The 144,179-nt window shown below is 42.5% G+C and overlaps 1 protein-coding gene across 4 annotated transcripts; it reads left to right on the forward strand.

The window, feature by feature from the left end:
* The first annotated feature begins 23,964 nt into the window (after window positions 1–23,964).
* npr3 (natriuretic peptide receptor 3) lies at window positions 23,965–105,005 on the forward strand. 4 transcript variants are annotated; one of them, XM_067985217.1, is made up of 9 exons: window positions 23,965–24,975; window positions 43,181–43,303; window positions 52,739–52,911; window positions 77,927–78,062; window positions 82,560–82,654; window positions 84,329–84,467; window positions 84,874–84,958; window positions 98,321–98,376; window positions 101,568–105,005. In XM_067985217.1, exons 1-9 carry the CDS (start codon window positions 24,327–24,329, stop codon window positions 101,657–101,659), a joined length of 1,548 nt encoding a protein of 515 aa, XP_067841318.1. In that variant the 5' UTR covers window positions 23,965–24,326; the 3' UTR covers window positions 101,660–105,005. The 4 variants fall into 4 exon arrangements, with proteins under 4 accessions (XP_067841318.1, XP_067841326.1, XP_067841335.1 ...); XM_067985225.1 differs by having other exon boundaries at window positions 23,966–24,975; window positions 84,329–84,458; XM_067985234.1 differs by lacking the exon at window positions 101,568–105,005 and having other exon boundaries at window positions 23,966–24,975; window positions 98,321–101,162.
* The last annotated feature ends 39,174 nt before the right edge of the window (window positions 105,006–144,179 follow it).

Here is a 144,179-nt window from a genome sequence, read left to right on the forward strand (position 1 = left end):
GGTGTCACTTTACAAATCCTCCAATCTGAAAGGGCAGCCCTACAACCTTTAATGCCCAGTTTGCTAGAGTGGTCTTCAGGGCAGGCATTTGCCTGGCAGAATCCCTGGAAAATAATGCAAGAGGCATTATGGCATTGCTCCTTTAATGAATGGAAAATCGAGTGAGTTCTGTTACAGGTGTGTAATCTTGTCCACACAATTTTCCTCTATGTGCTGTAACCATGTGATTATTTAGTGCCCATGTGCATAAGAAGAAAACTTGCCCCATCATTCTCAGACGGTTATGATTCATACCTCAAAAAGAATCCAATTAAACACCTGTGAAAGTTTCAGGATTTAGTCTATTATGGTGAAACTCCATAATTCATTATCAGCAACAAGTCATATTTTAATTGCGATTTTTTACTTAAAAAAAAACAGATTCTTGTATATATTTTGAGGTGCCATTGTACATTTTGATTTCACGGTGTTTGCAGGAGGAGTGCATTCAGATTTCTCCACATGACTGTGCTTGCGCTGGGAGAAATGCAGGTCAAGGTTGAGGCAGCTTGTTTGGTCTTAGCTTCTGGGAATTAGTTAAGCCTGGGGACAGAGAGAAAGCCTTGTCTCCTCATGGTCATGTCAGCTGGGGTCATTGCCCTTCATGGCCAGCAGGTGGATTGCAGTGCTCGTGGAGGAAAGTTTGTGCTGAGTGAACCTTCAAGAAGGGACCCTAGACTGCTTTGTATTTCTTCAGTTGTAGGTGGAGTCCAAACATCACTCATTGTGATTGGCAAATATCCCTGTTTCAAATTCAGGTTTGCCGTAGATACTTTCTCGCTCCTGTAAGTGGTCTGGGCATCTTAAGGTCTTCGACCTGAGACATTGGGCCCGATATTACCATGGCGGCGGGTTCTCGTGGGGGGGGGGGGGGGGGGGGGCGATTGGGCGCATGGGTAACGCGCCCGGTGAAATCAGTCTGCCCCGCGCGCAATCGCAGGCTGATTGGATCCACTTACCTCTTGTTCCGGGTTCCCCGCTGCTAAGCTGTGCAGCGGGCGGACTGCGCATGCGCAGTAAGGTCTGTCAGCTGGAGGAGCTCTATTTAAAGGGGCAGTCCTCCACTGACTGATGCTGCAAGAAATAGGAAAAATTACAGCATGGAGCAGCCCGGGGGAAGGCTGCTCCCAGTTTAATGATGCCTCACTCCAGTTATCAATAGATGGAGTGAGGAGGAGGGGGAGGACAGAGATCTTCCCCCCCGACGGGCGGGAGGAAGCGGCCTGCCTCTGCCACCAGGAAGGCCTGGCTCGAGGTGGCAGAGGAGGTCACCTGCACCACCAACATATCGCCCACCTGCATACAATGCAGGAGGTGCTCCAATGACCTAAGTAGGTCAGCCAAAGTGAGTACACTTATTCATTCCCCTACACTCCGTCTGCCACATCACCGCCCCCACCCCACATCTCCTTCTGCACTGCCAACACTACTCTGTCACATCACCCCTCACACCCACTCAAACCTCATCCTCATCTTACCTGCACTTACTCACCTCACCAGTACTCATCCCGCCACTACCACTCAACTCAATCCTCATACAATCTCATGGCTCTATCTCATACTCACCCTCTCATGCATCTCTTTCACAGTCAGCCTCACTCAACCTGCCACTACCTGTGCTGCAGCCACAGGGCATGCATCACATATGTGCAGTAGGCAGCGTAAGGCAAACGTGTTGTGAGCATGAAGGGGATGCACAAGGGTGTTTGAGGGTTTGTCATGGTTTTTACTTATATTTAATTTCTGAGCAACTCACATGACATATTATATTGTCACCACTACTGCCACGTCTTTGCGAATCTTGTCTGGTTTGTGCAATAATGCCCTTTCCTGAGGATCACTATGAAGACCCACAACTGATGCCACCCATTGTGTCACTGCAGAGTGGGTGTAGGTGTATGTGCATGGCTCTTTTGTGCAGACGTGAGAGACGTCGGCGATGTCCCCGGTGGCACCCTGGAATAATGCGGAGAAGTTGTTGAGGGCAGTGGTGACTTTGACAGCGAAAGGTAAGAAGATGGTGCTCGGGCCAGCCAGGAGCAGCTCGGCATGAAGGAGGCTGCAGATGTCCACGACTACATGTCGAGTGACTCTGAGCCTCCGTGTGCACTGCTGCTCAGAGAGGTCTAGGAAGCTGAGCCTCGGTCTGTGGACCCTGTGGCGAGGGTAGTGCCTTCTGCGACGCATCTCTCTCTGCAGTTGCCCTCCCTCCTGCTGTGCAGGTGGATGTGTCACAGCACTGTGTTGTGGAGCTCCACGTGTCAGAGGTGGACGCTGTGGCCGGCGAGGCTGGTGATGCTGTTCGTCCTCCGAAGAGGTCATGACTGCAGCTACGGCGGCCCCCATCCGGAAGATGTACATTTGAGGGGGTCCGCAAGGTAGGTACCTGTGTCTGGACACCGGGGTAAGTGTGCAGGTTGGTGAATTTTATTGTTAGGTGGAGGGTGGTGGAGGCCAAACTTTGTTCAAAGTGGCAGAGTGGCCTCCTGCAATGAGTGAGGGTCTCCCCCCAGCACCTGTCAAATGGACATTTGCAGCTGCCACAGGCTGATGGCTGCAACACGTCCATTTGAACTGGGAGTCCCAGTTGTTTGTAAAATCCCAACCCTCCTAAAATATCTCATTAATCAGGTCTGTAAACGACCTGAAATACCTAAATAAATACCTTAAGTGGCACCCCGCTGGCTTTAATTGCCGGCGGGAGTCCCACATGCGGGGGCTGCACGTGCATGTGAGCGTGTCAGTCGGAAACCTGGAAGTGGGCGGGTTGGAGCCGGGCTCCTGACCCGCCCCGGGAATCCCCGATTTTCGTGGCCCCCCCGCCAGGATCGCACCCGATCGCGGGTGCTAAAATCGACCCCATTAGCTCTGTTTCTTTCTCCATAGTTGCTGCCTCATTTGCTGTGCTTTTCCAGCATTTTCTGTTTTTTTTTCACACATATGGGCATTGATGAAGCTGCCCTATATCCACATGTACAACAGTGTAGCCTAGGGGCATAACAATAGTACCCCCTTGTGAGCTGAACTGAATATTCATGTCTTTCGTACAGGTCTTTCAATCTCATCAAAGACAGAGTGAGCAAACACTTCATGAGATGAGGATTGATATGAATTAAGAACTTGCTTTATTTCATAGTTAGGTGAACATACTGAACCACAATTATGATTGGACTCACTTTAATTCAAACAATAAAAATGACCTGTTGTCAGAAAGTTCTTACGTAAGGTCTTCGACCTGAAACTTTAACTCTGTTTCTTTCTCCACAGATACTGCCTGACTTGCTGAGCTTCTCCAGCATTTCTGTTTTTAGTTCAGATTTCCAGCATCCACAGTATTTTGCATTTGATTTAATTCAAACACGTTATTTTTGTGCAATAATACAAAATAAGGAATATGCCATGCTCCCCACATCAGTGAGTTGTCTTCCGTGACCTAAACAAGATAATTTCTGACTACTCTCTCCTGCATCCCAACATTCTCATAGCCTTTAGCTGCCTGACTGCCTCACAGCATTCCATTTCAGAAAGCCCGCCTGACTGCCTGTTTATGTTTCTGTTATTTCTTACTGTTCAGAAACAGAAAAGGGATCAAAGACCTATCAGCATAATGGGTGTGAAGTGTTTTTTTGATTGCCGAGAAGGTTCAATTAACTTCTTATTATTTACAGTCTATGGAGAAACACCAGCAACATTAGCTCATCAGCATTTTAATTATCTATCATCTCAGAACCCATTTTCTGGGGGTAATCTTTGTCTTCACCACTTGGGTACAGAATCAGCAGGGTGAATCCAACAACAACTTGCATTTATATAGTACCTTTAACGTAGTAAAACGTCCCAAGGCGCTTCATAGGAGCGTTATCAAACAAAATTTCTCACCGAACCACACAAAGAGATATTAGGACAGATGACAAAAAGCTTGGTCAAAGAGGTAGGTTGTAAGAAGCATCGTAAAGGAGGAGAGGGCAGTAGAGAGATGGAGAGGTTTAGGGAGGAAATTCCAGAGCTTAGGGCCTAGGCAGCTGAAGGCACGGCCGCCAATGGTGGAGTGATTAAAATCGGGGATGCGCAAAAGGCAAGAATTGGAGGAGCGCAGAGATCTCGGAGGGCTGTAGGGCTGGAGGAGGTTACAGAGATAGGGAGAGGCAAGGCCATGGAGGGATTTGAAAACAAAGATGAGAATTTTAAAATCGAGGCATTCCTGCACCGGGAGCCAATGTAGATCAGCGAGCACAGGGGTGATGGGAGAACGGGATTTGGTGCAAGTTAGGATATGGGCAGCAGAGTTTTGGATGAGCTCAAGTTTACGGAGGGTGGAAGATGGGAGGCCAGCAAGGGGACAATTGAAATAGTCCAGTCTGGAGGTAACAAAGGCATGGATGAGGGTTTCAGCAGCAGATGAGCTGAGGCAGGGGAGGAGACGGGCGATATTATGGAGGTGGAAGTAGGCAGTTTTGGTGATGGTGCGGATATGTGGTTGGAAGCTCATCTCTGGGTCAAGTAGGACACCAAGGTCGTGAACGGTCCTGTTCAGCCTCAGACAATATCCAGGGAGAGGGATGGAGTTGGTGGCTAGGGAATGGAGTTTGCAGCGGAGACCAAAGAAAATGACTTTGGTCTTTCCGATATTTAGTTGGAGGAAATTTTTGCTCATGTTGGACAAGCAATGTGACAAATGAGAGACAGTGGAGGGGTCGAGGGAGGCGGTTGTGAGGTAGAATTGGGTGTCATCAGCGTACATGTGGAATCTGACATTGTGTTTTCGGATGGTGTCGCCGGGGGGCAGCATGTAGATGAGAAATAGGAGGGGGCCAAGGAGAGATCCTGGAGGGACTCCAGAGGTAACACTGCAGGTGATTTTCTGGCTACAACGGGATATATAAGAATGGAATCAGGCGAGCGCCGTCCCACCCAGCTGGACAATGGAGGAGAGGCGTTGGAGGAGGATGGTGTGGTCAACTATGTCAAAGGCTGCAGACAGGTCGAGAAGGATGAGGAGGGATAGTTTACCATGGTCACAGTCACATAGGATGTCATTTGTGACTTTGATAAGGGCCGTTTCAGTACTGCAGGGGCAGAAACCCGATTGGAGGTGAGGGTGTGATTGAGCAGATCGGTAACTGCAGAAATGTCGTGGTGAATGGAAGGCCAAAGGCTAGACAGTTGGGAATTTGAAAGTGCCATTGTAAGTGACTTGGGGGACAGTTTTTTTCCAGGGGTAAACACAGAAGGAAGTGGGATTGGGAGGGGGAAGGGGGATGTGGGTGGAGAGGGATACAAGGAAGTGATCAGAGATGGCCTTATCTGTGATTGACACAATGGGATTAGAGAGGCCACGTGAGACGGCAAGGTCGAGGGGTTGGCCGTAAATATGGGTTTATATGGAGGGAAAGATTAAGGGAGGATAGCAGGGCAGTGAGCTCAGAGGAGAGAGAGCATGATGAGTTGAGGTGGATGTTGAAATAACTGAGGATGAGAAGTCGCTCAGTGCAGCAGCTGAGGGAGGAAAGCAGTGAACATATCTCGGTGAGAACGTTCATTATAGAAACCGCCTAATCTTCATTTCCATTGATTTCAGGTTTTCTGTCTTGTCTATGGTCCTGGACATGAACATGGCGGAGATATGACTGCAAGTGATTGATGGGGAATGGAGGATGTGTTCTCGGCGCATGGCTCACCCAGAGGTCTGCAGGGTTCTGGAGGTAGTACCTCAATTGGGGATGATAGTAATGGTTATGCTGGAAAAGGTGAAAATTGTCAACAAACTGGTGGAAGGACAGAATCTGGCCCTCATGAAGAAGTTGACCTAATGATCCTTTTCTATTGCCAGACTCTGAATCTGTCTGAGCTCCACATTGTGTCGTATTGAGGAGAGGGCTGATAGACCTGCTGGGATCTTCTGGGCGCATAATCCTCTTTTCAGGTTGAGAGGGTTGCAGTGACAAGTGATTGTTTCTGGCTCTTTATTGTGAATGTGTGGTTAGCTGTTATAGGAGGTTGGAAGAGAGGTCCTCACCTCCATTCCCAGCTATAGGTTTTGCTGGGAGGGTGGGGCCAGGCCACAATCATAGATTCTCAGTCAGGAAACCAAAATCATGACTTCGATCCATGGGAAAATCATCAGCTTTTGATCCATATTTTTTGTATTTTTCAGTGGTAAATCTCAAAAGATGAAGTGAAGGGGAAAGCACATTAAACTGACGACATGAAAACTGAGATAGGGGATCAGCCATGATCATATTGAATGGCGGAGCAGTCTCGAAGGGCCGAAAGGCCTACTCCTGCTCCTATTTTCTATGTTTCTATGATTTAGTGTAAGGCACTATCGAGAGGAACAGCAAAGGGGTAAATTCCCATGGGCAACTCCTTGGTAGGCTTTTCAATACATCATAAAATTGTGTGTGTGCCGAAAGGAACTTTTTTTTGAAGCTGGGCTACTAAATTCAGCACCTTTGTCCTTCTCAGCAGTGCTTAGAGCTGTGTTTGCTCACCAGTAAGCCATCTTCTGGGCTGTCCTTCTGACTAATCTCTGCTCCTGCTCACTTGCGTTGAGTATTTCACCAAGTACATAAGCAAAATACTGTGGATGCTGGAAATCTGAAGTAAAATCAGAAAATGCTAGAAATACTCAGCAGGTCAGGCAGCATCTGTCGAGAGAGAGAGAGGTTAATGTCTCAGGTTGATGACCTTTTGTCAGGTCATCGACCTGAAACGTTAACTCTGTTTCTCTCTCCACAGATGCTGCCTGACCTGCTGAGTATTTCCAGCATTTTCTGTTTTTATTTCACCAAGTACATAGATGTATTTAAGGGAAAGCTAGATAGGTATATGAGGGAGAAAGGAAATGGAAGGATATGGTGATAGGGTGAGATGAAGTAAGGTGGGAGGAGGTTCATGTGGAGCATAAACACTGACATAGACCTGTTGGGCCAAATGGCCTGTTCCTATGCTGTAAATTCTATGTGAGTGCTGACCCTTTTAACTCACTATCTAATGGAGGGATGGAGCACGTGACGGTGCTTCTTTCTGGAAGATTGTCCTCCTCCGAATCCTCTTCCATGCGGTCCAGGTACAGAGGAGGACCTAGAGAAAGGGGAAAGGGGCAATAGACAAGAGTTAGCATGGCACTGACAGGCTAGACAGTAGCACAGGACAGGTTTTACTATGCAGCATTAAGTTGTCAAGCTGCTTGAATATGTGATTGCTTGAGGTCAGTGGAAGAGAACATATAATAGGCAGACACTCTACTCAGTGTTGCTCCCAGCCACACAACTCCAATGTTCTTTGCTTTGGATGGCCCTATTATCTCCAGGGCTGCCTCCTCCATCTCTGAGAGGACCTGATGCTAGCTGGTCCTCCCCTGGTCTTGCTCCTCTCCCTTACATTATGAGCCATTTTCTTCTGCAGAAAGAGAGGGACGGAGTTAATGAGTAGTTGTTGAAAAGAGATATCCATATGTGTGAGGCTTCTTCATATAGTGTGTATGCTGAGAGGGAGACGAAGCAAGTTGCAAGCAAGATGGGGAAGTGTTCATTGTAAAGAATGTCGCTGGACTGTGAAGTGAGAGAGCAATCATCAGAAGAAATCATTGTTTGGCATTTGCTACCAAGTGAGAACAGAATGCTGTTAGTGCCTGTTGTGAAGGCAGCAAGCAAGAGGTGAGTGTGTGATTGGAATGAGAAGGAGAAGTGGTATAGTGTCCCCTTGTGATTGGCGGAGAAGGATGCAATGCTGGGGAGTAAAGTGTTTAGAGTGATGTGGGGTGGGGTAAGTACTGTTAACAGGTGTGATGTAGAGAAATGAAGATACAAAGAGCTGTAATCACCTTTGCTGCCCTTGTCAGGTCATTGAAGCATTTCCTTCATTGAATCCAGGACTACCTCTGCTGCCTCTTTCCAGGCCTGCTGCGAGTTATTTTGTGGCAGTTTCTTTCCACCAGGAAACAAGACATCCCTTTATGCCCCACCTCTTCAATGAGGACCTCACTGACAGTGTCGGAGAAGCTGGGGGTTTGCTTCCTGACTCATTTTCAATATTAAGAGTCTTCCAGCAAACCCACAGACAAATTTTAGTCATATGATTGCAGCCTTCCTTTAAGAGATGCATTCACACTTTAAATAGCCATCAGGACACCCACAGGAAATCCCATCTTACTAGTGGATGGACTGCCCCTCACCAATGCGAGCAAGTGAGCAATCAAATGTTAATGAGGCCCAATGGTTAAAATCATACAAACCTCACACTGATGACATTGGGCTGACATGCTGTCTGCCTCAACCCCTGGGCTGACATGCTGTCTGCCTCAACCCCTGTCTGTCCGAAAAAATTGCCAGTTAAAATTCTCCCTTTTATTTATTGTGGTAACATAACAAAATCCACCAAATAATTTTTAAAAATTTTCCTTCTTTAATCAGAAGCCCCATTCTTCCACTGAATTCAAGCTATTTAGCATGACACTTGAAGTGGACTTTAAGTGGAATCTGCAGCTTGATTGACTTGGATTATTTAGCATTGAAAGAGGTCCCGAGAGTACTGTCTTTGCTCATTTCAGTACTTAAAATAAACATTCACTTCTCTATTTGTTTGAAATTGACTGTCTCCAATTTTTCAGTCACAGGGTGATGACATCATTATATATTTTCCACTATCATTTATTCCAAAATTTCACATCATGAACATTAGAAGGTTCTGATTGAAATGAAATCCTACTTTTACTTATAAAAAAAAGTCCGTTTATATTTTATGAACTTTCAGAGAAGTATAACATTTTGAAAATATCACTTAATGTAGTTGCACAGCATTATTATAATTCTAATTGACTGAAATAAATATTTTATTAAAACTAGTCTACAAATATATAGAACAAGACCATTCAAGGTTTGATTCACAGCCTGCATGAAGTTATGTAAGGAGTCGCACACTTCTCAGTGACGCTAGTCGCACAACACCAGGTGACGAAGGAGCAAAGCTCCGAAAGCTTGTGATTTCAAATAAAGCTGTTGGACTATAACCTGGTGTTGTGCGACTCCTTACATTTGTCCACCCCAGTCCATCACCGGCATCTCCACATTATGCATGGAGTTAATCATAGGCAGTGTCACCACCCCTGGGCTAGTGAATCCAAGGGATTCCACTTCTCAGTGACGCTAGTCTTGGAAAGGTAAGTACAGATCTATGAGTCGTATAGACTACATAGAAGCTACTAACATGGCAGAAAGTTGCACCTATTTAGGATCAAATCTTCCTGGATTTTTCTCTTTGCTCAATTTAAAATACTAGTTTCAATTTACAACTAATTAATTTTAAATTGAATCAGTAGCCATTATTTCTGGGTCAGAGAAGAGAAAAACAAAGCATACCAAGAGAAAAGGTGAACCAAAAATACAGATACTATTTTGAATGTAAATATAACCGGAGAAAATGTAGCTGAGATTCAGTTGGAAAAAAATAGAGGAGAAGAATATAAATAAAGACTCATTTTTGTAGTTAGAATTTTAAAATTAGACGCATAGTATCATAGAATGTTACAGCACAGAACGAGGCCATTTGGCTCCTCGTGCTTGTGCTGGCTTTTCGAAAGATCTAACCAATTAGGCCCACTCCTCTGCTCTTCCCCATAGCCTTGTAAATTTTTCCCTTCAAGTATCTATCCAATTGCCTTTTGAAAATTACTATTGAATCTGTTTCCACCACCCTTTCAGGCAGCGTATTCCAGATTATAACAACTCACTGGATAAAAAAATGTTTCCTCATGTCGCCTCTGGTTCTTTTGCCGATCACCTTAAATCTGTGTCCTCTGGTCACCGACCCTTTTGCCACTGGGAACAGTTTCTCCTTATTTACTCTATCATAACCATTCATGATTTTGAACACCACTATCAAGTCTCCTCTTAACCATCTCTGCTCTAAGGAGAACAACCCCAGTTTCTACAGTCTCTCCACATAACTGGAATCCCTCATCCCTGGTACCATTCTAGTTAATCTCTTCTGCACCCTCTCTAAGGCCTTGACATCATTCCTAAAGTGTGGTGCCCAGAATTGAACACAATACTCTAGCTGAGACCTAACCGGTGTTTTATAAAGGTTTAGCATAGTTTCCTTGCTTATGTATTCTATACCTCTATTAATAAAGCCTAGGATCTCATATGCTTTTTTTAACAGCCTTCTCAACTTGTCCTGTTGCCTTTAAAGATTTGTGTACATATACTCCCAGGTCTCTCTGTTCCTGTACCCCCTTTAAAATTGTACCCTTTAGTTTATATTACCTCTCCTCGTTCTTCCTTCCAAAATGTATCACTTCACATTTCTCTGTGTTAAATTTCATCTGACATGTGTCTGCCCATTTCACCAATCTGTTTATATCCTCCTGAAGTCTGTTACTATTCTCCACATTGTATACTACATTTCCAAGTTTCGTGTCATTTGCAAACTTTGAAATTATACCCTGTATACCTAAGTCCAGATCATTAATATATATCAAAAAGAGCAGTGGTCCTAATATCAACCCCTGGGGATATCACTGTATACTTCCCTCTAGTCTGAAAAACAACCGTTCACCATTACTCTCTGCTTTCTGTCCCCTAGCCAATTTTGTATCCATGCTGCCACTGTCCCTTTAATCCCATGGGCTTTAATTTTGCTAACAAGTCACTATGTGGTATTTTATCAAATGCCATTTGAAAGTCCATATACACAACATCAACCGCACTACCCTCATCAACTCCCTCCATTACATCATCAGTGAACTCAATCAAGTTAGCCAAACATGAGCAGTTTGCTTTATTGTCCAAAATGCATCTTCAAGTTTTACTCATTTATTTCAATTAAACAAAAAGAAAAACAGTCCCTTAGTTCTGGATAGTCAGTTAGTAAGAATTGTATGAGGAAAGTAATTCAAATAGAAAAAAAATTAGACTAATAATAACATGCATCATAACCAGTTTTGCATCCTTTGCTACAATCCCAGGTCACCATTGACTAAGTTAAATAACACTATTTGGCAGTTTTTACACTGTTTGTTCCGAGTAAAGAAAACATTCCGGAAAAGTCTTATGACTCCAAGTAATACTTTCAGATGTGAAAATAAATGCAATACATTTTGATTCCGACATCTACAATAAATTTAGAACCTGAGCTGTCTATTCCTGCAAATGACGTTGATACCATGCTTTTTAATCCAAGCTTCCCTGACAGGTCATTGTGATTGACAGCTTCGGGAACATACAGCACTTCCTGAAGGAAACCAGACTATAAAAGTAGAACAAGCCCATGACATCCTGAAACACATGGCAGTATTTTTTAATACCAACACAATGGAATGAATTGTGATTGAATATCTGGGAATCGCATTCCTGTAGCCAGAAAGTCTAATTTCCTTAATTGGTATTAAGTGCATTAAATGAAAGAGGAAAAAAGCCTGGTAGTTCCGCTGTTTGACATGTGGCATCTATTTAGCCTGCTAATTTATAGATTTTACGCAACTGAACTGACGAGGGTGTGATTTTATTAATAAAGCAAACAAGCACCACCCTGTTAAATCATTAGCCAGTCAGGAGCTTAATGAAAAGCAGCTGTCAGACTCTACTTGATGTGCAAGGCTGCAAATTCTTTTGTACAATCACATTAAAAATATGCTTTGCAGTTCTTCACTTTCTATACTATTAAACATTTTCAGTAAACAAACACAAGCTATTCTGCCTTTTTTCTCAATTAAAGTGAAATTTTCAGTACGAACAAGTGTTTTATTTTATTTAGCTGTAATGTACAATTCAATGAGTACTGCACAGTAATGTCACAATAAATATGATGTGTTTGATTACAATAAATCATTTTGATGTAGTAATACCTAGATAGTGCAGAGCCCAAGTACTTTGAGACAGTCCCTTGGAGGAGATCAGATTCCGTTTGGCTTTGCATTGGCATCTGGCTTTAAATTGGCATCTAAATCCAAAGTGAACTTGCTGATTTTGTGTTAGTGTGCACCCGAAACTGCTTGGCATTAAAGCGAGTATATGCAGTATAACTACAGCTTCCGGAACACAAGGAGAAGTATTATCATTCAGTCCAATGAGCCCATTGTAATCATTTTTAAATAACTAAAATAAAATGTAAAATACAATTTCATGAGGTTCAAAATATTATGTTTTCTTATTTTCTCCACATTAAACATCATATTTGAATTTGTAATAGGCCACAGGTGGCTGAAAGACTAATGGCTTCCAGCTGCACAAAAAGTTTCTTTCACTGATTTTATAAATGAACTCCTGTAGTTCCTTAAAATGTTTCTTTTCTACAGCTTCAAAAAAAAGTAGATTCCATTTTGTCGTGATAATGGAGCAAGGAGACGGCCTGATATTAACTTGGAGTTGGAGAGAGACCGGAGGGGGGGGAGAGGGGGTGGGGTTTGCAGACAGGAAACCCGGAAGTAAGGGTTTCCCGGAGGTCCTACCGAATTTAACGGTAGGACCTGCTTTAAAATTTATCAAAAGGTTTCCCATCCGATAGCCAGCTTGATTGACAGGCTGGCTGCACATTGGGTGGGAAAGCAGCCGGGGAGCAGATGCCAGGAGGGAGATCGCTACAAGCAGATGCTAGAGGGCTGGAATGTGGGTAAATGTTTATAATTATATTAGTGTAGTTAGGGGTTGAGATAGGACATTGGGGGTTCTCTCGGATATCAGGAGGGGTCTCGGACATCGGGGGGGTTCTCGGACATCGGGGGGGGGTTCTCTGACATTAGGGGGTCTCGGACATTGGTGGGGTCTTGGACATCAGGGAGGCTTCAGACATCGGAGTGGTCTTGGACATAGTTGGGGGGGGGGGGGGTGGCTGATCGAGAGGGGTCCAATCGCGGCAGGTAAGCTTGTTGGGCCTGGAGGAAACACTCCTGCTCCTCCTCCTCCCGGCCCACAAGCAGTGCAATAAAGGCACTCAACACGTTTTCACTAATTAGCCAATTTTGTATCCACGCTGCCACTGTCCCTTTAATTCCATGGGCTCTAATTTTGCTAACAAGTTTATTATGCTTTTTGAAAATCCATATACACATCAAGTTAGTCAAACACAATTTTCTTTTAGTTATCTATGCTAACTTTCATTTATTGACCCATATTTTTCCAAGTGCCAATTAATTTTGTCCCAGATTATTGTCTCTACAAGTTTCCCCACTACCAGTGTTAGGCTGACTGGCCTGTAATTGCCGGGTTTATCCCTCTCCCCTTTTTTGAACCAACGTGGAACATTTGCAATCGTCCAGTCCTCAGGCACTGCCCCATATCTAAGGAGGATTGGAAGATTGTGGCCAGAGCCTCTGCAATTTCTACCCTTACTTCCCTCAGTAACCTAGAATGTATCCAATCCAGACCGGGTGACTTTTCTACTTTGAGTACTGCCTATCTTTTAAGTACCTCCTCTTTATCTATTTTTATCCTATCTAATATCACTACTACTTCCTCCTTTACTGCTACAATGGCAGCATCCTCTTCTCTAGTGAAGACAGATGTGAAGTATTCATTTAGTACCTCAGCCATGCCCTCTGCCTCCACAAGATGATCTTTTTGGTCCCTAATCGGCTCCACCCTTCCTTTGACTATACTTTTACTATGTATATGTTTATAAAAGACTTTTGAGTTCCCTTTTATGTTAGCTGCTAATTTATTCTCATATTCTCTCTTTGCTCTTCTTATTCCCTTTTTATACCTCCTCTGTAATTCTTGTATTTAGCTTGGTTCTCTACTGTATTATGAACCTTACATTTGTCATAAACCTCCTTTTTCTGTTTCATTTTAATCTCTATACCTTTAGTCATCCAGGGAGCTCTAGCTTTGGATGCCCTTCCTTTCCCCCCTCAAGGGAATGTGTCTACTCTGTACCTGAACCATCTCCTCTTTGAAGGCCTCTCATTGCTCATTTACTGTTTTACCTGCCAATCTTTGATTCCAATCCACCAGGGCAAGATCCCTTTTTACTCACAGAAATTAACCCTCCTCCAGTTAAGTATTTTTACACTTGATTTTTCCTTGTCCTTTTCCATAACTATTCTAAACCTAATGATATTAGATTCACAAATGCTCCCCCACTGAAACATGCTCCTCCTGCCCCACTTCATTCCCCAGAACTAGATTCAGCATACTTTCCTTCCTCTTTTGGCTGGAAACAGACTGATCTAGAACATTCTCTTGTACACATTTCAGGAATTCCTCCCTCTCTTTGCTCTTTACACTGTTACTATCCCAGTCTATGTTGGGATAATTGAAGTCCGTCATTATCCCTACTCTATATTTCTTGCATCTTTCTGTAATTCCTGCAAATTTGCTCCTCTATCTCCTTCCCACTAGTTGGTGGCCTATAGTATACACCCAGTAGCGTAATAGCTCATCTATTGTTCCTTAATTCGAACCAAATAGATTCTGTCTTTGGCCCCTCAACTACATCATCCCTTTCCAGTGCTATAATAGTTTCTTTGGTCAATATTGCCACCCCCTCCTTTCTTTCCTTTCCTATCTTTCCTGATATGAATATCAAGTACCCAATCCTCCCCTTCTTTTAGCCAGGTCTCTGTTATTGCCACAATACCATAGGCCCATGTGGCGACTTGTACCTGCAGCTCACCAACCTTATTTACCATGCTACGTGCATTTACGCACATGCACTCCAAACTCATCTTAGACTGCTTTACATTTGCCCCTGTTTGATCCCTCCTATTTCTGAACTATTCTTTAATCTAGTTCTATTTGTCTCTCTCAGATCTCTTGTTTCTCCTTTCTAATGTTTCATTCTGGTGCCCATCCCCTTGCCAAATTAGGTTAAACCATCCCTCACAGCTCTAGCTTACCGCACCATGAGGATATTGGTCCCTTCTCTTTTGAGGTGCAACCCGTCCAGCTTGTACAGGTTTCTCCTGCCCCAGAAATGGTCCCAATGCCCCAGGAATCTGAAGCCCTCCCTCCTGCACCATTTCTCCAGCCTCGCATTAACCTGTCTTTTCCTACTAATTCTGTACTCATTAGTGTGAGGCACAGAGAGTAATCCAAAGATTACTACCTTTGAAGTCCTGCTTTTTAACTTCCTCCCTAGCTCCTGAAACTCTGACTGCAGGACCTTGACCCTTTTCCTTCCTATATTATTGGTTCCCATATGGATCACGACCTCTGGCTGTTCTCCTTCCCCCCTTAAAATGTTCTGCACCCTCTCAGTGATGTCCTTTATGCTGGAACCAGGGAGGCAACACACCATTCGGGACTCATAACTGCGGTTGCAGAAATGCCTGTCAATCCCGCTGACTAATAAATCCCCTAAAACAACTGCATTGCTCAACTTTCTTGAACCCCCCCACTGTGCAGTTGAGTCTCCCATGGTGCCGTGGATTTGCTCCTGACTGCACTCCCCTGAGGTGTCATCACCCTCACTGGTTTTCAATACTGAATACCGGTTTGTGAGTGCCACACTCCCAGGAGATTCCTGCACTGCCTGTCTGTTCCTTCTAGTCTGCCTGGTGGTCACCCACACCCTCTCCTCCTGAACTCATTGTAGCTGTGGGGTGACCACCTCCTGAAACGTGCTATCCACGAAACTCTCAGCTTCCTGTATGCACTGTAGTGACGCCAGCTGCACCTCAAGCTCGTAAACTCTGAGCTCGAACTTGAGCAGTTGGCGGCACTTCCTGCACATGTGGTTTTCCAGGACACACAGTGTTCTGGAGTTCCCACATGACACAGGATGTGCATGAGATGTGACCCAGCTGTCCCGCCATGTTAGCTAAAAGTTATTTAAAACTGTTTTTTTTTAGCTTTATGGCTATTTAACTATTTAGTTAACACTAAAACACTAAAAGTCTAATCACTAAAAAAAACACTAACCACTACTAAAAACACTTACCAATCAACTAAATACTTGCACTAACTTAACACTAACCACCAAAAACACTAACCAATATACTAAATACTTATCTGTAACTTACCCCCGCTGCTCCTGCTTGTGTTGTGACGTCACTTCTTGCTTTTTGTGTCTGTTTCTTTTTCACTGATCATGCCATGTTATGGTCTCTCTCAGGTCCTGCTCTCACTCCGATTTATGGTCTCTTTCAGGTCCCACTCTCGCTCCGATTTATGGTCTCCCTCAGGTCCCGCTCTCGCACCGCTTTATGGTCTCTCTCAGGTCCCGGTCTCACAACAGTTTATCCTTCTTCTGGGAGAGGCAAAAATGCAGAGAGAAACAAATTAAGGCCAGTTTAGAAAGAATTCTGGGGACATTCCTTTCAGACTCCCTAAAGCAATCAAGCGAGCTCCAGCGACCAAAAACTCATCAATGCCACTGTTCCCAACTATCCCACAATTTAACCTCTTCACTGGAAATGTCCTCCTCTCTTGGAGGGTCCATTTTGACTTTTGGAATCCCAACAGGTGAAGCGTGCTGGCGTACACACGGCAAAGATTCAGCCATGATCCTGAGGCACCGGCCTCATCTACATTGGGCCAATGAGTGTAGGGTGATAAACATGCATCATAATTAAGTCTGGTCCTCTGGATTAAGGCTGGTCAATATCGAAACGCCTTAGCTGCCATCAAGGTAAGTGCTGGTGGGGGGGGGGGACGGCGGGGGGTTGCCATCGTGGAGGGATGGGTGTCCCAGAGTGGCAGTGGTCCAGATTATTTTTCTGAGACCTGGAGGAGCACTCCTGCTTCTCCAGGACCCACAAAAATATCAAACTTACCTTGGCTGGGCCTCTTCAGCTCTAACATGTGAAATGATCAGAGTGTGCATGGTGCACACTGTGACCATTTCACACCTAAAATGGCAATCGGGATCCTAGCACCCCAATTTGCATTTGATATGGGCCTACTGCCTGAAACAGGCAGGCACTTTAGGTGCCCAGCCATAGGCCTCTTTCAAAATGGTGCCACCGCAATGTCATTGTTAACGGGCGGAAAGGTAACTAAGCCTGAAAGGGCGGTGGAAGCAGATTCAATAATAACTTTCAAAAGGGAATTGAATATATACTTGAAGGGGAAAAAATTGCAGGGCTATGGGGAAAGAGCAGGGGAGTGGTACTAATTGGATAGCTCTTTCAAGGACCCGGCACAGGCATGATGGGCCGAATGGCCTCCTTCTGTGCTGTAAGATTCTATAATTCTATGATTCTATAAGCCCATTTTGAGGCCGCTGGCAAAACAAGTTAAAAAATCGATCCAAGGAGCTTGTCCAGCTCCATTTTAGGAAAGTGCAGGGTATCCATACTCATTGCACATTGATTAAATATACACAAAACATTTAGTATTCATTTACACAAAATATGTTTTAACAGGAGAAAATGACTTGCATGTTTAATTGGGCGTTTCAGCTTTGAGTAGTATTTTTCTACTGATCTAGATATAGCATTAGATTGACCTGTTTTAGTAACCACGGTTGATGGTAATGTTCTGAATTCAGTCAATTCATTATTTAACCAGAGAGTAAATGCCGAAATGCTAAGCATTAAACCCAAAGCAATAAAAAATGGTGTGGCTGAATGTTCGGTGCTTGCATTATACATTACAACTCATTGTAAGCGCGGATATGACCAAATTTACTGTGTAGTTATTGAACTGGTCTTCATATTTTTTAAATTCGTGCATGTTTAATCTGGGTAAACATTATAAAAAGTTGCACTTAAAAAAAATTAATTAATATGCGCTGCCCCTGGTTTGGTATCGCAGTTAATTTCTCTCTAGGTGGAAATGTAGGGACAAACGGGCACACAGAAAGCCCCAAATTGCAAAATGTAAATATATTTATCGTTTAAAAAATCTCAAGTCTGTGATTTGACAATTAGCCATTGACGGAACATCTGCATTCACTTTGAAGATAATCTCAAACAGATGCACTTTCGTGTTCTCCTTTCATTTACTCGGCCGCAAAGAAATCTGTAGAAATTAATTTTAAAACGGTGAATGGCTATTTAGCCACAAACCTGAGTGGTCAGACAAAAGATAAGTTAATAAGTTAATAACTTATGCAGTATGCGGGACTGCACGCATTGTAACATCTCTAGAACAGGCTACTGACACATCAAGTATTTCTGTTGGTTATACTCTCACTTTTATTTTAAATCACCTTTCGTTGGGTTCATCAGTTACAGGAATTTTGCAACATTAACGGCTTCATATTAAAATTGGCATAGTATCACCCCATACATGTATGAATGACACCAACACCATTAATCCGAAAATAAAAACCAACGCGTGTTAGTCAGTTAATCGAAGGTTGTGTCTATGGTCAGTGTGTGTCTCTCTCCCCTAGAGGGCAGTCGGGACGTTTGCAAAGAAGTCATTCTCACTTCATCCACCACTGCAGCACTTTCCTCTCGGTGAAGAGTATTCAGGACTTCATTGTTGACAAAGTGATTCATAAAACTGGAATCCTTCTTTCATTTATGTAAGTTCAATGGCACACATACACGCAGACAAGCTCCCATTTAGTTGTGATAAGATCCCTCAAGAAGCAGCGTATTCATGTCAGGAATTTTGATCCCCCCCCCCTTATTTTTTTGCCTTTTTATTGCTTGACACATTGAATGTTTCAAGGAATACAATAGTGTTCATCAAAAATGCTATACATTACACAATATAACCTTTATTATCTCATCAAATAAGATCAAACAAATTGGGCAACTTCTAAACACTGGGAATTTGAAGGTGCGTTTAGACTGTAGCGCCCGTGCGATGTCATTTGGCTTTGTACTGATGCTGTCTGATTCCAGCATCAGAGCATGACCCTGCATTAGAAGTATGTCAAGTGGAATTACTTAAAGGGGGTCGTTTCACTCAGCTTCCCATCAGAGTTAATTCGTGCCTTGGCAAACAATTTACAGTCCAAGTGTAGCATTGGTATAATGCCACTAAACTTAGAATCATAGAAGTTACAACATGGAAACAGGCCCTTCGGCCCAACATGTCCATGTCGCCCAGTTTATACCACTAAGCTAGTCCCAATTGCCTGCACTTGGCCCATATCCCTCGATACCCATCTTCCCCATGTAACTGTCCAAATGCTTTTTAAAAGACAAAATTGTACCCGCCTCCACTACCGCCTCTGGCAGCTCGTTCCAGACACTCACCACCCTGGAACTTCTGGAGCATGAATGCACTCTTAGGGTGCAATAACACTACAACTGTAATGTCAGTTGGAAACAGATTCTGCTTTGCACCCATGTTAAAGTTGTAGTGTAAATCCAGAAATTAGGCTTTACACTGTATGGACATAGGAACATATGAAAATGACAGGCAAGAAAAAAATAGCTGGTCCATCAAACTTGCCCCACACTCATGATGCCTGAAGCATCATGACTAGGCAATCCCACTCCCCCTCCCGCTCCCCTCCCATCATGTAATCTCCTGGGAGAGGCAAAATAAACAGGGCCAATAATGGAAAAAAACTCTGGAAAATTCCTCTCCTACTCCCTCAGCCAATCAAAACCAGTCCGGGAGGTCACATTGACCATGCGTACATTACCTTCTATATGATGCAATATCTGCCCCAACCAAGAAGTATAAATACAGTGTGTTAAACCAGATAATAGAGCACCTAGGGGCCCCTTAGACTAACTGGACACTTTTTAAACCTACCTGCAATTAATGTAAATGTTTAGAGAATGTGGATACTGCTGCCTTCACTTCTCTAAACAATTAAAATGTAATTGCTGGGAGGCGGGCCTACAAGTATGGACAGAACTCTCTCCCAGCTAGCACAATTAAAGTTTCACTCCAGCCCTGAAATCTGAACTGCAGCTATGGATCTCAGGTTCTTGAAATTTCCAATCAGATTAAAATTCCTTGTTGATCTTGTTTAAATGTTATACAGATTCAGCAAAATGTCATCCAGTAAAAATATAACCATGATGATCGACAAGGCATAGTGGACTATATTTTCCTCTAGATGCTAAATGTGATCATAGAATCATATAATGTTACGGCATGGAATCAGGCTATTTCGTCCATCGAATGTGAGTTTTTCTCCACCTGGTCGAATCCCATTCTCCTGCTCAGTCCTCTACTCTACTCTTTTTCAAGCAACTGTCTAATTCCATGTTAAAAAGAATTTATGGACTCTGCTTCAACAATAGTTCATGGCAGAGAATTTCACATTCTAACCACTCTCCGTGTTAAGAAATTCCCCTAACCTTTAATTCCTTTTTTGATTATCTTAAATTTGTGACCTCTCATTACCATCTCACTATTTACCTTTTCATAATCTTGAAGACCTTGTTCAGATTACCCCTTAACCTTCTCAGTCCTAGTGAAAAAGCCCTAATATTTTAAGTCCTTATTCATACCTGTAACCCCTCAATCCTGGTAACATCTCAGTGAATCTAACAAAAGTTTTGAACAAATTCAACATTACCTCTTTCTCTATGCTACTGGATACAAAATCAATGAATCCATTTGCCTTTTTATGTCCTTATCTACTTGTGCCACTATTTTAGTGGCCTCTAAGTTCACCCCTAGTGACCTGCACACCTAGGTCCCTTTGCTCCTCTACTCCATTTAAAATCTTATTGTTTAGGAAAATGAACAAGTAGGCAAGAGTAGAAAGGAAAGCAAGACTCACAGTAAGTGAAAAAGAATCAAAGCCACATTTTTTAATTTGTTCTTGGTATGTGGACTGGCAAGACAATATTCATTGCCCATCTCCAAGGGTAATAAGATCCAGCAGCATACATGATCATTTGTTCTCACAAATGACCAGATATAGGGAATTCAATTTCACAACTTGCCATGGTGGGATTTGAACTCACAACCTGTGGGTTGCTAGGCTACTGTACCCAATTCTATTGCTACTCTGTGCCTTGCTCTTACTGTAAAATAGCTCAAAAGGCATTAACTAGAAATTCTTGTTAAGTGCTTATTAAGGACTGTGAAGGCCTTGTAAAAAAATCATAATAAAATCATGCAGCTTTGTCCAAAGAGGAATAGAAACATAAATTGAGGTGTCAACTCACTATAAAAAGGGATTAGCCATGAGAAAGAAGCTCAAAGTTTGAATGTATCAGCACAACTTGTACTTAATGGTAAAAAAAATCAGTAGTAGATTTAGAGAAAATGCTGCAGCATCCTGTTTATTAACCCGGTTCTGCCGACAGTCATAATCTGACCATATATGTTCATCCTCTCCGTATGATGAGTGCCTGACTTGTCAGCTCCACGTTCATTCATTTGAGTGTGTGAGTTGCCAGCAGGGGTCAAGCTGAGTTAGTGCTGGCAGCTGGATTCCCTCCTGCGGAGTAAGAGCTGTCAGTGGAAGTTGGGTCAGGCCCCAGCACAGGTTAGGCTGGGGCATCACTCATTTTAGTCAAGCTGTCTAACAGGCCCACTATGTTCTGGTCTGTAAAACAGGAAATAAAAACAGAAAATGCGGGAAACACTCAGCAGATCAGACAGCATCTGCGGAGAGAGAAACTGAGTTAACCTTTCAGGTTGATGATCAGCAGTTCCAATGAAAGGTCACCGACCTGAAACATTAACTCTGTTTCTCGCTCCACATTTACTGCCTAACTTGCTGAGTATTACCAGCATTTTCTGCTTTTATTGCCTAAAATGTTCATTGGGTGATTACAATACCTTGTGCAGTCCATAGCTTAATGAACAATACATTTGTTAGTTGTTTACTTGGAAAAATGTGAAATGAGCATTATTATAGGTGTGCCAGTTTACTCCATTCCCATTTCACAATGTTGGATGAAAACTGGTTGAAATAAATTTGGGAGTACTTTTAATTGGTGGCCATTAGAGGCAACTTCAAATTGCGTAAAAGAGGAAAATGTACCCAAATGATTTTAAAGGTTTTGCATAAAGATAATTTATTATATTTGCAGATGTGGTTAATCTTAAAAATTTCAATGGAACCTAATGCACAATTTCTTTATGTTTCTGGCCATCAGTCCAGATGTGCAGCTAAAGTTTTTTGTTATCTTCTCAAAAGATTTTGTGTCCTTTCAATTAGTGTATAGATTAAATGGTCGATATAATGACAACAACAGCTTGCATTTATATAACACCTTAAACGTAGTAAAATGTCCTAAGGCTCTTCACATGGGTATTATCAGACAAAAATTATTTGAAGCATATTGAAGTTACAATACAGAATCAGGGCATTCGGCTCAGTCAGTCAGTCAGTGTGCGTGTTTACCCTCCATGCAAGCAAATAATCCTAATCACATTTTACCCCCCTGTTCCCATATCCCTTTATCCTCTTTTCCTTCATCCACCTATCCAATCTAATCTTGAATGTTAACATAGAGGGTGAATTTCCCACTCCTCCCCTTAACTTTGGAGGAAGAGCCATAGGAACCCAGAAAAAACAAGGTAAACATCATGGGGTGGAGTTTCAGTTTTATTAGCGCAATCCACCTGAACCAGCGTAAAAGATCATGGAAAATCACGGAAAACAAACACAATTTACTGGAGGCATAAATCAAGTTTCCGCAATCTTTTGTGCTGGTTCAAAAATCATCGCGCCCGAAGCTGGCCCCGCCACCATTTGAAATAATGAAGATGGCGAGTTTTCACCAATTGCGCCCGTTCGAGGAGGGTCTTCAAATTAAGCTATTTTCTTAGGTTCTCATATGCTAGTAGGCACACTTTTAAACATTTTTACATATTAAAAAATATTTAATTTACTAAGAAACTGACTAGTGTACACCAATGAAAGTAAATGGTTCAGTATAGTTTTTTTAAAGTCGTTTTCAGTGATGATTTAAAATCAGGTTACTCACAGGTGGAGGATTAGACACTCTTATTAAAAATGCTTATTTTTTGTGATAAACCCATTTTCAGATGTATTAATAAAACTGCACCAGGTTACCACTCTTAAATACATCAATGAATATTTTTTTATTGAAAAGAAAAAAAACAATTACGGTCTATTAAGCTGCTGGATTAGGCTGGTTCATGGAAGATTTTATGTTTGTGATTATGCAAATGAATTTTAGCAGTAACTTGAACTGTAACCTATCCAGCACAACTTATAGGTGCAATTTCCACCCAATAACCGATTGCACCCAAAGCGGAAACTCTACCCCAATTTTTCCAGGGTTTCCATGGGTCTGCCGCTAATGTGTGGGAGAACCCTGCAAAAAATCACCCTCATAGTTTCTGCCTCAACCACTAACACTGGAAGTGAACGCCAAAGTCCCACAACTTGTATGCTAAGGACCTAACTAAAATCTACTTTTAGTTTGCCAACAACATGAATTTATATAGCGCCTTTAACATAGTAAAACGAAAGCAATGTATCCGACTGAGAAAGTCTATTTTTTACGTTTGCATATTGTACTATTTTTAAAAAAATCTATTAGTTCAAATCGCCTTTATATGACATGCTGCAGAGCGCTTTCCTTCAGCAGTTGGCGCTCTTGTGCAGTCACGTAAACCTTTCTTTGGGTGACAGCACGTGTCTCTTGTCGCAGTCGTGCACAAGTTCTGCAAAAAGGGTTAATAATTTCACCTTTTGCAATGACACGCTTTAAACTCAACACACTTGAACATATTACCCCCTTTGGAACACGAATAGTAACGGATACAAGATCTAAGCTGAAGAAATAGCAGATTCCATCTGTTTGCAGGAGTTGGATGTGAAACAAGTATATAAAGGTCGCCTGAGGAAAAGCTTGCAGTGAGCTGTGGTGACTGACACTCTGTGCCACACACGTCGACAGACGGCGTGCTTCTCAAGTGATCGATATTGCAGGACTGTCGGTAATAGTGGGCTGGGTTTACATAAAACGAGAAATCTGCGACCGATTGGTATTTAACGTCTTAAAATATTCAGAATTCTTGCAACTTTACTGAAGAAGTTTTCATTAATGAAGCGTTTTTTTTACTCTGAAACAAACATGACAGCAACTGTTAATTGCACTAGGAGAAATGCAACCTTTTCCCCCTCAGAAGTTAAATAACAAACATTTTAATTGTAGGACTGTCCACGGGTGAGAAATGATGATGCGGTGAAAACGATATTGAACAGAGAGATGAATCAGGACTGACGTAAGGAACCAATTGGAAGATCAAGCCCTCCTCCCTGTGGCTCCCTGTGGTACAGTCTTGGCTAACACACTATTTAAACGGCGGCTTTACAATACTCAACACGAAAAGCAATCAGCCTTTCCACAGTGAGCGGTCGCGCTCAGAGAGCAGACCACAGCTATCTCCTCCCAACTTTTGCAAAGTTTTCCCCCCAAACTTTTTTTTTCTTTTCTCTCCCCAATCCCGCCCTCGAGAAAGCACCAAAAAAAAACCCTAAAACTGCTTCCAAAGATGCGATTTGTTTCAACCGGTCGCGTTTTCTTGTATTCGACGGTGGTTTTTTTAGCTCTTGGTAGTACCGTGGACGTCAGCGTGCTGGTGCTCCTGCCGGTGGAGAGCTCCTACCTGTTCTCTATGAACAGAATCAAACCTGCCATAGACTACGCCATCCAGAACCTGGCTCAGCCCAGGCTCAACTTCAGTGTGCGGTACGTGGACTCTGAATGTGGCAACAAGGCTCTTTTTCACCTGGTGGACATCAGTTTGCTGCAGAAACCCGATGTGATCGTGGGTCCCGTGTGCGACTATGCGGCTGCCCCCGTCGCCAGGCTGGCGTCCCACTGGAACATCCCCATGGTTTCAGCCGGACCCTTGGCCTCGGGCTTCGCCCAAAAAGTCCCCGAGTACTCTTACCTCACGCGGGTCTCCCCGTCTTATTCCAAGATGGGCGAGATGTTCTTGGCTATGTTCCAACGCTACAGGTGGAAGAGGGTGGCCCTGGTCTATGCCGAAGATTTTGAGGAGAGGACCTGCTTCTTCACTGTAGAGGGGGTCCATGTCGCCTTCGTTGGTGAAGACTATCACATTCATTCAATTAGTATCTATGATGAGGAGGACCAGTTCGACCACATCGTGCAGGAGATCCAGGAGAATGCCAGGAGTGAGTGCACTTTTTAGAACAACTTTGCAAAATCCATGCATTATTTTTTTCATAACTTGCCACTGTACCCTCACAAGAGTTAGATTACTTTGGGTAAAAGTGTACTTTCTGGAAATAGGTTATAACCCAACTTTAGGTACTTATATAAAACAGTACGTAACGTGCATACAGATAAGCATGGAGATGTTTAAAGAAAAGTAAAACCGGATCAGGCCATCGCACAGCTGCGCGTGTAGAAATATTGAGGTACAAAATAAAAGGGCAGATTAGGTAAAAGGATACGCACAGGTACTTGAGCAGCACGATTGAAACAGGGGTTGACATATACAGCAATTTAACAGAACCATTGGAATGAACAGGCGTAATCTACAGGAAATCTGTGAAAAGCCTGGTAGATAAGGTGAAGCGGTTCGCCTACCTTCTGTTCTAATCCTGAGGTGTAATATTACAAAGGACAGAGAGTGCTGCAAGATTCAATACCAGTTGGGACGGGGTCGTCAAGCGGTTCCATTATCAACACAGCAAATAGATAATCTGCAAAGTAAATATAGTTTTGACAGGTTTGTTTAGTGTAATGAATGTCGGAGATGTCATATAAAAGAGTGTGGGAAAAGTAATAGGACATTGTTGAAACTGCCTACTCCAAACGAACCTGTGCGCATACCGTTTTACACACACAAAAGTTACTGAACATCAACGGTAGACGGATTTGATATCTCGGCCTACATCTTATTCCAGATAAACGTTATACATTAATATTTATTCATCAATTATCTTAGCTGTGTTTAGTTTGAAACCTACAATTTGTGCAACTAGGGATTAAAATTGTAATCCTCGCCAAAAAGTACTTTAAAACAAACTCCACACCTAACCTGTTAAAGGTGTTCCTTTCCAATTCGCAGTATGCACAGTGTTAGCACTGCAAAACGTGCGAGGTAACACTAGACGCTACTATCGCATCACAAATCAAATCTGACAAAGCATTTAACTAGCCCGATAGACAGAAACAGACTGATTTAGGGTATAGTTAGATCCATATTCAGAAATTCATCGATACCAAGGCAATTCACTAGCCGTATAGTAAAACCGGCAGGACCCTATGACGTGACAAAAACTGCTTGCTAAAACTGTTGCAGGTGGGTGTAGTAACAGATTAGGTAAACATGGATCTACTTCACTGGAGTGATATTGACCTCGCCGTGTATTTTATCTGATTAAAACAAATAGAACGTTTAATGTTGCCCCTTATTTCGGGAGCTTGTGATAGTCACGACTCGCAGGATTTGGCTGATCAGGATCGGCAGTACATGGATAATTGTAAAACAAAAACAAACAGAAACAAGGTGAGAAATGTAAGGATGAAAAGCAGGATTGGAATTACCAGGCTGGGAAAGAATAATGACCACAAGGGAGGGAAGTGTCCAGGTGGTGTGTGTAGGCAGAGAGAATGTGTGCTTGGGTAGTGCTATAGTATGTGTCAGGGCATTTACTTAGAAAATGCCACACTTTTAACTTCAGTGATCAACATAAAATGTAAGTCTTTGTCACTTAGAATGCATTGTCAATTTTCAGTGTTTCCCCATCTTTACAGGAGAACAGCAACTAAACATCAGCGTAGCTTCTACAATGTAAAATACTCGAGGGACCGGTATCCTCCGTTAAGCTAACTAGCTAAATTCATTTAAAGGTTCATCCCTACTACATAATCCTTTAGCTTTGTTCTTTCTCTGCAGTGAACTCTGCACTAAATAACATAATTCACAGTACTCAGACCTCCTCCTATACTGGTATTGTCCAATTGCTTAAAGGAGTATCAACACTGGGACTGTGTATCATCCAACCTCAATATCCAGTGACTTAATTTTGAAAATGTATATTTCCTTAATGTAGCTCAAACCAAGCCAAAGATGAAATCATGACTTTTTCTTTAATAAACATTTTAAACTATTATGTTCCAAATATTGTTAATTTCTTAAGTATTAGCTAATGAAAGTTTAAAGCTATTGGTAGTTATTGCCCAGACTCCTAATTTTGTTAAGTGACCACAAAGCTGTTGGATTGTCATAAATACCTAACTGGTTCATTAATCTCCTTTAGGGAAGGAAACCTGCTGTCCTTACGTGGCCTGGCCTATCTGTGACTCAAATCCCACACCAATGTGATTGACTCTTAACTGCCCTCTGAAGTGGCCTAGCAAGTCAGTCAGTTGATCAAAGGCAACTAGGCATGGGAAATAAATGCCAGCCTTGCTAGTGATGCCCACATCTTGAGAATGAATATTAAAAAAAATCCTAAAGCTTGGTCTGCCTGGTTAACATATAATATTCAAAGTTGTGCATCACTTTCTACCTCCAACAATCTGCATTGTTTTATTCATTGCCCTCAAGTCAATGTTGTTTCTTGCTTTGATTGGCTCAGTTGGTAGCATTATCATCTCTGAGGCAGATGGTTCTGGTTTCAAGTCCCACTCTAGGACTTAAGTGCATTGTTGAGGGAGTGTTGCATTCTCTGAGATGCAGTCCTTTAGATGAAATGTTGAACTAATGTTCCATCTGTCTGATCAAGTGGATATTAAAATTTCATGACACCATTTAAAGATCTCCTGGTGTTCTGGTTAACATTCCTGCCTCAACAAACGCCAGCAAAAAGAAATTAATGTATCATTTATCCCTTTGCTGTTTGTGGCTACTGCATTTGCCTACATAACAACAGTGGCTGAATTTCAAAGTAATTAATTGTATGCAAAGTATTTTGAGACAAAATAAGGTGCTACATATGTGCAAGTCTTTTTAACACGAAGTTTGTGCTTTCATTATTGCACAAAATTAGTAGTATTGCAAATGTTACACCCTTGTTCAAAAAGGGTGTTAGGACAAACCCAACAACTACAGGCCAGTCAGTTTAACCTCGGTGGTGGGGAAACTTTTAGAAACGATAATCCGGGACAGAATTAGCAGTCACTTGGTCAAGTGTGGATTGATTAGGGAAAGCCAGTACGGATTTGTTAAAGCTCAATCGTGTTTTACCAGCTTGATAGAGTCTTTTAATAAGGTAACAGCGAGGGTTGATGAGGGAAATGCAGTTGATGTGGTGTAGATGGACTTTCAAAAGGCGTTTGATAAAGTGCCGCATAATAGTCATCAACATTGAAGCCCATGGAATAAAAGGAGCAGTAGCAGCATGGATACAGAATTGGCTAAGTAACAGGAAACAGAGAGTAGTGGTGAACTGTTGCTTTTTGGAATGGAGGGAGGTGTACAGTGGTGTTCTCAGGGGTCGGTACTAGGACCACAGCTTTTTGATATATATTGATGACTTGGACTTGGTGTACAGGGCACAATTTCCAAATTTGCGGATGACACAAAACTTGGAAGTGTAGTGAACAGTGAGGAGGATAGTGATAGACTTCAAGAGGATATAGACAGGCTGGTGGCATGGGCGGACAAGTGGCAGATGAAATTTAACGCAGAAAAATGCGAGGTGATACATTTTGGTAGGAAGAATGAGGAGAGACATATAAACTAAAGGGCACAATTCTAAAAGGGGTATAGGAAAATAGAGGCCTAGGGGTATATGTGCACAAATCATTGAAGGTGGCAGGGCAGGTTGAGAAAGCGGTTAAAAAAGCATGTGCGATCCTGGGCTTTATAAATAGAGGCATAGAGTACAAAAGCAAGGAAGTCATGATGAACCTTTATAAAACACTGGTTCGGCCACAACAGGAGTATTGTGTCCAGTTCTGGGCACCGCATTTTAGGAAAGATGTGAAGGCATTAGAGAGGGTGCAGAAGAGATTTACTGGAATGGTTCCAGGGATGAAGGACTTTAGTTATGTGGATATACTGGAGAAGCTAGGGTTGTTCTTCTTGGAACAGAGAAAGTTAAGAGGAGATTTGATAGAAGTGTTCAAAATCATGATGGGTTTAGATAAAGTAAATAAAGAGAAATTGTTCCCATTAGCAGAAGAGTCGAGAACCAGAGGACACAGATTTAAGGTGTTTGGCAAAAGAACCAAAGGTGACATGAGAAAAAACTATTTTACACAGCGAATAGTTATGATCTGGAAAGTGCTGCCTGAAGGGGTGGTGGAAGCAGATTCAATCATGGCTTTCAAAAAGGAATTGGATAAATACTCAAAGGGAAAAAAATTGCAGGGCTACGGGGAAAGAGCAGGGGAATGGGACTAACTGGATTGCTCTTACAAAGAGCCGGCATGGGCTCGATGAGCTGAATGGCCTCCTTCTGTGCCGCAATCATTCTATGATTCTATGATCCTAATTCAGCCCTATTTTAGCATTGTCTAATGAAATGATTTCTTAATAACAAAGCACCATCACTGTGGCAATATTGCCACCTTGGGTGCTGTAGATATGAATGTTAGGATGCATTAGTCAATCTAATTTGTAACTTCCAGCTTGAGTCACAAATGGAAGGAAGTGCAAATAATATGAAACAATGGTTCACCAAATGGTTTATTCAAGGTATTTTGTATTGTTCAGCCTTGTTGGGAAGATATTCTCCAGGAAGAGTTATTCAGTCAGAGCCATGCCAATCTCATTACTAATATGAAGAGAGTGAATTTGGGGATCTTATTGTGGACTCCTTTCTGTTTATTTTGGTGGAAAGTTATGCATAATTTCTCCAAATAAAATCCAAAAGATCTATCCCCATGCCTCTATGTTCACTATTCAAAGCTGGTTTCTTTCCACAGATGACATTTCCTTGGTCCCAGAAGCACAGGAAACATCATTTTCCATGGAATATTTGATCATCTTTAACTGTACATAGGAACAGGAGTAGGCCATTCAGCCCCTCGAGACTGTTCCGCCATTCAATTAAATCATGGCTGATCTGCATCTTAACTCCATTTACCTGCCGTGGTTCCATATCCTTTAATGCCCTTGCCTAACAAAAATCTATCAATCTCAGTTTAGAAATTTTCAGTTACCTTAACCAAATTAAACATCCTCTTTAATGCAAGATTTTAGGGGCGGAGGGAAGGAAGTTGTTAAGAGGAGGCATTCATTTGACGATGAATACCATATCTATGACAAGTAATCCTTTCACTTTTGTTTTCTTGGTCTCTTCTACCTACTTTGTGTCCCCCCCTGTATACATTTAGAGTACACCTCCCATGGTACAGAAGGATTTTCTTGGCTGAAGCTTCCAACCGAAGTGGTCAGCTCAGCCCCAGGCTAAGTCTAATGAAACTGTTAATGATTTAGAAGCTGATGAAGCTGTGTCCATTACCCTAAGTTATTAGTCTAACAAATGTCCTTTAGGTGAATATCCAGCTGAAGATCCTATATTGAAATACAATAAATCTTAAAAAAAATTCTTTAAAATATCTCAAGCATTCTGTTGCCCCATTTTAAAATGTATGATATTGTGTTGCTATCTGTTGGAATGACTTAGTGAAGTGCAAATAAAGGAATAAGCTTTGTGCATGTTCACATTCTTGAAACTATGGTTTATGTTCAATGCATAAACAGCAGAAAGGAATGATCACTCCATGTATCTTTGGATTTTGGAGAGTAGTTGAGATTAGAAAACCACACTACTCTTAAACAGAGGTAAGGACGGTTGACCCCCAAATGCTGCAAATTATCAATGAAACTCCCAAGACCACGGTCATCCACACTACTGACTTCCACTTCAACAGATACAGATCATATATAATGATCGCGAGGCAATCACATATGATCCATGCAAAACTAAACTTCAGCTCCCATTGTGGCCCTAAAATAGGATCGCAATTGCCTAACAATTTGCATAAATCATAATATGTAAATTTCAAGAAAATTCAAAGCTAGAAAAGGCCATTCAGCCAAACAAGCCTGCACCACCCAGACCGCATGTATGATTATTCTATCATGGACCTCCCTTCAAACCATTTGTTGGTCTCCTACCTTAGAGAGCATTAATTTCCTTCATCCCGGAAAAAAATTAAGCAGTGTTGTTAAGTATCTCAGGTGTTGATCCAGTTCTTTTTTTAAAAGTGCCAAATTAGCCACTGTCTCTGGGAACTAGTTCCACATATTGACAATCTTGCAGGATTTTTTTCCTAATCTTTAACCTTGATTGACACTTGTGAATGTTGTACTGGTGTCCTCTACTCATGTCCAAGATAAATAGCTTGTTGTTTACTTCCACCTTATCTGCACCTTTCATTATTTTAAAGATTTGTATTATGCCTTCCCTCATTCATTTCTCTAGAAAAAATAGATTTAGCTACTTGCACCTTTCTTTATCATTTAGCCTCATAATTTCTGGAGGCATCCTGACCATTCTTCTCTGAACCCTTTTCTAATGCATCCAGATCCTGTTACGACTGGAGTGATCAAAACTATACACCATACTCCAGAAATGGCCTCATCATTAATCTGCAATGTCGGTATAACTTGTCCTTATTTCTAGTCCAATGCCCTCCAGGTACACCCCTATTCCTTCCTTCCAGCTTAGTAACTTCCTCACACTGACCAAATGCTTTGTGAGTGTGACCAATGATTACTCCCAAATCTTTTTCCTTTTCAACCCACTGCCAACAAAGATGTAAAATAAGACCCTTTCATGTTTACTGTTAACTTTTCCTATATGCATATGTTATCCACATGACAATCCACCTACCAGCTTCAGCTTATCCATGAAATTGATCCAAATCTATCTACACATAGTCAATCTCCATTCTACTTTGCATTATCAGCCAATTTTATAGGACTGCTACAGACACCCTGTTCCACAGCATTCACAAATATTGTAAATAGCTGAGATCGCACAATAGGTCACTGTGAAACACCACTGATTACTTTCCCCCAGGTGCAGCACTTTCCATTTATCAACACCTCCTGTTGCCAAGCCAATTCTCAATCCATCTAAATAATTTGTCAACTATTCTATGAGTTTTAAGCTTCCTTGCTAGCCTCATACGAGGAACTTTGCCAAATGCCTTTTGAAAATCCAAGTAGACTGCATCTACTGGATTACCCTCATCCACTAGCTTAGTTGCCCCTTTAAAGAACACCAGTAGGTTTAAATGCTCTTTAAATGTTCTTTAAATGCTCACATAGTATCCCATAGAATGTTCTCAAGCATTTTTATCACATGGATGTTAGACTAGCTAGCCCGTAATCACCAGGTTCACACATTACTCTGTTTTGAATATTGGAACTATATTTGTCATACTGCTCCATATTTATAGAACTTTGAAAAATGTTAACCAAAGTATAACTAATTCCCTACTTTAGTTCTTTGAGGATTGTAGCATTGAAGCCATCTAACCCAAGATATTTGTGGATATTAATCCTTCCTTTGACATGACCCCATTCTTGGGCATTCATCAGCCCCCACCTTGGTTTCGCAATAAAAAAATTAGAAATAGTTTTACTCTACTGTAATACAGGGGCAAGATATGAACAAAAAAGGGTGAGTTTGATAACCGGGTGAATCTGTTCATCTAAGTTGTTTCTGTAGGTAAGTAACTTAAGGATAAACATGTCCTAATTGTCACTTCAGTACTCTTCATGATATATACCTGTGGACCTTTGCTATAATATGGTGCTTAGGAGTGAGGTACCTGCAACAGTAAGTGTTTCATCAGAAGCTGGCAACAAGAAATTTAATTAGTATTGGGGGTGGGGTTGGAAGAGCTGTCAGTGTAAAATCAATGTGGATGCATTAACAGAGCTACCATAACAAAAATGAAGCATAAATTAAGTTGTGAGCATGAAAATAAATTCGTACAGAGCTGTTGGATTGAAATAAAATCAGGACAGATCCATTACTGGAGGAGTTGGAATTAAAGTAAATCAGCATTATAAATGTCAGTCTGTATTTGAAGCACCATATTCACATATAAAGCGCTAACAATTATAGTGCTAATTCTGGTTTGGTCATAGTTTTTCCTTGTCATCTGAATAATGGTGAAAGGCCAAAATTAATGATTGGGATCCATTCAGCAGAGCAGGTCTGTAACCAAAAAGCATTATATCTGTGAGCATTATAGAAAAGCATTACATCTGTAAGTGTCATGAAATATTAATTCCTTTGCTCCTTAGCATACTTAATGTTTCCTATATTACAATTGAAAAGCAGAGAAGTTATGTAAAACTTGTATAGAACCAAGGTTAGACCACACTTGGAGTATTGTGAACAGTTCTGATCTCCATATTAAAAAGGTTATCGAGGTACTGGAGACGGTGCAAAAAAGATTTACTAGGATGATACCAGAACTGAGAGGTTATCCCTATCGGGAAAGATTAAGCCGGCTGGGGCTCTTTACTCTAGAAAAGAGAAGACTGAAGGGTGACCTGATAGAGGTCTTTAAGATTATGGAAAAGTTTGAGAGGGTAGACGTAGAGAAGATGTTTCCACTCAAGGGGCAGACCAGAACTAGGGGCCATAAATATGAAATAATCACAAATAAATCCAATAGGGAATTCAGGAGAAACTTCTTTACCCAGTTAGTGGTTAGAACGTGGAACTCGCTACCACAAGGAGTAATTGAGGGCCACTTTTTTTTTATTCGCTCTTGGGATGTGGGTGTTGCTGGCAAGGCCAGCATTTATTGCCTATCCCTAATTGCCCTTGAGAAGGTGGTGGTGAGCCGCCTTCTTGAACCGTTGCAGTACGTGTGGTGAAGATTCTCCCACAGCGCTGTCAGGAAGGGAGCTCCAGGATTTTGACCCAGTGACGATGAAGGAACGGCGATACATTTCCAAGTCGGGATGGCGTGTGACTCGGAGGGGAACGTGCAGGTGGTGTTGTTTCCATGGGCCTGCTGCCCTTGTCCTTCTAGGTGGTAGAGGTCGCGGGTTTGGGAGGTGCTGTCGAAGAAGCCTTGGCGAGTTGCTGCAGTGCATCCTGTGGATGGTACACACTGCAGCCACAGTGCGCCAGTGGTGAATGTTTAGGGTGGTGGATGGGGTGCCAATCAAGCGGGCTGCTTTGTCCTGGATGGTGTCGAGCTTCTTGAGTGTTGTTGGAGCTGCACTCATCCAGGCAAGTGGACAGTATTCCATCACACTCCTGACTTGTGCCTTGTAGATGGTGGAAAGGCTTTGGGGAGTCAGGAGTTGAGTCACTCGCCGCAGAATGCCCAGCCTCTAACCTGCTCTTGTAGCCACAGTATTTATATGGCTGGTCCAGTTAAGTTTCTGGTCAATGGTGACCCCCAGGATGTTGATGGTGGGGGATTCGGCGATGGTAATGCCATTGAATGTCATGGGGAGGTGGTTAGATTCACTCTTGTTGGAGATGGTCATTGCCTGGCACTTGTCTGGCGCGAATGTTACTTGCCACTTATCAGCCCAAGCCTGGATGTTGTCCAGGTCTTGCTGCATGCGGGCATGGACTGTTTCATTATCTGAGGGGTTGCGAATGGAACTGAACATGGCATAGTTTCATTTAAGGGGAAGCTAGATAAACATATGAGGGAGAAGGGAATAGAAAGAAATAACAACATAAGAAATAGGAGCAGGAGTAGGCCATACGGCCCCTTGAGCCTGCTTCACCATTCATTAGATCATGGCTGATAGGGTTGGATGAAGTAGGGAAGGAGGAGGCTCGTGTGGAGCATAAACACTGGCATAGACCTGTTGGGCCAAATGGCCCGTTTTTGTGCCGTACATTCTATGTAACCATGACTACACTTTAAAAATTCCCCCTTGGCGTCACAGAATTTTTCTTGGGTCGTTCTAAACAGGTTCCCAAATAGTCATCTTTGGAATTAGTAAATCTCTGATTTACTGGCAACTTCTAGTGACATTGTTTGGAAGCACGGGATTAGCTTCCACATGTATGCCAATGACACCCAGCTCTATCTTTGTGTCCTCCAGAGAACTCACAGCCATTGCTACAATCTCTCATTGTCTGACCAATGTTAAGATGGGAACTGATATTTTCACCAGTAAAATGTCAGAGAAACAAGAGCCATTCTCTTAGGCTTCCACCACCATCCACACGGCTCTGGCCATGACTGCATCAACTTCACTGGCTGCCATTTAAGTCCAGAGGTGTGGAACATTGGTGTACTGTTTGACCCCTAGCAGTTCCTTCCCCACATCTGATCTGTTACTAAGACTGTTTTCCTCCACCTCTAAAACTGTTACACCTCTGCCCCTACCTCTTCCCCACTGCTTCTGAAACCACAGTCCACTCAAGGCTTGCTTTCTCCAATGCTCTAATTGATTGTCTTCCACTGTGTTCCTCACAAACTATCTTATTCAGAAAGCCTGTGCTAACTCAGCAGAGACCCAAGAATCATACCTGGGATCTTCCTTGTCTTAATGCCACAGTATCACTCCAAGCAGAAAGGGGATGCCTCGGGAGTTCCATTTTACACTGTCCTTTTTCCATTTTTGTTTTGTTGAGGTTCATAATGGTGGAGAGCTTTTTGCTTTCCTTAGTATTATTATGTCAGTTTGGTTCAGTCAAAAGGTTCTGGTTTCAAATCTCACTGCAGGACTTGAGCACATAATATAGGCTGACACTTCAGTACAGTGCAGAAAAAGTGTTGCATTATCAGAGGTGCAGTCCTTCAGATGAGACATTAAACCAAGGCCTCATCTACCTATTCAGGTGAACATTAACTATCACATGGCACAAATTGAACACATTGCAGGAGTTAAAAATAGATTCTTAATTGCTATTTTTCGGACTTTCTGTGCAAAATGGCTGCTCTGATCGGTTACATAGCAACAGTGAGCCCGCTTCAAAGTAATTCATTGTATATGTAATGTTTTGTGAAGCCCTGAGAGATGCAGTAAGGTGCTATGTAAAAATAAAGAAAGAACTTGCAGTTATAAAATGCCTTATTACATCCTCAGGATGTCCTGAAGCACTTTATAGCTAAATGTATTACTTTGGTTGTGTAGTCACTGTTGTGTAGGCAAACATGCCAACCGATTTGCACTCAGCAAAGTCCCAAAAACATCAATGAGATAAATGGCAAGATAATATATTTTGCTGGTGTTGGTTGAAGGGTATGTATTGGCCAGGACACTGGGAGAACTGCCCTGCTCTTCTTTGGATAGTGCCATAAGATCTTTTATGTCCACCTTCGAGGGCAGAGGGGGCCTCAGTTTAATGCCTCATCTGAAAGACGGCACCTCTGACAGTGCAGCACCGAAGTGCAAATGCAAAATAAATGCATGATCCTTGTTATGAAATATATGAAGAAATTGCTGCCTTTTTTGGTCCTCAACGTGGACCAATATTAGGGGTGAAATTCATCTTGGGTGGGAGTGTAAAACGAGTGATTGCGAATCGCAGCTTATTCACATTCTGCCTGATTTTAATAGAAAAGAAAACCAGGTGGAGTGTAAAATGGTTTGCCGATTCACTACTGCCCAAGACGAATTTCACCCCAACTCTGTCATTATACCTGCTCCATCATCTTATATTGTCTCTTAAAGATTAAATACTTGAAACTAGTCATGTATGCTATCAGGTACAGCTTGTGCTTTAGAGCATAGGGTATCAACTGCTCCACGTTAGGCAGTAGAGTGTTGAAGGAAAAGATGACATGACATGGCTATCTATGCATGCACCACTGTTACAAGCAAACTTAGCTTTGGAGGGGCATCTGGTGTTGGAAAGGTTGCGTACCTTTCCTGTAGTACTATATTTAAATTGTATTCTCTAATGTTGAAGGTCTGTTGATGGGCAGGCTTGTTATTATTTGACTGGTCCTTATAAGGTCTTAGGATCCAGGAGTACTGGAAACTTGGGTAGGGTAACCCTTAAGAAGATTTAAAAACATGACTAATTCTGTGCTCTAAACTATATTGTAGTAATGCCAGTTTACAGTTAAATCTTTTCACTGTGGTGAAACTTCATGCCCTTGATAGGAAATGCTCTCCCTCAGACTTAATGTTGTGACTCTCTCATGTTGACGCTCTGGAGTAAAACATATAGACTGATGATGCCAGAAATGAGAAGGAGTCAGGAGTCTTAGGGTCGATTGTACCAGATCAAATAGTAAAGAAATATAATTTTCTTGGTTCCAGTACAAAACCAATTTATCTATCGTACTGTATATGCATGGCCTGAAAACAAACTGTATGGAATTGGCAAGACAATTGTTGGCTATCAGTTGGATACACAAAGTAATAAGAAACATTGATGTGCATGAGTAACAGAATATGTTATGGCAAATTCGTTCATGAGATGTGGGCATCGCTGGCAAGGCCAGCATTTATTGCCCTTGAGAAGGTGGTGATGAGCTGCCTTCTTGAATTGCTCCAGTCCATGTGGTGAAGGTTCTCCCACAGTGCTGTTAGGTATGGAGTTCCAGGGTTTTGACCTAGCAAAATGATTGTGACAGGTGAGGCATATGTGTTCTATGACAGAAGATCAGGAAAGAAAGAAAGAACTTGCATTTATATAGCACCTTTCACAGCCTCAGAACATCCAAATATATTTCACTGATAAGGTTATTACAACAAATGAATAATTTTACTAGTGTCTGTGGGAGGTGCTTCTATGATTACAAGACCCTTTAACTTGTTCATGTGAAATGATTTTTAGATTTCTAGATTGCTACCATATGTTTGCAAACAGTATTGCTCAATATGATAGGCAGCTGAACAAAGATATTTAATTTTATCGCTCAATGCAATAAATCTGTTTTAGTTTTACCTAGTCAAAATCTGAAGAGATTTAGATGTTTAATATATGAAAGGAATGAAATAGGAATTGTTTTCATCAAAAACAGCCATGATTTAGCACACAATCATCCAACCTCTCGCTGTTACTCAGAAACAGGTCCAAGCTGTTACACAATTTTTCCATTGTGCTATCGATGTAAGAAAAGGTATGGGCCCCAATATTTACAGGGAGGCAGGAGAGGGTGCTGGCAAGGTTGGGGATGCGGAGGTCCTGCAAATCTTAATGACAGGACCTCATTAACATCTTTAGCTCCGCCTCCCACTCAGCAGCTAACCAGATGGACAGTCTGGCCAGCGGGCAGGAGGGAACACTAGCAACAGGAGGCTGCAGCCGGAGACCCTTGGGAATGGTCCCCGGCAATCGGAAGCAGGGGGAAGATTGGCAATCCGGAGGGGGAAGATGTCAACCAGCGGGAGGGAGGGGGTTGGGGGGGAGGTCGGCAATCGGGAGGGGTGGGGGAGGCTGGAGTCCAGGGCTGGAGGAGGCCATAGCTTCCTTGAGGGCCCGGGTGGGTGGGGGGTCACTGCTGCTCCTCCTGGCCCACAAGGAATGTTGAATGAGCCACTTACCTTGGGTAGCCGGCAGCTCCCTCCTCCATTTCACTGCTGAGTTACCCTGGGAAACCCATTCAGCAGCGGTTAACTTCAAATTAGGTTCCCAATTGCACTGTAGGCGTCCGATTTAGATATGTTAATAAGTGTCCCGCCTCTCCACAGCAGGACACTCGGACGCCCCGATATCTGCTGCTGTAAAAATGGCGGTGGACTCGTGCGTGGTGGGTTGGGGTCTGTTACGCGGATTTCACTTTTCACCAGAACCCCCCCCCCCCGCCCGTCATGAGGGGGGCTAATATCGAGGCCATTGTTATTGCTTTGGCTGTTACATTTTTCATTTATATCATTGCAAAGAGGGGAGACAATGAAGTTGCTGTTTTTACCTATGTTTTGTACTATTCCTCTATATAAGGGTGTAAATTTCATTATCCCTGGTCCTTGCCAGGCTTCAGTGGCTCGCCATGCCTCTATGAATCAACTTCAGGATCCTAATCATCAACTTCAAATACCTCCATAGCCTTGTCTTTCCCTATCTCAGTGATCTCCTGCAGCCTTATGATCCTGCTTGCCCATTTTGCTCCCCTGACACTTCACACCCCCATTTTTGCTCCACCATTGGCAATTGCTCTTTTAGCCATCTTTCCCCTGCCTTCTGAAACTTCCTCCTAAAATGGCTCCCCTTTACTTTTCCCCTCCTTACTTTCAAAAGTCTAATAGACTTTTTTAGCTCCGTCTCTTAAATCCATTCTGTTTTCCTTCTTTTCCACTCAATAGAATGATACAGTGAAGAAGGAGACCAGTCATCCCATTGTGACTTTGCCACTGCTAACTTTGTGTCTATTTTCACTTATTTGATCTATTTTGGGATAATTTTTGGATACTAAGGGCACTGTGTAAATGCAAATTGTTATTGTTGTCCCAGGGATGTCCCATATAAGAGGTGGTGAATTTGTATCTTAAAATTGCTTTATTTTTACTGAGAAGGGAAAGGAGCCAGACCAGCAGTGCTTCATTTTTGTTGTGTTAAAGGAAAGGAAAGAACTTGCATTTCTACAGCGTCTTTCACGATCTCGGGATGTCCCAAAGTGGTTTACAGCCAATTAAGTATTTTTTGAAGTGTAGTCACTGTTGTTGTTGCATACAATGTGTTTTCATGATGCTATAGTTCATAAGAATATAAGAAATAGGAACAGGAGTAGGCCATAGGGCCCCTCAAGCCTGCTCCACCATTCAATAAGATCATGGCTGATTTTCTATCTCAACTCCAGTTTCCCGCCTTATCCCCATATCCTTTGATTCCCTTAGTGTCCAAAAATCTATCGATCTCAATCTTGAATACACTCAATGACTGAACATCCACAGCCCTCTGGGGTACAGAATTCCAAAGATTTCACAACCCTCTAAGCGAAGAAATCTTTCCTCATCTCGGTTCTAAATGACCGACCCCTTATCTTGAGACTATGACCCCTGGTTCTAGATTCTCCAGCCAGGGGAAACAGCCTCTCAGCATCTACCCTGTCAAGCCCACTAAGAATTTTATACATTTCAATGAGATCACCTCTCATTCTTCTCAACTCCAGAGAATATAGGCCCATTCTACAGAATCTCTCCTCATAGGACAACTCTCTCATCCCAGGAATCTAGTGAACCTTCGTTGTACTCCCTCTTAAGGCAAGTACATCCTTCCTTTGGTAAGGAGACCAAAACTGTACACAGTTCAATCTACATCATCAGATCAGGTGTTCTGCAAAAAAATGAAGCAGTGATAGCTTAAAATATGCAGAATATATAATGCAGTTTTGTACAAAATTTACACTTATATAATACACGATCCTAGTTTCAGGTCCATTTTCTGAAAGTGCACATGTGAAATTAATCTCATTTCACATAATTTGAAATTAGTTTAGTGTGATCTGGTTTACGGGTTTAGTTCAAGGGTTATCTGGAGGACAGCAGGAGGAATGCATTGTGGAAATATGAGGATGGATGAAAGTTCTGAAGTTTTACTTGATCAACTTTGGCCATCAGGGAGTATTTATTTCCATTTTTCCGTAATAGTTCAGATAACTGTCCATAAGATAGATTGCACCAGGCTGGGGAAGGATCTGGCTCGATGAGTTGAATGGCCTGTGCTTGTTTCTCGCTTTCACATCATTGTATCATAGTAGGTACAGCCAGCAGGAGGCCATTCGGCCCATCATGCCTGTGCGTGCTCTTTGAAAGAGCAATCCAATTAATCACATTCCCCTTCTCTTTCCCCATAGCCCTGTAAATGTTTTACCTTCAAGGATTTATCTAATTCCCTTTTGAAAATTACTATTGAATCTGCTTCCACCACTCTTTCAGGCAGTGCATTCCAGATCATTACAACTCACTGTTTCAAAAAACTCTTTACTCATATCACCTTTGGCTCTTCTGCCGATCACCTTAAATCTGTGTCCTTTGGTTACCGACCCTTCTGCCACTGGAAACAGTTTTTCCTTATTTACTGTATCAAAACTGTTCATGATTTTGAACACCTCTATCAAATATCCCCTTAACCTTCTCTGTTCTAAGGAGAATAACCCCAGCTTCTCCAGTCTCTCCACATAACTGAAGTCCCTCATCCTTGGTACCATTCCACTAAATCTCTTCTGCACCCTCTCTAAGGCCTTGACATCCTCCTAAAGTGTGATGCCCAGAATTGAACACAATGCTCCAGTTGACACCTTACCAGTGTTTTATAAAGGTTTAGCATAATTTCCTTGTTTTTGTTTTTTTTAATCGTTCATGGGATGTGGGCGTCGCTGGCAAGGCCAGCATTTATTGCCCATCCCTAATTGCCCTTGAGAAGGTGGTGAGCCGCCTTCTTGAACCACTGCAGTCCGTGTGGTGAAGGTTCTCCCACAGTGCTGTTAGGAAGGGAGTTCCAGGATTTTGACCCAGCGACGATGAAGGAACGGCGATATATTTCCAAGACGGGATGGTGTGTGACTTGGGGGGGAACGTGCAGGTGGTGATGTTCCCATGTGCTTGCTGCTCTTGTCCTTCCAGGTGGTAGAGGTTTGGGAGGTGCTGTCGAAGAAGCCTTGGCAAGTTGCTGCAGTGCATCCTGTGGATGATACACACTGCAGCCACTGTGCGCCGGTGGTGAAGGGAGTGAATATTTAGGGTGGTGGATGGGGTGCCAATCAAGTGGGCTGCTTTGTCCTGGATGGTGTCAAGCTTCTTGAGTGTTGTTGGAGCTGCACTCATCCAGGCAAGTGGAGAGTATTCCATCACACTCCTGACTTATGCCTTGTAGATTTTGGAAAGGCTTTGGGGAATCAGGAGGTGAGTCACTCGCCACAGAATACCCAGCCTCTGACCTGCTCTTGTAGCCACAGTATTTATATGGCTCGTCCAGTTAAGTTTCTGGTCAATGGTAACCCCCAGGATGTTGATGGTGGGCGATTTGGCAATGGTAATGCCGTTGAATGTCAAGGGGGGGTGGTTAGACACTCTCTTGTTGGAGATGGTCATTGCCTGGCACTTGTCTGTACTCTATGCCTCTATTAATAAAGCCCAGGATCCCATATGCTTTTTTAAAAACCTTCTCAACTTGTCCTGCCACCTTTGAAGATTTGTGTACATACACCTCCAGGTCTCTCTGTTCCGACAGCCCCTTTAAAATTGTACCATTTAGTTTATATTGCCTCTCCTCATTCTTCCTACCAAAATGTATCACTTCACACTGCTTGGCGTTAAATTTCATCTGCTATGTGTCTGCCCGTTTCACCTGTCTGTCTATATCTTCCTGAAGTCTGTAACTATCCTCCACATTGTTTACTACATTTCCAAGTTTCGTGTCATCTGCAAACTTTAAAATTATACCCTCCATACCCAAGTCCAGGTCATTAATATATATCAAAAAGAGCAGTGGTCCTAATACTGACCCCTGGGGGACACAACTGTAAACTTCCCTTCAGTCTGAAAAACAACTAATGTTCTTATGCATTATCTAAAACAAAACTTTGATGAATAGTCTTTTCACAAAGGCTTCTTTCCTTGAGGTGTACATATTGTTCAAACAGCTGCGTGCTTCCATATACCAAAGATGACAAAATATTCACAAGACATGCACTATTTGTAGTTAATACTTTGCATTTAGTTAGTCTTGTTATGAAATGTATTTTACTTGAAATTACAGTATGGAAGAGAAATCAGGAAATAAAAGACAAAACATGAGGTTAGAAGTTCATTCAGTATCCTGTCTGATTGGGTAAATGCACTGACCAGTGTAATACATAACATTAGGCTTGGCGCTAGCACCATAAATGAGATGTTGTAAGAATCCTTTGTTCATGTAAAGGGTTATTAGAAAATGGAATGCATTCCCACAAGTGGCTGCTGAAGCCAAGTCAATTAAAACATTTAAGAGGTTATTGGAAAAACATTTGAAAAAGAAAAATGTTAGAGGTTACAGTAGGGAAATGGGATTAGAATAGGTAGCTCCAAAGTAAAGCTAGAACAGGCATGATGGGCCGAACATCCTCCTTTTGTGCTGACATTACAATGATTACATATGGACCAGGATCCTGAGGTTCAATTCCTGACCTCTGCTAAGTTCGTTGATCTCAGTTGGGTTGGCGTTTGGCCACAGTGTACCTTGGGCTAGGCAGTGGACAAAAGTTAGTTTTCTGACTCCTGATCAGTATTCAATGATCGTCACTGAAAAGTGAGCATGCACATACATTAGAAGGGAACAAGATCAGGCTTGGCTGTGATGACTGCCTTGGTTGAATAGCTTGCCAGCACTCCCCATCAACATTCTCACGTGAAGAATGGTCACTTGGGTAAGGTACCGGAGGGCTGTCAGCATCTGTAGAACTGCACCCTAGCATGAGTCAGTCTTGTCAGCAGAGGATGGGGTGGGTGTTCATTCATTAGATGCTTGTTTTAAAGATATAGCAATACTAAATTTGTGCTTTTCCCTTTTCTAAAGAGATGCTTTGCTTTTTCTCCAGTTGTGATCATGTGTGCAAGTAGTCACACCATCCGGAAAATCATGCTTGCAGCGCACCGCCAGGAAATGACCAATGGAGACTATGTATTCTTCAACATCGAACTCTTCAACAGCAGCCTATATGGTATATATTATATTTTCCCCAAGAAGTTCACTGTTTTAGAATAAATCCACAGTGTTAATGATTTGCAGTAATAATTCAACTCTCGTTATTCTCCTTATCGTGATATAGCACTGACTCCTCAAAGATAAGCAACTCATGTTAAAAAAAAATTACAGTGTACATTTTGTTTTATTCCCTCTCCAGTTTGCTCCTCTTCTCTCCTGAAAACATAGAGCAATGCTTAGGTATGGGTGCTGCCCTCTAATATATTGCCCAAATGGCCTTTCATTATGTGTGAATCTAGACAATGATGCCTGAATTTTCCCTCGAACTACCACCCATTTTGGGGAAGATTTGGGGTGATTAATGGAGTAGAATAGGCTTTGTGAGGCGAATGCCTCAAATTCACTGCAAAAAATCTGCACCCGAATTATCTAAAAAAAAGCACTAGGCTCCTTTAATGACCACTGGGAGCCCAATTCACCTCATGTAAATGAGGTCAAGGATGTATGGCTAATCCCTCCAATCTACTTCCACTAACCTTAGCCCCAGGCCAACCCTAAATAATTGCCAACACTTACATAAGTGGTGATAGGAGTTACAGTACAGTGTGGCTGAGGCAGATATCACATTGAGGAGGTCATTTTGTGTGTTGCTACTAAAGGCTGATGTTACTTTGCCTGTATTTCAATCTCTTTAGTAATTTGGAGGTTCAGTGAGGAATTTTTCTGCTAGTTGTACTCATCTCTGGTCAAAGTATTGCTTTGAATTGGGGACATGGATATCTTGCATAGAATGTACAGCACAGAAACAGGCCGTTTGACACAACAGGTCCATGCCGGTGTTTATGCTCCACATGAGCCTCCTCCCACCCTTCTTCATCTAACCCCAGCAACATATCCTTCTATTCCCTTCTCCCTTGTGTTTATCTAGCTTCCCCTTAAATACATCCAGGCTAGTCGCCTCAACTACTCCTTGTGGTAGTGAATTCCACATTCTTACCACTCTCTGGGTGAAGAAGTTTCTCCTGAATTCCCTATTGGATTTGTTAGTGACTCATCACGTTAGCTGTCTGCCAGTCCTCTGGGACTATTCCCTTTTCTAATGAATTTTTGTACATATGTAATAGTGCCTCTGCTACCTCCTCCCTAACCTCTTTTGGTATGTGCTGATGGAATCCATTCGGACCTGGGGTTTTATCCTCTCTAAGTTTGATTAGTTTATCAATTATCTCCCCCCTTTCTATAACCATAATACCAAAATAAAAGATACAGCACAGAAAGGAGCCATTCGGCCCATCGTGTCCGCACCGGCTGGAAGAACAACCAGGTGCCCATTCTAATCCCACCTTCCAGCACCCGGTCCGTAGCCCTGCAGCTTACAGCACTTTAGGTGCAGGTCCAGGTACTTTTTAAAAGAGTTGAGGGTCCCTGCCTCTACCACCAATTCGGGCAGCGAATTCCATACACCCACCACCCTCTGGGTAAAAAAGTTTATCCCCATGTCCCCTCTAATCCTTCCGCCAATCAGCTTAAATCTATGTCCTCTAGTTCTTGAACTCTCCGCTAGGGGAACAGGTACTTCCTGTCTACTCTATCTGGGCCCCTCATAATTTTGTACACCTCAATCAAGTCACCCCTCAGCCTCCTCTGCTCCAAGGAAAACAACCCCAGCCGATCCAATCTCTCCTCGTAGCTGCAATTTTCAAGCCCTGGCAACATTCTTGTAAATCTTCTCTGCACTCTCACCAGAGCAATTACGTCCTTCCTGTAATGTGGTGATCAGAACTGCGCACAATACTCCAGCTGTGGCCTTACCAACATTTTATACAGTTCCATCATTACATCCCTGCTTTTGTATTCTATACCTCGTCTAATAACGGAGAGCATTCCGTATGCCTTCTTCACAACCTTATCTACCTGTACTGGCACCTTCAGGGACCTGTGCATATGCACTCCAAGGTCTCTCACTTCCTCTACCCCTCTCAATATATTCCCGTTTACTGCGTATTCCATTTTACTATTTGCCTTCCCTAAGTGCATTGCCTCACACTTCTTCGGGTTGAACAACCATTTTTGCCACTTTTTCGCCCACTCTACCAACCTATTGATATCTTCTTGGAGTCTACAGCTATCCTCCTCACTATCAACTATATGGCCAATTTTTGTGTTGTCTGCAAATTTGCCAATCATGCCCCCTGCATTCAAGTCCAAATCATTAATATATACCACAAACAGCAAGGGACCCAACACTGAGCCCTGTGGCACACCACTGGAAACGGATTTCCATTCGCAAAGATATCCATCGACTTTTACCCTTTGTTTTCTGTTACTGAGCCAAATTTGGATCCAATTCACCACATTTCCCTGTATCCCATGGGCTTTTACCTTTCTGACCAGTCTGCCATGTGGGACCTTGTCAAATGCCTTACTAAAATCCATGTAGACAACATCCGCTGCACTATCCTTATCAATCCTCTTTGTCACTTCCTCAAAGAATTTAATCAGATTTGTAAGGCATGACCTTCCCTGAACAAATCCATGCTGACTATCCCTGATTAAACCTTGCCTTTCCAAGTGACAGTTTATCCTATCTCTCAGTATTGATTCTAATAGTTTGCCCACCACCGAGGTAAGACTGACCGGCCTATCCCTCGGCCTTTCCCTCGTACCCTTTTTAAACAATGTTACTATGTTTGCAGTCTTCCAGTCCTCCGGTACCTCCCCTGTATCTCGTGAGGATTGGAAAATGATCCTCAGAGCTTCTGCTATTTCCTCCCTGGCTTCCTTCAATAGCCTAGGAAACAATCCATCCGGCGCTGGTGACTTATCAACTTTCAAGGATTCCAGTCCCTCTAGTACTTCCTCTCTAGTTATGTTTACCTTATCCGATATTTCACACCTCTCCTCTTTAACTGCCATGTCCAGATCATCCCTTTCCTTTGTGAATACGGAGACAAAATATTCATTTAAAAATTCTATCTTAAATGTCTTTGCACCTTTTTTTGATCTTTTCTTCTAATGTCATGCCCACCATATTTGTCTCCCTGGTAAATATGGAGGCAAAGTAATTATTTAATATTTCTGCCATTTTGTTGTCATTGCCTGTGAGTTTATCGTGTGTATCCAATAGTAGCCCTATCCCGATCCTGATTTTTCTTTTGTTATTTATGCATCTGTTGAATACTGTACTTTTTTTTATATTCCTTGATAATTTAATTTTGTGGTTTCTTTTTGCCTTTCTAATTGTTTTTTTGACTTCTTTCCTAACCTTTTCATATTCCCTTTTGTCATCCTTTCCTTTGTTGTCTACGTACTTCGTTTTTGCCTTTTTCTTTAGTATCAATTTTGCCCCTATTTCTTACTCACCCATGGTGTGTCATTACTGGCTAGTGCGTTCTTGCTTTTTAGTGGGATATATTTCTCCTGGACTCTATTGATCATCTTAATGGGAACACCCATATTCTGTTGAATGAAGATATGGAAGAGGCTTTTGAGTCAGGCTTCACAGAAAGCATCTCTTCCCTACATGCTCACATCAACTCACTGGGTCTACAGACAAAGAAGGTTTTACTTAGACTTTTCTGACCATCAGTCCCCACCGAATGTGTCAACAGCTGGCTGAAAATGTTCCACCAAGAGAACAACGTTGTTAGTACCAGTCAAGGGGTCACCACTGCCTTGAATTTCTTTGTGTCCGGAACCTTCCAGCCAGGATCAAGTGATCTTTGCCACATTAATCAGGCTCCGACCCCCATCCACCCTCTCTTGAAGATACTGACTCATGCTGGAGTACAACTCCACAGATTCTCACCACTGCATCAGGGAGATCACTGATGCGCCCTTCAGGAAGACTGTGCAATTCACATCCTTCCCAAAGGAAGCAGAAAGAAGAGTGAGAGCCATCCAGTTCTTCAGTCTGGCAGGATTCCCACTTGTACAGGAAACAATTGACGGAATGCAGGTGGCACTCAAAGCTCAATATGACAACCCCCTCCATTTTATGAATAGGAAAGGTTTTCATTCCATTAATGTCCAGCTAGTATATGTGATGCCTATCATCTTTTCCTGAACCTCAGTACCAGATACCCGAGAAGCTGTCTCGATCCCTTCGTCAGGGTTGAAATTGGTATGCACTGCACCCATTTTTCAGGCACAAAACGGGTCCAAAACATACCAGTTTAGCAATGGGTTGGCCTGTGCCCAAACTGTGCAGGTATTGGGCCCACTGCTAAATTCATGTGGCCCTTATTTTAGGAGTCCTGTGATAGGCCCCTTAAACATCTAAATAAAGGGCATACCGCCTGTTGAACGACCCCTTTGAGAAACTCATCAGTGATGAGGGGGCAGACGTCGTGCCCTGCCCCGCTCAGGATTCTCTAGCGGTCCCTGTGGCTCCAGATAAGTGATTACATTTTTTTGTTGTTAAAAATCCCATCCTGTAAAGCCAGGGGGAGCAGGAGTTCTCCCCTGACTCCACAGGAGTCGCGTTCGTCCCCCTGTAGTCTGCTCCAATGCCCCTTCCTGACATTTAACTGAGGGCTGCTGCCGGCGAGTCGGGTGGCCCTACATTGATGTCTTTGCTCGGGCGAGCTGCTTATGGAGGCGCGACCAGCAGCAGCAGCTTGTGCTGAGTTTGTTAATGAGGCACGAGGACCAACTTCCATCAAAACTCGTGCAGTGCCGAGTCTGAGCCTGAAAACTGGCCCACGATCTGCCCGCCAAGTCCCCACTGACCTCATTTGCATATGTCAGAGGGCCAGTGACAGCATCTGCGAGTTTCCTGGATTTGCACTGCTAATGCACTCTGGGCAAGTTAGAGTGGATTATATGAGGCGTAGCAGCTGCCAGGGTCACATGATCAAGATCGTAGTGAGGAGCTTTAAGCCTGAAGAGTCTGGAATGTTTAAAGAATTGATTTCCACGGCTGGGAAATACTTTTTAAAGCACTTTTGGAGTGGGGGATTTCTGACTACAAACAACCGCACTTGCTTCTGACACGGCTAACTCACTGTCATATTTACAGACCCTCCCCCCAACTGCTTCTCAGGAGCACCTTTCGCATTCCTTTATGAGGACCTTTCTGAGGAGTTGTGTATAAGTAAGAAAGAAGAAAGGACCTACATTTATAGGGCAGCTTTCACGACCTCAGGACGTCCCAAAACAATTAATTTTTGTCAATTACTTAATTTTTGAAGTGTAGTCACTGTTGTAGGGAAATGTGGCAGCCAATTTGCGCACAGCAATTAGTAATGAAATAAAGGACCAGATTATCTGTTTTAATGATATTGGTTGAGGGATAAATGTTAAATAGAATTACATAGAATTTTACAACACAGAAAAAGGTCATTTAGCCCAACAGATCTATGCCGGTGTTTGTACTTCACACGAGCTTCCTACCACCTTACTTCATCTAACTCTATCAGCATATTCTTCTATTCCTTTCTCCCTCATGTACTTATCTAGCTTCCCCTTAAATGCATCTATGCTAATTGCCTCAGTCACTCCTTGTGGTAGCGAGTTCCACATTCTTACCACTCTTTGGGTAATGAAGTTTCTCCTGAATTTCATATTGGATTTATTAGTGACTGTCTTGTATTTATGGCCCCTAATTTTGGACTCTCCCACAAGTTGAAACATCTTCTCTATGTCTACCCTAGCGAACCTCTTCATAATTTTAAAGACCTCTATCAGATCACCTCCTAGTCTTTTCTTTTCTAGAGAAAAGATTCTCAGCTTGTTCAGTCTTTCCCAACAGTAACAGCCTCTCAGTTTTGGTATCGTCCTTGCTGGGGTCAGGAAAACTGCACATTTTAGCCTCACAGGGTACTGGAAATATATCGCTGTTCCTTCATCGTCACTGGGTCAAAATCCTGGAACTCCCTACCTAACAGCACTGTGGGAGTACCTTCACCACATGGACTGCAGCGGTTCAAGAAGGCGGCTCATCACCACCTTCTCAAGGGCAATTAGGGATGGGCAATAAATGTTGGCCTTGCCATCAATGCCCACATTCCATGAACGAATTTTAAAAAAACTAGTTTGCCCAGCTAGGACCACTTTACTTATTCAGCCATTGGCTTACAGATGCTGTCACTGGCCCTCTGACATATGCAAATGAGGTCAGTGGGGACTCGGCGGGCAGATCGTGGGCCCGTTTCCAGGCCCAGACTCGGCACTGCACGAGCTTTGATGGAAGTTGGTCCTCGTGCCTCATTAACAAACTCAGCACAAGCTGCTGCTGCTGGTCGCGCCTCCATAAGCAGCTCGCCTGAGCAAAGACATCAATGTAGGGCTTTACAGGATGGGAGAATTCCAGCCTCTGGTCTCATCAACGAGCCAGTCATGATGGTCAATATCAAAAATGCTGGCTCAATTATCAGATTACTGAACCTGCCACAAATGATCAACTCAATTGGAGAGTAGAATTTCAGGAACAGCTCCATGCTTCCTGCAACCTAATTGTTACAATTCATTTCCCTGCAGAATCAGTGTAAATGAGAATTGAACAAGGTTATTGCATCCTGCATGTAATTTGCCAGTGTTCACTCTGGCATAGCACCATTTCATGTACTTGCCCATATAAAATGAGATGCGTCAGTGATGTTTCCAGAAGTAGATTTAAAGACCCTTATAATAAGACTAGTGGGAGTAAATGAAGGATATTTCAGCATCTTCTTTATTGTTTTCCTTTGTTTTCTGATGTTGCCACTTAGATGGTTACTAGCCTTTGAAACAGTTGTTTAGGTTCTGCCATTTCTTACCTTTGACGACAACAGTAGCAAAGTAGGTTTCCACAAAATATCCCTGTGTTGGTGCTTTTTGGAGGAAAAAGAAAATGAATAGAGTGATGGCAGGCTGCACCAAAGGTACTCTTCAACCATCCACATGTATCCTCACAGACAGGATGAATTACTTTTGAAGTATAGTCACTGTTGCAAGGTAGGCAAATGTGGCATCCAATTTGCACAGTAACAATCCACAAATGGCAATGAGAAAAATGGCCAGATATCTGTTTTTAGTGGTATTAGTTGAGGGCTAACGGTTTAGTCCGGGACAACAGGTGAACTATCCTGATCTTCTAACATGGGATTTATTGCATCCACCTGAGTAGGCAGACAGGGCCTCAATTTAATGTCTCATCCAAAAGACAGCATCTCCATCTTTCAGTACTGCACTGAAATGTCTGCCTAGATTATCTGCTCAAGTCTTTGGAATGGTGCTTGAAGCCATGATCTTCTGACTCGGAGATTACAATGCTATCTCTGAGCTAAGGCTGAGACCAAATAAGCCAATCAGCCGTCCACAGGTGTGTTAAATAAGTTACTAATGCCTTGCTGGTTCAAGCAACTCCATTTGTCTCCTTTCATATTGCACAACTGGCAATGGAATGAGAGGACGCTTTATTTTTATAGAGTGGCAGGATTCTTGAAAATCCAGGGAGAGTATAGATTATATCCATATGGCCTATGTGGACCTGTGTAATATGCTTCTGACTATATGAATTGGAAAGGATTCCACTAAATTATTTAAGTCAATGCTCACTTTCCAGGCAATTGTCACAATGTGGTAGGTTGGATGCTGAGGGTCAAAGGCTACCATCTACAGCCCTGGCTTGAAATAGATATAATGTGGTCCACTATTCCATTAGAGTCATCATGGAGCACATCATTGGCACATTGATGCAGCACTTCAACTGCTTGGACTGGTCTGGAGCATCCTGAGATGTAGCCTGGCAAAGGTATGAAGGATCATGGTAATTTGATGGATACTGCACAACGTCACCCTGCATCATCATGGAGGATATGTAGGAGGAAGACAGACACATACGTCAAGAGAACCAGCAAGTTCGAGCACAAGGAGCCCGAAGAGGCTAATGATGAGTCCCACTGCAGGCTCTCAAAGGAAATCTTGTTCTAATGTAAACAACTGCTAATTAATTAGCAATCCTGTCTACATCCTCTCCATTCTTGCATTCACTCCCACTCAACTCCCAAATCACACCCTTGTGCCAATTGCTGAACTGTGATGCAAAACCTTAGGAAGAACACTCTTCGAATAGTCCAATTTCAGTGCAAACAAGTTTTTAATGGCGGTACGATGTGTGTGAATGCCTACTGTTCACTCTCAATTGATGAAAGTAAGTGGCATATATCCTATTAAACCTCGTTTTGTGTTTCATCTAGGTGCTACCTTGTGCAGGTGGGACTTGATGGTATGCCTTGCATGTTACCTGATATCTCAGACAGCCCCTTTCTGCTCTTGTTGATCCTCCTCTGTCATGTCCAGTGCTACCGAACCATACTACAAACCCATAGTGCAAAAAAAATTAGAAAGTAGAAAGAACATTTATAGCAACTCACATTTAAATGAAGACTCCAACTTTCTCACTGCAGTCTCTTCAGCAAAGTTTGTTCCATCTAAGAGAGTGGCATATTGAACCAACAATGCATTATCCATCTGAGAGAGAGTGGCACATTCAACCAACAATGCATTATCCTTCTGAGAGAGAGTGGCACATTCAACCAACAATGCATTATCCTTCTGAGAGAGAGTGGCACATTGAACCAGGAATGCATTATTGGTGCAATATGGGTTACATCAATTTTAAGTGCCCAATCTGCCTGGTTAAGTGGTATCCCACATGAATTGAGCTCGTTAGCACTTAAAGTAAATTCTAATTACAGTAATTTTGTCACAGTAAACAAGTTCTAAATAACATTCGCAACGTGCTGGCCACTATCCTACATTTTCCACCAGCTTTAATGCTGACAGCAATATTCCAGTTAACATTACTAAGCCATGTACATTAATATTTATGAATTAATTTTTAATAAACCACACTTTAGGAAGGATGTGAAGGCCTTAGAGAGGGTGCAGAAAAGATTTACTAGAATGATTCCAGGGATGAGGGACTTCAGTTACATAGATAGACTGGAGAAGCTGGGATTGTCCTCCTTAGAACAGAGAAGATTGAGAGGAGATTTAATAGAGGTGTTCAAAATCACAAGGGGTCTAGACAGAATAGATAGAGAGAAACTGTTCCCATTGGCAGAAGGGTCGAGAACCAGAGGACACAGATTTAAGGTAATGAGCAAAAGAACCAAAGGTGATATGAGGAAAAACTGTTTTACACAGCGAGTGGCTATGATCTGGAATGCACTGCCCGAGGGGGTGGTGGAGGCAGATTCAATCGTGGCTTTCAAAAGGGAATTGGATATGTACTTGAAGGAAAGAAAATTGCAGGGCTACGGGGAAAGGGCGAGGGAGTGAGACTAGCTGGATTGCTCTTGCAGAGAGCCGGCACGGGCTTAACGTGCCGAATGGCCTCCTTCTATGCTGTAACCATTCTTTTGATTCTATGAAACGAAACAGCTGTTTGTGTCTGAACTTGAAGAAATAAGGTTGAATTATTGTAAGTTATTAGTTAAAATAACGTCTTCTATTTTATCCTTAGGAAATGGCTCATGGAAACAAGGAGATAAATTTGATCTTGAAGCCAAGCAAGCATACCAGTCACTTCAGACTGTGACTCTACTGAGGACAGCAAAGCCAGAGTTTTACAAGTTTGCTGCTGATATGAGAAATAGATCACGTCACCAGTATGATTTGACCTCTGAAGATGACAATGTACGTAAGTCTAGCATATAATTTAAAAAGAAACACTTAACATTTGTAAATTCGGATCAGTCATTCTAACAGACTGAGGCACACTTAAGTCTGGGAGGTAAAGATCAAATGAACCCAGCATAGCACTGAGAAAGATTGTTACTTTGCAAATAAGAATTTAATTAGCATCTCAAAGCTGAGTGAAAGGTCATGTTAACCCCAAGTAAAGGAAATCTAGGCAATGGGTTACAACACAACAATTCCGACATAGCATTTACATTTTCGAAGGATGGGGTGAAGGTTGATTTACATAATCCCCAATGAAAGAATATGACAGCAAAGTAGACGAGTGATCATATTTCTATATTAAACAACTTTTGTTAGTGAAATAATTACTTTGTCACTCATGTCATAAATTGGATAGCCAGGTGGTGAAGGATAGATCCTAGTCTTCAGTTGCTTCCAAGCCTTTATTCTCAGAACTCCCCATTACACACCCAGCACCCCCTAGATAAGCTCCCTCCCATAAAAGGATACAAGAGAGTCCCCCATTGATACCCACCACCTGAATACAATTAACTCTAATTGATATAAATCACATGGATACAATTAACAATGCTGGCCATGACAATTTAGACTGGCAGAGGTGATCTCATCGAAACATATAAAATTCTAACAGGACTAGACAGACTAGATGCAGGGATGACGTTCCCAATGACTGGGGAGTCCAGAACCAGGGTTCACAGTCTCAGGATACGGGGTATGCCATTTAGAACCAAGATCAGGAGAAATTTCTTCACTCAGAGGGTGGTGAACCTGTGGAATTCTCTACCACAGAAGGCGGTGGAGGCCAATTCATTAGATGTATTCAAGGAGATAGATATATTTCTTAATGCTAAAGGGATCAAGAGATATGGGAAAAAAGCGGGAACAGGGTACTGAGTTAGACGATCAGCCATGATCATTTTGAATGGCAGAGCAGGCCCGAAGGGCCGAATGGCCTACTCTTGCTCCAATTTTCTGTGCTTCTAGGACAATTTACTTAATCCAGATATTGTCTCCTGTGCCCAAATTGCACGTTGATTTTTGTCATTCCAGGGCAGTGGGAATAGTTTTGGATTGCTCTGACAAAGAGCCAATACAGACATGTTAGGCCGAATGGCCTTCTGTGCTGTAAACTTTCATGGTTATGAGTGTTTAACATATGTGGAAGCTTATCATCATGTCTAACTGTCTCCAAACCAAGCTGCTGAGAATTCATACAAGTAAAGTTTCTGCTTGCCCAATAGAAAGTGTAACTCTCTCCCTGTAGGGACACTCCTCACTTTCCTAATCTCAGAGGGACTGAGTGTAGGTTGGCAGAGCCAAGGCTTAGTGACCCCCAGATGTGTGCAGCTGTACTGTTGAAGTTTAAACTGTGCAGTTTATCAGCAAAGAGCATTATTACGTTTCACAGTGCTTGTTTAGCTAGGACCACCCTACCCATTATGGTATTGGCTTGTAAGATAATCTGGGACTAAATAAGAAGAATCTCAGCTCCCAGTCACAGGTTTACCTCTCTAAGTCCCATTAATGAATCAGCCTGCTGGGTTAATCAGCAGCAGTGTCCTGGAGTACTGCAGATCTGCCTGGTTTAGGTATCAGATTACCCAGTCTGCCACAGAAAGTTACATAGAATTACATAACATAGAATTTGCAGCACAGAAACAGGCCATTCAGCCCAACTGGTCCACATGAGCCTCCTCCCACCCTACTCCATCTAACCATTTCAGCACATCCTTCTATTCCTTTCTCCCTCATGTATTTATCTAGCTTTCCTTTAAATGCAGTTGAATTGCTTCTGAACTTTTGTCACCAGAAGTGCCACTTTGGAGCAGCCTCAACCCCAAAGAGACCCAGTTTAAACCCCCCATCATGCCCCTCTCCTAACAATGGTAAGAGAACAATGCAGAATTAATGTGAAGAACATAGTTCAATTTCTTTCATGTATCATAGCTGGAAATCTTAGTTTCCCATTGAAATGTCAGGATTCCCAATGAATAATTTTACAGAGCAACACTTTGTTTTTAAGCTAATGGAGTGACTTCAGAGCCAATAAATCATGGGTAAGGTGGTTATTTATTGAGAAGGAACCATTGTCCTTCTAGGATAGCTTCAGTTGACACAGTGCTACATTTTTTGACAGTAGGATGAAGGCTGTCACGTTTTATCAAATGTTGTTTAATTTTTAAACAACAGGTCAGGACATGAATTAATGTCTCTGTGACATCTAAATTTGCAAATGTTGTGACTCACAGTGTTGTGCCAGTTCATATAAACTGCTCTAACTAAACAGTTGAACTATTAGACTGGCCTTCTACACAGAAAAAGGTAAAAGCTTCTCCAATAGTTGATCATTCTCTCTCCTCAAGCCTCCAACCTATGTTTCTCCATTGCAATCTTTCTTGTCACTTTCTCTATTTTACTATAGCTTCTCTGAATTTTCCTCTTTTGTTCATCCAGATCTCCAAATCTGCATCCCTCCTCCTCCTTCCAGCATCACACTTTTCTCCACTTCAACTCATGATTTCCCAGCATCTGTAAACTGTGGAACTCCTTACTTCTCTCAGTCTTTGCTTTCCTTCTACAATCTACTATTTAACACCTAAACTTAAACAATTCATCCAATTACTGCTGCTTGATGGACCTCATCTTCTCTCCAGTCCTTATCAACTTTTGTAATCTGGGGTTTTTAGCCCTTCATCTAGGTTTATCAATAAAAAAAGCCATGCAACCAAATCCATCTTATGGTGCTATCTAGTAAGCACACTGGCGGATTAAGCAAACTCGGTAATGTTTACAAATAGAGGGTTGATATCATTTAGCATCAACACGTTAACTGGGTTTGAACTAGCCCAATAGTATCCACTGGACCAGAAAAGATCATTGTAGCCCATCTGGCCAGACTCAAAGTTCAGAAGACTTTTACCCCTCAATAAAATAAATAAACAGAACAAATCACTCGTTGGATCTGTGAACTGACCCAACATCGCAATGCTGTGCCTCCTCCCCGTGCCTTAGCTGCAAGGCTGAGCAGCGACAGTTGGTTTGTAACTTTGTTTTAATTCAACAAATTCAGTACCAGAAGTAAATATATAAAAGAAAACAACACGTCAAGAATCAATTAAGACCATTTAAGCTGTGCTTTCTGATTACACTGTAGATTAATAAAAAGCGGTACAGTTTAACTGATGCTTCCAGCCATTTCATTTCAATTAGATTTAAATACATTTAAAAACCAGATGGAGAGAGTTTGTGACTGCCTGCAGCTCTGCAGCTGACTCATGACGATTACAATTACATCAGAATTATTAAATAACCTACACTAATCTAACATCCCACAGATGTCACAAAACAATTTTCTTTCTGGTACACATGCAAGAACTAAAATATCCAAACTATTGCAAAATGCTTCTCTTGCTGCCCAGTATTATGAAGAAATTGATGTTTCTGGGCAGAAGTCAATTTCAGGTAGGTTCAAAAGACAATTGGGTAAATTTTGAAACAGAGAAGGAACTGTGGAATATGATGAGAAGCCAGGTACATGGGCTTGATCTTTGGCAAAGGGTCATGATGGCCTAGAAATTTGATGTTGACACACCTGTTTTTTGGGCATAAAACAGGAGCCTAAGCATCCAATATGGCAGATGGGGTGTGCGTGCTTATTACGTGCCAGAAGCATGCCGCCTGCCATATTGATAAAGGCAGAAAAAGGGGCATCCAGGGCCCACGCTTGAAACAGGCATTAGGTCCTTAGCATATGCAAAATTGGGATGCCCTCAACAGTTCAGGAAAACCAGGTCTACATGTGGCCTAACCAGCAGTACTTAAAGGAACTGCTGGAGGCTGCCACCAAAATGGTAAGTTTAAAAAAAATACTTACCTGAACATGGAGCCGGGAGGAGCAGGAGTGCCCCTCTCAGCTGCACTGTAGTGCCAAAGACTGTTGCCTGCCCCCACTCGGCCGTGGGGCAATTAGAGATGGACAATAAATGCAGCCTTGCCAGCATCACCCATGTTCAGAGAACAATAAGCAAATAGCAATAATCTGGTAAACAGCAGTCAACGTTGCTACAGAATGGGAAGATCCAGACTGACCAACCTCCTAGACTTCTTTGAGTCAGTGATAACTCAAGTAGACTGGGAGAAACCCTAAGATGTGGTGAACATAAATTTCCAACAGTCTTTATAAAGTTCTATCTGAAAGGCTATTTGTTAAATTCAAAGCTGTAGGGATTATGAGTAAATATTGGGAGTGGATTTAGGCAGGTGGTACTAGACTACTTTATCACATCCCTTTCGCTTTATATCACCTATAATATAACGGCAACCAATGGAAAGTGCATTTAAAAAAATCTGCCTAGGAATTATACTTCATTTTTAATCTTCTCAATATTAGCAGATAATTGACTTGCCCATCATTGAAATTTAATGGCACTCAGACCCTGCTGAGCAGAGATTTGCACATGTCAACATTTAATAGGTTAGATGGGTGGTTGAAGGTAAAGGGAATAAAGTGATATGGAAACAGGGCAGACCTATAGGATTAGGAGTATTGCTTGTGTGGAGGATAAACTCCAATTTGTACTGGTTCTGCCCAATGTTTCCATGTTATATTTTCTATGTAATTCTATTTATTTATATAGTTCCTCTCATGTCATCAAGATGTCTCAAAGTGCTTCACAGCCAATGAGTTAACATGCAGGCAAAAGTGGCAGCTAATTTGCACACAGCAAGGCCCCATAAACAGGGGGTGTTTTTCTGGTGTTGAGAGATAAATGTTAGTCAAGACACTGGGAGAACTCACCTTCTTCAACTAGTGCCCTGGGATCTTTTATATCCACCTGAACAGGTAGACAGTGCCTTGGTTAAACATCTTCTCTGAAAGATGGCACCTCCAACGATACAGCATTCCCTCAGTACTGCACTTAAATGTGTGTGCTTAAGTGAGGCTTGAACTCATGACCTTCTGAAATAGAGGGAAGCGCTGTTGACAAACAAGGGGTACTTGGTAAAGGAGTAATATCAGGGTGGGGAGTTCTGAGTGGCTGCCTCAGGGCTCAATGTTGGAATGATTATTCAGTGTTTCTAATTTAAATTAATAACTTGGATTCAGAAACTAAAGGCAAAAATAATCAAATTTGCTGATGATACCAAACTAGATGGGGCAATGGAATTGCAGCTCAGAAATTGCAGAATGAGTTGGGCAAAATATGTAAGTAGACAGAACAATGGCAGATGAAATTTAATGCTGACAAGTGCAAAGTATTGCACATAGGTAGGTGAAATAGATGACACGTATCCTCTGTGAATAGTGTTGAAATAGGTGAAGAAGAATTGAAAGATTCCTTGACGTCTTCGTAGACTCGACACTCAAGATGTCCAACCAATACAGAGCAGCAAATTAACAAAGCCAATAGAATGCTGAACTACATTGCCAAAACAGTAGAATATAAGTCAAAGGAAATTGTTATCAAACTGTACGGTGCTCTCCCCAAATCACACCTTGAGTACTGTACCCAGATCTGGTGGTCCAGAAGCAAAGGAGACATTGGGGAGAAATCCATTTCACGGCCATCCGTTTTGTGCCTGAAAAATGGGCAGCTAGGAGTTGAAAATCAGGGGAGGGGGGGTGGGGGCGGGGGCACCTCGGCCACTCCATTGATATCCAAGGCTCGCCTGCAAATGGGCGAGCAGGCTGTCTGGCTGAAACAGGCTTACAGCTGCTTTACTATGCAAATTGGGGTCCTACTCTAGTAGTAGGACCGCGATGCAAAATTCAGATACAAATGGCCAGAGCTCATCATGACCCGACCGGTGACCTGCATCGGTACGCTTGTTTGGCACCTGCAGCTTGCCACTTCCATTCAAATGAGGCCCGATTGCCAAATTCGGCTTGGGTCTCAGGTCGACAGGCGCACGGAGCAATTGCTTCACTGATTTGTTGCCCAGTTTGGGTGCAAGTTGAATTTCCTCCCCTTTGAGTCACTGGAGCCAGTACAGAGTAAAGCTATGAGGCTGATCCCCTGTGTTAGAGGGCTGAGTTATGAGGATAGACTGGAAAAACATGGACTTTTTGGTCTAGGAAAGGAGGCGTCTGAGAGATGAGTGATATGTAAGAATTGTATGGAAAAGCTAAATCCAGAATATTACTTTAAATCAAATTGCAAGAGTAAAACAGGAGGACATTATAGCTGAAATGAAGCAAAGGAAATATGATGAAGTAGTCTCGTAACTCAGAAGGTTGCACTGAGACTGAAGCCTTCAGCCGTTGAGGGTGAAAGAGAGGGAGAATAAACCTCTACGAGGTTCTCTCCCTCCATCAGGGGACTTTGGGGCTTTGCCATCACCACCCCAGGACCTACTGCCTGGCTCCATTTGGCTGTCCTGGGATCAGCAGGCACAAGGACCCATGTCCAGGTCATTAATATATATCAAAAAGAGCAGTGGTCTTAATACCGACCCCTGTGGGAAGCCACTGTATACTTCCCTCCAGTTTGAAAAACAACTGTTCACCACTACTCTCTGGTTTCTGTCTCTTAGCCAATTTCATATCCATGCTGCCACTGCCCCTTTAATCCCATGGGCTTCAATTTTGCTAACAAGCCTATTATGTGGCACTTTACCAAACTCTTTTGAAAGTCCATATTCAAAACATCAACCGCACTACCTTCATCAACCCTCTGTTACTTCATCGAAGAACTCAATCAGGTTTGTCAGATACGATTTGCCTTTAACAAATCCGTGCTGGGCTGTCATTTATTAACCCATGATTTTCCAAGTGACAATTAATTTTGTCTTAGGTTATGGTCTCTAGAAGTTTCCCCTGCACCGACATTAGGCAGACTGGTCTGTAGTTATCGGGTTTATCCCTCTCCCCTTTCTTGAACCGGGATGTAACATTTGCAATCCTCCAGTCCTTTGGCACCATTCCCATATCCAAGGAGGATTGAAAGATTGTAGCCAGAGCCTTCGCTGTTTCCACCCTTACCTCCCTCAATCATGCACCAAATTCTACTCAACTAGCTACTGCTGAGTGAAAAAAATAATTACCAGCCAGAGCAAAAGACTAGAAGACTAGAAGCAGTAATCTATTAATAATTTACAGTTTCAAGTGCACACAGTGTTATGAGTCTAATGTCATCTTTCACACAAATTAAACTGATGCCTGGATTTTAATGAGTGGTGTTGCCATGGTAAGCTGTGAAACACTTTATCCTGCTCATATGCAGAGAAGAGCATGATAGAATGGCATTATACTGTCAACCGTGTTTGGCATTACAAATTTATGAATATATATGTCTTTAAAAACACACTAAACTAAAGGATGCAAAAGCTGTGGATTCCAGAGTGCTAGGAAGAGGCTTCATTTGTTTTAACACTTAACTGGGTGAGTTGCTGATCTGAGTCATACTGAAGTTGTTGAGATTCAAGAGAAGGTCAATTGCTTTCTGACAGGAAGGGAGGAAATGTCAGTTGGCCAATCAATCTTGAGCCATTCTGGCGTGTCTCCCAGTTGCTGTGACAGAGGCCTGAATATAGACCTGCAGCTCATCCTCTTTGACAGAGAAGATACGTGTAGGGAGAGAGTGGGGGAGTAGACATAAATCAGAAAAATAAACAAGTTAACAAAAAAGTGTAAAAATCATGTAACAAAAGTTCATGCTGCACTGAATATAAAGGGTAATTTTATGAAATTCCACTCCTGGCACAGATGCTTGTCTACCTGGGAGTACATATCAGAAATTGTGGCATGCACTCCCAACAACGTTCCATCTATTCATTTTATTTAAAAATAATAACCAGAAAATTAGGGGAGTTGTAAATTGGATGCGTTCACCCTATGCACCCGATTGTCCAATCTGCCCACCCATCACATGAGCTCCACGTTAGGAGCACTAATTCACCAAGTTGATTAAGAGCACAAAGTTCTCTTGGTGTTTCGACCAACATTCCTTCCTCAATCAACACCACAGAAAATAGATTAACTGGCCTTTCATTTCATTGCTGTCTCTGGGATCTTGCCACGTGCAAAATGGCTGCCATTGCCGCATTTGGCTACATAGCAACAGTTGTCGCACTTCAGAGTCATTCATTGCATGTGAAGTTTTTCATTTGTTCGTCACTGGCAATGCTGCATTTATTGCCCTGAAAAGGTGGCAATAATGATTATTTTTACAACTGAGTGTCTGGGTAGGTCAATTCAGAGGACATTGAGAATCAACCACATGGCATGGGGATGCAGTCACATGTATCAGAACAGATCAGAGGTAGCGGGTTTCATTAGTGAACCAGTTAGGTATTTATAACAATCAAGCAGCTTTCACGGTCATTATTTTCAGGTGCTCGCCCACAAATTACCAGATTTATTCAATTCAATTTCACAACTTCCAATGGTGAGATTTGAACTCATAACTTTTAGGTTGTTTATCACTAGTTCAGTACCATAAACACTACATTATCATACCCGTAATCCCATACCTGTGCTTAGAGACATGTTAATGTTTGCAAGCCCTTTTTTTAAACTAGTTAGTCTAATATTTCTCAGCTTGGCCATTCTCCATTTTCCAGTGCTGTCGAAATGTAGATAAATACAACTAATATCTGCTCTCCAGGAGCCATAATTATTACAATTATTTGTTCAATTTCAAAGCAAGAGAAAACTAAGAAGAAGCAAAGCAGAAACAAAGTGTAAAGCAAACCATAAGTTACTGTTACAAGCAAGGGTGGACACGTATCACATGTTTTTAAAAAAAAGTTAATTGTGAACGTATCTGAATGTGATGTAACTTAAGACATTCCATCATTCAGCACTGGAACTTTCTGGAATCTGTGGCAAACATTACATCAGACTGGTCTCTTAGATGCCATCTGTGATAGATGGGAACTTAACAGGTATGCTAATAAATTACAACTTCATTTGTAACTAATTTGCTGCGAAGAATGCAGAAACATATCGAATCATAAATGCCTGACTTGTTCTTTAATGTGCTTAGCCAAGCCCTGACTACTGATAGACAGGCCTTTGTGTCTCCTGCAGTCATAAGAATAGGAAGCAATGCTTCAGTATGACACTGGATAATTTGTCACAATGAATGGCTCTATTCAGTAGTTAGAGCACTTTTGAAGCAGCATCGTACCAAATAAAATGAACAAAGTACAGTCCTGCTTAAAACTGAGTTTTTCTGAGAACATATTCTAGGCTCATTATTCTCATCCTTTCACCCATAACTTAACCAGAATACTGATTTAAGCGTTCACATTCATCATGATAATTCCCTACTTCTTGAAGCATTGTCTTGTATTTCTTGACTGAACAGTATAAAAACGCGAGCACAGAAAAGTGTCCTGTGGGTCGCAGCCTCCATGTGGTTCTAAAATATTGCCACGTGTTTTAGGACAATATTGCAGAATTTTTTTTAATCCATGTGCAATACAATTAAGAAACCTTAGATTTCACAAACTCCTCTCAACAGCAAGACGAACAATGACTTCCATTTATTTAGCACTATTAATGTTAAAAAAAAACTTCAAGGCACTTTACGAATGAAAATAGACAGGGAATCAATGCCACGCCATGGGAAGAGAGATCAGGATGGGTGGCTGAAAGCACGGTCAAAAAGATGGGTTTGAAAAAAACTTTTATAAGAGAAGTGGAGAGGTTTTGAGAGGGAGTTCTAGAGAGTGGGGCAAGGCAGCTGAAGGCTCTGCCATTAATGTTGGGGCAAAATAAGTTGGTGGGGGGTGGTGTGGGAGAGGGGTGGTGTGGGAGAGAGCCAGTGTGGGTCAGCAGGAATGTGGTGATGGGTGAATGGGACTTAGTGACCATTAAGCAGAATGGGGAAATTGGATTTTGTTCAAGTACGTGAGCGGCATTTTGAAAACCTATTGTAAAACAACACTTCATCCCCTAAGTTAAAATAACAATATGTAACAAGCAAGCTGGCAGCTATTTAAAAAAAATGTCCAGATTGAGATACCACCGTAAACTGCTCAGACTTAATCATTGGGAACTTCAGCACAAGATTGGCGAAAACCCCAGATACACTGTGCAAACTGGGTTTCCATTGAAGTTACAGTGGTTGATCGGGAGAAGCCCTGAGGAAGCTCCTGGTGACAGTTCATGAAGTTACTTGACCCTCCTGATTGTGTGAAACATTTTTGTTTTAATTCTGGGAAAAGGAGTTATTTTTCCAATTGTTTTTCAAAATGCTGCTCCACTTACTTGAATTAAATCCAATTTCCTCACCCTGTTTAAGGGTCATTAAGATACAAGTAAGTGGAAAAGATTGATCACGTGATTGATTATGTGACTGCTTATGCACTAAGTCCTGCTCACCCATCACTTCATCTCTACTGACCTACACTGGCACCCTGTTCCCGAAATTATTTCACTTCACCATTAATAGCACATTCTTCCGTCACCTTGGTCCCACACTCTTGAACTCCCTCCATAAGTCCCTCCGATTCTCCACTTCCCTCTTCTCCTTTGAAAGCCTTCTCAAAAGCTGTTTTTTCAATCAGGCTTTCAGTCACTCCTCCTATCCTCTCCTTCTATGGCTTCTGAGGAAGAATCAGGGTTCATGACAAGGACAAAAGAGACAAAAAAACTTTACTTTATTTTAATAAAAAAATGCTCAATCCTTTAATTTCTGACATAGAGAACTTTAGCTCAGATCCCCTAATGGCTTATTTGGCAAGTGTAGTATCCAGTATGTTGCTAAGTCATGAGGTCCAAGAATGTGCCAGGTTTGATCTCCAGTCAGTGTTGAATTCGATAACTGGTGACTGTTGGAAGGTTAATACTGCCCTCAACATGCTGGGCAAGGAAACGAAAAATGGCCAGGTTTCCCACTCCCGATTGCTATCCAGTCACAATGTTGGAACGTGTGTGTGTGTGTGTGTGTGTGTGTGTGTACATTAGTTGAGGACAGAATCATACTTGGCAGTGATGTCCCCATTGTCTGATAGCTTGCTGGCACTCACTGTCCAGGTTCACACATGGAGAATGGTGCTTGGGCATGATATGGAAGGTGGCTGCAGCTGTTGAACCCTACACTAGCATGAGTCAATGAGAGAAGAGAAAATTGGAAAAGAAAATAGAAAGCTTTTATTGTACATACATCTGGCCTATGGTAGAAAAGGAGCAAAAAAAGGACAGGACATAAAAAAGGCAGAAAAACTGTGAAGTATTTTTTTTGGGATGTATGTGTGTGTTATATATATATATATACATAGAATCATAGAAGTTTACAACACGGAAACAGGCCCTTCGGCCCAACATGTCCATGTCGCCCAGTTTATACCACTAAGCTAGTCCCAATTGCCTGCACTTGGCCCATATCCCTCTATACCCATCTTACCCATGTAACTGTCCAAATGCTTTTTAAAAGACAAAATTGTACCCGCCTCTACTACTGCCTCTGGCAGCTCGTTCCAGACACTCACCACCCTTTGAGTGAAAAAATTGCCCCTCTGGACCCTTTTGTATCTCTCCCCTCTCACCTTAAATCTATGCCCCCTCGTTATAGACTCCCCTACCTTTGGGAAAAGATTTTGACTATCTACCTTATCTATGCCCCTCATTATTTTATAGACTTCTATAAGATCACCCCGTAACCTCCTACTCTCCAGGGAAAAAAGTCTCAGCCTATCCAACCTCTCCCTATAAGTCAAACCATCAAGTCCCGGCAGCATCCTAGTAAATCTTTTCTGCACTCTTTCCAGTTTAATAATATCCTTTCTCTCGTAGGGTGACCAGAACTGTACACAGTATTCCAAGTGTGGCCTAACTAATGTCTTGTACAACTTCAACAAGACATCCCAACTCCTGTATTCAATGTTCTGACCAATGAAACCAAGCATGCTGAATGCCTTCTTCACCACCCTATCCACCTGTGACTCCACTTTCGAGGAGCTATGAACCTGTACTCCTAGATCTCTTTGTTCTATAACTCTCCCCAATGCCCTACCATTAACGGAGTAGGTCCTGGCTCGATTTGATCTACCAAAATGAATCACCTCACATTTATCTAAATTAAACTCCATCTGCCATTCATCGGCCCACTGGCCCAATTTATCAAGATCCCGTTGCAATCCTAGATAACCTTCTTTACTGTCCACAATGCCACCAATCTTGGTGTCATCTGCAAACTTACTAACCATGCCTCCTAAATTCTCATCCAAATCATTAATATAAATAACAAATAACAGCGGACCCAGCACCGATCCCTGAAGCACACCGCTGATCACAGGCCTCCAGTTTGAAAAACAACCCTCTACAACCACCCTCTGTCTTCTGCCGTCAATCCAATTTTGTATCCAATTGGCTACCTCACCTTGGATCCCGTGAGATTTAACCTTATGTAACAACCTACCATGCGGTACCTTGTCAAAGGCTTTGCTAAAGTCCATGTAGACCATGTCTACTGCACAGCCCTCATCTATCTTCTTGGTTACCCCTTCAAAAAACTCAATCATATTTAAAAACAAAGCAATTTCCCGTAATTTGGACTATTTAGCTGTGTTCTCCAATCTTACATAAATCACAATAAACTAAAAATAAAACTGACTTACAATGAACAACAGACTAGATGTGTTTTCTGTTGTCTTCTGTTTGTTTGTACAGCACCATTTAACCAGGCCCAAAATCAGCAAGGACAGAGTTCATTAAAGTAATGGCTGCTACTGCACAGTTACACAGACTTACTCTCATAGGTAACAAACGAGCACAGATTGTTTTTGCATGCTGCTACTAAATTTCATTAGGATATTGGGGTAGAAGTAAATGATACATTTGAAGATGCTCACTTTTTATCTGCAGTAGTTTTTTTGCGGAGCAAGAGTACAAATTCTCACATCGTACATTGTTTTGTAAAGTCTAACTTTTTGATTAACTCACGAAAATTGTCACTTGAAGTTCAATGACAGAAAATGAAACCTAATAGGGAATAATGCTCAACTTTGGTACGGAGAAAGAGTTACTCATTAGGAATGGGAAGAGCTGCAATAGGCTACAAAGGACGAGGTGCAGTAAGAAAGCAGAAAAAGGATATAGGATTGGACACAGAGAGATGGTTGATCAGCCTTTGTCTTGGGTTCATGGAAAAAATGCAGATTCTTAAGCAGATTGAGTCTCTTAAAATCATAAACTTGCACCTTTATACATGCTACGTATTGGTTAAGGTGTTGAGGTTTAACAGCTAGCTTCTAATCGTGTTACATTGATGATTGGAGAATATGTGGCACGCTTACCATGCTCTGCCGTCCCTTCCAAAACACAGAAAAATACACTGCCAACATTTGGTCATATTTATTTACAGCTTAATTAATAGGAAGAAACCAAATGATACATCAAGATGCTGAATTAGTGCAGTGCTTATAAACAATTGCCTGTAATTTCTACCAGGGTTCTCCGGTGGGACATGGCATAAGCTGCGAAAATGGCTGTTTACACCATTTCTCCTGGGGTTCCAGTGATCATTCGATGAAGTCATGGCATGAGATCGGGAGAACCGCATGGAAATTCAGGGCCAATGACATTAGAATCTGTCCATAAAGTGTTAACATACCTGTTTTACAATATATTTATTAGGATCTATTTCTGATAAGTGACAACGTTTGGATGAAACAGGTTTGTATCAGGGTAGACTTTCCAGATGTAATGTTGTATGTGAGTGATGTGACTCTCGACTCGTCCATGGATATCTGCTGGTGAAAATGTAGAGGAGCTGGCACCACTGACTTCCGAGCCTGATGATGCTAATGTATCTGGAGTCAGGGCATTTGTTGGGTAGGCACCTGTGCCAGTAACAGTGCAGACTGGGTGCCCATTACAAGAGAAAGGACAGGAAAAGCAGCACTGGCAAGGGGTTCATTGGACAGCTGGTACCACCAGCTCAGAAAACATTTAACTTTCTGCTCAATTGGCCCTCTTTATCGTCCCCCTTTTCATCCTTGCTCTAGGTCACTGGGTGTCAAAGAGGCTGAGGCTGATGATATTCTTTTAGACAGAGGTTCTACCTGCCCCAGGCCCTGTCAGGAATTGGCTGCAGTCCTGTCAAAATTCCCATCTCGCATCAGGCCTCCTGCACCTGACTTCCATCCGGGGTCCACCATTGGCCTTGAACATTGTCAAGGCTTAAATCTCCTGGGAGAACTAAATATTATGGGGTAATGTCCCAATACTTATCTAGTCCAAAGGTCTTTGAATTAGAATTGTCAAACATCTTTGATCAATGACACATTAATAGAAATTACTCTATCATGTGCTAATGAGCAGGTGCTTACCCATCATCCAAGTATCTATTAATAATCATGCAGAATTCAATTTGCACCTAGAACAAAATTCCAGTACCCTAACTAATTTCCAGATCAATCAATTTGGCCTGGTTCCCATTAACCTTTCTTCTGAAATTGGGTAAGGGAAGACAGCTTCTGCTTTAACTCTAACTATTTCAAACCTGTATGAAATAACAACAGAAGTTTCTCTGCTTTGTTGCTGTATAGATATTTCCTGTAAGTCAGCAATTCATTATTTTCAGTGCACCAAATTTGGAAAGTGCCTTATCTAAAGCAAGTTGCTCAGTGCAATTTTCCAGTACTACAGACACCAAAACTTGCCAAATATATTCAGGCACCATGGGGCCAAATTTAACTACCCCTGCTTGGGCAATTAAAATGAAACGGGTAACCAATCTGTTGCAATTTTAAAATGCCTGATTTTTCAGGCGTATCGGGCACACGCCTGAGTCAGATGAGAGCCTCATACATTTATGCAAATTGGGGTCCTATTAAGTCAATAGGACCACATTGCCATCTTTTCCAGAAGTCAGCAAAGGGCCTACAATAGCAAGAACCTGGTCAGACCACTTTCCAAGCCCTACAAGGGAAGTATAAGCATCCCCTGCCCGGACACCCTGCTTCCTTCCTGAACCACTGATCCCCACTGCACCCCCATCCCCGCACTTACCTTGGGTCTGGAGGGCTATTTTGGTCGGGAAGTCAGCCAGTGTAATATTAATGACGCCTAGCCGTTAAAAACGGCTGGGCCTCCCGCTGCCACTCCTGGCCAGGCTGGTCGTTCCCTAGTTCGCTTTCCCACCCAGGAGTTAAAATTCCCAAATGTATGCCTGATCACTACTATCAAAACTTACCATTTAACCAGGACATATTACAATTCCATTCTAATAATGCTGATCTGTCTTTTGTGTAAAGACATTTGTGGGCCAGCCCATGCGCGCCCCCATCCCTCCACCCACCCCCGTATCCGTTCACCTCCCAACAGGCTCTCCTGCTAGCCAGCTCCAAGCAGAAGCCAGCAGATTTTCCGTCATTGGAAACCGTATTGCTGCAGTGGAGTGCTTGTTTAGCACCCGCAACTCGCCGATCAAATTCAAACGAGACCCGACTTTGTGCCCGTTGTGGGCCGAAGTTGAAAATCTCCCTCCCCATGCATCCTCAGAAGTTGGGTTGTTAACTTTCAATTATTACCCAAGTAACTAAATCAGATATTAATTAGGCCTCGGAGGGAGGAACAAAATTTCCACCTGCCCCATCTCATGATAAACATGTCTCCTGTTAGCTGTTATGGAACAACTTTGGATTTGAAGCTGTGGAGTAGTCCCTGGCTTGTTACTGCTCACCCCATCCTTAGCTAAAGAGAATGGGATGTTGAGAAGCAACTAAAAGGAGAAGGATAGTATTTTACAAGACTATATTAGTCCATTGCACACTTCTATATTTTTATTTTTAGTTGATAAACACATGCCAAAGCAAAACACAGTAGTGTAGAAAACGGTAAAAATTAAAAGTTATGTATTTTTCTCTGTTAAATAATACTTCAGAGGCCTTAGGTTTGAAGTTTACTGCTGAAACTATTTGGCATAAAAATTGCACAAATGTGGAGACCATGTAAAAGGAATGTGCACAATGTCTTTGTGGACATCAGACATAATTGTTAAGACCCAGACTAATTGTAAAGTGGCTTCCATGCTGGCCATTCCTTCTATGCGATTTGTGATTAGAATTGGCATTACAAACAGCAGGGGAATTAAAAGTATTCAATCAATTTCCAAGAATGAGAGACTTTTACCTCATAAAACAGAATGGATTTTCACAGGCTATATTATTGTAAAAACATTGGAAAACAGCCTGACTTCAACAATGAAAAAAAACTACCTCAAATCCATTAAAACAATTCTTGGATTCTCTGTATTTTCAGACTAAGCTCTGTGATACCTTTTCAACATGTTACTAATCCTCTCTAGTGTTTGACTGATGGTTTAGGGGTAGATGTCATTTAAGTACTACCCGCGCAAGCCATAATCCTGACTGAATTGCTTCTGACATGTGCCTTATTGTCAACTGATTTCTTTTTCATTTAACTAATTTATTTTAGCAATAGATGGCTGAATTCACTTCCCTCAAGGTTAAAAAGTACCTTGCCTCCTCTTTAGCTCCCCTTCTGTAAGATCTTTTGTCTCCATATATGCTGTACCTGGGGGAGGGGGGCAGTTCAGTTCAGTTCACAAACTTTTCCATAAAAACTGGCAATGGAATTCCCTAATGAAGTGAAAGGAGGAACTCTTGTAGCAGATCAAGGCTGTTTTTCGAAATTTTCATTCCCCCTGAGGTAAACGTCACAAGATCGGAAGATAATTATGGATGAGGAACGCCATTCAGCTCTTTTTAATTGATCAATCCAGGGAGCTCGTAATTTCTTCCAACTCCCATTGTAATGTCCAGTTGTTTTTTAAATTATTCCAGGGTTTTTTGCCATTAGTGCTCCATCATGTTGATCACTCTTTGTATGAAGAAAAATATTCCTGTTATCAGTCCTAACATTACCTTTTACTAGTTTGAACCTTTGCCCCCTTGATCTACTCCCACAATTTAATTTAAAGTAATATTTTGGATTAACCCTTCTATAACCATAACAGTCTTATATACCTTCATAAGGTCATCTCTCAGACGCCTCCTTTCCAGACTGAAAGGCCTGAGCCTCACTTGTCTTTCCTCATAACTCAGACTCCTGACACTAGGGGGGGAATTTTAACCCCCAAAGATGGGTGGGTTGGGGGCAGGTGGGAAGGAAAACTTGTAAAAATGTCAAACCCAATCCCAACTCGCCTCCAACTCGCCCACTTCCGATTTTAACAGAGGCGGGTCGGGGTGTGGCCGACCAATCTGCTCTCAGGAGGCAGGTCGGTCATTGAAATCTTTTAAGGCGGCTGCGTGCCTCCATTTTAACAGCATTTTTATTTTTAAATCATGGGGGCCGGGATTCCCGTGATTCTCGCCAGGTAAAAAGAGGCTGGAGTGTTTCCTCCAGGCCCAACAAGCTTACCTGCCGCGATCGCCCCCACCCCCCCCCCCCGATGTCTGCCCCCCCCCAAGTCCGACCCCCCTGATCTATCCACACACTCCTCTCTCCCTCCCGATGTCTCTGCCATTTGCCCCCCTCCCCCCCCGCCAATGTCTCCGGCTCTCCCGATATCCTCCCCCTCCGCGATGTCCGGCAACAAACCCCCCAATGAGGGACCTCCCCCCTGCGATGTCAGATATACCTGGCATCCGCTCCCTGGTTGCTTTCTCGCCCAACAGGCAGCCAGCCTATCAATCTGGCTGGCTGTCGCGTGGGAAACCTACTGAAAATCTATGAGACGTCCTGCAGTTAAAGTTTGAACAACGTCCAGGAAACCCGTACTTCCGGGTTTCCTGTCCGGATATCCTCCCCCCCGCTCTCCGCACGGCTCCAAGTTAAAATCTAAGCCCAGGGTCATCCTTATGACTCTTCTCTTCAATGCCCCCAGCGCTTGAATAGGAACATAGAAACTGGAGTAGGCTATTCAGCCCTTTGAACCTGTTCCGTCATTCAATTAGATCATGACTGATCTGTACCTCAACTCCCTTCTTCCATATCACTTGATCCCCTTACCCAACAAAAATCTATCAATCTCAATCTCGAAAATTTCAATTGACCCAGCATCTACAGCCTTTTGGGGGAACGAGTCCCAGACTTTCCCAACTCTTTGTGTGAAAACGTGCTTCCTGATTTCACTCCCAAATGTTCTGGATTGCCCCACCAGAGGAAGTAGTTTCTCTGTATCTACCCTATCAAATTCCTTAATCATTTTAAAGACCTCAATTAGATCACCCCTCAACCTTCTAAACTCAAGGAAATACAAACCAAGTTTATGCAATCTGCACTCATAATTTAACTCTTCTGGTGAATCTGTGCTTTACCCTATCCAAGGCCAATATATCTTTCCTGAGATTTGGGGGTAATTTTAACCCCCAAGAACGGGTGAATTGGGGGCTGGTGGGTCGTGAAAATAGTGTATTTTTGGAGTGGGACCGCATCCCGGCTCCAACACGCCCACTTCCGGATTTAAGCAAGGCACATTTGGATGCACGCGCGCATCAGAAACCCAGAAGTCCTGACCCCACTTAAAGCCGGCGGGCCGATATTTAAAGGGGCAATGCACCTCATTGCGACAGCTGACCCACTTAATTTTTTGTGTATTACAAATGTCAAACGAATTTAACCTTACCCATTTGGGTTTCCCATCGCTTCCAATTCACCTCAGGTGAAAGCAGGCGAGAAGGATCCATGAGGTAAGTGCCTTTATTGCACTGCTTGTGGGCATGGAGGAGCAGGAGTGCTTCATCCAGGCTCAACAAGCTCACCCAACACGACAGGACCCCTGCGATTGGCCAACCGCAATGCCCCCCATTAGTGGACCCTCCCCCCATGGTGGACCGCGCTCACGCCCCCTCAATGGTGGACCTCCCCTCCGATCTTCTCCAAGGCCCACCTGATGTCGTCCATGTCGTCTCCCCACCGATTTCTTCCATGGCCCACAATCTCTCTCTCCCTCCCTCCCTCCTATCCGATTCGCGGTTCCTTTCCCTTCCGACAGGCAGCCAGCCTGTCAATAAGAACATAAAAAATAGGAGCGGGAGAAGGCCATCCGGCCCCTCGAGCCTGCTCCGCCATTCAACAAGATCATGGCTGATCTTCTACCTCAACACCATTTTCCTGCACTATCCCCATATCCCTTGATGTCTTTAATATCTAGAAATCTATCGATCTTTGTTTTGAATGTACTTAATGCCTGAGCCTCCACAGCCCTCTGGGGTAGAGAATTCCAAAGATTCACCACCCTCTTAGTGAAGAAATTTCTCCCTATCTCAGTCCTAAATGGCCTACCCCTTATTCTGAGACTGTGATCCCTGGTTCTAGACTCCCCAGCCAGGGGAAACATCCTCCCTGCATCTACCCTGTCGAGCCCTGTAAGAATTTTGTATGTTTCAATGAGATCACCTCTCATTCTTCTAAACTCTAGAGAATACAGGCCTAGTCTACTCAATCTCTCCTCATACAACAATTCTGCCATCCCAGGAATCAGTCTGGTGAACCTTAGTTGCACTCCCTCTATGGCAAGTATATCCTTTCTCAGGTAAGGAGACTAAAATTAGACACAATACTCCAGGTACAGTCGCACCAAGGCCCTATATAATTGCAGTAAGACATATTTACTCCTGTACTCAAATCCTCTTGTAATAAAGGCCAACATACCATTTGCCTTCCTAATTGCTTGCTGCACCTGCATGTTAGCTTTCAGTGACTCATGTACAAGGACACCCAGGTCCCTTTGAACATCAACATTTCCCAATCTCTCACCATTTAAAAAATACTCTGCATTTCTGTTTTTCCTACCAAAGTGGATAACTTCACATTTTTCCACATTATATTCCATTTGCCATGTTCTTGCCCACTCACTTAGCCTGTCTATATCCCCTTGAAGCCTCTTTGCAACCCCCCTCACAACTCACATTCCCACCTAGTTTTGTGTCATCAGCATACTTGGAAATATTACATTTGGTCCCTTCATCCAAATCATTGATATAGATTGTGAATAGCTGGGGCCCAAGCACCGATCCCTGTGTTACCCCACTAGTCACTGCCTGCCAACCTGAAAAAGACCCATTTATTCCTACTCTCTGTTTTCTGTCTGTTTACCAATTTTCAATCCATGCCAGTATATTACCCCCAATTCCATGTGCTCTAACTTTTGTTCACCAACCTCCTGTGTGGGACCTTTTCGAAAGCCTTCTGAAAATCCAAATACACCACATCCACTGGTTCCCCCTTATCTATTCTACTAGTTACATCCTCATAGAACTCCAATAGGTTTGTCAAACATGATTTCCCTTTCATAAATCCATCAATCTGTCTGTCTGGCGTGTGGGAAACTCGGAAGCTCAAATACTTACCTTCAATTGAGTTGCAATCGCAGATTGCGACGCACTCACTTGACTTCCGGGTTCCTCACGCGAATATCTAAGCATGCGCTGGGTTCCCAGTTCAGAGTTAAAATCTTGCCCCTGGTCCCCAAAACTGAACACAGTAGTCGAGATGGGGTCTGACAAAGGGTATGTACAACCGAAGCATCAATTCTTCACTTTTGTATTCAAGCCCCCTTGAGATAAAGACCAACATTACATTAGCCTTTTGATTACCTTTGTACCTTGACTCACTTATTTCTTGGCGACACAAGCTGGCTACAGTATTCAGTGTGCAGTCTGATCAGAGCACTACAAAGTTGGATCATTACCTCCTCTGACTTGAATGCTGCATACAGTTTTGGTGTCCATACTTAAGAAAAGACATACTTGCTCTCGAGGCAGTGCAGGGGGGGTTCACTCGGCTGGACCCGGGGGTGGGGGGGTGGACATGTGGGGAGGGGTTGAGTAGATTGGGACTCTACTCGTTGGAGTTTGGAGGAATGAGAGGCGATCTTATTGAAGCATGTGAGATTGTGAGGGGGCTTGATCGGGTGGATGCGGTGGGGATGTTCCCGGGGATGGGTGGGGCTAGAACTGGGGAGCATGGTCTTGGAATGGGGGGCTGCTCTTTGGGAACTGGGATGGGGAGAAACTTCTTCACTCAGAGGGTAGTAGGTCTGTGGAATTTGCTGCCCCAGGAAGCTCTGGAAGTTACATCATTAAATAAATTTAAAACAGAAATAGACAGTTTCCTAGAAGTAAAGGCAATTAGGGGTTACGGGGAGCGGGCAGGAAATTGGACATGAAGCTGAGTTTGGATCGGTCAAGGCCCTGTGGGTGGCGGAGCGGGCCCAGGGGCTGAGTGGCCGGGTCCTGCTCCTACTTCTTGTGTTCTTTAGATTTGAGGTTAGGATCAGATCAGCCATGATCTTATTGAATGGCAGAGCAGGCTCGAGGGGCCGATTGGCCTACTCCTGCTCCTATTTCTTATGTTCTTATGTATTCTACTGTTTTGGCTAGGTAATTCAGCATCCCATTGACTGTTGATTGCTGCTCTGCATTTGTTGGACATGTTTAGCACTGAGCCTACTAGTCTCTTTCAGCTTCATCCTTAGCTATTTCAACATCCTTTATGGAGTACACGTGATCTGTTTTCCTTCCTATATGTAGCACTTCTCTAAATTAAATTTAATTTGCCTGCTTACATATTTTGTCTTAACTCAATCTGTAATTCTTAGCTGCCTCTTCTGATTATACTAAGTGAATTAGAAATGAATCAAATTGTCCCTTTGAGGTCTGAGTAAACAGAGTGTTTAAAAGAGCTTTGATGCTTGAAAGAAAATCTTCAAAGCATGGAGTCCTCTGATGGTCACAACTTATAAGACCCTGTGTACAATAATTGTCTAAAAGACTGAGAAAGACATATTGATTTCATTCAAATAATCCAATATGTTAAAAAGTAATTTATATTATCGGAATAGATGATAGGATGACATATACCAAACTTTAGAAACTGATCCCAATCACAGATCATAGCTGCTTATATAATATACTAATACATGGCATGTGGCAGGAAATTATCAGTGCTGTTCTCATAAAAATTCTTCGTACTCTCCTACCAATTGTCTCTCTGTGTCACTTTAATACAGTCATTAACCCATTTAAAGGGGAGGATCAGAATTTCTACTCTATTGTTGGAATTCAAAAACTAAAGCCCCGATTTTAATCACTCAGGCGGGAGTCGAGGTGGGTGGCAAACCTTCCTGACGTTGGCAACGTGAGGCCCAGAAGATTTTGAGGGTAATTTTAACCTAACTAGCCCAGTGGGAGAGTGATTCGATCAGATCGGCCGCTTGTTTTACATGCCGTCCGATCTTGATTTCCATTGACTTGAAATGTGTGTTAAATGGGTGGCCGATCTGATCATATCACTTTCCCACCAGGCGAGTTAGGTTAAAATTGCCCCCTCTCTATACCCCCAGTCAGTCTGCTGCCTTGAAAGCGGCGGGAAGCGGCAGCCAGGTGGGAGCACAATGTCGGGGGCAAGAGGCCGCTGCCGGGGGCTGAAGGAATGGTACTCAAGTACATCATGGGGAGAGGGTTTTGGTAGGGCCTTGTGATCAGGGGAGGGAGAGAAGCCTGGGGCATGTGGAGCCTAAGCTTTCCTTGTGGTGTCCAGAGAATTCCTGCTCCTCCTGGCCCCGCAAGGAAAGTCAAAAAAAGTTAAAATACTTGCCTCTTTGGGCCACTTCTGACCCCGGCCCCTCTCCCCGCTAGGGTGGCCTACTGGCTAAAGTAGCAGTCAAGTCCTGATGACATCATTGGAGCCTGATCTACACATTTAAAGAACAACCCCGCCAGTCTCTAGCAGGTGTCCGTCTCGCCTGCTCAGAAGAGCAGGTTAAAATTGGAACCTGCGGGACCCCCGTTGTTGGTCATTGGCTGGCGAGTTCCACAGGCAATTTTAACTGCCCATCTGCCTGGTTTCTGCCACGGGTGCAGGGTTAAATTTGCTCTTTAGACTCACAGATCCAATTTTCATGATTATAATATGTAATTCATGCTGTTAAAAGAGGGAAAGAAGTCAGAGTAGTTATAATATTGTACTTTGTTGATGCAACTTAACTGTATTTATCAAAAGAGGGTCACATAATTTAACCTTTTTCACTGGAGAAAGGAAGACTAGGGTCGATTCTAACTTTTGGGCGGCTGACCTGCAGATTGTGCCTGCAGCCCACCGTTTCTCACAGCGAAGAGGCCGGAGCCATTTTGAGGCCCAGCCCTCATTTAAATAGAACCTGCGAGCTGCGGATGCCAAATGGGCATCCCGATGCAACTTGTAGGATACAGGGCTGCGTAATATCAGGCGGGCCGGAGATTGCCCTGCCGGCAACAAGGTAAGTCCAGGAGGCAACAGGGGTCGCGACCACAGGGAGGAGAGCATGGGACGGAGCAGTGGTCCAGATTCCTTTTGTAGGACCTGAAGGTGCATTCCTGCTCCTCCTGGCCCCACAAAAATCATTTAAACTTATTTTTTAAAGGGCTCATCAGCTCTATCGCCAATGAAGCGAGTCGGAGTGTGCACAGCGCGCAGTTCTTTCTTAAAATGGCAATCGCGGTCCTATGTACGTCATTGAAGTCAATGGACAATAAAATCAGACGGTGTGTAAAGTGGGCGGGCAATCTGATTGCGTCAGTTTCCCACTGGATGGGTTAGGTTAAAATGACCTCCTATGTATTTATCTAGCTGCCCTGCTCTGAATCTTTTCTAGACCCTCTATGTCGCCCACCGTGTGACAGGAGAATCTTCTTGCAAGTTTTGCCTGTGGTTATTCACCTTGATCGTGCGATTAAATAATTTAGGAGTGTCCATCATAATGCAAATTATACATTATTCGTTAGGATTGGAACTGATGGATTGAATATTTTGGCCATGCTTTAATCTGTTTTTATATTCTTATATCCACCTAATGTTTACTGATAGAACGTCAATTCTGCAGCAATCTATTTATATCTATTTGGTTATCTGTCAGGATGTGCCTATTTAGAGCATTTCCTTACAGGGAGTAGACTTTGTGATCTTAAAGGGACAGGCCAGGTTAACAGGTCCAGCTTAGCCGCAGGCAGCTTTCCTCAAGGCAGTCCTTTTACAATCATTAGCAAATGGCTATCAAGGTGTAAACAATCCCCTATTTATTAAATAATAATAATACATGGGGGAGAAATTGTTCCTCATCACGCCTGATTTCTGGGCAAAAAGTAGGAGTTCAGGGGACCAATTTCATGGCGCATCTGCCATCTCCCCCCGCCCCCCCCCCCCAAGAAGTGCAGTGATTGCCAAATTGGCAGCCACAGACTTCCCAGTGCTTGGGGTGCCCACCTAAAACAGGTGTTTGGCCACTTGAATACGATAATGAGGGCCTAACACCTGTTTTAGGAACCCTTTCCCAAATTCAACAAAAATTGGGCGGTGCCTGCACCACGCATGCTTCACTCAGTTTTTCTGGGTATATAGCAGCCTAACCAGTGGACCTATAAGCGATCTCTGGACTCCGCCAAAAAACAGTAAGTTTTAATTTTCTTAACATACCTTAATGTGGGACCAGGAGGAGCATGAGTGCAATACTGCAAGTCATTGCCAGTTCGAGCTCCCACCCCCAACCAATTTCCATTCTCAATTTTGAGAAGGCCCTGACTGGTGAGCTGCATCAGGACATCTGATTGACATCCGCAATATTATGTCTATGAGGTCCGTCCCAATTTCCAGCAAGCCTCAGGCCTTCATCTTCAGACATGTGTTGCAGGCCCAGCAGGCACTGGAAACCAATGGGAAAGGGGGCTGAGGGGGTGGTGGAATGAAAATTGGCCCCATTATCTCCATAAAAGAAAGGATTTTAGTATTAGAAACTGCCGAGTGGCATCTAACTTCACTACAGTATGTGAAATTTTTCCATAAAATTCTTGGCTATTCTTTGAAAGAAAGATTCAAATTCAAAACCTGACAAGTGGAACTTTTGACGTATAATATTTTGTTCAAACAAATCCCAGGAACAACAGTAGCACAACGAATACAGCTTTAAAATGGTTCCGAAGATAGGATGGAGCTTTAAATTTTTATTTGCAAATTATTGTTTCATTCTATTTTATAAAGCCTGCATTTATTTTCCGCTATTCTATTTGCTCATACTAGTTGTCTCTTCTGCAGGTAAACATGTTTGTTGAGGGGTTCCATGATGCCATCGTTCTTTATGCAAAAGCACTTCAAGAAGCTCTGAAGCGAGGATACAGCAAAACCAATGGAGCAAAAATTGTACAGAAGATGTGGAATACAACTTTTGAAGGTAATGATATGCCCAACTACATGCCATCTCAACATACCATGTGACATAGAATCATAGCATGGTTACAGCACAAAAGGAGGCCACTTGGCCCATATATAACAACATAAAATATAACATACCTTGAATAAACGATTTGGTGAACCACTGTTTCATATTGTGTGCACTGCCTTCCATTTGTGACTCAAGCTGGAAGTTACATGTTAGATTGGTTAATGTATCTTAAGAATCGTGTCTACAGCACCCAAGATGGCAATATTGCTACAGTGATGGTGCTTTGTTATTAAGAAACCACTTCATTAGACAATGCTAAAATAGGCCTGAATTAGAATCATAGAATGGTTACAGCACAGAAGGAGGCCATTCAGCCCATTGAGCCCATGCTGGCTCTTTGTAAGAGCAATCCAGATAGTCCCATTCCCCTGCTCTTTCCCCATTGCCCTGCAAATTTTTTCCCTTCAAGTATTTATCCAATTCTTTTTGACAGCCACAATTGAATCTGCTTCCACCACCCGTTCAGGCAGCACATACCAGATCGTAACTACTCGCTGAGTAAGAAAGTTTTTCCTCTTGTCGCCTTTGGTTCTTTTGCCAATCACTTTAAATCTGTGTCCTCTGGTTCACGACCCTTCCGCCAATGGGAACAGTTTCTCTTTATTTACTTTATCTAAACCCTTCATGATTTTGAATGCCTCTATCAAATCTCCTCTTAACTTTCTCTGCTCTAAGGAGAACAACCCCAGCTTATCCAGTCTATCCACGTAACTGAAGTCCCTCATCCCTGGAACCATTCTAGTAAATCTCTTCCGCACCCTCTCTAAGGCCTTCACATCCTTCCTAAAGTGCGGTGCCCAGAATTGGATACAATACTCCAGTTGTGGCCGAACCAGTGTTTTATAAAGGTTGAACATAACTCCTTTGCTTTTGTACTGTATGCCTCTATTTATAAAGCCCAGGATCCCGTATGCTTTTTTAACCGGAAGGTTGGAACAGAGAGACCTGGAGTATATGTGCACTTTACAACCTTCCAGACTCAACATTGATTTAAATAACTTCAGATCATAACCACTGCTCCCGTTTTTTCAGACAGCAGGTGCTGATAATGGCTCTGCTGTTGCCATTCACAGCTACTCTAGACCGATCTTTTCTTTCTTTACTTGTCCTATTACCACCCTCCTTGCCTTTCACCATCATCCCTTTTTTCTGTCATTTAATCACTCCTGCCCTCTGCCCTATCACAGACCTTCCCTTTTGTTCATTCCTCCCCTCCCCCCACCTTTCCCTGACTCTGTACTTGCTTAAAAACTTTAACTCTTTAACATCTTCTGGTTCTGATGAAAGGTCTTTGACCTGAAACATTAACTATGTTTCTTTCTTCACAGATGCTGCCTCTCTTGCTGAGCTTATCTATTTTTATTTCAAATTTCCGGCATCCGCAGTATTTTGCTTTTGATTTAGATAAACACGATTTGCCTTTAACAAATCCGTGCTGGCTTTCCTTTATTAGTCCCCACTTGTCCAAGTGACTGTTAATTTTGTCCCAGATTATCGTTTCTAAAAGTTTCCCCACCACTGAGGTTAAACTGACTGGCCTGTAGTTGCTGGGTTTATCCTTACACCCTTTTTTGAACAAGGGTGTAACATTTGCAATTCTCCCATCCTCTGGCACCACCAGTCCTCTGATTCCAAAGCCATTACATTCTGTTCATAAAAAACAAACATCTCTGAATACAAACATTAGTAAAAACTACTTCATAATCTGACAAAGAGTGAGATATGTAAATGAATGCAAATGTATAAGAATGAACTCCAATAAAAATCAGAGAACTGAATCAGGTTGAATTCAGTGCAGTAATAATGAGCTTCAAAATCATTTCTGAATCCAAATTAAGTCAGGCCAATTCAAATCTGTTCAGATTTTCGTTCCCTAATGTGTATTGTTGGTGCTAATTCAGATCTTCCCAGGCATGTGTAGCAAAGGATGTGGGGACAGATAACAACTAAAAATGTCTAAAAAGCCAATTGCATTAATAATAAATCTCAATCCAAATAATGTTGAGCTTGCATCACCACAATATGCTGAATATAAAAAAATTAGTGCACAACTAAGGATTTAAGAAAATGCTGAGCCCATTAGAATACAAGTAATAATGATGCATTAACGTCAATTGACAGAATGTTAATTACATTTTAAAAAATGACATTGAGAAATGACATTGATGGGCCAACACCCATTGTACACTATCGCCAAACGTTAAAATTACCCCCATTCTGTCAAGTTGCAGTATGTTCCAGGTTTCAAGACCTTACAAGCGTCAGTGGGTGCACCAGAAGAGCTAAATAACATCACCCATCACCCTTGTGCTCGCTGACCTACATTGGCTCCCAGACTCGCAACGCCTCAATTTTAAAATTCTCATCCTTTTATTTTCAAATCCCTCCATGGCCTCACCCCTACCCTATTCCTGTAACCTCCTCCAAGATCTCTGTCTTCCTCCAATTCTGGCATCTTGCGCATCCCCGATTTTAATCGCTCCACCATTGGCGGCCGTGTCTTCAACTGCCTAGGCCCAAAGCTCTGGAATTCCCTCCCTAAACCTCTCTACCTCTCTCTCCTCCTTTAAGACACTCCTTAAAACCTACCTTTTCGACCAAGCCTGTCCTAATATCTCCTTATGTGGCTCGGTGTTAAATTTTGTTTGATAACATTCCTGTGAATCGCCTTGGGACATTTTACAACACTATATAAATGTAAGTTGTTGTTGTTCTTGTTGTTGAATAATTCTTCAAACAGTTAGTGATTGATTTGTGGGGTTTTTTGTATAACACTCCTTGGCAACATATGTAACAAAATCACAAGCCTCATCTTTAGAAACAGATTTAGAAGTTTATTACATGTAGGAAATCATCCCACTGGTTTTTCATTTGTCATCGTTCAACCCTATTTTGAGAAATAGTACACCAGAAAATATTAGTACAGTCATTTACATGGTAATAAACTCAAGTTACCAACAAACAGGAACGCATAGGCCAACAATGAAAATGAAGAATTTTGTGACCTAGGCATATCCATGCATAAGTGATATCATCCAAGGTGATGGACTATGCAAGTAAATGTTTGGGGCATAAAAATGAATAAGAGATTATGTTTGAATTAATTTGCCACATAATTTTAAATTTAATTGCTATAAGATCACAGCAGCACGATCACTGGGTCAGAAGAATCGCTTATATATTTGCCATTCTGCTTCCTCTCCAAAAATAATTATTAATGAGAATATTTAAGCAAGCCAGCAAGGCTGGTTCAACTTTAACAGAACATTCTTAGAAACCTCATCTGATGAAATATCTGCAAATAATTCTAAATTGCAGCACAGATTCATCAGAATGACACCGGGACTTAGAGAGATAAATTATGAGGACTTGGCTTGTATTCCCATTAAGTTTAGAACATTGAGGGGTGATCCGATCAAGGAGTTTAAAATGTTAAAGGATTCAGTCGGGTAGATACAGAGAAACTATTTCCTATGGTCGAGGAATCAAGAACCAAGGGGACATAATCATAAAATTAGAACAGGGTCATTCAGAAGCGAAATCAGGAAGCACTTTTTCACACAAAGGGTAGTAGAAATCTGGGATTCTCTCCCCATAAAGTTGATGGATGCTGGGACAATTGGAACTTTCAAGACTGAGATCGATAGCTTTTTGTTAGGTAAGGGTATCAAGGGACATGGAGCAAAGATGAGGTGTAGATCAGCCATGATCTAATTGAATCGCAGAGCAAGCTCGAGGGGATGAATGGCCTACGCCTGTCCTTAATGTTCCTATGTGGCTGTCTTTGGACCAGGTACTTCTCACAGTGAGGGCTGGTGTAGTTCTGTGGAGCTAATGTGACATTGATATGGCATGATAGTGGATTTTTGTGACTCAGGCATTCCTGAGCTTAAGCTATATCATCCAAGTGATCTGGCTACCTGGGAGTAAGCAAATTGTCGAGTTGTCCTTTCCAGTTTTTGGTGAACTCTTCAACAATTGAACTTTGGAAGGGACACAGTTCATGCCCTGTTTGAGAAACACATCACAGTGCACCAGAGGGAGTGTGGTGGAATTTTCTCTGTCTGTCCAAACATATTTCAGAGAAATCTGTGTTTGAATTGGCTTCTATTCAGAATCCCTATGCCTAAAAAAACCAATGGCAAAATAGTTTTAATGCCTTTAATGGTAATTATTGTTAAAAAAAAGTCATGTATTCTAATAGCTGGAATTATCTAGTGTTCCATTAGCTAAATTAGAAAAAAATGTGGTATCCGGAATGAACACAGACATTAGAAAAAAAAAATGACAATTTCTTTGGGAACGCCAACAAAAATGTTGGAAGAAGAATGGGATTTCCTGTTGTATATTTCTTCATGAATCTGTTGAATCATCTCTTGTTTTATTTGGAATTGAAAAACCGTTTTAATTAATTGATTTCATCATTCGGTGCATTCCATTTATCAGGCATAGCAGGCCAGGTGTCAATTGATGCCAATGGGGACCGATATGGAGATTTCTCTGTGATAGCAATGACTGATCCTGGAACAGGCACACAAGAGGTAACTAAAGCAGTTACTTTTCTGTAACATTTGTGTGATGTGCATCAAAAACTATGATAAATATTTGCATATGAACGGATTAGCTATAAAAAAAGATAGTCTTCTATCTACTTTTTCACTAATAGATAAAAATAGTTAGTCTTTTATATACTCTTCACTAATAGATAAAAATAGATAAAATAGATAAAAATAGTCTTCTACTGTTGCCGAATTCTACTGTTACTGAATACACTTCAGTACTATTGCATTAAAATCAAAATTCTAGCAAATTGGAATATTCAATTGATTGTTTAAATTTGCAAATGATTTTACATAAATCATTGCAAGGAAATATTGTTGAAAAATAAATGTTGTTGGAAATGTTATTTCCTGCTCTCCCATTTTTGAAGATTAGCAACAACATTTTGGGTATAAGACAGATGTGCTACCTTGGATGATGGTTTAGTGATGTGCATTTAACTTAGACGATGGGTGTTTGTTATATCTTCTTTAATGCGGCCTTCAGAACTGAAGACAGGTTTTCTATAATGCCAGAGAGTTTGCAGATTATGTTACCTTACATAAGGTCACTGCACTGCAACAAGCATTATGCAACCCATTCTTTTCACCTGTTGGGTAACAAGGTCAAGCCACTTGGTTCCAAAAGCACTGAGTACTTTGCAATAATATTCATTGCTTGTTGGAAGGATTCAATTTTCCATTTCCTGATACATATTTTAGTAAATATATAATCATAGTTGCCAACTGTTCGACTTTTAAGCAAGTGCCTAGCACTGAAGTATCACTCATGTAGAAGAAGCGAGTACTATGTTTTATTGGATTAACTCAGCCAAGAGCAATAAAAGCTATTGTGGGAGCTGCTGGTGAACATCATGAACGGGGATTGTTCGGTATATACACCACCCAAAGTATTGGGTGATACATTTAATATGTAATATAATAGATGATTCTATTCTGCAATGATGTTTTCCAATGGCCACTTCCACAGGCATTAAGAGTAAACCATATATTGTAGGACTGGAGTTTGGCCTGACCAGATAGGGGGACAATTCACTAGCTTTAAATACCAGCTTTTTTGAATCCTGTTTTAATAACTGGGTGGGATTTGAACTCACAACCCTTGGGGTGCTTGTCTAGTACTAAAGCCACTACACTACATACATCGCTAACTATGTATCTCTGATGGAGAGCTAGCAGAGGCATATATACAGAATGCTAAATGGTATCCTTTGTGTAATTTTTATGATATTAATCTGCAGAGGGTAATGAAAATATTAATTTTCCAGAAACTAATCAAAACCACTTACCTCATTTCTTTCCCAAACTTCTTTCTAAATCCTTTTGGTGGTGATGTGCACCTCTTTCTCATCCCAGTTCCCCTCCCCATCCCTGTGTTGCAAAACCTCACAGTGAGCAATGCTGTGTAAAAAAGAACTGTAGTTGTAACAAGTAATTTTTGTATTTGTTTGCGGGACTGAAAAATTGCTTGGTGGTTTTTAAGCTACATTGTAAAAAAGAAAGTGGAGTAAGCAAAGAGAATAAATAAATAAAAGATATTGTAAGAGACCATAGATGTGGTGAGATGCGTCACAAAAATGTCGGCAATAACACAGTGGGGTGAATGGAATTTTAATTACATAAATCCTCAAAGTTTCTGTGTTTCTGTGATTATAGGTAATTGCTGACTACTATGGCCTGAATGGAACCTTTGAACTCAGGCCAAATGTGAGGCTTCCCTGGGCAAATGGAATGCCACCTCCAGATGAACCTAGCTGTGGTTTTTCCAAGGACCATACTGCCACCTGTAAATCATGTAATTTCTTTTCAAACGTTAAACATTTTCTCCCATTTCAGAGTAATTAAGGGGAATGTATTTTGAAAGGCATTCTTTCTCAAACCAGAATCGTAATCTAATATGTCGAATCACTGTTAACACACGACCTCAGACAAACTGGAAGCATTCTGTGGTGACATTTTTAACTTGCATTGAGTTCAGGCGATGTGTTCATTGCAGAGTAGCATTTTAATTCAAATTGGAGTGCAACAAAATTTGAAATGGATCAACAAAAAGCAGTAATTATAATCATGAAAAAAATGTTACTTATTTAATATATTAACAAAAAATAGTTACTGGAGAAATGCATTTTCTGAATAGCAGCATTGTTTTATATGAATAAATACTTACTGTGAACAGTAACCACTTGTCTTGTTCTGCGTAGGTGGGCTTGGAGAGTCTGCAGTCACAGGCATTGTAGTCGGCTCATTGTTGGGATGTGCATTGCTGCTGGCATTTTACTTGTTCAGGTAAGAAGTGGCATTTGGGAATGGAGCCTGGAGGAGACAAATAAAATAAAACATTGTATTTTCTTTTATTAACAAATGTTTGTTCAGAATTATCCTTCTATCTAAGGAAAGTTTAAGGAGGGAGTACTTTTTGCTCAAAGTGCTGCATTCATTTGTACTTGAAAAAAATATGTTTGACAAAATGTGCCTTGGCATTTTCTTAAATGTCAAATTTCTTACGACAATGCATACAGGGTTCCCATCTAGTAGTGTTTTCCTGGGCTCTGCACGGGCCTCGAGGCTGGTTTGAATGAATGAATGAAGCTGCTCCAGAATACACAGAGGTCCTCCCTGACAGTGATGTCATCAAGCAGTTGACATACCAGGTCTCTGCTGAGGTCAAAAACGAAAGAGAGAAAACAGGGAACTACAGGCCAGTTAGCCTGACATCAGGCGGCGGGAAAACACTGGAATCTATTATTAAGGACGTAGTAATGGGGCACTTACAAAATCATAATATGATTAGGCAGGGTCAACATGGTTTTATGAAAGGGAAATCGTGTTTGACAAATTTATTATAGATTTTTGAGGATGTAAATGGTAGGGTAAATAAAGGGGAACCAGTGGATGTAGTATATTGCCAGCGACGCCCACATGAACGAATATAAAAAAAAATCTGGATTTTCAAAAGGTATTCAATAAGGTGCCATACAAAATGTTGTTACGCAAGATAAAGGCTCATGGGGTTGGGGGTAATATATTAGCATGGATAAAGGATTGGTTAATGGACAGAAAACAGAAAGTAGGAATGAACGGGTCATTTTCAGGTTGGCAGACTGTAACTAGTGGGGTGCAGCAAGGATCAGTGCTTGGGCCTCAGCTATTTACAATCTATATTAATGACTTAGATGAAGGGACCGAGTGTAATGTATCCATGTTTGCTGATGATACAAAGCTAGGTGGAAAAGTAAGCTGTGAGGAGGACACAAAGGGGTAAATTTTAACTGAGAGCTGGGAAGGAAGCAGAGGGAAAGATTTCTGGATGCGAAACCCGGAAGGTAAGTGGGCGGGTCGCGATCTGCAAATGCGACCTTAATGAGGCCCATCAATTTCACTTCTGGGTTTCGCGCCCGGCAGCCAGCCTGATTGACAGGCTGGCTGGCTGTTAGCCAGGAATCAGAGGGAGGGAGGGATCATAAATCGGGGTGGGGGGGGGCAGGGGAGAAGATCGAGGGGGGAGGCAGGGAGAAGATCGGGGGCAGGGACTGGGGAGAAGATCGGGGTGGGCGGGGGGCTGAGAACGAGATCAGGAGGCTGATATCAAGATTGGGGGGCTGAGGAAGAGATCGGGGGGCTAAGAAGATTGGAGGTCGGGTGAAGAGCCGGAGATAGGTTGGGTCCACCTTGGCGGGGCGAGGGGGGGCGGGGGTCGGCTGATCGCGGGGTTCCTGTCTGCCTGGTGAGCTTGTTGGGCCTGGATGAAGCACTCCTGCTCTCCTCCGGGCCTACAAGCAGTGCAATAAAGGCACTCACCTCCTGGATCCAGACCTTCCCGCCTGCTTTCACCTGATGTGATTCAGAATGGTGGGAAACCAGAACAGGTAGGGTTAAATTCATCCTATTATTCCAATACACAAAATATAAGTACCTCTCGTATCTCAATGAGTACATTGTCCTTTTAAGTATCGGCCCGGCGGATTTAAGTGGGGGCAGGATTTCCTGGTGTCCGCTCTCCACTTGCAGACAAACCTGCCTGGTTAAACCCAGAAGCAGGCGTTTTGGAGCCCGGATGCCGTCCCGTCTGATAATGGAGTCTTTTTGCTCCCCACCTGGCCCCAACCCACCCATTCTTGGGGGTTAAAATTTATCCCAAAGAGTCTGCAAAGACAGATTAAATGAGTGGGCAAGAAGGTGGCAGATGGAGTGTAATGTGGGGAAATGTGAAGTTATTCACTTTGGTAGGAAGAATAGAAAAACAGAATATTTTTTAAATGGTGAGAAATTATTAAATGTTGGTGTTCAAAGGGATTTGGGTGTCCTCGTACAAAAAACACAGAAAGTTAACATGCAGGTACAGCAAGCAATTAGGAAGGCAAATGGTACGTTGGCCTTTATTGCAAGGGGGTTGGAGTATAAGAGTAAAGAAGTCTTGCTGCAATTGTACAGGGCTTTGGTGACACTACACCTGGAGTACTGCGTACAGTTTTAGTCTCCTTACCTAAGGAAGGATATACTTGCCTTAGAGACAGTGCAACAAAGGTTCACTAGATTGATTCCTGGAATGAGAGGGTTGTCCTATGAGGAGAAGTTGAGTAGAATGGGCCTATACTCTCTGCAGTTTAGAGGAATGAGATGCGATCTCATTGAAACACATACGATTCTGAGAGGGCTTTACAGGGTAGATGCTGAGAGGCTATTTTCCCTGGTTGGAGAGTCTAGAACTTAGGGGCATAGTCTCAGGATAAGGGGTCGGCCATTTAAGACTGAGATGAGGAGGAATTTCTTCACTATTATTGAATGGCGGAACAGGCTCGAGGGGCAATAAGGACTACTCCTGCTCCTATTTCTTATGTTCTTATGTTTTTAAAATAAATGTCAATGCATATTTTAAGAAGTAATACATCTATATACATTTCATATATCACTATATATAATAATATCTATCAAGTTGACAATAAAGTAGTGTTAAACATATATCACTCCCTGGACTTTATTTTCTTTTCAATAAGTTATTTCATAAGTATTATTTTTAAGATGAAATAGCAAAAGGAATACACAGAAACATACTTCCAAAATCCTTCCTCATGACCTTCCAAAGAATCAGTTTTTGAAATAGACTGACTTGGGATTGGCTTTATCATTTCATCTCCCAGTGGATACCACACTCCAGTGTTAATGGTGGAAGGTAAACTGCTATGGAACGCAGTGTTACAGACTGAGGTCAGAGTGCAACAGCCTGAGGCAGGGTACTATAATTTGAGGGCAAAGTGCAACACAAGGGCAGCACAAAAGGCGAGGGTTTACTATTTCCATTTATCAGCACCACTTCATAAGCTTTCCATGTCTTTCTTCTTCCTTTATTAACGTAGGCGTCATATAATCGACCATGTCTATAGGAAGTGGGGGCCCGTGTCTCCAAACCAGGTCAGTAAATGTGTTACTGTAGGTAGGTGTTACTCATCATAGCAACTCTTAATTAAATGTGGTCTCCAAATCTGTCTGCCTAATCTATCTGGATGAAGTTAATAAATGGACACAATTAGAATGCACATACAAGAAGTTGCCATGGGCTTTTCCAGACTGAGAGCTAATCAGACTTTCACATCGCAATATTTCTTGCTGCTGTCAATGTAGAGTACTTCCCAAAAAACAGAATAGTACTGGGACGGCAAAGAGTGGGGAGGAGCAGGGAAAGAGATTTAGTTATCACTGTGGCATGAGTACTTTCTCAGTGAAGAATTCCAAAATAAAGAAAGCTGAATTCATTATACTATTTTTGAGATGAGGTCATTGTATCTCAGTTAGAGTGAAAGACTTCTTCAACCCTGTCTTCTATGTATGAGTGGCCTGAAGGACATGGTGGGATAGAAGGGAAAGCCACAAGTTCAGTGATGTTGTAAGGATGTGCTTTGATCTCCAGATGTGCTTAAAAGTTAGAGATTAAAGGTGTAGTTTTTGGAATTCGCACTCCCAGGCGGGAGGCAGCCTCACCCTCTGAGAGCGCAAAGTCAGAAAATTAACTCTTAGAAGTATATATTCCTTTATTCATAGAAGAACGCCCATTTAGAGTCTTCAAAGTATTTAAAGGAGAAGGAACCCTATAAGGAGCTCATTCAGTACAAAGTTTTTTGGTGAATGAAACCATTGAAGTGTATGAGAGATGGAGTATAGTGCAGTATTTTTACATTTTCTGACCGTCCAGATGGACTGCAGTGGTCTTTTCTGGTCCTGTATTTTCCTATATTACTAAGTACTTCCCTATCCGTACAGCTAACTTTAAATTGAGGAACGTATCTCCCACGTGGTAAGAAATACCGTCAGCTTAGCAATGCATTTTTTCCACTATGGAGAATGGCCATTTCAGCTCTTCTTTTACACCTAGAGCCACTCTCATTATTTGGGTTATGGGGATTTTTCAGAGATTCAGTTCATCAACAGAGAAGTTAGTGTTGGGACTATCTTAGAGGTTAATACATTCCGGAAAAATGAATACTAGTTGGATGTACAGCAGTACCCAGCCGGTGTTAATTTTGTTCCCGCTCAGGCAACTCCAGTTCAGGTGTTGCTGTAACCAAAGTCACAAGGCAAGAACATAGGCAGACTGGTAAAATAGGCAGACAGTTGGCAGATGAAATTTATTGCAGAAAAGTGTGAAGTGATGCAGTTTGGGGGGAAACGTGAAGTGATGCAGTTTGGGAGGAAGAATAGGGAGAGGCAATATAAACTAAACGGTACAATTTTAAAGGGGGTGCAGGAACAGAGAGACCTGGAGCTTCACGTACACAAATCTTTGAAGGTGGAAGGAAAAGTTGATAAAGCTGTTAAAAAAGCATACATATACCTGGGCTTTATAGGTAAAGGCATAGAGTAGAAAAGCAAGGAAGTTATGCTAAACATTTATAAGTCACTGGTTAGGCCTCAGCAAGAGTATTGTGTCCAATTGTAGGCACCACACTTTAGGAAGGATATCATGGCCTTGGAGTGGGGGCAAAGGAGGTTTGCCAGAATGATACCAGTTATGTGGAAACACTAGACAAACTGGAATTGTTCTCCTTAGAGCAGAGAAGGATAAGGGGAGATTAGATTTTGATAGGGGGCTAGAATATAAAGGGGAGGAAGTTTTGCTATAGTTATACAAAGCCCTGGTTAGACCACATCTGGAGTACTGTGTACAGTTCTGGGCACTGCACCTTAGAAGAGACATATTAGCCTTGGAAGAAATGCAGCGCAGATTCACCAGAATATTACCAGGACTCCAAGGGTTAAATTATGAGGCTAGATTACATAAACCAGGCTTGAATTCCCTGGAATATAGAAGGTTAAGGGGTGATTTGATTGAGGTTTTTAGGATTTTGAAAGGAATAGATAGTGTAGATAGAGAGAAACTTTTTCCATTGGTGGAGGAGTCTGGGTCAAGGAGACATAACCTTAAAATCAGAGCCAGGGCATTCAGGGGAGAAGTTAGGAAACACTTATTCATGCAAAGGGTGGTAGAAGTGTGAAACTCGTTTCCACAAAAAGCGGTAGATGCTAGCTCAATTAATCATTTTAAATCTGAGATCAATAGATTTTTGCTAGCCAAGGGTATTAAAGGATGTGGGGCTTGAAATTGGGCCGTCTAGCACTTATTGTTTCGGCGCTTCACAACCTCCCGAACATCCAAGATGGCGTCTTGGATGCGTGATGTGCGCCATCTTGGTAAAGGGTTTAGCGCACGTGCAAATAATGAACGCCAGCAGCATGTAAAGCAGGCAGAATATACCTTTGATCAGTGTACAACGCTGATTGAAAGTGATAGACGCCATTTTGGGACTTAAAGCTCCACTCAACGCACAGTCTTAACCACGATCATCTGAACATGTCTTAGAGTGGTTGGAGGACCCCCCACCAGCTCTATTTAAAGGGACCATGCAGGATTTACAGGTTAGTTGCTGGATTATTGCTTCTGGCTGCTGGTGCATTTGTACCTGTTTTTGGAGGTCTCCTACACTTGAATACTAGGACTAGGGGATGTAGCCTAACATTTAGAGCCAGGACGTGCAGGAGTGAAGTTAGGAAACACATCTACACGCAAAGGGTGTGAGAAGTTTGTAACGCTCTTCTCCAAACAGCAGTTGATGCTAGCTCAATTGTGATTTCTAAATCTGAGATTGATAGATTTCGGTGAACCAAGGGTATTAAGGGATATGGGGCTAAGGTGGGTATATGGAGTTAGGTCACAGGTCAACCATGATCTCATTGAATGGCGGAACAGGCTCGAGGGGCTAAATGCCACTGCCACTTGCTGCCTCCTGTTATGCTCCACCTTCTCCTGCAAGAAAGCGGGACATGTGTCTGGGTGATGTGCCTGTCATGGTTGAATAGCTGCCAGTGTGTGTGGCCTTTGCGTTGTGGGTGGGCGGCTTGCAACAGTGGTAATGTGTGAGGGTGAGAGGCAGCATCTGATTGGCAGAGTTGAGTACTGATTGAAAGAGTTTGTTGGTAGATGGGTGATGGGGGGTGTAGTGTGTGGATGCAGTTGGTAGGAGATGCCACTTGACGGACCTCACTCACCTTGACCACTCGTGTCAAAGCATTGAACTTCTTCCTACACTGCATCCATGTTTGTGGTGCTATGCGCTTGGCATCCCCTACTGCCTCCCACTGCCTTTTTAGCAAATGTTTGGATGGCCTCTTGCCCCTGCGCCCCCCCCCCCCCCCCCGTAACGTGGATACAGAATGCCCCTCCTTCTGTCCACCTCTTGCACCAAGACCTCTAGTACATCAGCAGAGACTCTTGAAGACCTGGTACCAGTTCGGACCGGCAGATTGGTGAGGCCTGGCATGCAGATTGGAGGGCGTGGGATTTAGTAGTCCGCAACCTTTATTCAATGTTTTAACATAACTCAACAGTTTGTAAACATAGGGACGGGACTTGCATCTATGTTTTATGTATGCAATGTCTGATCTCTGTTCAGACTCCGTGCAGACAGCAGACTGCTATTTTTAGCAAATAATAGGTACCGGCTACCTTTAAGAGTTTTTGGCAGGCTGTCAGATTGACATCCTGCCTTTAAGAGATTGTGGCTCCCCCTGCTGGTGAAAAGTGTGACTGTCCTTGAATCCTCATGTCAACACTGATTTGCAACATTGCTTGCAAGTATGTACTGAGGCCAGACAAATGTCTTGTCCTGCCTGCGCAGGAAGCACCGGGCGCGGGTTAGACGCGGATTGCGGTACCCACGTTCGGTTTATGGCCTAATCCAATTTACCCCCCAAGGCGGGTAAATGGAGTTAGGATACAGATCAGCCATGATCTCATTCAGAGGCTCGAGAGGCTGAATGGCCTACTCCTGTTCCTGTGTTCCTATGATTTAATAGAGGAGTTCAAAATTATGAAGAATTTTGATGGAGTGAATACGGAGAAACTATTTCTGCTGGCAGATGAGTCAGTAACCAAAGGACACAGATTTAATATAGTTGGTGAAAGAACCTGTGGGGAGATGAGGTGAATATTCTTTAGGCAGCGAGTTGTTATGATTTGGAATGCACTGCCTGAAAGGGTGGTGGAAGCAGGTTCAATAGTAACTTTCAAAAGGGAATTAAATGTATACTTGAAAAGGAAAATTTGCAGAGCTTTGGGGAACGATTAGGGGAGTGGGAATAATTGGACAATTCTTCCAAAGAGCCAGCACAGGCATGATGGACCGAATGGCCTCCTTCTGCGCTGTGAGATTCTATGGGGCAAATTTTGACTTTGTGTGATAGTATAAAACTGGTGATAGCGAATCGGCAGCCCGTTTTACATCTCTCCCGATTTTTATTTCCATTGACTTTGACGGAAAGGACTTTGTACTGATGGTATTGTAATGCTTTCTCCTTTAAGTTCCATACTCTGCTGCCTCACTCACCCCCAAATGCAGTGCATCAGTTAAGCCCAATATTGCATTTTCAAATCAGTTTATAACTATTGGCTGCAACAGACCCTGCAGAACAACCCCTAGATTTTGCTTAAGTGCCATTACCATGAATAATTTGGGGGATCTGCTGCAATAACATTTGTTCTGTTCACAAGAGGAAGAAATTAGCTTCTGTTGGCAGAGTAAGCTTGCATTTGTCACTGATCCTCATGTCCATCTGCATGCAATTTACTCAACAGGCATGATCTCCCCCAACATGAAACCATGCTGGCTGTCATTTGCTAGGTGGTTTTAATATAGGTAATCCTCAAGTTTGCTCCGAGTAATCAGTTCCACAATTCCATTATATTCTCAGTTACGGGATGTAAGACTAATGGGTCTGGAATTATCAAAGTGTGGTTTGTTACCCTTTTTGAAAACAGGTACCACACTGGTTTGTTTCCAGTCCAGTGGGTCCTTCCCCAGTACATGCTAACTCTCTCATGATGACTGTCAACTTTTTGTAGATTTTGTCCCTATTTACACTTACAAACGTAAAAACATAGGAACAGGAGTAGGCCATTGAGCCCCTCAAGCCTGGTCCCCCATTTAATTAGATCATGTTCTGGACTCCCCCATCAGAAGAAGTAGGTTCTCTCAATCTACCCTATCAAATCCTTTAATCATCTGAAACACCTCAACTAAATCACCCCTTAATCTTCTATCTCAAGGGAATACAAGCGTAGTCTATGCAACCTGGCCACATAATTTAACCCTTTCAGCCATGGTATCATTCTGGTTAATCTGTGCTGCACCCACTGCAAGGCCAGTATATCCTTCCTGAAGTGCGGTGCCCAGAACTGAATGCAGTGCTCCAGATGTGGTCTAACCAGAGCTATAGCATAACTTCCACCCCTTTGTATTCCAGCCCCCTTGAGATAAAGGCTAACATTCTATTAGGCTTTTAAATTATTTTTTGTACCTATCCATTAGTCTTTAGTAATTTCTGTAAATGGACCCATAAATCTCACTGCTCCTCTGCAGTCCCTAGCTTCTTACCATTTAGAAAATACTCTGAAGTATCCTTCTTAGGTCCAAAGTGGGTGACTTTCGCAAATTGAACTCCATCTACCACAGTTTTGCCCACTCATCTATCAATGTCTCTTTGCAACTTTCTGCTCCCTTCTACACTACTTACTGTGCCACCTGACTTAACATCATCAGCAAACCTGGATATATAGCCCTCTATCCCATGATCTTTGTCATTGATAAATATAGTGAAAAGCTGAGGCCCCAGTACAGTTCCTTAGCGGACACTGTTAATCACATCCTGCCAATTGGAGTACATACCCATTATCCCTACTCTCTCCTACCTCTGAACCAATTCCCTACCCTGAGTTCCATCTGAGTATATACTGGCTGTCACAGGTGAATTATTGGTTTTGAGCTTATCTGGGCCCTCCATGCAAGTGATGTTGAATTTACTGGGGGTAATTTTTGTGTCCCTATCTCTCCATAATGGGGTAGTTGTAAGGCTCAAACAGTGTGCACAATGGAAGTGCACACTTATCGCTGAGTTCCTAACTGTTCCGATTTTCAGGTTGACCTCAATCCAGGTGACCAGAGTCCCTGCCGGAAACAGCCAGGAGTCTGAAGAATATATGCTAATCAGGGTCAGATGACGCAGTTAGAACCCTCCAATATCATGGTTGTCTGCCCGCCTCATTACAGCCAGTTTCTCCTCCCACTCATCAAACTTAGGCAGTTCAAGTCAGAATGCAGCCATTTTCAGCATTCATTAAAGCGATCCTCTGTTGCAGTCAGAAAAAACTGGATACAGGTTTTTACTGCAGTCGCTTGCAGGATTTGAACTTTATAGGCTTCAATACTTAATGCCCTTGCTGCATGGGTTCTGCAGTGATGTTGCTCACCCAACTTCTTGCCTCCAGATTGGTGAGCTGCCTAATGGGGAGCACATTTAGCACTGGCTGCTCAACAAATACATTATAATGAGGACCCCGAACCGAAATGGTTCTCATTCATAATCCCAACATGAAGCTATGCATGCTGGGAGCTCATGTCAAAAATTATTACCATTTGCAGTTTACAGTCTTGCATGTTAAGCTTCACGCGAGTAGTTCCAATTTGTAAAATCTATCATTATGAAATGTAGTGAATCTTTGGAGACTAAGAACCAAGACCAATTAGGGAGTTTGACCAAAAGTACTACATTCAAGTTTTTGAAATCATAGTTTCAGAATTGACCATCCAGTGGATTTATACTTCACTCTTCTGGTCACATATATCAAAATCTTATTTGCTTTATTTTTTTCCAACAAAATGAATTGATAATTCCTTACTGGGTTTTTGGTAGGATGCTATGTTGAATTCATAAGGGGAGATGGAAATTCAACTTGTGGATCACCAGGTAGAATCACTTATATGCATATCTTGTATTTGGTTATAGAACAGTTTTAGCAGAGGCCTGGGACCAGATTATCAGCCTTCCCCCCGCCACCCCCCACCACCCCGGCATGGTAATGGTGTGTGATGGTAGGCACAATCTAAAGGAGGGGTTGAGGAAGACAGGGGGGAATGATAAATAATTTCTTGAAGATTTGTTCTGTTCAGTATTTCTGGAAAAATCATAAACACATTCCAAAAGGATGTGCTTAGGATTCTGTTAGGAATACTGAACAGAGCAAATCTTCGTGAAAACATTTAACAAATGTTGCTACACATAACGACCAGAGGAATTCTCATTGCAGGGTAAGGAGGAATTTTCTTCTGGTTTTCATTAATCTTGATTTGAAATGCCAATAAATACTTAATTTCATTAAAGAGTTCATATGAGTATTTTGTTCAGCACCAAGGGGTAATTTTCCAACTATGCACATGTGCTGGGCAACCTCGCCCACCCCATGTTACAAAATCACGGGCAGCATTTTTAATACGTACTGGTGGCAGGCAAGGTTCCCTGCTGCCAGTCCGCACCGGAAAATTACCCTGATTATGTTAAAAATGCAAGACAAACACACAATTTGAGGCATCTATATAAATTAAGAATGTCCTGCAGCATGCTTTGTTGACTTTGGAAGTATTCTAGTAAAGAAACCCAGCACATCGGAAACAACCTCTGTCAAATATGTGTCCAGGAATGTGCTCTGAAGTCATTTCAAATTCAGATTGATCTGAAATCAAGCCAATTTGTATCGGTTTAGAATTATCCCAATTTGTCCAGTTTGGACCTGTTACAATTTTAGACACAGTTCACTGTCTGGTTCAGTTACGTGCAGCTTCAGACTTTTGTAGCACAGCTGTTAGGCTCAAACAATCTGAAGCTGGCTGCAGAAATCTAGTCAAAAAACCTGCATTCAAATTTGAACTCAGAACGTTTTCTACGGCTTTACAATCAGGATTCACTGGACCCTTCAGTTCAAATGTTCAGTCATTGAAGAAACTAAAGGGGTATAAATTCTTCCATTAAACTTTTATGACTCTATTCTCTGAAAGCAGGACACTTTGAAATATATTGTGCTTAGGTGTTCGTTGTAGCATGATTGTGAAGAATAAAAACTTTATTTTCCTTGAAAGTAAATGCATTATGAACTAGAAATTGGATTGTGCTCGCATTGGGGTGCGATCCAGGTGCAGTACACACTGAACGCGTCTAATGAGGCCGCCGATAGGACCACGGGAAATTGGTCTACCAGCCACGTTAGAATAGTACCAGTGAGCTGCAGGACCGAAGGCAGCTTGCCGGTCAGCAAGTACGTTTGGCAGGGGGGCAAGTAATTGGGAGGGGGGTGTGAGTGGTGGCCATCAGCAGCCCACAGTTGTAATGTGGGCCACGAAGAGCACTCAGGCTTCTCCTGGCCCACATTACAACTAGGCCAGGAGGAGCCTGAGTGCTCCATGTTCAGGCCTTTTGGGTGGCAGCCTCCAATGATCCCTTTTAAAGACTGCTGGTTGACTGCTGTGCACCTGAGAAAATGGACCACAGCACTTACAGCAATGAATTTCACAAAGGGACCTAAAACAGGCATTAGGCCTGCGATCCACATAACATCATTTTCAGGCCTGCGCCCTGGATGACTACAGAGCTCTCTAATCAATGTGGCATGCAGCACACCTCTGGCACGGAATAATCGCCTGCGCGTCATTCGTTATATTGGTCACTTCTGCGCCCATTTTTCACCTAAAAAATGGCCGCTGTACAAACGAATTTCTAGGCCGATGTGTTTGGGTGCACATTCTCTTTCCTAGCAATCTGCTTAATTTTGGTTTGAGTTATTAATCCAGAAATAAGCACCCAGTGATTGCTTTTATGTTTCTACTGGGATCCTCGCTACATGTAGGACTTTGTAGATAAATTAAGATTTTTTTTTCAATTTTAAGTTCCACTGTTATGCAACAATTATGCATGCCACAGCTTTATTCACAAAATTTCTATAATTTATACCTGTTAAATAGTCTCTTTAGTTGTTAAAGAGGTATCAAAAGATGATTATTATGAGTGTCATGTGATTAAAACCAGCCAATGAAACTGTATGCAAAACATTGTGTGTTGCTAAAATATTGTTTGCTGGTCATAAAAATCTATTAAAAAAAAGGTAAATCCCAGTGCTCTTCCTGCATGTCAGCATCCATAGGGAAGCTAATGAACTGTAGTCGCCACACAACAGTGCATCCTTGACCTGCTGGGTTGCCATGCACACAGCAAACTGACTTATGTTGCTGATGTCACTGGAAGCAGTTTGGAAGCGGCCAGAGGCACAAATGTTTAGAGCCACGGTGACCCTCACTGCCATATGCAGTGCAGTACATACCCTGGTGTTGGGCCCCAATTCTCACTCCAACAAGTGGCACAGGTAAGTAACTTGTCTCCCTGTTGAAACGCAACTGCCTTACACACTGCTCCTCTGTGAGGTTCAGATACAGTGTTCTATTTCTGTAGACCCGCATGCTGTAAGGCCTCCTGCGCCTTTTCCTCCTTTTCCCTCATCTTGCAGCCTCTGTAGGTCTTTGGTGCTGTTCTTCCTTCTGATTTGGGACTGTCAAGGACAAGCCCAGCAGCATTTTCATGTTCAGCAATTGAGAAAAAGCAAACCCTGAAAAAGGGTTCAGGACCTCCACAAACTCACTTCCAAAGTATTTCACAGCCAAACCATAGACAAAGCAGCCAAAAAACTTAGCCTAAAAACACCCTAGAAGCCTAAAACAACAAACCAGAGACTTACTTTAATGGAAATGAGGATCCCTTTAAATATCACTTGTGAAGGCTACTTCCTGACTGTTCCCACCACGATTTGCTGGGCAGCTTTAGGAAGTGATATTTCAGGCTTGCACGGACATCAACTTCTCAAAAGAATCCTCAAAAGCACAGGACCCTTGTTAACATGTTTTAATGATGCCTGCATTTATTTCAGGCAGCCGGCAGAAATGCCTTAAGAGCGCCCAAACCAATCTGTTGTCGGGCGCACTTCCGGCATTGGACGTCACGCTGCAAAATTTGACTTCATGGCGTCCGTTTTGGATCCATAAAATGGGCGAAATGCATATCAATTTTTAAAAATTGTTTTTAAAAAGAAGTTAATGAACTCTGGATATCTGAAATAAAAACAACAAAAAATGTTGGAAATGAACAGCCGGTCTGTCAGCATCTGAAAGAGAAAAAATAGTTCACCCTGAATCATGAGCGTTTCTAACTCTTTTATAATGCTGAATAATCTGCTTAAACTGGCATAAAAAGTAAACCTTTAACATTGTTATCCTTTCTTTGTAGGAAGAAATACCGGATAACTATTGAGAGACGAGCACAACTGCATGAAGCTGACAATGGTAAGCATCACCACTTGCGAGAAGACTCTGTCCGATCCAATCTGTCGACAGCTTAAACAGTAGAACCAAATCTTCCTTCATAAACTTTCAATTTTTAGGGAGATTTACCAAAGGTGTCACTGCAAACAAAGAAAGGTTGATAAGAAATTCATTCTTTTGAAGACTAGGCTATTAATTTGTCATAGTTTCATTTTGTTGTTGCTTTTGAAAACTCAGGAAAGATTCACTTATTACACTGCACCACTATACTGGAAGCTTCATCTCTGTGAAGATGATAAAATGTGATTCAGCCTGTTTCATAGAGGCCAGCAGTGACTTACACTGGCAACTGAAGAGAACCTTCAAAAGAAGATATTTTGTAGACGGTTGTTTACCCCGATATATATTTCTTGGGAACTGGCCAGTATCCATAATAAGAGAAAACTTTAAGCCTTATTGAATAAAATTGATCTTAGAACCAAGACAATATACCTTAGTAAGGTTCTTAAATTCATAATTCATACCAACAGATATAAATTTAAGCATTATGCATTGTGATGGCTTCAAAGCTATTATAGGGTAGAAATTACTTTTGGAAATGCTATTGCACGAATACTTAATGCACTTAAATCAAATCTCTCAATTTCGCTATTGTAATAGAGGTGTTAACCTGTTTATTTCAAATGGGTTCATGCCTTCATTAAAATAGCAGAAAGAGAATTTGACACAAACATTAAGCATTCATACAATAATGTCGATGACAGAAATTTCTACCCTCCTGCAGCTTAAAAAATATTTCTGTGCATCCATCTGTGTGAATATGTTTTTCCTATTTTACATGTAAAGCACTGCAATTTGTACTTTGCAGTTACTGCATAAACTAGAGAATGCTCACTGGAATTGTGCTGCTGTTTGCTGTGTTATAAAAGTAACTTGGTTTTTCTGACACGATTGTTAAAGCTTCAGTGTTAGATAAATGACAACAACAACTTGCAATTATATAGTGCTTTTAATGTACAATCCGGCCCAAGGCACATTAGCATTATGAATCCAGTAAACTTTATTGCTGTGTCATATTCGTAAGACTGTAAACAGTGGCTCAATCACTGGCAGCTACAAATCATTTGTTTTACACAATAATTGTTGGCTTTAATTACCAAGGATTGTGATCACTGCGATTTTGAAAACTGTAGTGCAGTGCATGGATTCAGTTATACTTTTCATACAAAACTATATGGACTGTACAATGAACATTGACTTTCATCTTTGACAATAAACATTATATACCTTTGAAAAATTTGGGAATACTGTTTTAAAGGGGTATACAGCAAATAAGTCAATATTTTTAGACTATAATAAGAAAAACATTAAGTAATTCCTAGTATTTTCAACAACATGCCAAACAATATTTTGTACATATTAAATAAAATGGATACACTTGTACAGTGTTAGAGCAGTTGAGCCTTTCATGCCTGTTTTAGAAAGAGTCTTAAAAATAATATTCTATTATTATGCAAGTTGATTCATTTAGATGCTGCTATTAGTATTTTAGTGGGCACCTGAGAATATAAATCCTACAGGAAAGACCCCAGTAAAGCTGTTATTGTGGAAGACAGGGAAATTGGTTACATATGTTGGCAAATGTACAAATAAATGTCACAGTGGAAAAGTTGTTGAATGTTAAGAGTTAATTGTGCCTTGTAATGTCTTCACTAGATTCTAATTGCAGCAGCAAAATTCAAGCAAGTTGTAACATTTTAACACGTGTTGTGAGCTGTAGATGACTTCACTTAGCTCACTATAGTGAAGGACCTAGTCATTTGTTTATTCATGTATTTCCACAAGCAAATAATATCGTATTTGCCCCAGGAATACACTCTGTGCAAGTGTAAATACTGTACCTCTGATGTGAGTATTCTTAGTAAATGTCTGATGGATTATGTAATGGATTATGCCATCAGGTTATGGCTGTGAGTTTACTGAATAACTCCCGACCCAATTGCAACAGAATCAAAACTAGCTTTTAAAAATGGAAACTCATTATCCAAGAAAATCAAACAGAAAAAATGTCCTTCTTAAATATATATTTGAAATAAATGTGGAGTATTGAAGTTGAATTGCAAATTAGGTGTATGAATATTCGCATCAGGCTTTCTTCAAATGAGATCATTGTTTTGAAATGCTTTGCACCTGAATTCAGAAGAAAAAAGACAGTTTATTTACTGAAGTAAAGATTTTATGAGTTTATATATATTTGTCACTTCTAGCATGTGCCACTAGAAACAATGTTAGCAACTGATGCTATGAAATGGACAGTTGTGCATTTGCTGGTGCAGTCAATATTCAGATCATGAGCTGCTGTTTTTAATATATAATTAAAAATGGAAAGAATGTGTCTCTGAAGGTTTAGCGATTTGAGAATTCTGGAAAAAACAAATGATTGGTATGGATGTTTTAAGTGCAAATGCAAGGTGCCATACAGTATAATAGTAATATACTGGCATAAGTAGAAATATCTGCATATAATGTGATATTTATTTAACTGTTGTGTAGAATTTAATATTCATAACTGTAGATAGAGTTTTTAAAAATTACTATTGTGTTATATATTCATTCAAGACGAGTTGGTCAGTTTTAGATTATCTATACGTTGTATTGATGCATTTTTGGTGTCTATGGACCTTAATGATGTGTAAATGTCTTTGTAAACTATTTTATTTTCTGTAAACCAATATGTGGTATATTCTGAATAGAATATTAAAACAAGGCAGATATTGGCAATAAAATAACATATAAGTGAAAACCTTTCCTCCTTTGTCTGTGTAATTCTATAAAGTACATGATGCACACACTATTGTTTTCCAAATATTGCAGCTATAACACTATGTTACTGATCTTTGATCAAATGAATAGTGCACCTGATCAAGAAATATTTAAACGCAGGTTTAGCTGTTCTGACTGTGTACTCAGAGCTAACTGTGTTATTAGTATCGTGTGCATGGATCACTTTTAACTGCATGAATGAGAATGCTGTTTCATATTTGTTGACTTGCACCTACATGCTATACATACTATAAGCAATCTTGTCACCATTGTTTTTTAACCTCTTTACTGCTGACTATCAAGAATTCACTTTTTAGAAATGTAATATTTACAGTATTTGTTACTTGCAGTAAGGGGGTTAACACATGCTTCCCATTTTATCCCCTTAGGTCCCCACTGCTGCCACCCACTGCTATGCTTCCTTCTTCAGCTGAGAGCACGGGATGATCTGGGTCACAATCTACTCCATAGCCACCATTAATGTCACACCGTAATTGGTCAACAGGAGGTGCACGTCTGCTGGACGTGACTGGTCCTGCCAGTTCGTCCTTACCTGAGAGATGGAATGTGCCATTGCTTCCAGGCTTAGACCTGGTAAAACTTGCCCACTGACTTATAACTTTCAGAAGTGTTTAACTTTCGTATGGAATGTAAATATTTTCTTAAGAGAAATTTCAAAACTCCCATGCGTTAAAATATTTGCTGTGGATTCCTGTCTTCCAAAACATCCTACCAACTGTTTTTTTTTAATCAAAAAGGTGCACTCCCCAGGTAGCATCTTAAATATTTCTCACAATATTAGGTTGAACCAAAAAATCTTTGAACAATATCAATAGATTTTATGAACTCATATCTTGGTTCTGCCTCTTTCCAAGGGACATTTTGTCAGTACCTTGTTCTAGCTCTTGGAACTGTCTAGAGTGTCATCTAACTGTTGACAGAGTCTTGGTAAATATTAAAGTGCTGATATTTCTACAAGTCCATTCCCATATGATTGTAGTTTTTCAACATGCCTTCAACAAATTAGAAAATTCCTGAGTCTTGTTTGAAAACCAACCTATGTCAGTGACATGTAGGAGGTCAATAGTGAACTATACAAAAACTAACCAGCAAGTCAGAATTTTGATATATCTATGATTATTGACATCAGCTTCAGAATTAAATTATTTAAAGCTGAATTAAATTCAAAGACAATAACTATCCATTGAAAGCTTTAGAAAATTCTACATAAAGTTTCTTAAAGCATTTCAAGGGCTAAGTGTTCTGTACCCACTGCTGCTTGTTTCCTGAAAACACATTGCATTAATTTTGATATCCTCCCAAATGATTGCTGTCCTTTCATGCAATCTGGATGGTGTGGTTCCATCTAGTTGATTGTTGTTCTTTTGTATTGAACTCCTAAAACCTTTCAGAATGTTGGGCAGCACTTCCCTGATGTGCCTATATGCAAATGTGGGCTGCACCTCACATACATTTTGTCCAGTATTTAATAATTCAATTCATTCTGGAACTTGTTTCATTCTTATTTCAAATCTACCTCGTAAGTCTTAGACAAAATTTCCATTTCCAAGTATTTCTGATTGTTATTTTAATCAGTACAGATCTTATTTTACTATCACCAAAAGTCATTCAAAAACTAATAAATAATGTAGGAAAGGCTAGTGTTTTATGGTAGATGTATAAGTATAAATTTCAACAGCCAAAATAGTCTAATGACAGCACTTAACAGTGCTCCAATAATACTGATGTAATACTGTACTGCTTCATCCTGATTGATTGCAACAGATTTAAATAGTTCAGGGCTGGAATAGAGTCAGTTTAGGAAAGAAGTCACGTTGGATCAAATAAGAGTGGAAATTGCACCGCCTTTTCCAGACTAACCACGTTGAAAATAGTTTGACAGGAACTTGCTTTTAAATCAGATGGAATCATTGAATTTGGCATTGACCTGTGAAAACTTTTGTATGGAGCTCATGAAGAGCTACCAGACATTCTTGATGAGCCCAGATGGAAGTGAAGTACTGCATTACACAAATAAAAGCAGAAAACGCTGGAAATATACAGCAGGTCAGCCAACATCTGTGAAGAAAAACAACTATGGTGTTTTGGGGGTTCAACTATTCATCAGAACTAAAAACTGCATTACATATATATTTTAACCTGAATCTAATCATCCAATGCATAATGGAATGTCAGAAAAGAAGGTACAAATTATATTTATTTGATTTAATAGGGGAAAATATAGTTCTGGTTTATTGGAACAAAAATCTGCCAGTAGACCGGACCATCCCTCTAACATCTCCGACAGCTGGTACAGTCTGATCTAAATAACTCAGCTATCGATCTGATGAAACAGTACACGAAAAGGAAAAATAACACAGTATGTGGAAAGATAGGTGGAAGTGTTAGTAATCCTCACTTTAACAATGAATTGCATTAGTGTCATACTTTTGAGATCATGCAGAGCTTGCAACTGAATGGTACGTACAGCATCCCAGCACTTTCCATTGAAATAAATGATAAATAGATTTTTAATTCTATTGGTCTCAATGTTGGAAATGAGAGGGGGGGCGAAACATAGCTTTTTTCCCTGTTGGTGTTAGCAGATGACTGGACATGTGAGTAATAAAACTGATCTGTTTCAAAGCTGCCCCAACTATTATGGTCGAGATCAGAGGGCAAACAGCGAATGTTCAAAATCTGAAATAGAAGCATGAAATGTTGAAAATGAAGAGCTGCTCAATTACCTACCCTTCTCTCATAGATGCTGATCAATCTGCTGTGTATATTAGAAATAAAACTCTGAAACATAATCGAAGGCTATTAAATAGACTTCTCCTAAAATTTTAAGTATTTCTGAAAGAATACCCTTTCAGAATATATCTCATGCCTTTTCCACATAAAATATAGGAGCAGATTTTCCTCTTTTGCAGAGAGCACGCACAGGAAAATCAACAGGCATGTAAGTAACGGAGCCAGTTTCATTTTCCATCCCACAGAAAAATATGTATATTTCCAATAATAAAGGTGTAAACTTCCACTTTTGTTAATATTGTCTTAAAATATATTTACGAGAAGTAATATAAGAACATAAGAAATAGGAGCAGAAATAGGCCATACAGCTCCTCAAGCCTGCTCCGCCATTCAATCAGATCATGGCTGATCATCGACCTCAACTCCACTTTCCTGCCTGATCCCCTTGATTCCCCTAGAGTCCAAAAATCTCAGCCTTGAATATACTGAACGACTCAGCATCCACAGCCCTCTGGGGTAGAGAAATCCAAAGATTCACAACCCTCTAAGTAAAGAAATTGCTCCTCATCTCAGTTTTAAATGGCCAACCCCTTATCCTGAAACTATACCCCCTAATTCTAGAATATGTACTTGATTTTCAAGAATAAAAAGCCAGCCAAGGAACATTTTTCGCCAATGTTATATAATAAACAAGCTTTTTGATGGGACGACCACTTTATGAATGGTTGGTTCAATGTATGATCTGTTAAACTTCAAAAACATTTCTATATCATTTTATCAAACCAGAATATTAAAGTAGCTTGCATGTGTGACAAAACTTCAAATATCCACAAGTCATTCACAGACAATATATTTGTGATGTGACCCAGAAGGCCTGCTCTGAAGTCATTTCTGTCACATTTTGCCCTCAGAATTTTAGTAATTTGTTGTATGAATCGATATTTCCCTTGTAGCTCCAATATCTAACAGCGCAAACTAAGGCACTTTGCAGTTTTGTAATTCATTAAATGCAAATATATTGCAGCAAAATATTTTTGGTTCTGTTAGAACAGTATTTTATCATCAATGTATACAGCACAATAAAGAATATCCTTAAACTCTCTGCATGACACTGTAAATTTATTAAAGTGCCTCTTTTCTCACATTAAATACTTAATGGCAGCCCTCTTTTTAAACTTTGGTTTTAAAATTTAAAAAATTGGCTTCACTCAGTTGTAGTTATACCAGTCCCAGACTGACGCCAGTACAGCTGCAGTCATACTGTGATTCTTGCACCAATGTGAAAAAGAAAATGCTTCTGAATGACGCTAAATGTTAGCATCTGCACTATAAGAATCAAAGCACTTTGTTTAGGCATGTTTTTTGTTTGCAATAGGTCATTTAGTTAAACAAAATGAAGTCGAATAATACCTTCATTACTTTGTCACGAAGCCAACTCGTAGGCGCATAGTGTATAGTATTACATCCAATTTTGATTTGTTTACAGAAGATTACAGAAATTGTTTTAGTTACAGAAAAGCTATTCACCATGGGGTAAAGTTTTGTCTCCAGTACTCCCAGCCCAGAGCTTTAGACTCCAGGAATGCTGAAATTGAAAATTTACCTCTATGGCAGGAACAGGATCCTGCAATAGGACTGGGATTGACTGTGATGCCCCTACTGTTGAATAGCCTGCTAATCCTCACTGACTGTGTTCACAAATAAATAATAAGCAATTGGGCGAGGTTCAGGGGGACGGTGAACCCGTGGAACTGCACCCCAGGAAGAATCCAGTGACTGCAGGCGAGAAGAGAAGAAAATGGCCCCGATATTTGCGGGGAGCTGGGGAGGGAACAGGGCCGAACGTCAGCGGCCAAGAAACCCGGAAATAAGGGAAAGGCGGAGGTCCTGCCGAATTTAATGGCAAGACCTCATTTTAATTTTTTTTCTCCATTTCCCGCCCAGCAATTGGCCAGATTGAGAGGCTGGCTGGCTCTCGGGCGGGAAGGCCTGCCGTTGAAGGCCGCAGCCGGGGACCAGAGAGGTGGGAGGGAGGGAGGGAGAGATCGCGGGGGAAGAGATTGGATTGCTGGAGGAGGGGGGATCGGCTGATTGTGGGGACAGTGGCAGATTGCGGCAGTTTAGTTTGGGGGGGCTGCGGGGAAGCACTCCTGCTGCTCCTGGCCCACAAGCAGTGCTGGAAAAGCACTTACCTGCTGGATCCAGCAGCCTCATTTACATATTGTAATTACTGACCCGCGTCTTGAGACCAGATTACTCAACCGCCCCCCAACCCGCACTGGATATCTTCACTGCTTTCCTCCCTCGGCCTCTGCACTGAGCGACTTCTCATCCTTGGTGATTTCAACCTCCATCTCAACTCATCACGCGGTCTCTCCTCTGAGGTCACTGCCCTCCTATCCTCCCTTAATCTCCCCCTCCATATAAACTCCCCTACCCATATTCATGGCCACCCCCTCGACCTTGCCATTTCACATGCCTCTCTACTCCCATCTCTGATCACTTGTATCCCTCTCCACCCACGTCCTCCTTCCCCCTCCCAACCCCACTTCCTTTTGTGTCTGCCCCTGGAAAATCTCTCCCCCAGGTCACTTACAATGGCACTTTCAAATTCCCAACTGTCTAGCCTTTGGTCTTCCATTCACCACGATATTTCTGCAGCTACTGATCTGCTCAATCACACCCTCACCTCTACTTTTGATGCCCTTGTCCCCATTAAAACCATTTCTCTTTCACACCCTGGTCATTTCCTCTGGTACCCCCTTCATCTCTGCTCCCTTAAGTCGAAGGGACACAGACTTGAATGTTTATGGCAGACATCTGGTTTAGCCATTTATCGCCAGATCTGGCTGGACCACACAAAGCACTATCGGGTCCTGTTTTCCTCTGCCAAAACTGTTCACTATTCCAGGATCATCCTGGAGTGCAAAGATAACCCCCGTCTTCTCTTCACTACAAACCATCTTTTTAAACCCTTCTCCCCTGCCTCCTCCATCCTCACATCTAACAACAATTGTGAGGAGCTCATGGACTTCTTTGTCACTAAGATTGAGACCATCCAATGAGCTGCCTCTGCTGCTTCCCTCCCTTCCCACATCCCACCCTAGCCCTGAACTCAAATCTTTCTCTAGTTTCTCTCCTATCTCCCTTCATTCCCTCTCTGAGCTCATCTTGACCACGAGACTCAGCTCCTGCTCCCTCAACCCTATTTCCACCAATTTCCCTTACTGGCCCCCATGTTAGCTGATATTGTTAATGGTTCCCTCTCCTCGGGTGCTGTCTCCTTCCCCTTCAAATCTGCCATCATCAACCCCCTCCTCAAAAAAACCCCTCTTGATTCCTCTGTCCTTGCAAACTACCACCCCATCTCCAACCTCCCTTTCCTCTCCAAAGTCTTTGAATGCATTGTCGCCTCAGAATTTGTGCCCATCATTCCCTCAACTCCATGTTTGAATTCCTCCAATCAGGTTTCCACCCCTGCCACAATACTGAAACATCCCTTATCAGAGTCACAAATGAAATCCTATGTGACTGTGACCATGGTAAACTATCCCACCTCATCCTCCTCGACCTGTCTGCAGCCTTTGACATGGTTGAACACACCATCCTCCTAAAATGTCAGTCCTCCATCGTCCAGTTGGGTGGGACTGTGCTCGCCTGGTTCCATTCTTATCTATCCAAACGAAGCCAGAAAATCACTTGCAATAGCTTCTCTTCCCACTCCAGTATTGTTACCTCTGGTGTCCCCCAAGGATCTATCCTTGGCCCCCTCCTATTTCTCATCTATATGCTGCCCCTCAGCTTCCGAAAACACAATGTTAGGTTTCACATGTAGGCTGACGACATCCAGCTCTACTTCACCACCACCTCTCTCGACCCCTCCACTGTCTCTGATTTGTCACACTGCTTCTCTGACATCCAGTACTGGATGAGCAAAGATTTCCTCCAACTAAATATTGGGAAGACCGAAGCCATTGTCTTCGGTCCCCGTCACAAACTCCGTTCCCTAGCCACCAACTCCATCCCTCTCCCTGGCCACCGTTTGAAGCTGAACCAGACCATTTGCAACCTTGGCGTCCTATTTGACCCTGAGATGAGCTTCCGACCACATATCTGCTCCATCACCAAGACCGTTTAATTCCACCTCCGTAACATCGCCCGTCACTACCCCTGCCTCAGCTCATCTGTTGCTCAAACACTCATCCATGCCTTTGCTACTTCTAGACTATTCCAATGCTCTCCTGGCTGGCCTCCCATCTTCCACCCTCCATAAACTTGAGCTCAGCCAAATCTCTGCTTCCCATATCCTAACTCGAACTAACTCCCATTTACCCAGTACCCCTGTGCTCCCTAACCTACATTGGCTCCAGGTCCGGCAATGCCTCAATTTTAAAATTCTTATTCATGTTTTCGAATCCCTCCATGGCCTTGCCCCTCCCTATCTCTGTAACCTCTTCTAGCCCTACAACCCTCCAAGATCTCTGCGCTCCTCCAATTCTTGCCTCTTGTGCATCCTCGGTTTTAATCGCTCCACCATTGGCAGCCTTGCCTTCAGCTGCCTAGGCCCTAAGCTCTGGAATTCCCTCCCTAAACCTCTCTGCCTCGCTGTCTCTCTCTCCTCCTTTAAGCCACTCCTTAAAACCTGCCTCTTTGACCAAGCTTTTGGTCATCTGTCCTAACATCTTCTTATGTAGCTCAATGTCAAATCTTGATGGATAACGCTCCTGTAAAGTGCCTTGGGACATTTTACTACGTTAAAGGCTCTATATAAATGCAAGTTGTTGTTGTTATTGTTAAACCAGAAGTAGGTGCGTTCACGGCTAGTTGGGGTCGGGTTTCACATTTTTAAGAATTTAATCCCCTCCCCCCCAGCCCCTCTCCTGCCTGTCCTGGGAGGTTAAAATTCCCACCAATGCTTCTATACCTTTAATTAGCAAATTGGAATATTTATATGAGGGGCTCTTTTAACTAAATATGTTTTACTAATTATTTCAGGAACAAAGTGACAGAATTTCTCATTGAAAAATAATTAGACTGTCTTGTTTGTTTTTCATTTCTGTGATATCAGCATTTAACGGTACAGAGTAGAATAAACTCCAAACAACAAAACTTCTGCATCTTGCCTGGTTGGGTTACTTTACATCTTTTTCACCATACAGCAAGTTTGCCCAGAAGGCTATTTTTCAATATACTCCATCACATTTAGTATATCAACTCACAAATAAGTATAAAAATCTAAATGCATTCTACATAGACAATTGAAATAAAATTGCGTGTAGATCTCACAAGATTTTTAAAAATGACTATTCGAAATATTTCATAAATCTTGTCAATCTGCACATAAGCTTCAGTAAGGATGTGAAATTGTGTTTTGAATATTATGCAAACCAGGTGTAGAAAACAGCAGCTACACATCAAATGGAACATAAGACTTTGCTTAAGAATTCCTCATAGACTTACAAGTTGCTGTGGCAATAACTTCTGGACTGTAGAACAGTTTTTGTACATACTGGCATACCAGGCCTAACAGTGACAATCTGACAGAGCCTGTATAACAAAGAAACTTCTTATCCATCGAATGAACTTTTCCACTCTATAGTCTACATGCTAGCTGACACTCATACGCAATGTTAACCATTACACAGAGAATTTGGATCTATCCTGTACCTTGTCTTTAGCAATCGATGTTTGCTAATATAATGCGGATGGCACAAGGAGCAAATATTTAAAATTATTTACAAAATTCCTTCAAAGCTGGGCTCTCTTTGATGAGCTTCCCTGCTCTGGAATGGTTAAGATTAATTAGGAGTAATTTTGATTTTGGGTGATAGTTTAAAACAGGTGATATTGTTGCAGTCGCACATTATACACCTCTCCCGATTTTCATTTTCATTGCAGCAGAGGGCTGAACAGAGTGGAATGTCTTTGGGTTAATTAAAATTCATCTGTTTATTACTCAACGGGGTAAGTAATCTGGCCCTAGGAGCATTTTGTGTCTGCTGCTGCATCTGCTTTGGTAAGTTGCTGACCTCACACCATAATGGAAAATCAGGTAATTTAAATATCAGCACTTAGTGCATGATGGGCTGGGTGTGCCATGGGAGTTGGCAGCGCGGGGGTGGGTGGAGCAGATTATTGAACAACAGCAGTTACTTTAAGGGCTACAGGTTTCCCTTAAAAATATGCCAGTTTTTGAGGAGCAATTGCTTGAGGCAGAATGACCCCATTCGCAGATCAGCCTCTGGAAGCCAAGCAACAGGTGGGCCAGCAATGAAAGACAGAAGGAAAGCCACCCTGAGGAAAAAAGGTAATATTTGTAACAGGCCTTCCTTGAATCAAGTACTGAGCAACTGAAGCACTGTTCAGGGCCCCGAATCACACTATGGGGAGATCCCTTCATTTACATGACATCTGAAGCCTCAATAAGTCAGCACGCAGGCTCAATACGCGCAAAGCACAGAGAGGGAGTTGTGCACTGTGTACATTGGATGCTGAGTAGGCCTTCATGCCTGATAATCCTGTCACTCAAAGGGCAGCTGTGCTTTGGGTGCCTCAGATCTTTATATCAGCCACCATGGAGGTAATTTTAGCCCGGAGCCAGGAAGGGGGCGAAGGGGTCGAATAGCAGGCGGGAAACCCGGAAGTACAGGTTTCCCGGATGTCCTTACGATTTTGATGTAAGGACTCCTTTTATTTTTTTTGTCGGTTTGCCATCCGACAGGCCAGCCTGATTGACAGGCTGGTCTCAGTCAGACAGGAACAGAGCAAGGAAGAGAATGTGAGAAGGTAAGTCTTCAGGTAAGTCTTTCATTTTATGGATGGGGGTGGCATGGGGGGCATAGGTGGGCACAGGGGGCATGAGTGGGCATGGGGGCACTGATGGGCATAAGGGCACCAGTGGGGCATTGGTAGGCATTGGGACACTGGTGGGCATGGGGGCACCAGTGAGCATGAGTGGGCATGGGACACTGATGGGCACAGGCTTCACGGAGGGGGGTGTCAGTCATCGGAGGAGTCAGTCATGCAGGGAGGGATTGGGGGTCAGTCACCGCCTGCTGGGAGCAGGTTGGTTGCCCGCCCCTCAACCCGCCCCGGTGAAAAGCAGAAATGGGCAGGTTGGAGGCGGGTTGGGAGCGGGTCTGAAATTGATGTGATTTTCAATGTCCCCCGCCCCCAACTCACCCGTTTCTCAAAGTTAAAATTCTGTCCCATAAGTCTGAATTTGATTAAAAGAGCCCACAACATAGCACGTTAGGGAAGCTCAGGGTATGTTGTAATGACACACTTGTTGGGTTTAAGGAAGGTTAGATGTTGCAGATCAGAAAAGTATTAAGGTGCTTGGAAGGCCCTAAAAACATTCAAACCAAATCTTCTTCCTTGAGAGTAGCTCCCACTTAGAGGACTTACAATCCTCACTGTGAGAAACAATAGGAGTATGCAAAGCTTTCACTCACAATCAGAAGCATTTTTTAAAATTTCAAAATATGTCTTATTTCATAAAATTTAAGGATACAACGTAGATATCATAATTACAATTCAAAAACAAAACAATACAGATCATACACAATATAATTCCATTATTACAATTCAAAATACAGTACATAGCTTCTAATACATGCTGTACAATACAAGGTGAAATGACCTTACACAACAGCCTTTCCCCATAGAGCCTTTGCGTAGGCCGCACTTCGCTTCAGTGCGTCCAGCAGCATGTACTCCTGGATCTTGGATTGTGCCAGTCGGCAGCACTCGGTCGTGGACAGCTCCTTCAGCTGGAAGACCAGCTGATGCCATGCAGGTAGGAAAGACCGCACTGGGATGGCCCTTCTCACCACCATCCATGCTACATCCTGGTGCCTTTTGGTCAGTTCTAGCGATGAGAGGTTTTGCCAAATGGCTTCGACTGTCTGGTTGGGGAACTGTCCGATCGGATCCACCCTCTCCCTTCCCTGCAGGACCCCCAGAAAGTTTTGTGCCGACCATTGTCTGACGGCCTTATGGTTGAAAGGGTTCCTCTTCAGGAGCTTCTCCACCTGGAATAGGTGGTGGGTATGGTCCAGCTGGACGGGAGGTCCTGTGTTTGCTCGGCCAGCGTGGCCAGACCCAACCTTCTCAGTGTAGTGGACAAGTAGAAACTCAGCACAAAGTGACACTTGGTGTTTGCGTACCAGGGCTCTACACACATCTCGAGGCAGCCACACACAAAGATGGCCATCAGGATTAGGACAGCATTGGGGACGCCCTTTTTCCCTTTGTCTGGGGGCTTGTCCATCTTGGACCTCCAGAAAAGTGGAAGCATGGTATGGAAACAGTTGGGTTCCATTGCTCGATCTCTGTTTAATAGTGCGCTGGAGCAGTATTGAGCGGGCTCTGATGCAGATAACAATTAAGTGGCACATGGGTGAGATGTAGAACTAGGTAGAATAAGGTAAGTTCAGCATAATGTAGTAATTTAAGCCAAAAATAATATTGGTATTAGGTTACTCGTGCTTGCAAAATTAACCAGGTAACCTGTAGTGACAGGTTAGTACTAACTGAGTTCCACTGCTTGCTGAATTAGAGGTTAATTATGGGCTGGGATCAGGATAGTTTCCGCTGTCAGCAACATGGCCATTATGATGCAAATTAAATCGGGTTGCCCAATGATAATCTAAAGCCACTAACGCCATATTCTTTGCACGCAGTGGGCTTGATTAGTAATGATCAATGGAGGAAGTGCATAAGACAGTGGCAGGATATTACTGGGTGTGCTCTGGGATAGATCTTTATTTAGAAGGAATATCCTGGGCCTACAATTGGTGGAGGGTGGTGGTGGTGGGGGGGGGGGGGGAGGGGGGTGTTTCTCATTAAAGATATTGTATTGCCTAGAATTGCGTAGTACATTAATTTCATAGTGTGTTTTTTTTAAGAAGTTTATAGATTTTCTAGGATACTATCTCAAATAAGAATGGCAGTATCTAATATCAATATTATTGCTTCTTGATCCAATGAAACTAGACTCTATTTATTGTATTTGTAACATCAATGCATGTCTAAAACCTACATGATAAACTGATTGGTATACTGCAGTAACAAATGCAACTAATAATTAGTACAAAGGGGGAAAGCAATAATGCCTTTATATTTTAAAAGAAAAAACAGAATTGGCTATTTCACATTGATGTTATTTTACAATGGAGAGTTATTTAACCTTTTTTTAAAGCACTTTCACCAAGGGTCAAAAGTAGTTCTAGTATTACTTGAATCATTGACCCACATCTGTTCACCATTCCTCCAATCTTCAGGGAGAAAGGCTGACACCAAAGTGCTCAATCTACATTCTTTATTTTTGTTTTCTGGAACTGGTCTTTGTTGAAAGCCCTTGGAAGACAGAGAAGGCTGAACTCGTTAAATATCATTGTAATGATCTTTCAAGCATGAAATGAATTTGTCTAAATCCTAAGTCAAAGCCTGAGTTATTGGCATATCAATGAATGGATGGCCAATGAACAGTAATGGAATCTATTTCCTTTTAAAAAATCTTAATCTACACTTTTGTAATTTATCATTAAAATGTACAGAATTGGTTTGAAGAAATCCAGCACAACTAACTGAGTTCATCTAACGACTATGAATCAGATTCATCGGGTTAATTGAAAGTACCTGAAATTATTAACTTCACCAGTAGCATGCCATGATTCAGGAAGATTTAATTATCGACCATGACACTATGTTGTCGAAATTCTGATCAATGGAATTAATGAACAAATGCTTAATGCTTTATTTTAAACCGGTTAATATGTATATAAAAATAGCACACACAAGAATGTAAAATTAAATGCTCATCTGTGAACTTCGCCAATGAAAATATCTTCCCTTGTAAATCTGCTGACAATACATATTCAAACTTACTGACAGTTATTTTAACCTCAAAAATTACTTTAACTACACAATTGATGCTACTCAGTCACTTTACCAGTGTGTTACTCTGATAAAAATAACAGAGTACGCATTTCTAAGTCAAGAGATGAGCCCTACATGGATGTGTGTCATATTTAATTTCCTTGGGGTCTATTTTGACTTTTGGGTAATTGACCGGCACTGGTTGGCTGCTCGTCCTGACAGCAAAAAGGCCCCTGTGATTTTGAGGCCTCAGCCTCAGTTAAATTTGCCAGGCGAGCTGCAGGGTGCCAAACAGGCGTTGAGATTCAGCTTGTCGGATTGAGGCCTCAAGATTGGGCTGAGGTGGCCACTAGCAAGGTAAGTTGCAGGGGCCGGGGTGGGGGGGGATGGTGAGGTCATGATCACGGAGGGTGGGGTGTCCCAGGGTGGCAGCAGCTCAGATTATTAAAATAATTCAACACTTACCTTTGGCAATCCTCCTCGGCTCCATCGCGTGCAGCATAGCCTGCACGGCGCAAGCTATGACCAGTTCCGACCTAAAATAACAATGAGGGTCCTATTTACATCATAGGACCCCGAGTTCCATATTAAAGGGGCCTATCGCCTGAAACAGGCTGGTGCTTTGGACACCCGGCAGTAGGCCCCTTTGAAAATGGAGCTGGCCACATCGCCGGTGTTAACGGGGCGGTAAGGCTACAGACCACTTTTTTGAGGCTATTATTGCCAGGTGAAGGCAGTAAACATCGACCCCTTTCTTGTGTCTCTCAGTAACAAATGGAGTTTTTGAACTTCCTATAGGGGATGCTATGTGGATTCACTTCTGAACCTGAGATAAAAGAAAAGACTTAAATTTATATTATGCCTTATCAAGTCTCGCAGAAGCATCTCAATGTGCTTCATATAGTATTAAATGCTTTGAAGTACAACAACTGTTGTTATGTAGGCAAATTTGGCAACCAATTACCACACACATAATTTAAATTCTATCTTTGTGGCATGAGTTGAGGGAGCAACATTGGCCAGGACACCAGTAGAACTCCCTGCTGTTCTTTGAATAGTAGCACGGGATCTTTAATGACCACCTGCACAAGTAGACAGGGCCTCAGTTTAACTTGTCATCGGAAGAGTGGCAGCTCTAATATTGCAGCACCTTTTCAGTACTGCACTGGAGGGCCAGCATAGCTCATAGGCTAGAAATTGCTGTTGGTGGGCTAATTAATTGTTAATGATTATTACCATAGGTTTTTTGAGCTGCTTTAACATTTGAGTTTTCTGATTTCAGTAGGTGTGCTAAAACATGAGCTTTATTGCTTGCATAGCAAGCCATCTATTGTACAGCCACATTCATTAATGCAAAGTAGAGCTTGTTAAGTGTGATGATGAGGCACTAAACCCCTGAAATAGCAGATGGGAGCCAGACTGACTGTTACTACAGCAATTTTGCTGAACAATTCAGGCAGAAGATAGCCAGATTTATGGATCAGGCTATGGAAGCCCAGGTATGGGACCAAATCACTGAAATGGTCAGTGCTTCCTCCTGAATCGCCAAAACACGAAAGAAGTGAGATTTGAAGAAATTTGCTAAGCCAACAATATTGTAATGCATGGCAAGCATCCAATGCAAGTAAACATATGGAAGTCATCTCTTCTAACTAATCAGGGCAAGACATGCTTGAGTTTGAATGGGAACTCTGAGGATATAGAGTTTACTTAAAATTACCAAATATTTATTCACAACAACGATCTTAAAGGGGGCTCATACCTCAGCTAAAAGAGATGGCTGCACAGATAGTGGATGCATTGATTATGATCTTCCAAAATTCGCTAGATCCTAGAACAGTCCCAGTGGATTGGAAGATAGCAAATTTAACCACGCTATTCTAGAAGGGAGGGAAAGAGAAAACAGGGAACAATAGGCCAGTTAACCTGACATTGGTCATCGGGAAAATGTTGGAATCCATTATTAAGGATGTGGTAACAGGGCACTTGGAAAATCATAATACGATTAGGCAGAGTTTTATGAAATGGAAATCGTGTTTGACAAATTTATTAGAGTTTTTTGAGGATGTAACTAACAGGGTAGATAAAGGAGATTTTCAAAAGGCATTCGATAAGGTGCCACATAAAAGGTTGTTGCACAAGGTAAAGGCTTATGGGGTTAGGGGTAATATAGTAGCATGGATAGAGGATTGGTTAATGGACAGAAAATAGAGAGTAGGGATAAACGGGTCATTCTCAGGTTAGCAGGCTGTAACTTGTGGAGTGCCGCAAGGATTGGTGCTTGGGCCTCAGCTATTTACAATCTAGATTAATGATTTAGATGAAGGGACCAAGTGTAATGTATCCAAGTTTGCTGACAATGCAAAGCTAGGTGGGAAAGGAAGCTGTGATGAGGACACAAAGAGTCTGCAAAGGGATATAGACAGGTTAAGTGAGTGGGCAAGAAGGTGGCAGATGGAGTATAATGTGGGGAAATGTGAGGTTATTCACATTGGTAAGATGAATAGAAAAACAGAATATTTTTAAAATGGTGATAAACTATTAAATGTTGGTATTCAGAGAGACTTGGGTGTCCTCATACAAGAAACACAAAAAGTTACTACGCAGGTACAGCAAGCAATTAGGAAGGCAAATGGCATGTTGGTCTTTATTGTAGGGGGTTGGATTACAAAAGTAAGGAAGTCTTACTAAAGTTGTACAGGACATTGGTGAGACCTCACCTGGAGTACTGCGTACAGTTTTGGTCTCCTCATCTAAAGAAGGATATACTTGCTTTGGAGGCGGTGGATCGAAGGTTCACCAGATTAATTCCTGGGATGAAAGGGTTGTCCTATGAAGCGAGGTTGTGTAGAATGGGCCTATACTCTCTGGAGTTTAGAAGAATCTCACTGAAACATATAAGATTATTAAGGGGTGACAGCGTAGATGCTGAGAGATTGTTTTGCCTGGCTAGAGAGTCTAGAACTAGGGCCATACATGACTGAGATGAGGAGGAATTTCTTCGCTCAGAGGGTTGTGAATCTTTGGAATTCTCTACCCCAGAAGGCTGAGTCATTGAATCTATTCAAGTCTGAGATGGATAGATTTTTGGGGATTCTAGGGGAATCAAGGGATTATGGGGATCGGGCGGGAAATTGGAGTTGAGGTCGAAGATCAGCTAGGATTGATTGAATGGCGGAGCATGCTCAAGCGGCTGTATGGCCTGCTCCTGCTCCTATTTCTTATGTTCTTATGTAATGCATTTGGGGAGGGCAAACAAGGCAAGGGAATACACAATAAATGGGAGGATATTGAGAGGTGTAGAAGAAGAGAGGGATCTTGGAGTGCATGTCCACAGATCCCTGAACATAGCAGCACAGGTAGAAAAGGTGGTTAAGAAGGCATATGGGATACTTTCCTTTATTAGTCGAGGCATAGAATATAAGATGTGATTGCACTAGAGAGGGTACAGAGGAGATTTATGAGGATGTTGCCAGGACTGGTGAATTTTAGCTATGAGAAAAGATTGGATAGGCTGGGATTGTTTTCTTTGGAACAGAGTAGGTTGAGTGGTGATTTAATTGTGGTGTATAAAATTATGAGGGGCCTAGATAGAGTGGACAGAAAGGACCCATTTCCCTTAGCAGAGAGGTCACTAACCAGGGGGCATAGATTTAAAGTAATTGGTAGGATTAGAGGGGAGCTGAGGAGAAATTCTTTCACCCAGAGGGTGGTGGGGGTCCGGAACTCACTACCTGAAAGGGTGGTAAAGGCAGAAACCATCCTCACATTTAAAAAGTACTTAGATATGCACTTGAAGTGCCATGACCTACAAGTTTATGGACCAAGTGCTGGAAAGTGGGATTAGGCTGGGTAGCTTTTTTTCGACTGACACAGTCATGATGGGCCGAATTACCTCCTTCTGTGCCGTAAATGTATCTGTTTCTACAAGTGCCAGGCAATGACCATCTCCAACAAGAGAGAGTCTAACCACCTCCCTTTAAGATTCAACGGCACTACCATCACCGAATCCCCAACCATCAACATCCTGGGGGTCACCATTGACCGGATACTTAACTGGATCAGCCACATAAATACTGTGGCTACGAGAGCAGGTCAGAGGCTGGGTATTCTGTGGCGAGTGACTCACCTCCTGACTCCCCAAAGCCTTTCCACCATCTACAAGGCACAAGTCAGGAGTTTCATGGAATATTCTCCACTTGCCTGGATGAGTGCAGCTCCAACAACACTCAAGAGGCTCGACACCATCCAGGACAAAGCAGCCCGCTTGATTGGCACCCCATCCACCACCATAAACATTCACTCCCTTCACCACCGGTGCACTGTGGCTGCAATGTGTACCATTCACAGGATGCACTGCAGCAACTCGCCAAGGCTTCTTCGACAGCACCTCCCAAACCCCCGACCTCTACCACCTAGAAGGACAAGGGCAGCAGGCACATGGGAACACCACCACCTGCACGTTCTCCTCCAAGTCATACACCATCCTGACTTGGAAATATATCGTCATTCCTTCATCGTCGCTGGGTCAAAATCCTGGAATTCCCTACCTAACAGCCCTGTGGGAGAACCTTCACCACACGAGCTGCAGCGGTTCAAGAAGGCGGCTCACCACCACTTTTTCAAGGGCAATTAAGAATGGCCAATAAATGCTGGCCTTGCCAGCGACACCAACATCCCACGGATGAATTAAAAAAAAAATTCAGGGCTTCACCAGATTTATCCAGGCACCTAAAACGGGAACTGAGAATTTCTATAGCCTACTTTATGGCACTTCCTGTAGTGGCATAGGCCTCATTTTATCTGTTATTTCCCTCTCTCTTCAAAAACCTTACTGGAGTCATCAACCATGGCTGCAGGAGATAGCCCTGTTCACCAATCAACCTTTCTGACACCTGACTCCAGTCACGAGTGCTGGTATGGTGGATTGTCATGGCACCTTCCTGGATATCTGGTATTGATGTGGAGGATAAAGTAATTTTCACTGCACACTAGAAAGTCTTTCCTATTCATAAAATTAAGGGTTGTAATATGGGCCTTGGAATGCCATATGAGCTTTATCAATTGCTCCTGGAAATTGTCGGAGCCCTGCCAGTCCATAGAACTGGATAGTTTTCTCTCTTTGTATTTCTATTTCTATTTGGAAGGTTCTGAATTGTGTAGTTCTCTATGAACGGAGCATCAGTGACCTTCTTGATGTAACAGTGAGTAGCTGCTTGACTAGTGTGGCAAATATCACCTGATGCTGCCTGGAAACAAAAGAACTCAAGGCAGTGGTGACCTTGACTGGTACAGATGATGCTGTTCTCCTGATGGATGAGGGCAGCAGGCCTTCAGCCATCCACTGACATATTTCTCAAGCGCAGCCTTTTGAGGTCAGAAAAGTCAAAGAAAGACCTTCTTGATCTGTGGATACTGGTGAGTAGGAATGAGTGCATAGGAAAGATATCCCTTCTGTGAAGCTTGACTCCAAGAGCCTCCAGTCTAGCTTCTTCTATTTCTTCATCCTCCTCCTCCTTGCATAAGAATCGAGGGATTCCCATTGGGAAATCCATGTCCTCGGTGCAAAGCAATACTTTGAGCAGAACTAACAGCAAAAGTCCTGAATGAATCTTCAAAGTACTAAAGAGATCGATATGCAGACAAAGTAGCAGGAATTAATAGAATTCCTTTATCTCATTGTTTGTGGGACCGACACATTAGAGGTAATTAACTGACTGAGAAACACCTTCAGTCACCCTCAGGATGTGAAAATGCAAGTTCATTCTTTCCTTCACAGTTAAAAAATTCTAATGTTCGTAATTGAAGTCTCAATGTAAATGCTGTAGTTTAGCAATTTATTCTACAAACACATTACAATACATTTTAAAAGTTTATTTTAAGTTACATTTGCTGGTATTGTAACCTTCAGTATCTTTCTGATTTATTAAGTACATATTTGAAAATTTGCTAATTTAAATCAATTGCTGGTCACCTTTGACTATGCGTAGACGTTCTGCTGATCAATCTAGAAAATTATTTTGATCCCTGGCAATTTCACTTTAGAGCAGGGATAGAGGATAGCCAACAGGGAACAGTAATACAAAGAAAAGGTCACATCCGCCATTGCTTCTTATGGCCTACGAATTGCTGCTTCAGATGTCACTTTTTGTTTGATGTGGAGATGCCGGTGATGGACTGGGGTGGACAAATGTAAGGAGTCGCACGACACCAGGTTATAGTCCAACAGCTTTATTTGAAATCACAAGCTTTCGGAGCTTTGCTCCTTCGTCAGCTGAGTGAAGGGTTGCATAAAGGCACAGCATATATAGTCAGAGAACAATGCCTGGTGATTACAGATAATCTTTCTAACTTCCCTTTATCACACCTCGGCAGAGACATAATCACAGCAATCAAAGGAGTGAATGGTGTTCAGACAGGTTAGTCAGGGAAACATTACATCCAAGAATACTGAATACACAACGGGTCAAATCACAAAGACTGAGAGAGAGAGAGACCAGAAAGACAGAGAGAGAGAGAATGACCAGTTGTATTAAAAACAGATAACTTTTTTTTCGCTGGTGGGGTTACATGTAGCATGACATGAACCCAAGATCCCGGTTGAGGCTGTCCTCATGGGTGCGGAACTTGGCTATCAATTTCTACTCGATGATTTTGCGTTGTCATGTGTCTCGAAGGCCGCCTCTCCATTCTCTCTCTCTCTCTGTCTTTCTGGTCTCTCTCTTTCTCTCTCTCTGTCTTTGTGATTTGACCCCTTGTGTATTCAGTATTCTTGGATGTAATGTTTCCCTGACTAACCTGTCTGAACACCATTCACTCCTTTGATTGCTGTGATTATCTCTCTGCCGAGGTGTGATAAAGGGCAGTTAGAAAGATTATCTGTAATCACCAGGCATTGTTCTCTGACTATATATGCTGTGCCTTTATGCAACCCTTCACTCAGCTGACGAAGGAGCAAAGCTCCGAAAGCTTGTGATTTCAAATAAAGCTGTTGGACTATAACCTGGTGTTGTGTGACTCCTTACTTTTTGTTTGGTTTGAGAACAAGTGAGAAGTGGTCTTCTGAGTTGTGTGATGAAGCCATTGTCTGGTTCAGATTCGTTCTTAGATGGTATGTGACAATAGAGAAAACAACAGAACTCAGGTTCTGAGGTCAAATTCATTTCTGAGGAGAAAACTGATATTTTGATTTATTAGGGTATTATGCATCTGTGCTTTCTCTTAAAGCATATATTGACATGCCAGTAAGACATGTCGAAGAACATTGTTGTGTAACAGTTCTTAGGAAGTGATGGACACATGTACTTTGACATCCTCTACTAATACTTAGCTATTTCCTTTGCCTGATGGGAAATGTGAGCTAGATTGATATTGTTCTGATGCCTTTTGAAGTATCCTATAGGGGGTACTGTTTTACTGTTCCAGATTTATCAATATCAGTAATTAACTCTTAGCAGATTGATGGCACATCACATTCAAACACCAATACGCCGTGCCATGAATAATGATTCTCCAGTAGCTGTACGAATGTACCTGGTAGAGGTCAGCTGCTTCCCCACAGAGATAGAGGAAAGATCAGAGGGACTGTGTCATTCCCAGGCCACTCTTGCACACAACCCAGCAGCCAGCCATAGAGCAGAGTTGGCAAAGGCCTGGGAACAGGTTACCTATCTGCTCACAACTACAGCAAATACATGGGCTAAGAGACCAAAATGGAGGAAATGGATGGTTGTATTTTTAAAATTCTAAACCCATCATAATCCTTGGAATGACTTTGTTAGAACTTTTAACCAAGTAACCATGTTTTAGTATTTGGCTCCCTTACAATACATCAGCTCTGAATGTCTCTCTGAAATGAGGACTTAGTTTGCATTAATTATTTTCCCAATCTAGTGCGTGTTGTGCTTTTAGAAGTCCACTACTGACAATCAATATTCCAGGGACAACAGACCAGAAAAACAATAGTACCAAAGTGACAATTACGTATTTTCATCTGTCAACAAAAGACTTTGCTTCCTCTTTGATAGTTCAATTGATTAATGCCATGTAGACCAGAAAGCTCCCACATTCGATCTTCAGCCTGTATTAAGTTAGCTGACAGCTGCAACACTGCTCGAGGTGCTACAATTGACCTCCATGCCTGAGTTTTTCTTTTATTTGTTCATGGGATGTGGGCTTCGATGGCAAGGCCAGCATTTATTGCCCATCTCTAATTGCCCTTAAGAAGGTGGTGGTGAGCTGCCTTCTTGAACCACTGCAGTCCATGTGGTGAAGGTTCTCCCACAATGCTGTTAGGTAGGGAGTTCCAGGATTTTGATCCAGCAACGATGAAGGACTGGCGATATATTTCCAAGTTGGGATGGTGTGTGACTTGGAGGGGAACGTGCAGGTGGTGTTGTTCCCATGTGCCTGCTGCTCTTGTCCTTCTAGGTGGTAGAGGTTGCGGATTTGGGAGGTGCTGTCGAAGAAGCCTTGGCGAGTTGCTGCAGTGCATCCTGTAGATGGTACACGTTGCAGCCACGGTGCACAGGTGGTGAAGGGGGTGAATGTTTAGGGTGGTGGATGGGGTGCCAATCAGCAGGCTGCTTTGTCCTGGATGGTGTTGAGCTTCTTGAGTGTTGTTGGAGCTGCACTCATCCAGGCAAGTGGAGAGTATTCCATCACACTCCTGACTTGTGCTTTGTAGATGGTGGAAAGGCTTTAGGGAGTCAGGAGGTGAGTCATTTGTCACAGAATACCCAGCCTCTGACCTGCTTTTGTAGCCACAGTATTTATGTGACTGGTCCAGTTAAGTTTCTGGTCAATGGTGACCCCCAGGATGTTGATGGTAGGGGATTTGGCAATGGTAATGCCGTTGAATGTGAAGGTGAGGTGGTTAGACTCTCTCTTGTTGGAGATGGTCATTGCCTGGCACTTGTCTGGCACGAATGTTACTTGCCGCTTATCAGCCCAAGCCTGGATGTTGTCCAGGTCTTGCTGCATGCATATTAAGGAGGGAACACCATCCAGGGTTCCCTCTTCTCACCAGAAACCCATGGTGGAAATACATATGTTCAGATGTCAGGTGAGAACAGAATTGGGCTCAGATATGGTGCCCTGCACAGTCAAAGAGCCTGCCAATACTCAATGTCTAGACTCAAACGTGAAGAATTGACACTTGGGTAATAAACAACAGGTGCCTGGTGCCTGTGGAACTATAACCCCACAAGGAACCTTCAGGGGAAGAGGGAGTAGCAGAAAAAAGACTTTTTTTATATAATGAAACTGCTTATTTCACTAAATTTTCAGGAATTCTGTGAAAAGAAAGAAACACGCCAACTTATTTGATGCAAATTCAACACATATAATCCTGATGTACAGCTGTTTAAAATGTTGGTAAGTTCAGAACAACGCTCTGCTCATAGTGCTGGCTTCCGCTGTTTTTTTTGTATGCCGATTTTAGCAATTTACTCCCCTCCCTTCAGGTTAACCCATTTAAAATAAACACGTCGACAACTGTATTAAAATAACAGAGAAAGGAATGTCACCCAATGCATAAAGCATGTGACTGCTAATAATACTTTCTAGGTTATAATGTCTGTACTCTTGTTTTGGATCCTTGTGGTTCTACCAGATTAATCACATGCTACTCAGGTGGCGGTGCACTGGGCCACACAATCCTTGGCATAAAAGCTTGAATGATGAGCAGTTCATGAGCATGACTCTTCCAAACTAAATCTGTGAGCTCTTGTTGCCAGTTACATTGATATATCAAATATCTTCAGCTGGGGTTGCAAATTCAGCTAATCATTTTCCCAAACACTTCCTTCTTCACTCCATCACTCGATACACGAGGGACACATTCTCACTTGCGTGTTGCAATCTATGGAGATTGTGAAGAAATGTCACTGAAACTAATGCCTGGAATTTCATCAGAGCTGCTCCCGCTCCACCTCCGTAACATCACCAGAGGTGAGGCGGAAACATACGGAAATGTGTTGAAGTTATGGTGGCGGATCTGGACCAGCAGAAGGAAATTCCAGGCTTTAAGATTCTGAGGGTTTGTGCACTTTGCAATAATAGTGACCTCATACAAGTTTTCAGTTGATAATAATGATAAAACATTTTGAGGTACACATCTATGTGGAGCAAAAATACCAATACCAGATTTTTTTTTGTCTGTTACAAATAATGTAAAAGGTCATTAATGTTGAATATTGTAGGCATCATTTTTAAAGTATTATAACAGTAAAAGAGTAAATAGAGGCAGATGCAATGGTCTGCCTCAATTATTCCCTGTGGCAAAGCATTCCATGCTCCAACAACCCGCTGCATAGATTAATTTCTCCTAACCATTCTCCACACTTCTTTAGTGACATGCACCAGCTCAGATAGTTTCACCTGGGGTGGGTGCAGATATTAGACAATGTTAGTGAGGAAGTGGCCCTGGGTGATTTACAGAACCTTTTGTCGCACGGGAGCAGCCAACCACCTCCCACAATACTGGCTCGCAGGTTGCACCTAGGAGAAACAATAGGAGAAAGAAAGGCAAGGTGTGAGGAAGGAGTAGGATGGCTTTTGTTCACTTTTGAATTGCTTGCAGTAAGAGAGAAGGTGCACTTATTTTGTGTTCAGTAATTCATGGAGATTATGAAAACTAGTATGGTCCTATAGGATCAAAGAAGTCTGATGTGCTGTGAGGTTCTAGGATGGGTATTGGATTGAAGGAATTCGAATTTATGTGAAGGTGGAATAAATGGAGTAAAGGCAATAGGTACAATGGGAGACTATTAAATACTTCATTGATAATTTGAGTTTTGATGCCTCTTCTAGCTGTCATTGAGGAGTCCTCTGAGTGATGGTCTTCATGATGCTCCACTCCATGATCTTCTCCCTCCAAATTTCCCACTCAGGGAGGGACACCTTCTGTGTACAGAGCAACCCAATTCCCAGTTTGTGTCCTAAAATAGGCGTTAGGCTTCTTAGCATATTTAAGGGGTCTAATGCTTGTTTCAGGTGGCTGCCAGGGACTCCTCTACAGCGCACGAACCAATATGACATTGGACATGTTTCCGATGCTATTTGGGCACGGGAGGTTGGCCCTCTAATTTGGACATCTTTACATCCATTTCCCGCCTGGGTGGGAAACACACATGCACACACATGCACAAACATACACACATGCACATATGTACACATGTAAACATACACATACACATATCAAAACACACAAACATATACAGAAGCCTTAGAAAATCTCCACAAACATCCACACAGACCAAAAATCACATATGCACATGCACATATGCAGACCGTCACACAGACTGATACATATACACAGGCACAGAATTTCATAGTGTAGGACCTAGGGATTTTCAGCAGTTCAAGCCTGTGCGTCAACTATGTGCAAAGTTCATTAAGGCCCCCAATCCTATTTAAATTCAGAAAAAAAACATAATGCAAATGGACCTTTCTTTGCAGGACTTCCTTTCACATGGCCTCCAACATCTAATCAGTGAATTGGACCTTTTTTCTAAAACATGTAAATAAAAAAAATCACAGGCACCTCATTAAACACAGCTGGTGGCACCTATTAATCTCCTCCCATGTCCTCAGTGCTCTCTCAGCACATCAGAACACCATGGTTGCAAGAGCCATTGCACCAGGACCACATTATCAGCCCTTAAATCTGCCTTTCGATGGGTTATTAAAGCCTTGTTTGGAAGGCTCCTGGGCTCAGTAAAGCACAAAGAAATGCAGAACAGTGAACTGGATCATAAAATCAAGAAGTTTTGCAGTACAGAAGGAGGCCAGTTGGCCAATCGTGCCTGTGCCAGCTCTCTGAAAGAGCTATCCACATAGTACTATTTCTGTTCCTTTTCCCCATGCCCTTTTAAATGTTCCTTTTTCAAATGTTTTTTCACTTTACTTTTAAAAGCTGTTATGGATTCTGCTTTCACTGCTGTTTTTGGTAGAGCATTCCAAGTTCAAACAACCTTCTGTGTAAAAATTTCTCCTACCCTCTCTCTTCGTTTTTTTGATGGTGATCTTAAATTTATGAGCCCAGAAATTCTTGGTGCCCTGCTCCACCAATGGAAATGCGGCAGGACGGGTCTTCCATCTGCCTGTCTGCCCTGGTCCTGGCCCTATCCCAAATCATGGGGTTAAGGTTATTTGTGTAATAGGGGTGGGTGCCCTTGTCATTTGAGGTGCTACTTGGACGTCAGCCTGAGGCAACATTGGAATTCCAGAGCACCAACTTCCCATTCCGTCAGGGGGGAGGGGGAATGTGGATTACCAGCAGCAAAGCTTTAATTTTTGCTTCTCCTGCATATGAAACTTTCCCAAATTCTTTTGGAACTCTGCCCTTTGCACATAGTAGTTTAAATCAATAATTAACCATCAGCAGCTAAACCAAGCTGCTGAATAGGACATTAGACTTTGGTTTCACTGTTGGTTGCCTGGTATAATTTCTTCTAATCTTTTTGTGCTCCCAGCAACCACCAGGATCAAAGACATGACACATCTGTTTTCATTACAGTTGCCTCCCTTTGCACAGTTTCATTTATACCATCTAAAGCTCAAAGTGAAAACAAAATCTTAGCGGGAATTAGATAAACTGCATCTCCAAAGATAAAAACCTTCTTTTCAAATTTAATTTTAAAAAGAAGAGAGAATTAAAATGCTTACTCTGATAATGCCATTAAGAACCAAAGGCACATCATTAGATATGATGGAAATCATACACAATCCACTAGCTCACCAGGAACAGGGGACACTAATAAATGGTTGGGGAGGGGGAGTTCTCAGTCAGAAACAATAGGAAAAATTATAGTTTAAAGATTTAAAAAAGGATAAGAGCAGAGTTTAGGTCACAAACAGTGATATAGAAACTCCAGGTGAAGGGAATACTAAAATAAATAAAGTAGTTACAGCAGAAGTGACAAATAAGAAACATGTTAAGTTAATCTGTGTGAGAAAGACAGCATCAGAGCAGAAAGACAGGTTACGGTCTCTTGCCCAAATAAGATTTTATATATTAATGCATGGAGTATAAGAAATAAATTGGGTGAATTAGATGCTCAATGCAGCTTAGCGGGTATGACATGGTGGCCATTGCTGAAACATGGCTGCAAGCTGGTCATGATTGGAAGTTAAATATTCCAGGTTATAAGGTCTTTAGAAAGGATAGGGAAATTGATAAAGGAAGAGGGGTAACCTTATTAATTAAAGATACTATTACAACATTAGTACGAGAGGATATAGGTAAGGGAAAGCAATCAGTGGAGACTCTATGTTTGGACTTGAGGAATAAGAGAGGGCTTAAAACTGTATTGGGAGTTGTCTACAGGCCTCCTGATAGCAGAATTAAAGTTGCAAAATGTATTAATTCAGAGATTAGAAAGGCTGGAAGCAAAGGAGAGTTATTTCAATGGGAGACTTTAATTTTCATATAGAGTAGGAAAAGTAGAATAGCTCAAGTCAGAAAGGCAGTGAATTTCTTGTGCATTTAAGATAGTTTTCTGGAACAATATTTCTAGAACAAATAAGAGGGCAGACCATACTTGATTTAGTAATGTGTAACGAGCCACATTTAGTTAATAATCTAACAGTAAGGGAAAATTTGTCAAACAGTGATCATAATATGATCGAATTCAATGTTAGGTTTGAAAAGGGGAAACTTAACACAGTTATTAAGATACCAGATTTTGCTAAGGTTAACTTTAATGGGATGATGTGGAGATGCCGGTGATGGACTGGGGTTGACAATTGTAAACAATTTTACAACACCAAGTTATAGTCCAGCAATTTTATTTTAAATTCACAAGCTTTCGGAGGCTTCCTCCTTCCTCAGGTGAACGTTATTGGAAATGAAATCATCGAAATGAAATCGCATTTATAAATCACAGAACAATGCTCGGTGATTACAGACAGTTTTTTCAACTGCCCGTTGCCAAGGCAATCAGTGTGCAGACAGACAGGTGTTACCTGCAAGGTCTCCGAATATACAAATCACCAAAAATAAACAAAAAAACAAAAAAAAACAGAGATAGAGAGGTAGAAACATAGAAAAGACAGCAACTGACCCGTTATATTAAAAACAGATAACATTTGTTCGCTGGTGGGGTTACGTGTAGCGTGACATGAACCCAAGATCCCGGTTGAGGCCGTCCTCATGGGTGCGGAACTTGGCTATCAATTTCTGCTCGATGATTTTGCATTGTCGTGTGTCTCGAAGGCCGCCTTGGAGTACGCTTACTCGAAGGTCGGTGGCTGAGTGTCCTTGACTGCTGAAGTGTTCCCCGACTGGGAGGGAACCCTCCTGTTTGGTGATTGTTGCGCGGTGTCTGTTCATCCGTTGTCGCAGCGTCTGCATGGTCTCGCCAATGTACCATGCTCTGGGGCATCCTTTCCTGCAACGTATGAGGTAGACAACGTTGGCCGAGTCACAGGAGTATGAACCATGCACCTGGTGGGTGGTGTCCTCTCGTGTGATGGTGGTGTCAGCACCTCCCTCTACCGCAAGCCCACGGACAACCTCACGATGCTCCACTTTTCCAGCTTCCACCCTAACCACGTCAAAGAGGCCATCCCCTATGGACAGGCCCTGCGAATACACAGGGTCTGCTCAGACGAGGAGGAACGCGATGGACACCTACAGACGCTGAAACATGCCCTAGTAAGAATGGGATATGACGCTCGACTCATCGATCGACAGTTCCGACGGGCCACAGCGAAAAATCGCATAGACCTCCTCAGGAGACTAACACGGGACGCAACCAACAGAGTACCCTTTGTCGTCCAGTACTTCCCCGGAGCGGAGAAACTATGCCATGTTCTCCGCAGCCTTCAACATGTCATCAATGACGACGAACACCTCGCTATGGCCATCCCCACACCTCCACTACTCGCCTTTAAACAGCCACCCAACCTCAAACAGACCATCGCTCGCAGCAAATTACCCAGCTTTCAAGAGAACAGTGTCCACGACACCACACAGCCCTGCCACGGTAACCTCTGCAAGACATGCCAGATCATCGACACAGATACCACCATCACACGAGAGGACACCACCCACCAGGTGCATGGTTCATACTCCTGTGACTCGGCCAACGTTGTCTACCTCATACGTTGCAGGAAAGGATGCCCCAGAGCATGGTACATTGGCGAGACCATGCAGACGCTGCGACAACGGATGAACGGACACCGCGCAACAATCACCAAACAGGAGGGTTCCCTCCCAGTCGGGGAACACTTCAGCAGTCAAGGACAGTCAGCCACCGACCTTCGGGTAAGCGTACTCCAAGGCGGCCTTCGAGACACACGACAACGCAAAATCATCGAGCAGAAATTGATAGCCAAGTTCCGCACCCATGAGGACGGCCTCAACCGGGATCTTGGGTTCATGTCACGCTACACGTTACCCCACCAGCGAACAAATGTTATCTGTTTTTAATATAATGGGTCAGTTGCTGTCTTTTCTATGTTTCTACCTCTCTATCTCTGTTTTTTTTTGTTTTTTTGTTTTTTTTTGGCGATTTGTATATTCGGAGACCTTGCAGGTAACACCTGTCTGTCTGCACACTGATTGCCTTGGCAACGGGCAGTTGAAAAAACTGTCTGTAATCACCAAGCATTGTTCTGTGATTTATAAATGCGATTTCATTTCAAGGATTTCATTTCCAACAACGTTCACCTGAGGAAGTAGGAAGCCTCCGAAAGCTTGTGAATTTAAAATAAAATTGCTGGACTATAACTTGGTGTTGTAAAATTGTTTACAATTAATGGGATGAGACAGAGACTGATGACAGCAAACTGGTCAAAACTGTTATCAGGTAAAACGACAGAATAACAGTGGGAAGTGTACAAAAGGAATTTAGCTTGATACAGGACCAGGGGCAAGAGCTCTACTTACCAAACAGCCATGATTGACAAAAGAGGTGAAGGATAACATAAAACTCAAGGAAAGAGCATACAAAAGTGCAAAGAATAGTGTAGATCAAGGGGACTGGGAGAGATATAAAGAACAGCAAAGAAAGGCAAAAAAAATAGTAAGAGCTGTAAAAAAGGAATACGAAAAGAAACTTGCAAGGGATATCAAGGTTAACAAAAAGTTTTTACAATTATGTTAGAAGATAAAGGGTAGTCAGCATAATAGATGCGGGTAATATTGCAAATTAAAATAAGGATATGGCAGACTTGTTGAAGAGGACGAGGATAATATACCTGACATTTCAGGGAAACTAATAATGAATCAAGGACCAGAACTCACTAAAATTAACGTAAGTAAGAAAACAGTATTAGAAAAAATAATGGCGCTAAAGACTGGTAATCCCCAGGACCTAATGGTTTCCACCCCAGGGTTTTAAAGGAAGTAGGTGAGGAAATTACAGCTGCTTTAGCCATAATCTTCCAAAGCGCTTTCGATTCAGGAATTGTCCTTCAGATTGGAAAATTGCAAATGTAACTCTATTATTTAAAAAAGGTGAGTGAGAGAAACCAGAAAATTATTGACCTGTTAGTCTAACATCTGTTGTGGGTAAGTTATTAGAATTTATAATTAAAGACAGAGTGACTGAGCACTTAGATAAATTTGATTTGATTGTAAAGGCTAGGTCATGTCTAATGAACCTAATTGAATTTTTTGAGGAAGTAACTAAAGTAGTAGACAGGGGAATGTCTATGGATTTTGTTTATATGGACTTCCAGAAGGCATTTGATAAGGTTCCACATAAGAGACTGTTAGCTAAAATTAAAGCTCATGGAACTGAAGGCAAATTATTGACCTGGTTAGGAGATTGGTTAAGCGGTAGAAGACAGAGAGTAGGGATAATGGATATGTACTTGAATTGGAAGGAAGTGACTAGTGGTGTCCCACAAGGATCTTTGCTGGGGCCTCAACTATTCACTATATTTATTAATGACTTAGATAACACAATAGAAAGCCATATATCCAAGTTTGCCGTGACACAAAGATTGGTGGCATAAATAGGGAGCATAAAATTACAAAGAGACATTGATAGATTAAATGAGTGAGCAAAACTGTGCCAGATGGTTTTCAACGCAGCTAAGTGTGAGGTCATCCATTTTGGACCAAAAAAGGATAGATCTGACTATTTTTTAAATGGTGAAAAATTAGGAACAGTGGAGATCCAAAGAGGTTTAGGGGTCCATGTACACAGATCATTAAAATGTAGTACTCTGGTACAAAAAAATAATCAAAAAGGTTAATGGAATGTTAGCCTTTACATCTAGAGGGCAAGATTATAAAGGGGAGGAAGTTGTGCTACAGCTATACAAAGCCCTGGTTAGACCACATCTGGAGTACTGTGTACAGTTCTGGGCACTAGTCACTTCCTTACAATTCAAGTACATACCTATTATCCCTTCTCTCTGTCTTCTACCACCTAACCAATCTCCTAACCAGGCCAATAATTTGCCTTTAATTCCATGAGCTTTAATTTTAGCTAACAGTCTTTTATGTGGAATCTTATCAAATGCTTTCTGGAAGTCCATATAAATAACTTAGAAAGGATATTTGACCTTCGAAGGAGTGCAGCGCAGATTCACCAGGGCTCCGAGGGTTAGATTATGGAGGAAAGATTACATCAACTAGCTTGTATTCCCTGGAATATATATTGTTATGGAGTGATTTGATTGAGGTTTTTAGGATCTTGAAAGTAATTGATAGGGTAGATAGAGAGAAACTTTTCCCGCTGGTGGGGGAGTCTAGAACAAAGGGACATTACCTTAAAATCAGAGCCAGGCCATTCAGGATAGAAGTTAGGAAACACTTCTTCACGTAAAGGATGATTGAAATGTGGAACTCTCTCCCACAAAAAGCAGTAGATGCTAGCTCAATTAATAATTTTGAATCTGAGATCGATGGATTTTTGCTAGCCAAGGGTCGCCATGATCTCATTGAATGGCGGAACCGGCTCGAGGGGCTGAACGGCCTACTCCTGTTCCTATGTTCCTATGTCATCGGAATACTAACTATATATTACAACAAAAAATGCACGTACCTTTTGATACCATGGCTGCAGCTACAGACAACAGCTGCTCTTCTGCCATGCACAATGATAACAGAGAAGCACAGCAGAATAGAGAAAATAATAGGAACCAAAGCACAAAGTCCTGTAATTGGACACAATTTAAGTCACTTTGGTTTTGAAATTCAGTTTGTCACTGTCTCTAATGGCTGTGTTTAAAATTTGATTGAAGTAAGTGACAACATATAAACTCTGTCATTATTCAGATTACCCTTTGAGGTTACTTAGAAACTTTCAGGAGTTAGTCTGTTTACTCCTGCATCTCATTATTAATTTCAACACTTTTTTGGAGTAGGCAGCTAACTGGCACACATATCAAACTGGCACTTTAAAAAAATCTGACACTCATAAATTCTTCATCAAATGATCTCCAGGACACTTTAAGTGTTTGAATATTAAAAACCTAGATCCAATGGTGGCTATAAACTTTAGGTAGTTAATAAATGGGATGGCAGATGGAGCTTATCTATTTTTTTAAATAGCAGAGTTAATAATTAAAATAAATGCCATGACCTTTCTAAAATATGGGCCAAAATCACAACTTCGAAAGCAGCAAGTGGTTAGAATGTGAAATTCTCTGCCACAAACTATTGTTCAAACAGAGCCCATGAACTATCTTAAAAGGGAATTAGACAATTGCTTGAAAATGAGAAACATTATGGGAACAGTATGGGAAGTGAACGAGAGTGGGATTAGACTAGGTGGTTTGTAAAGAAAAAACACTGGTGCAGTCTTAATGTACTGAGTGGTCTGTTTCTGTGCTGTGACACTGTATGATTACGTGTACTATAGATTTAACTACTATCATATAGAGGATGTCAAATACATGTCCACAGAGGCAGTTGGGTAGTTGGCTGTTCAGAGGTATGAGCTATGATGTGGAGATGCCAGTGATGGACTGGGGTGGACAAATGTAAGGAATCTTACAATACCAGGTTATAGTCCAACAGTTTTATTTGAAAATCACAAGCTTTCGGAGGCTTTCTCCTTCGTCAGGTGAGTGACGAAGGAGAAAGCCTCCGAAAGCTTGTGATTTTCAAATAAAACTGTTGGACTATAACCTGGTGTTGTAAGAGGTATGAGCTATCCACTCAAAACGTGGCTCATAACATCACTATACAAACCTCGTAGTCCACGGCAAACACCATACAGTGACACACATTTAGCAGACAGGATGCACTAAATCCACTCAAATGGAATTCCGATCAAATGGTACTGGTGTTACAGCTGAGGCAGATTCTCACTGGTTGGAAATCAGAAAGGAACTGTAGCAGTATCACACAGTGGGGGTAATTTTGGCTTTGTGGGATAGTGTAAAATGGGTGATAACGAATCAACATTTATATTTCCATTGACTTCAATAGAGTGTAAATTTGATCTGAAGGATCAAACTGACACCTTCAGGGAGTCTCACCAACACTTCATTCAGTGTCAGTTCGAGGCAAGACAACAAAACTAGTTTGCATTGACGCTACAGTTGTAGTGTAAATGTATGCTGATATAGCTCATTAAGATTAGCTCACCAACATCTCGGGGGGAATTTTAACCCCCAAGAACGGGTGGGTCGGGGGTGGGTGGGCAGTAAAAATAGTAGCTATTTGGAGCGGGGCCGCATCCCGGCTCCAACGCGCCCACTTCTGGGTTTAACCGAGGCAGGTTTGCATGCATGTGCACAGCAGACACCAAGGAGTCCCGCCCCCACTTAACCCTGGCAGGCCGTAAGTTAAAAGGGCAATGTACCTCATTGAGATACTTGAGATCCTTCATATTTTGTGTATTGGAAAACTTAAATGAATTTAACCTTACCTGTTCCCCATGGCATCCGATTCATGTCAGATGAAAGCAGGCGGGAAGGTCTGGATCCATGAGGTGAGTGCCTTTAATGCATTGCTTGTGGGCCTGGAGGAGCAGGAGTGCTTCATCCAGGCCCAACAAGCTCACCTGGCCGACAGGACCCCTGCAACCAACTGCCCCCCCCACCCCCCCCCCCCCCCCGATGGAGGACCCCCCCGAATGTGGACCCCCCCTCCGATGCTGGACCTCCCCCTCCCAACCCATGCTGGACTCCCGCGCCTGATACTGGCTGACCACCCCCCCCGACCCTAATCCCCGAAGCTGGCTGGACCGCCCGTTGCCGTCGCTGGCTGACTCCCCCGATCTCCGATGCTGGCTGACTCCCCCGATCTCCGATGCTGGCTGACTCCCCTGATCTCCGATGCTGGCTGACTCCCCCGATCTCCGATGCTGGCTGACTCCCCTGATCTCCGATGCTGGCTGACTCCCCTGATCTCCGATGCTGGCTGACTCCCCTGATCTCCAATGCTGGCTGACTCCCCTGATCTCCGATGCTGGCTGACTCCCCCGATCTCCGATGCTGGCTGACTCCCCTGATCTCCGATGCTGGCTGACTCCCCCGATCTCTGATGCTGGCTGGAGCCCCCCCACTCCCCGATCTCCGATGTTTGCTAACCCCCACTCCCTGATCTCCGATGTTTGCTAACCCCCACTCCCCGATCTCCGATGCTGGCTAACCCCCACCCCACCGATCTCCGATGCTGGCTAACCCCCACCCCACCAATCTCCGATGCTGCTAACCCCCACCCCACCGATCTCCGATGCTGGCTAACCCCCACCCCACCGATCTCCGATGCTGGCTAACCCCCACCCCCCGATCTCCAATGCTGGCTAACCCTCCCCCCCGATCTCCGATGCTGTATAACCCCCACCCCACCGATCTCCGATGCTGGCTAACCCTCCCCCCCACCGATCTCCGATGCTGGCTAACCCTCCCCCCCACCGATCTCCGATGCTGGCTAACCCCCACCCCACCGATCTCCGATGCTGGCTAACCCTCCCCCCCACCGATCTCCGATGCTGGCTGACCCACCCAATCCCCGACACTGGCTGGATCTCCTGATGACGTCCACGACACCCCACCTCCCCCCTGCCCCTTCAGTTTTTTTGCAATGTCAATGATCTCTCTCTCCCTCCTGCCCCCCCTCTCTGATTTGCAGCTTCTTTCACTGCTGACAGGCAGCCATCCTGTCAATCTGCTTGCCTGGCGATTGAGAAACTCGGAAGCTCAAATACTTACCTTCAATTGAGTTGCGATCACAAATTGTGGTGCACTCAATTCGCTCCCGGGTTCCCCGTGTGAATACCTGCGGACGGGCGGGGTACCCGGCTCCCAGTAAAACTCACGCCCCTCCTTTCAAAGCTGAAAAACCAAAGTTTTTCCAGTCTATCCTCATAACTCAGATCTCTTACAAGAGGGGTCAACCTCATGACTCTTCTCCTTATCACTTCCAATATTTGAATGTCTCCCTTTTCTCTTCATTACCAGACTGGACACAGTATTCAAGGTGCAGTCCAACCAGATCACTGAACAGTTTGATCAAGACTTTCTCCAGCTTGTATTCCACTGTTTTGGCTATATAGCTTAGCATTCAATTAGCTTCATTGATTGTTGCTCTGTATGTTTGGACATGTTGGGCATCGAGTCTGCTAAAACACCTACAGCTAGTTCATCTTCATCCTTAGCTACTTCAACACTAATCATGGAGTGAGTGTGTTACCCGCTTTCCCTTCCAATGTGCAATACTTTACACTTTTGCTCATTAAATTTCAACTTCCATTGTTGTACCTATTAAGAGAAATTGTGCCGTCACAAAGGCAACAAGGTGCAACCTGCTGCTTTGATCTGGCCATGACCCAATCCCATGCCTGCATCAGCGCAACAGGAGCACCCGCCATATGGAGACAAACGAATTTCAGAGAGGTACCCCGCTTCTCCGAGGGAGGTAGCCAGAGGCCGGATTAGCCCAAAGAAGAAGGTGGGCAAAAATCCTTCAGTGCTGTTTCCTCTGACAGAAGGCCCAGCCTGGAATAATCACTATTCACTTCCACTTGGATGGGGCTCCAGTATGGAGCCTAGGTTTTCTCACTGGGCCTAGCAGGGAACCCCTTGAACACCCAAAGACACTCCCCCCACCACCAATGAAGCAACATAAGTGGGGTTTGATTTGTACAATGACAGTATAACTTGTTCTAACTACTAATCCAATGCTTTTCAAATGCTTTGCAGTACTCAATTTGTCATATTGGTATCTGCTTCACACTGATCAGTTGCTTTCACTGTATGATCAATGATCAGTCCTCCAATCACAGTTAACTACGATTCACAAAAAGCAGCGAATGGTTTGTTTTGCAATAATAATGTTATGAAACCCTTATTTAAAATATTCTTTCCCAATAACCCTACAGGTTTTGCAGTGAAACTTTGTTGATGTATTTAAGGCAGTGGAAACACATGCTGCACGTAATTATGTCTAAGATATATCTGTTCAGTAGGCAAGCTGGATATGTGATGTAGCCATGCTGCTTGACTGCATTCAGTAGGCAAAGCTTTGGAAGCTTTTTTTTGAATACTGTGGATTTTAAAAGTCAACTTCTCATCAATTACAAGGCCTGAACAGTGCTTATTTCCCTATTGTGAATCTTGTATGTTCCAGCATATAAAGAATTACATTTTGGCAAGGAGGTGTTTGTTTTAATCACTATTTCATGGCATTCTGTGAATTCCATTGTATTATTCTGTCCAATTTTTAATACAATCTAGTTTTTCCTATTATTTATTGTCACCTACTTTGTGAATGGCTTGGCTTAATATTCCATGTTTGTTGAATCTAGCCAACTGGGGTTGGAATTTAAGAGATTTACATCATTTGTCATCACCAAACACAACTATAGCCCATTTACAGTTCCTTGTGGTGAACATCTGGATTTAATTTGCTGGGAAGAATAGTGTGATTGTAGCTTTATGCAATGTTTTTGACTTTGCAGGAATGATCACTGATCACAGCCGCAGTAAATAACATTAAATCTCTGGAATAAAAACAGAAAATGCTGGAAATACTCAGCAAGTGAGGCAGCATCTGTGGAGAAAGAAACAGAATTAACGTTTCAGGTCAATGACCTTTCGTCAGAACTGGAAGAAGTTAAAGGTTTAACAGGTTCTAAGCAAGTATAGAGCCAGGCAAAGTGGGGGGGTGGGGGTAGGAGGAAGGGGAGGGGAGGAAAGAACAAAAGGGAAGGTCTGTAATCGGGTGAAGGGCAGGACAAAAGGCATGAAGGTGAAAGGTAAGGAGGGTGGTAATGGGACAGGTTAAGAAACAAAAGATGGGTCTAGAGGAGCTGTAGATGGCAGAATCATTACCAGCACCTGGTGTCAGAAAAAATGGGATCAGTGGTTATGATCTAAAGTTATTGAAATCAATGTTGAATCCGGAAGGTTGTGAAGTGCCCAATCGAAAGATGAGGTGCTGTTTCTTGAGCTTCCGTTGAGCTTCATTGAAACAGTGTAGGAGGCTGAGGACAGAGAGGTTAGAGTGGGAGAAGGACGGAAAATTAAAATGGCAAGTGACCGGAAGGTCAGGGTCATGCTTGTGGACGGAGTGGAGGTATTCAGCAAAGTGATCACCCAATCTGCGTTTGGTCTTCCCACTGTAGAGGAGACGGCATTGTGAGCAGCGAATACAGTATACTAAATTGAAAGAAGTACAAGTAAATCTCAAGGAGAGTTTGGGGCCCTGGACGATGGGAAGGGCGGAGGTGAAAGGGCAGGTGTTGCATCTCCTGCGCTCACACAGGAAGGTGCCGTGGGAAGGAGAGAAGGTGTTGGGGGTGGTGGAAGAGCGGACCACGGTGTCGCGGAGGGAACGGTTCCTTCAGAATGCTGAAAGAGGAGGGGAGGGGAAAATGTGTTTGGTGGTGGCATCGCACTGGAGGTGGCAGAAATGGAGGAGGATGATACGTTGAATGTGGAGGCTAGTGGGTGGAAGGTAAGGACAAGGAGGACCCTATTGTGGTTCTGAGGGAGGGTGAGGGGTGAGGGCGGAAGTGCAGGAAATGGGGTGGATATGGTTGAGGGCCCTGTCAACTGCAGTGGAGGAGAATCCTCGGTTGAGGAAAAGGGAAGACATATTGGAAGCACTGGTTAGAAGGTGGCATCGTCAGAACAGATGCGGCAGAGACGGATAAACTGGGAATATGGGGTGGGAAGAAGTGTAATCAAGATAGCTGTGGGAGTCGGTGGGCTTATAGTAGATATTGCTTGACTGCCTATCGCCAGAAATGGAGATAGTGAAGTCGAGGAAGGGAAGAATTGGAGATGGACCATGTGAAGGTGAGGGAAGGGTGGAAATTGGAAGCAAAATTGATGACATTTTCTAGTTTGGGTGAGAGCAGGAAACGGCACCGATACAGTCATCAATGTGCCAGAAGAAGAGGTGAGGAAGGGGACCTGAGTAGCACTGGAACAAAGAATGTTCCATGTATCCCACAAAAAGGCAGGCATGGCTATGGCCCATATGGATACCCATAGCGACACCTATAATTTGGAGGAAGTTAGTGGAGTCAAAGGAGAAGTTGTTCAACGTAAGAACAAGTTCAGCCAGGAGGAGGAGGGTGGAGGTGGATGGGGACTGGTTGGGCCTCCGTTTGAGTGGAGGTCCCACAGGCCGATCTGGTAGTGTAAAGGGACTAAACGTCCATGGTGAAAAGGAGACAATTAGGGCCGGGAAACTTGAAACTGTTAAAGTGTTAAAGTAAATCTTTGGAATCTCCTTCAGAATTTTTTGCTCCTTTTTTTTACATATCTGCGAAAGAAATTCTGTTGTTACATGGGGTAGTGTTTAATTAATTCTGTTAGACTATTCACAACATCATATAAAAATCAAAAGGCATAAGCACACTGATCACATCCAGTTCATTTAATAATTCTTTCATAATACCTATAGAGCAATTTGTTCATCATGAAATCTGGAAAGTTGGCCACAGTGACACTTCAAGCTTTTTTCTGAGAAACTGAATAATCCATTGAAAAAATTGAAGGAAACTGGCATACACGGATTAAGAAAAAGAAGTAACTAAATAAATAGTTGTTTTCCTCTTTGTTTGAGGAAATTGTTAATGAGTTCATAATAGTTTCTGATGTCCTGTTAACAAAATGGTAGATACATGTGATTTTTAAATGGAAAGTGGTTTTGTGAGTGGGAATGACAAAATATATTAGCTGATAAAGATACTTCTCAAGCAGCTAATCAGCCACTTAACTAGTATAAATCATAGAAAATTTGGTAATTCCAGCTGTGGAGTGTACAATACTATGAAACTTGTTTTATGGACCAAGCACTGACTGTCTTAGTGGACTGCGGAATGTAAAAACGGCAAGACCTTTTTGATGGGCAGGACCACAATTCATCGAAATGGCAAGATGTGTGGTGGTACGTCACAGAGCATGAGACCTCAGTGTCCTGCACTTGGAGGAGCTGGTGGGAGGTCGCCAAGAAGTTGTGTGACTTGAAAAGAGCATAAACATGGTCAGAAAATCATATGCAGTATAAACCTGAATTCCTGGTATGTGCTCCTGATGGGGCAGGCATAGTTTGAAAATGACCACTATGGTGCCTGTTATAGGGATGGTATATATATGGCCCAGAATCTATTCAGTGAGAGCCAATGCTTTTGAGGAGATTGGGAACCAACAAAGAGCCACCTGGCCTGAAAACATCGTTCCTGCTTTGCCGGGTACTGCTGAATGTTCAGATGTTGGAGAGCTGGTCCATTACTTTCCCATTCACCACATAGCAAAGTCATGGTCCATGGCGACTAAACTAGCAAGATCACTGGGACAACCTCAATTGCCAATAGCTAACGTGCCATTCTATTCGAAGGCTGACCCTTTGGAAGTGCCTCCTAGTGATACATTTCCCAGATATTTCATTCCATACATCTGTAGATAATTTTGCTCAATCATTGCGGGCCATAGCGAAATCCACTTCAGCCATTTATGTTTACTGTATAAAAATATGGACAAATTCTGTTTGCTTTTTACTGAATGCTTGTTAAATATAAACTCCTTTTCACTGCATTTTTGAGCTTTTGTGTTTGCAAGTGGAAATCAGATATTAAGTGAAAATACAAAAAGAAACAATTAGAACTGTTTAATATGTGTTGTGTGGTGGTCCTGTAGTTGGTACTTTCACTTTTTCATAAGGCCTATTATGCGTGCAATGCTTAGTTCTTTGGATTTCTTGTGCACTTATTTGTCTTGTGCCAAGTGATTCAGCAAAATTAATTTAAGACAATACCGTGTTTTCTTTCAAATTTTGCACACAGTTTCTTTTATAATATTAAGTGATATAGATTTAGTATTATAACAACTTGTTTCAAAGCAGAAATTGCGTAAATGTACTGACACCTGGACCGTCAATTAAAATGATTCCAGACCAGGGTGGGTGGGGGAAGGAAGCCCAGCTCTTATGTGTAGTAAGCTCGACTTGTCTATTAGCCCTTTTCCAGTAGAATCAAGGCATTAAAGACCTCTCCAAATCTCACTTTCTGTCAGGTAGCAAATTTCTCCAGCATTTCTGCACCTGTAAAATGTAACTTTTCTTGTTTAATTTGGGTCAAGATTATGTTGCTGAGTACTTAAAGAAGTTTCAGTTTATAATATATTCATGTCACGGAGGGAATGGAATAGAAAAAAGCATTATGATTTACAATAATTTTCCGTTTAAAAAAAAAGTTTTTTAAAAGCTCTGAAATGAGACAGGATCATTTCATCACACCAGGTAACAGATTTTGTTTATTCTGTGAGAAAATAAGGATTTCATTGTATTGTGTAATCGACAGCTGTTCAGTGAGGACTCCATTTACTATACCAGGGAACTGAAGTTAAAGCAATCAGCTTTGGCTTAATGATATAAGGTTGCGGATGCTGGGTCAATTAAAATTTTCAAGACTTCGTTCAATATATTTTTGTTAGGTTAGAGTATCAAGGGATATGGAGAAAAGGCGGTTAATTGGAGTTATAATACAGATCAGCCATGATAAATGTGAAGGTCCTAAATGCATTCATCTGTTGGCAAGAGGGCTCTTAAAGGTAAGTTTTCATTTTTTTAATTCATTCATGGGATGTGGGCGTCACTGGTGAGGCCAGCATTTATTGCCCATCCCTAATTGCCCTTGAGAAGGTGGTGGTGAGCCGTCTTCTTGAACCACTGGTGAAGGTTCTCCCACAGTGCTGTTAGGTAGGGAATTCCAGGATTTTGACCCAGCGACAATGAAGGAACGGCGATATATTTCCAAGTCGGGATGGTGTGTGATTTGGAGAGGAATGTGCAGGTGGTGTTGTTCCCATGTGCCTGCTGCACTTGTCCTTCTAGGTGGTAGAGGTCATGGGCTTGGGAGGTGCTGTCGACGAAGCCTTGTTGAGTTGCTGCAATGAATCCTGTGGATGGTACACACTGCAGCCATGGTGCGCCAGTGGTGAAGGGAGTGAATGTTAAGGGTGGTGGATGGGGTGCCAATCAAGCAGGCTGCTTTGTCCTGGATGGTGCCAAGCCTCTTGAGTGTTGTTGGAGCTGCACTCATCCAGGCAAGTGGAGAGTATTCCATCACACTCCTGACTTGTGCCTTGGAGATGGTGGAAAGGCTGTGGGGAGTCAGGATGTGAGTCACTCGCCGCAGAATACCCAGCCTCTGACCTGCTCTTGTAGCCACATTATTTATGTGGCTGGTCCAGTTAAGTTTTTGGTCAATGGTGACCCCCAGGATGTTGATGGTGGGGGATTCGGCGATGGTAAGGCCGTTGAATATAAAGGGGAGGTGGTTAGACTCTCTCTTGTTGGAGATGGTCATTGCCTGGCACTTGTCTGGCACGAATGTTACTTATCAGCCCAAGCCTGGATGTTGTCCAGGTCTTGCTGCATGCGGGCATGGACTGCTTCATTATCTGAGGGGATGGGAATGGAACTGAACACTGTGCAATCATCAGCGAACATCCCCATTTCTGACCTTATGATGGAGGGAAGGTCATTGATGAAGCAGCTGAAGATGGTTGGGCCTAGGACACTGCCCTGAGGAACTCCTGCAGCAATGTCCTGGGGCTGAGAGGTTAGCCTCCAACAACCACGACCATCTTCCTTTGTGCTAGGTATGACTCCAGCCACTGGAGAGTTTTCCCCCTGATTCCCATTGACTTCAATTTTACAAGGGCTCCTTGGTGCCACACTCGGTCAAATGCTGCCTTGATGTCAACTGCAGTTACTCTCACCTTACCTCTGGAATTCAGCTCTTTTGTCCATGTTTGGACCAAGGGTGTAATGAGGTCTGGAGCTGAGTGGTCCTGGTGGAACCCAAACTGAGCATTGGTGAGCAGGTTATTGGTGAGTAAGTGCCACTTGATAGCACTGTCGACGACACCTTCCATCACTTTGCTGATGATTGAGAGTAGGCTGATGGGGCGGTAATTGGCCGGATTGGATTTGTCCTGCTTTTTGTGGACAGGACATACCTGTGCAATTTTCCACATTGTCGGGTAGATGCCAGTGTTGTAGCTGTACTGGACCAGTTTGGCTAGAGGTGCAGCTAGTTCTGGAGCACAAGTCTTCAGCACTACAGCTGGGATGTTGTCGGGGCCCATAGCCTTTGTTGTTTCCAATGCACTCAGCCATTTCTTGATATCGCGTGGAGTGAATCAAATTGGCTGAAGACTGGCTTCTGTGATGTTGGGGATATCAGGAGGAGGCCGAGATGGATCATCCACTCGGCACTTCTGGCTGAAGATGGTTGCAAACGGTTCAGCCTTGTCTTTTGCACTCGCGTTCTGGACTCTGCCATCATTGGAGATGGGGATGTTCACAGAGCCTCCTCCACCGGTTAGTTGTTTAATTGTCCACCACCATTCACGACTGGATGTGGCAGGACTGCAGAGTTTTGATCTGATCCGTTGGCTGTGGAATCGCTTAGCTCTGTCGAAATCATGTTGCTTCCACTGTTTAGCATGCATGTAGTCCTGTGTTGTAGCTTCACCAGGTTGGCACCTCATTTTTAGGTGCATCTGCTGCTGCTCCTAGCATGCTCTTCTACACTCCTCATTGAACCAGGGTTGATCCCCTGGCTTGTTGGTAATGGTAGAGTGAGGAATATGCCGGGCCATGAGGTTACAGATTGTGCTGGAATACCATTCTGCTGCTGCCGATGGCGTCCCATGGATGCCCAGTTTTGAGCTGCTAGATCTGTTCTGAATCTATCCAATTTAGCACGGTGGTAGTGCCACACAACACGTTGCATGTGTCCTCAGTGCGAAGACGGGACTTCATCTCCACAAGTTCTGTGCGGTGGTCACTCCTACCAATACTGTCATGGACAGATGCATTTGCGACAGGTAGATTGGTGAGGACGAGGTCAAGTAGGTTTTTCCCTCGTGTTGGTTCGCTCACCACCTGCTGCAGGCCCAGTCTGGCAGCTGTGTCCTTCAGGACTCGGCCAGCTCGGTCAGTAGTGGTGCTACCGAGCCACTCTTGGTGATGGACATTGAAGTCCCCCGCCCAGAGTACATTCTGTGCCCTTGATACCCTCAGTGCTTCCTCCAAATGGTGCTCAACATGGAGGAGGACTGATTCATCAGCTGAGGGAGGGTGGTAGGTGGTAATCAGCAGGAGGTTTCCTTGCCCATGTTTGACCTGATGCCATGAGATTTCATGGGGTCCGGAGTCGATGCTGAGGACTCCCAAGGCCACTCCCTCCTGACTGTATATCACTGTACCGCCACCTCTGGTGGGTCTGTCCTGCCGGTGGGACAGGATATTTTTTTTAAATTCGTTCATGGGATGTGGGCGTCGCTGGCCAGGCTGGTATTCCTAATTGCCCTTGAGAAGGTGATGGTGAGCCGCCTTCTTGAACCGCTGCAGTCCGTGTGGTTACGGTTCTCCCACAGTACTGTTAGGAAGGGAGTTCCAGGATTTTGACCCAGCGACGATGAAGGAACGGCGATATATTTCCAAGTCGGGATGATTTGTGACTTGGAGGGGAACGTGCAGGTGGTGTTGTTCCCATGTGCCTGCTGCCCTTGTCCTTCTAGGTGGTAGAGGTCGCGGGTTTGGGAGGTGCTGTCGAAGAAGCCTTGGCGAGTTGCTGCAGTGCATCCTGTGGATGGTACACACTGCAGCCACAGTGCCCGGTGGTGAAGGGAGTGAATGTTTAGGGTGGTGGATGGGGTGCCAATCAAGCAGGCTGCTTTGTCCTGGATGGTGTCGAGCTTCTTGAGTGTTGTTGGAGCTGCATTCATCCAAGCAAGCGGAAAATATTCCATCACACTCCTGACTTGTGCCTTGTAGATGGTGGAAAGGCTTTGGGGAGTCAGGAGGTGAGTCACTCATCACAGAATACCGAGCCTCTGCCCTGCTCTTGTAGCCACGGTATTTATATGGCTGGTCCAGTTAAGTTTCTGGTCAATGGTGACCCCCCAGGATGTTGATGGTGGGGGAT

Source organism: Heptranchias perlo, chromosome 1 (assembly GCF_035084215.1).
Source record: "Heptranchias perlo isolate sHepPer1 chromosome 1, sHepPer1.hap1, whole genome shotgun sequence".
In the NCBI taxonomy this organism is placed as follows: domain Eukaryota; kingdom Metazoa; phylum Chordata; class Chondrichthyes; order Hexanchiformes; family Hexanchidae; genus Heptranchias; species Heptranchias perlo.

Coding starts and splice junctions, on each gene's coding strand:
- npr3 (XM_067985217.1), top strand. CDS start 24,327: ATGCGATTTGTTTCAACCGGTCGCGTTTTCTTGTATTCGACGGTGGTT. Junction 82,655..84,328: donor CTGGAACAGGCACACAAGAG/GTAACTAAAGCA, acceptor CTGTGATTATAG/GTAATTGCTGACTACTATGG. Junction 84,468..84,873: donor TACTGCCACCTGTAAATCAT/GTAATTTCTTTT, acceptor TGTTCTGCGTAG/GTGGGCTTGGAGAGTCTGCA.